We start from the raw sequence: 144,179 nt of genomic DNA, 5'->3' as shown, positions 1-144,179 counted from the left end.
CTACCAGACAGCAGTCTGGGGTCCATGTGCTCCTCCTTGTACAGGTCAGCTGTTTCTGTGGGTTTCACCAGCCTGGTACTGAGCCCTTTGATCTTCATTCCTTCCTCTCTGCAACTGGGTTCCAGAGTTCAGTTCATTGTATATGTGTGGGTGTCTGCCTCTGCTTCCATCAGCCACTGGATGAGGGCTCTAGGATGGCAAAAAAGTAGGCATCAGTCTTATTGGGGAAGGGCATTTAGGTTATCCTCTCCACCATTGCCTAGATCATCAAGTTTGTGTCATTCTTGTAGGTCTCTAGAAATCTCCCTAGTGCCAGATCTCTCCTCAGACCTATAATGACTCCCTCTAATATGGTATCTCTCATCCTGCTCTCCAATATTCTTCCCCCAACTCAACATTTCTGTTCCTCCATTTTCTCCTCTCCTCTGCTCTTCTCCTCCTCTCATTCTGGCAGCTCCCTCTTCCCTACCCTCATGGTCCCAATTAGCTCAGGAATTTCTGTCCCTTCCCATTCCTGGGGTCTATGCATTTTTTTCCCTTGGAGTCCTTCTTGTTACCTAGTTTCTTTGGTGAAGAGGATTGTAGGCTGGTAATCCTTTGCTCTATGTCTAAAATTCATATATGAGTGAGTACATATCATGTTTGTCTTTTTGTGACTGTGTTACCTCACTCAGGATGGTTTCTTCTAGTTCCATCCATTTCCCTGTGAATTTCAAGATCCCATTGCTTTTTTCTGCTGAGTAGTACTCCATTGTATAAATGTACCACATTTTCTCTACCCATTCTTCAGTTGAGGGGCATCTAGGTTGCTTCCAGGTTCTGGCTATTACAAGCAGTGCTGCTATGAACATGGTTGAACATATGTCCTTGTTGTACGAAAGTACTTATTTGGGTATATGCCCAAGAGAGGAATTGCTGGATCTTGAGGTAGACTGATTCCCATTTTTCTGAGCAACAGCCATACTGATTTCCAAAGTGGTCTTACAAGTTTGCACTCCCATCAGCAATGGAGGAGTGTTCCTTTTTCTCCACATCCTCTCCAGCATAGATTGTCATTGGTGTGTTTGATTTTAGCCATTCTGGCTAGTGTAAGATGGTATCTCAGAGTTGTTTTGAGTTGTATTTCTCTGATGGCCAAGGATTTTGAGCACTTTCTTAAGTGTTTTTCTACCATTTCAGATTCCTCTGTTGAGAATTCTCTATTTAATTCTGCACCCCACTTTTTAATTTCATTGTTTGGTGTTTTGGTGGCTAGCTTCTTGAGTTCATTATATATTTTGGAAATCAGCCCTCTGTCAGATGTGGGGTTGGTGAAGATCTTTTCCCATTCTGTGGGCTATTGTTTTGTCTTATTGACTGTGTCCTTTGCCTTACAGAAGCTTCTCAGTTTCAGGAGGTCTCATTTATTAATTGCAGATCTCAATGTCTGTCCTACTGGTGTAATGTTCAGGAAGCAGTGTCCTCTGCCAATTCATTCAAGGGTATCTCCCATTTTCTCTTCTAGAAGATTCAGTATGGCTGGATTTATGTTGAGATCTTTGATCCATTTGCACTTAAGATTTGTGCATGGATCTATCTGCAATCTTCTGCATGTCCGAATCCAATTGTGCCAGCACCATTTGTTGAAGATGCTATCTTTTTTCCATTGTATAGTTTTAACACCTTTGTCAAAAATAAGGTGTTCGTAGGTATGTGAGTTAATATCAGGGTTTTCAATTCGATTCCATTGATCTGCCTGTCTATTTTTATGCCAATACCAAGCTGTTTTCAGAATGATGGCTCCATAATAGAGCTTGAAGTCAGGGATGGTGATGCCTCCCTGAAGATCCTTTGTTGAACAGAGTTGTTTTGGCTATCCTGGATTTTTTTGTTTTTCCATATAAAGTTGAGTATTGTTCTTTCAAGGTCTGTGAAGAACTCTGTTGGGATTTTGATGGGGATTGCATTGAATTTGTAGATTACTTTTGTTTTTGTTTTTTTTTTTACTTTTTTATTTGAATTACAAACAAGATTGAACTACATGACAATCTCAGTTCCCTTCTCCCTCCCTTCCTCCCCTACCACCCCCCCAACTAAAACCCTACCTATCATATATCCTTTCTTCTAATCTACACCTGACTCAAACTTTCTGCTCCCTCATGACCTCTGCATCCTTCCTTTTCTTCCTTTCTCATTCTTGTAGCTCCCTCCCCCCTCCTCCCATGTTCTCAATTTGCCCAGGGGATGGTGACCTTTTCCCCTTCTCCAGGGGACAAAGTTTGTCTCTTCTAGGGTCCTCCTTGTTTACTAGTTTCTCTGGCAGTATGGATTGTAGGCTGGTAATCCCTTACTCTATGTCTAAAATCCACATATGAGTGAGTACATATTATGTTTGTCTTTTTGTGATTGGGTTACCTCCCTCAGAATGGTTTCTTAAAGTTCCATCCATTTTCCTGAAAATTTTAAGATTCCATTTTTTTTTTCTGCTGAGTAGTACTCCATTGTGTAAATGTACCACATTTTCTCTATACATTCTTTGGTTGAGGGGCATCTAGTCTGCTTCCAGTTTCTGGTTATTACAAATAGTGCTGCTATGAACATCATTGAACAGATGTCTTTGTTGTATGAATGTGCTTCTTTTGGGTATATGCCTAACAGTGGAATTGCTGGATCTTGTGGTAGACTCATTCCCATTTTTTTGAGGAGACAACATTCTGATTTCCAAAGTGGCTGTACAAGTTGGCACTCCCACCAGCAGTGGAGAAGTGTTCCCCTTTCTCCACATCCTCTCCAGCATAAACTGTCATTGGTGTTTTTGATTTTAGACATTCTGACAGGAGTAAGATGGTATCTCAGAGTTGTTTTGATTTGCATTTCCCTGATGGCTAAGGATGTTGAGCACTTTCTTATGTGTCTTTCAACCATTAGATTCCTCTATTGAGAATTGTCTATTTAGTTCTGTACCCCACTTTTTATTTGGATTGTTTGGTGTTTTGGAGACTAGCTTCTTGAGTTCTTTGTGTATTTTGGAGATCAGCCCTCTGTCAGATGTGGGGTTGGTGAATATCTTTTCCCAGTCTGTGGGCTGCTGTTTTGTCTTGCTGACTGTCTCCTTTGCCTTACAGAAGCTTCTCAGTTTCAGGAGGTCCCATTTATTAATTGTTGATCTCAGTGTCTGTGCTACTGGTGTTATGTTCAGGAAGCAGTCTCCTGTACCAATTAATTCAAGGGTATTTCCCACTTTATCTTCTAATAGGTTCAGTGTGGCTGGGTTTATGTTGAGATCTTTGATCCATTTTGACTTAAGTTTTGTGCAAGGCAATAGGCTTGGGTCTAACTGCAGTCTTCTACATATTTGCATCCAGTTATGCCAGCACCATTTGTTGAAGATGCTCTCTTTGTTCCAGCGTATATTTTTGGATTATTTGTCAAAAATCAGATGTTCATAGGTGTGTGGGGTAATATCAGGGTTTTCAACTCTATTCCATTGGTCTACCTGTTATTTTTGTGCCAATACCAAACTCTTTTCAGGATATAGCTCTGTAGTAGAGCTTGAAGTCAGGGATGGTGATGCCTCCAGAAGTGAATCTGTAGGTTAATTTTGGCAGGATTGCCATTTTTACTATGTTGATTCTACCTATCAACGAGCATGGGAGATCTTTCCATTTTCTGGTATCTTCTTTAATTTCTTTCTTTAAAGACTCAACTTTCTTACTGTACAGGTCTTTCACATTTTTGGTTAACGTTACCCCAAGATATTTTATGTTGCTTGTGGATATTGTGAAGGGGGGAGTTTCTCTGATTTCTTTCTCAATGCATTTATCATCTGTATATAGTAGGCCTACTGATTTTTTAGTTGATTTTGTATCCTACTATTTTTCTGAAGGTGTTTATCAGCTGTAGGAGTTCCCTGGTAGAGTTTTTCAGGTCACTTATGTAGACTATCATACCATCTGCAAATAGTGAAAGTTTGACTTCTTCTTTTCCAATTTATATCCCTTTGATCTCCTTTTCTTGTCTTATTGCTTTAGCTAGAACTTCAAGTACAATATTGAAGAGATATGGACAGTGTGGACAGCCTTGTCTTGTTCCTGATTTTAGAGGAATTGCTTTGAGTTTCTCTCCACTGAGTTTGATGTTGGCTGTTGGTTTGGAGTATATTGCTTTTATCAGGTTTAGATATGTTCCTGTTATTCCTGTTCCCTCCAAGATCTTTATCATGAAGGGATGTTGGATTTTGTCAAAGGCATTTTCAGCATCTAGTGAGATGATCATGTGGGTTTTCTTTTTCAGTTTGTTTATAAGGTATATTACATTGATGGATATTCCTGTGTTGAACCATACTTGCAATCCTGGGATGAAGCCTACTTGATCATAGTTTGTAGGGGAAGCTTTAGCCACGCCTTCTTAGGGGCTGGCTACAGGTGTGCCTGACCAGGCTTGTGAGGGCGTGGTCAGAGTGATGTAGTGGGACTGCGTTTGCGGTTTCGGTTTCTCTTTTGCTTTTTGCTGTACAGGCTGCTGTCACCGGCTGGCTAGGTCGCTCTGTAAGTAAGGCTTTTTCCTATTAAATACCCTTATATTTCTACCTGACTCCGTATTGGTAATTTCCCACTATAGCTGGTGTCAGAAGTGGGATCTGATATGTGTAATATACATAGGATTACTTCTGTTTCTGATAGTTTCCTGTAATTGTAAAAACAGAGAAGTTAATTCTGTATTATCAGGAACAAATTCTGCAGTCTCAATGTGTAACACGACTCTCTCTGCATATTGGGAATCAGTAACTATATTAAGAGGTTCTGTAAAATCTTTAAGTACCACGAGAATTGCATATAATTCTGCCTTCTGTACAGATGTATATGGACTTTGAACTACTTTGCTTACCTCACCTGCTTTATAACCTGCCTTACCTGATTTGTTGGCATCAGTGTAGAAGGTAAGAACTTCAGAAATGAGAGTTTGTCTTACAATACGTGGAAGAATCCAGACTGTCTTTTTTATGAATTTAATTCTGTCAGTTTAGGATAGTTGTTGCTAATTGTTCCCAAAAAGTCAGTAAGAGCTATTTGTCAATATTCATTATCCTTCCATAAGGAAGAAATTTCTTCATTAGTTAAAGGTACTATAATTTCTGCTGGATCTTTTCCAGTCAGCGGACGAAGTCTTAATTTACCCTTTAAAATCAAATCAGAAATCTTTTCTATATATGTCTTTAACTTTTTATTCTGTTTATGTGTCAGAAATATCCATTCCAATATAGTGTCTTCCCTCTGCATCAGAATTCCAGAAGGGTATTCTCTGGATGGCAAGATAACCAGAATACAGTCTAAATCAAGGTTTATCCGATCTACATGCGCATCCAATATTTGTTTTCTACCCATTGTAACTCTTTTTCTGCCTCAGCAGATAATATTCTCAGACTGTTTAGGTCCTTATCACCTTTAAGGGCCATTTTTAAATGCTTTAAGTCATGTCCTTCTACACCAATAATTGTCTGTAATTGAGAAATTTCCCCTAATAATTTCTGAAGAGAATTAAGAGTTGGATACCGAACTCTCCTAATTTGTACCTTTTGAGGTCTGATTCTCTGTAAGTCTATCTTGTAACCTAAATAGTTAATAGAATCTCCTCTTTGTATCTTTTCTGGGGCAATCTGTAATCCCCAACGAGGCAGAACTTCCTTCACCATTTTAAACATACATTCCAAAGTTTCCTTATTAGAATCTGATAAAAGAATATCATCCATGTAATGATAAACAAGAGATTGTGAAAATTTCTTACAAATTATTTCCAAAGGTTGCTGTACAAAGTGTTGACACAAAGTAGGGCTATTTAGCATTCCTTGTGGCAAAACCCTCCACTGATATCTCCTAACTGGCTGTGAATTATTAAGAGTTGGTACAGTAAATGCAAATTTTTCTCTATCATTTTCCTGTAATGGTATTGTGAAAAAACAGTCTTTTAGATCAATGACTATGATAGGCCATCCTTTAGGTATTAAGGAAGGTAATGGCATTCCAGGTTGTAGAGAGCCCATTGGTTGAATTGCCTTATTTATAGCTCTCAGGTCTGTCAGCATTCTCCACTTACCTGACTTCTTTTTGATGACAAATACAGGAGAATTCCAAGGACTGGTAGATTCCTCTATATGTCCAGCATCTAGCTGTTCCTGTACTAACTTTTCGAAAGCCTCTAGCTTCTCAGAGGTCATAGGCCATTGTCCTACCCAAACTGGTTCATCTGTAAGCCACTTCAATGGCAGGGCCTTTGGCTCCTCTGAAGGTCCATCATTTGTACCTAGTTGTTATTACACACCTTCTAGAGGTGATGGCAGTTACGGGTATACCTGCACAAATAAAAACTGACAATGCTCCAGCATATGTCTCTACAAAATTGGAACAATTTTTCAAATATTATAACATAAAGCATGTTACTGGTATACCACACAATCCTACAGGACAAGCAGTGGTTGAGAGATCTAATAGAACACTTAAGGAGATGCTCAACAAACAAGCTTGGAAGACTAAACCCCCAAAACATAGGTTACATAATGCTTTATTAACACAAAACTTTCTTAATGCCAATGAAAAAGGACAAACAGCTGCAGAAAGACACTGGACTATGGAGAAAATTGCTGAACTCAATCAGCCGGTATACTTCAAAGATGTACTAACCTCTGTATGGAAACCAGGACATATGTTACGTTGGGGTAGGGGTTTTGCATTTGTTTCTACAGGAGAAGAAAAACTTTGGATACCATCAAAGTTGATCAAAATTCGAGTGGAAAAGGAAAAACCTCTCGACGAGGACAAATGACAGGTATTCTACTAAGGTATATCTTATAAACTAAATAGAAACCTCCCAAAGGAAAGGGAAGTGTTTTGCTTTTATCTTCACAGGAAAACTCATCTTCAGAAGGCAAAGGAGACTACATGGATAGATGCTTAATAAGAAAAGGTAGCTATAACCATCAAACAAAAGGAACGTGCCATACGGTAAACTTAACAGCTGTCTCTCAGAGAACTCTATCTCTCTTCATTTCCTAGTCCCTATTCAATTAAACCAATGCTGGATTTAGAGGTGGATTTGGCTTTCCTCCTCTAAAATCCAAGCACGTTATTTAACTAAGCTTTAGTGTTTCTGTATTGTATCAAGAAGCCAATTGATGTACTACAGAATAAAAGAAGAATTTGGGGACTGTCTTTGTGTTTTCATGGATCTTTCTCTCAAGGTGTACACCCTCTCATAATTGTTATGCTCTCATGGTTGCATTCCTCAGCATGTGTACATACACAAGCAAACATTTCTCTGTTAACTGTTTATGTTTGAGTCCCACACAGCCAATGAAGACCTGCCTGACAGCAATCCCTGGACACCCTGGAAAGAAAATGGGCCACACCTCCTCAACTGCACTGGATCCAACTTGCTCCATTTCAACTGACACTCCAGCCAGAGGTTCGGGTACTGACTTCAATCAAGTTGAGGATTTCAAGAGAGATCTTCAATCAAGTGAATCCCATCTAACATGGACTGGATACTAACATTTTCTTCTTACAGGACCCCACATGACTATCATCGTCCCATTTCAGCAGGAAGTAACTTGGAGAATGCTACGCCCCCTTTCCCCATTGTTGTCATTTAGGATAGTGTATATACCTAGTTAGGGATAGCTTCCTATTGTTTTTGGATGGGATTGGAACAAGGTGTTCAGGCTTGGACACCTCTTTCAGATGACTTTAGGGTTTAGTTAAAATAGATAGTTAGGATGAGACATAAGCAGATTGTTGTATCTTCTTATATTTTACCTTTATGATTGTTAATTTTGGATACTTTATACTGTTAAGTTTTAATCCTCTTTTAGACTAAAAGGGGAATTGTAGGGGAAGCTGTAGCCACGCCTTCTTAGGGGCTGGCTGCAGGTGTGCCTGACCACGCTTGTGAGGGCGTGGTCAGAATGACTTAGTATGACTGCGTTTGCGGTTTCGGTTTCTCTTTTGCTTCTTGCTGTACAGGCTGCTGCCACCGGCTGGCTAGGTCGCTCTGTAAGTAAGGCTTTTCCCTATTAAATACCCTTATATTTCTACCTGACTCCGTATTGGTAATTTCCCACTATAATAGTTGATGATTTTTCTGATGTGTTCTTGGATTCGATTTGCCAATATTTTGTTGAGTATTTTTGCATCGATGTTCATGAGGGATATTGGTCTATAGTACTCTTTTTTAGTTGTATCTTTGTGTGGCTTGGGTAGCAAACTGATTGTAGCCTCTTAAAAAGAATTTGGGAATGTCCCTTCTGCTTCTATTGTGTGGAACAATTTGAGGAGTACTGGTATTAGCTCTTGTTTGAATTTTTGGTAGAATTCTGCAGTGAAGCCATCTGGCCCTGGGCTTTTTTTGGTTGGGAGGCTTTTGATGACTGCTTCTATTTCATTAGGGGTTATAGGTCGACTTAAACTGCATATCTGTTCTTGGTTTAATTTTGGTAAGTGATATCTATCCAGAAAATTGCCCATTTCCTTTAGATTTTTGAATTTTGTGGAGTACAGGTTTTCAAAGTATGACCTGATGATTCTCTGGATTTCCTCAGTGTCTGCTGTTATATCCCCCTTTTCATTTCTGCTTTTGTTATTAGCATGCTCTCTCTCTCTCTCTCTCTCTCTCTCTCTCTCTCTCTCTCTCTCTCTCTCTCTCTCTCTCTGCCTTTTGGTTAGTTTGGATAGAGGTTTGTCTATCTTGTTGATCTTCTCAAAGAACCAACTCTTTGTTTCATTGGTTTTTTGTAATGTTTTCCTAGTTTCTACTTTATTGATTTCAGCCCTCGGTTTGATTATTTCCTGGCGTCTACTCCTCCGTGGTGAGTTTGCTTCTTTTTGCTCTAAAGCTTTCAGTTGTTCTGTCAATTCTCCAGTGTGAATTTCTACATGTGGGCACTTAGTGCTATGAACTTTCCTCTTAGCACTGCTTTCAGAGTGTCCCATAAGTTTGGGTATGTTGTGTCAACATTCTCATTAAATTCTAGTAAGTCTTTAATTTCTTTTTTTTATTTCTTCCTCAAACCAGGAATGGTGCAATTGGGTGTTATTCAATTTCCACGAGTTTGTAGGTTCTGCAATTTGTATTGCAGTTGAATTCTAACTTTAAAGCATGGTGATCTGATAAGATACAGGGGGTTATTTCAATTCTTTTGTATCTGTGGAGATTTGCTTTGTTGCCAACTATGTGGTCAATTTTAGAGAAGGTGCCATGTGGCTCTGAGAAGAAGGTATATTCTTTTGTGTTCGGATGGAATGTTCTATAGATAACTGTTAAACCCAGTTGGGACATAACTTCTGTTAGATCCTTTCTTTCTTTGTTAAGTTTCTGTCTGTTGGTCCTGTCTAGTGAAAGTGGGGTGTTGAAATCTCCTACTGTAAGTGTGTGTGGTTTTATGTGTGGTTTGAGCTTTAGTAATATTTCTTTTACAAATGTGGGTGCCTTCGTATTTGGGGCATAGATGTCCAGGATTGAGACTTCATCTTGATGGACTTTTCCTGTGATGAGTATGAAATGCCCTTCTTTATCTCTTTTGATTGATTTTAGTTTGAAGACTAATTTGTTAGATATTAGGATTGCTACACCAGTTTGTTTCTTGGGCCCATTTGATTGGAAAATCTTTTCCCAAACCTTTAATCTGAGGTAACGCCTGTCTTTGAAGTTGAGGTGTGTTTCTTGTATACAGCAGAAGGATTGATTCTGTCTTCATATCCATTCTGTTAGCCTGTATCTTTTTATGGGCAGGTTAAGAACATTGACATTGAGGGATTAATGTCCATTGATTGTTAGTTATTGTTTGTTTTGGATTTATTGTTGGTGGAATCTTTGTGTGTGTATTTTGCCCTCCTGGTACTTTTCATGTTTGGTAAAATTAGATTATCTATTACCTATGTTTTTGTGAGTGTGGTTATCTTCATTGGGTTGGAGTTTTCCTCCCAGAACTTTCTGTAGTGCTGGATTTGTGGATATGTATTGTTTAATTCTGGTTTTGTCATGGAATATCTTGTTTTCTCCATCTATAGTAATTGAAAGTTTTGCTGGGTACAGTGTCCGAGCTGGCATCCATGCTCCCTTAGTGTTTGTAGGATAACTATCCAGGACCTTATGGCTTTCAAAGTTTCCATTGAGAAGTCGGGTGTGATTCTGATAGGTCTGCCTTTATATGTTACTTGGCGTTTTTCCTTTGCTGCTCTTAATATTTTCTCTTTATTCTGTAATTTTGGTGTTTTGATTACTATGTGTCGAGGGGACTCCTTTTTGTGGTTCAGTCTGTTTGGTGTTCTGTAAGCTTCTTGTACTTTCATAGGCATATCCTTCTGTAGGTTGGGGAAGTTTTCTTCTATGATTTTGTTGAATATGTTTTCTGTACCTTTGAGCTGTATTTCTCTACCTTCTTCTATACCTATTATTCTTAGGTTTGGCCTTTTCACGGTGTCCCATATTTCCTGCATATTTTGTGTTAGGGATTTGTTGTACTTGAGATTTTCTTTGGTCGATGACTGTATATCCTCTGGCGAGTCTTCAACAACTGAGATTCTCTTCCATCTCTTGAATTCAATTGGTTATACTCACATCTTTAGTTCCTGATTATTTATCCAGCCTTTCTATTTCCAGCATCCCCTCGTTCTGTGTTTTCTTTATTGTGTCTATTTCAGCTTTCATGCCTTGAACTTTTTCGAGTGCTTCCTTCACTTGTTTGGTTGTTTTTTCTTGGGTTTCTTTAGATTCTTTAAGAGATTTGTTTACTTCTTGAATTTTTCGGTTTGTCTTTTCCTACATTTTATGTAATATTTTGCTTGTTTTTTCTTCTATGTCTTTAAGGGATTTTCTTGTTTCCTCTTTAAAGGTCTCTATCATCTTCCTAAGATAATATTTGAGGTCCATCTCTTCTTCATCCTCTGTGTTGGACTTTTCAGATCTTGCTGGTGTGGAGCCACTAGATTCTGGTGGTGTCATATTGGTCTTTCTGTTGTTGAGTGTGTTCTTACTCTGTCTTCTTCCCATCCCTTTTTCCAGTGAGTGCAGGTGGGGGTCTCTCCCTCTCTCCGGTGGCAGATGGAGGGCTCAACCTCTGATGGCAGCTGGATGGCAGAGGGTGGTGAGTGGACAAGGGTGAGGTGTGTCTGGACTCAGGGTGGGCCTTCCGGATCTGGGCAGGTCCACTCTTGCCCAGGTGGCCTCAGGCAGAAGCAAGCAGAGGTTGATGGGGGAGTTTGGGGAGCAGAGCAGCGCCCAGACTGACCCAAGGCTCGGGTGCCCGCTGCAGGACAGAGGGCGGAGTGTGAACAGGGATGAGGTATATCCAGACTCAGGGTGGGCCAAGCACATATTTTGTAATGGCTCCTATGAGCCTGTCCTTCAGGTTTGTACCACCTTGTACCACCTCCTTGTACCACCCCTTTGTACCACCTCAGGTTATGAAGCTTGTATCTCAAAGGAGGATGTATAGTTATATTACTCAGTTTCTCTTTTGGAAGGACTGTCTGATCCCATCTGCACCCCTATCCCACCACTTCACAAACCAGATTGTGCAATATTATTCCATTGCTCATTTAAAGCTATTCTCTAATTCCAGAAATTCAACTGTTGAATATTCTTTGACTACCATAGTCTCTCACACAAGACCACTGAGAAGACCCCTATCTGCATGCTGACTCATGGGTTTTTCCTTTCTGTGTATAAAAGATTAAATTTGAGGGGGCGGGGGATCTTTTGTTGCTTCTAGGTCACTGCCCTCCTCATCACTACCTGATACCTTCCATGGGTTCCAGGTTTGGGGGTGCCAGGTGAGACTGTACTTCTGGTCTAAACTGGACCTCTTACTCCTTTGGGACCTCTAGCCATAAAAAAACGGTATTCTAATAAACTATTTTTCCTCCCCTTTCATCCAATCTACCTGCTAAACCAAGTTGGAGGCTTATCTACTGAAGATGTCAGCCTCATTTTCCTTTATCACTGCAGTGCCTCCTTCACACTTGCAGTCTTGCCTCCTTAGCCTTGGATAGATTTCTTCCAACTTATAGCAATGGCCAGGCCACCTCTGCAGCTGCCTGGTGATACCTCCACTCCTGATGTGCTACTCCCAGGGCTTATAATGTCTGTTTCAGTCCTTTGGCTGTTCTCAAAGCATCACCATACACCCTGGGGTGGCTGAACATATCAAGAAGGCATGCCACTCCATACCACCCAGAAGAAGGTTACCATTCTAGAATTTTCTCCAAAGACAGTCCCCTGCCCATGTGACTTTGTCCTACTCCCATATCGCACTATCTATGCTATCAATGATCTTACCACAACCTCCAGAGAAGCAACACAGGAGCAGATCATTATATCCAAATCTCTGCAAATACCCTATGGTCATGAAATTTTGCTTCACTTGTTTGTTTCACTCCCCGAATGTGGACTGCTCTTTTTGGAGTGCCATTGCCCTTCCTAAACTCATCCTTAGTTGTGTAATATCCTGCCAACTATGTGAAGTATTGCTAAAATTCCTTCCCTGGGGGAGAAATAAGCAATATCAACCCCTCCTCCTAAGGTCCCAATGACAAACCACATTACAATTCCAGTAATAATGAGTTTATTAGGCTTACTTACAGAGCATAGATGAGGGGTTACTTACTGAAGCATGGGTAATCACCCCACATAGACCTCACTGGAAAGTCTTTGCCCAGCAGGGATAATGACTTCCCATAGCCACAAAGATGGAGTCCTTTCCCCTGGCTTCCCCAGGCTATATACTCTGGCCCCTCCCTGAGGAAGCATGCAATTAGGGCAAAATTGTACACAATAGGTGATAGAGAGTGGCTGAATACTAAGGTGAGGGTCACATGACACCTTCTGTTCCTCTAAGAGGATGTGAACAAGCAACAAGGCATTTGCGAATGGTCTTTTGCAATCTAGCACAGCTGAATGTCCCAAGATGGTGGTTGTTTAACTCTGAGGATAGTCATACACATTATCAAAAGAAAGTAAGTTGAAAAGTCAAGCATGATGGCTCATGCCTATATTCCCAGCAATGGAGATGTTGGAACAGATGGATCCCTAAGGCTTACTGTGCAGCTAGCCTAGCCTAATGCACATGGTACAATAAGAAACCCTGGGAGAAGGACTGGACAGTGCCTGAGGAACAACACTAATGTAGCCATAAATAACAAAATAAATTACTAGAAAAACAAAAGCCCCCAAACAAAATCCTATTACAGATGACCTACACCAAAATTTTATAGTACCCACTGCCATTCACCTCATCCAGAGAGCTATCTTCCAGACTCCTGCTCATCACTGTCCTGATTTCATTTCTATATATAGTAGGATTACAGATGTTTTATCATATTTAATTTTACATACATTTCATATAATTATTTTAATTTTTTTGGTTTTTCAAGACAGGGTTTCTCTGTATTGTTTTGGAGGCTGTCCTGGAACTCACTCTGTAAAGCAGGTTGGCCTCAAACTCACAGAGATCTGCCTGCCTCTGCCTTTCGAGTGCTGGGATTAAAGGCATGCATCACCAATGCCCAGGCTTGAAATTTTATTTTTGATTGTTTTTATTTTGATAAAGATACTATGTACCTCAGATTCTTAAGGAATACATTTTCTTGTCTAATATTTTACTAAGATTTAACCAACATATAACTATAATTCCTTCATTTTGACCATATGTCAGTCCAATTGATGTGACTATTTGAACACTCCACACTTACACTGTGCTTTTCATTTTTTTTCAGTGGGTAGTACTGCTATGGATAATTTAAATGCCTCTGGTTAAACATCTACATAAGTCCTAGATTTCTCTTGGTTATTTACCTAAGACATAGAATTAAAGAGTCATGATTTAATGAATGTCCAACTTTCATTAATGTAACAGAAATATCAAACTGTTTCCCAGCACACTACATCAATTTAGCATCTTATTTCATATAATTCAATACAAATTTTTGATGTTTAATGAGGTGTTTTTATCAACTTATGTTAGATTTATTTACTTATTGCTTCTTATTGGTTTCTGTTTTCCAAATCTATGTCTTTACTCTTGATGTATTTTGACAAACTAAAACTTCTTTAACTTTATGTGACAAAGATATCAATTTTCACTTTAATACTTTGAGCCTTGTGTTTTTTTTAAGTATTTCTCAACCCCCAGATATTCTTTATTTTTCCAACTTCTTTATTTTAATTAGAAACAGGATTGTTTTACATGACAATCCCATTTCCCTTCTCCCACCCATCCTCCCCTACCTGCCCCCACCAACTAAAACCTTATCTGTCACATATCTTTTCTGCTTCCCCTGAATGGTGAGGCCTTCCATAGGGTGTCATTAGAGTCTTTCATACCCTTTGGGATAGGGCCTAGGCCCACCCCTGTGTGTCTTGGCTCAGGGGGGTATTCCTCTATATGGAATGTGCTCCCAAAGTCCACACCTTTGCTAGGGATAAATACTGGGCTTCTACAGGAGGTCCCATAGATTTCTGAGGTTTCCTCACAGAAACCCATGTTCCTTGGATCTGGATCAGTTCCATGCTGGTATTCCAGCTATCAGACTGGGGAGCTAGAGTTCCCAGATGTTCAGGTCAGCTGTTTCTGTGTGTTTCATCAGCGTGGTTTGGACCCTGTGCTCTTCACTGGTCCTTCTCTGCATCTGGGTTCCAGTTCAGATCGGTGATTAATTATGGGTGTCTGCTTCTACTTCCACCAGCTGCTGGATGATGGGATATAAGTCAGTCATTAATCTCATAATCAGGGGAGGGCATTTAAGGTACCCTCTCCTCCGTTACTGAGATAGCTGGTGTCATCTTTGTAGATCTCCAGACATTTCCCTAGTGCCTGATTTCTCTGTAAACCAAAAATGTCTCTCTCTATTATGATATCTCCATTCTTGTTATCGTGTTTTCTTCCCCTGACTCATATTTTCTGCTCCCTCATGTCCTCGGCATCCCTCTTCTTCTCCCCTTCTCATTCTCCTAGCTCCCTCCCCCCTATTCCCGTGCTCCCAATTTGCTCAGCAGATCTTGAACCTCTCCCCTTCTCCAGGGGACCATGAATGTCTCTCTTAGGGACCTCCATGTTTATTAGCTTCATTAGCAGTGTGGATTGTAGGCTGGTAATCCTTACTCTATGTCTAAAATCCGCATATGAGTGAGTACATACCATGTTTGTCTTTTTGTGATTGGGTTACCTCACTCAGGATGGTTTGTTCTAGATCCATCCATTTTCCTGCAAATTTCAAGATTCCATTGGTTTTTTTTCCACTGAGTAGTACTCCATTGTGTACATGTACCACATTTTCTCTATACATTCTTTGGTTGAGGGGCATCTAGGCTGCTTCCAGTTTCTGGCTATTACAAATAGTGGTGCTATGAACATCGTTGAACATATGTCCTTGTTGTACGAATGTGCTTCTTTTGGGTATATGCCTAACAGTGGAATTGCTGGATCTTGTGGTAAACTGATTCTCATTTTCTTGAGGAGTCGCCATTCTGATTTCCAAAGTGGCTGTAAAAGTTGGCACTCCCACCAGCAGTAGAGAAGTGTTCCCCTTTCTCCACATTCTCTCCAACATGAACTGTCATTGGAGTTTTTGATTTTGGCCATTCTGACAGGAGTAAGATGGTATCTCAGAGTTGTTTTGATTTGCATTTCTCTTATGGCTAAGGATGTTGAACACTTTCTTATGTGTCTTTCAGACATTTTAGATTCCTCTATTGAGAATTGTCTATTTAGTTCTGTACCCCACTTTTTAATTGGATTGTTTGGTGTTTGAGGGACTAGCTTCTTGAGTTCTTTGTATATTTTGGAGATCAGCCCTCTGTCAGATGTGGGGTTGGTGAATATCTTTTCCCATTCTGTGGGCTGCCGTTTTGTCTTGCTGACTGTCTCCTTTGCCTTACAGAAGCTTCTCAGTTTTAGGAGGTCCCATTTATCAATTGTTTACCTCAGTGTCTGTACTACTGGTGTAATGTTCAGGAAGCAGTCTCCTGTACCAATTAATTCAAGGGTATTTCCCACTTTGTCTTCTAATGGGTTCAGTGTGGCTGGATTTATGTTGAGATCTTTGATCCATTTTGACTTAAGTTTTAAGTCAAAGGCGATAGGCTTGGGTCTAACTGCAGTCTTCTACATGTCTGCAACCAGTTATGCCAGCACCATTTGTTGAAGATGTTTTCTTTGTTCCATCGTATAAATTTGGATTTTTTGTCGAAAATCAGGTGTCCCCCAGATACTCTTTTACAATGCATTTCATTCATTAATTTACTTTATAATATCATGTCCAATGTCAGTCACTAATCAAATTTAAGCACGTGTGTGTGTGTGTGTGTGTGTGTGTGTGTGTGTGTGTGTGTACTAACTAGAAATTCAATTATATTTTCCCTACATAATGTGCTACCTAAGCAGCACATGCTTTCTGAAGAGGTTTCAATGAGACTTTAGTCTTATATATTAAATTCCTATGCAAAGAACATGACATCTCCAATGACTTATTCACATTTCTGTAACATTTTTTTTAACAATGGGAAGAATAAAAAGGATTCTTCAATGTGCACACAATGGAAGAGGCAGAGATACTTGGTGACTGACTCCTCATCCTGGTGTATCTTCTGGGATACTGAAATAAGATTATCTTTTATATAAAGGTCTGAGGACTTGCACATCTAAGCAGACTCAGTCAAGGTGCGGTCCCACCCAACATATGACATTTTGTCATATAGACTTCAGCCTCAACTTGCAAAGTTGTATAACAATCTGTTAGAACTGTATGAAATCTTTCTGGAAGACAAGTTCCCCCCTCTGTCTGGTAGTTTTGTTTTCCTCCCAGCATGAGATTGCTTGGGAAATTTCTACTTCTTTGGGGTCCATTGTTCCAACAGTCTGGTAGTCAAATTGAGAAATTTGTTTCTATGGAACCATTTTCATAACCTCTTAGTTTTAGTACTTTCAGAAAGGCTAGACCAAATAAACTCCATCTTGTTTAATTTAAGACAAGGTCTTGTCATGAAGCCTAGACTGGTTTCAAATTCATGACCCTCCTAGTTCAGCTTTGCATGAGCTGGGATGACAGACAAGTGCTACCACGCTCAGCATAATTTTATTTCATTTCTGACAACACCTTCCATTGTCTCTGAGTACCATATCTCATATGATATTGATGTTTAACTAGTTGGTGGTTCATTACCATTGTGTCATGATGCTAGAAAAAAAAAAGATTCATCCTATTGGTCTGACATGATTTCATGTTGGGGAAGTAAGGAACAGTCAAGGAGTTAGTACCAACAAATACTTAGGACCAATTAAAACTGAGCTGTGGAAGAAATGGCTCCTAGGTGAGGCATACTTGAAGTCCTGTCTGCTTATGCTGTACACAATTCTTAACATCTCAAAAATGTTGCTCAGGCTATTTTGTCAGAAGCTATACTTCTGTAGAACATTTACAAAACCCAAGGATCAAGTAACAGACAATAGTTGTCTATAAAGCTTTACAAAAATACAACCAGCAAGTGTAAACACCAATTTGAAAACTGCATAATTGGGTACACATTTGTATTTACCTAATACATATCTGTGTGCAAGCAGGGAGTAAAGAAACCACTGAGACAGCTGTTCCACTAGGAGAGAAGTTTTTACTGTGGATGAGATAGAGAACATCCAGACTGGAAGATTTCCGAAGACCCACAGATTGTCCATTTTAAATAGGTGTCAGTTGGTTTCAGTAGTCAGTAAGTAGAATGACCAAAGAAAAATGTTAACAAGATCCAATGAAGCATAAAAGACTCCATCATATCTATTAGTTTCTCTCTAGAAGAGCTAGAAGTTAGGTCAAGCTGTGTGAGAGGGAAGAATTTTCTTATTAATCCTCCATAATCCATAGTCTCTATGAGTTGTCACTTGCATGCAGGTTGCCTTCATGTAGCTTTCTGTGTTTTCTATCATCAGTGCATTGGATCAAGTTATTCAGCCCATCCAGGGCCAAGGGGAAGCACGGTCACATTCCTGGCCCATTGTACCAATTGCTCATGCTGGCTCTGGCTGACTGTGGTCAGTTATTGTTTCTCCTTCAGCCACACCTTTTTGCTGAGAAGCAGCTGTGCTGACTAGCAGCACTTATTGGTTATTTTGCATTTATTATGGAAAGAAGTTGTATCTGCAGAGACTAATTAGAAATGCACTATGCGGAGAGAATGGAATGTTGTAAGTCTTTTCTTAGGCTAGCTTTGGCCCCAAGAACAGCCGTTCCTTGCCCTCCTCTGTGAAAGAACTAACATACTGGGACCAATAGATAAAATCCTTTAGAATCTATTAACTTAGCAGAAACACGTGCATCAAACCAAAAGCTAAGGATATCATCAGCATTTGAGACTAACAGAAAAACTTCTCCCATCTTGGTTAAGTGCCTTTCTGGTGCACTCACCCATGAATTTTAAACTAACCTTGACTTATTACTTTCTGTGTTCTACAAAACTATAAAAGTGATTTGATATTCAAACATAGATTTTGGAGTTACCTAAATGGCTCCAGAATACACTATCTCTTAATTCCCTTTAAGATGAAAACTATATTTGTTTTGTTTTGCTTTGCTTTGCTTTGCTTGTGCACAGCAAAAGTTATACGCTTTTAACTTTGTAAATGTTTTGTAATATATTAAGTTTAGATATGCAGATATACACGTGTCTAGTTGCACATACATAGAGCATTAAATATACTAAAATCAATTTGAAATGATTGCTTGAAAAGTGGTATTTAAGAGACATCAACACAGTAAGTACAATAAGTGAGCCATAACTTTGTTAAATTTCCTGAGTAGCCAAAAGCCTAAAACACAAACAGCAGAAAATATAAAGTTTTAAATAAAACATAAGATCTTGTCTTAATTTACCACAAAAAGCAAAGCAACCTCTTTAAGAACATCTGATTACTTTAAACACAGGGATTAGGTTCGATCTTCATATTAGAACAATAACTTTTTTTAATTCTTACTGATGAATCTTATTATGTGGAGTTTTTGTAATTTAGGTGAGGTATTAATTTCTCTACTACATTCTTTTTAGCCTTGTTCAAAATTGGTATTAAAGACAGACAAACTTTCCTACATAAATATAAAATGATTCAACAATATCAATTAATAGATGTGTTTTAAATTGTAAGGAGATGAAAGACAGACATTTTTGAAACATCAAATTTATAGATCTATAGATCTATAGACTTTTTAGGTCCATAACAAACAAAAACTATCAATTATTTATTTTTATTTCAATTTATCAACTGAATACTTTTTGAGGATTTCATAAGTACTAAAAATACTTGTATCATTTTCGCTTCTCCTTCTCCCCTTCAAACTCTTCTTGTTCTCCCCACTCTCTCAAATTCATGACCTATTGAACTGTGTGGTGTGTGGGGTGTGTGTGTGTGTGTGTGTGTGTGTGTGTGTGTGTGTGTGTGTGTGTGTGTGTGTGTTTAAGGATGACTACTTGAGAGACTGGAAATTTATCCCTGGAGATGACTGCATTTCCCTCTCATGGCAGCCATGAGTTACATGTAGCTCTTCATCCCAGGTTACAGCTTGTGAGATTTCCTCTATCCACCTGGGAATGTCAACTAGTGTTGCCATTGTGCAAGTCTTGTTTAGATAACCATATACTTAAGATTTCATGATTACAACTCCCTTTCACCTGTAGAAGATGCTATCTTGCAGCACACATCCTGTCCTCTTGCTCCTACAAGCCCTCTGTGCCTTCGTCTGTGATGTCCCCTGAGCCTTAGGTCTAGGGGTTGTGTTGTAGGTGTATCAACTGGGAATAGACACCACATGGTGACATATTTTATATTTTTACCAGTTGTGAATTTCGGTAATAGTCTCCATCTGCTGCAAAAAGAAGCTTCTTTGATGAAAGGTGAGAGCTACAATTATCCATTGAAAGGCCCGCTGCCTCTCTGTCTTCCCCCCGCCTATGCTGATGCTGGATGTTCTCTCTGGAGCAGCCGGGAGGGGCTGGAGAGTGCAGCGCGGGCGAGCTGCCGCAGAGCCGCCCTGCCCCCGCCGGCCTCCACTTCCCCCGGCTGCCGTTTTCCCTCCCAAGCCGGTTCACCCAGGCGGGGCTGCCCTGGCACCGCGCCGGGGCTGGGGCCGAGCACCCCTCGCCCCCACGCCCCCCCCCGTTGAGAAACACTCCGTCCCAAGGTCTCCGCCCCCAAGGTCAGCCACCTGGGCGCGGAGGGAGGAATCAAGTCTGTTGTACCAGACACCAGACCTTGAGAATATGCTGATCTGGAATGGCTCTGTGCCTCATTTGAACCATCAAATAGAATCCCTGCTCCTAGCTTGCGCCTTTTTCCCTATATAAGGACCCCTTTCCCTTGGCTCGGCGCGCTTGGCCTCAGAAAAGCTAAGTCGCCCCGGGTACCCGCGTCTCCAATAAAGCCTCTTGTTTTTTACATCCAGTTCGTGGCCTCGCTGATTCCTGGGTGTGTGGGTCTCCCTCTACGAAAGTGCCTCTTCGGGGTCTTTCATTTGGGGGCTCGTCCGGGATCGAGACCCGCCCAGGGACCACCGACCCACGTCTGGGAGGTAAGTGTTGTGCGGATCCGCTGTTTTGTCTTGTCTGGTCTGAGTCTGTCTTGTGAATTGCGCTTGCGTTTGTAGTATACAGCTGTGTACATTTGTAGGCGGATCCGAGGAGGGACTGACGGGTCCGAACTCCCGACCGCGGCTCCAGGAGACGTCCTGGTAGCGTTTGAAGCCCTCTGTGTGAGGGATTTGTATTTTGAACTTGGGAAGCCCTCAATGTGAGGGATTTGTACTTTGAAAACTGCGCTGCGAAAACCTGTTCTGTGTTCTGTGTTGTTTGGCCTTTGTTTTATAATTGATGTGCATAAACGCAAATGAATTACTCTTTGTTCCTCAGCTCGAGCGTATAAACTTATCTGGCCTGTTCCGGACATCTAAACGGCCTTAAAGTTATTAAGAACTGTAAAAAGGACTTTGATAAAATTTTGATGTTAACTGAGAAATGAAAAAAAAATGTAGGAGACTTAAATAATAAAGAGGGAAAGAAAAAAAAAAGGAAACTTGTCTAAGAATGTCTAAGAGAGTCAGAGAAATGAACTAAAAGGTTATAGAAAATTAAAGCAAGCAAGTCATAGCAGAGAAGATTGTTACAGAAAGTTATGGAGGGTCAAAGCAAGTTATAAAAGGTCAGAGGAAAGTTGTTAAAAATCAGAAAAAAGGTTATTATAAGTCAGAGAAAAATGTAAACTGTGCTATGGTTTCTCATGTCTAAAATTTTAACCATATTAAGCTAATTCTGTTTTATATATACTTGTTTTAAAATGTTCATATGACTTGACTGGTCGCCATTTTGCTAAAATTAAAAAAGGAATACTTAAACCGCCATCTTGACTAAAGATGACCGCATGGAAATTAGAGGTACCATCTTAGAAACAAGTTTTTCAATTGAGATTTACAATGTTAATGCTTCTATATATTACAGAAAGACCTTAAGGGAATTTAAATTTCTTTTTAAAACCAGTTTTTTTTTATGTTTGTTTTTATTAATGTTTGTACTTAAAGAGCTTCAATTTAAAATTATTTTTGAGCAAAGCCTGACAATGTAAAGTTTTTGTTTTATGAAAGATGCTGATCTATTATAAGGTATTACAGTTTATATTTTAGAAATAAATTTAGGATGTTGATAACACACACCTTTAAGCTCAGGATGTTGGTAGCACACGCCTTAAGTTTAGAACATTGGGGATACACGCCTTTAATCCCACCACTCGGGAGTAAGAGGCAGATGGATCTTTATGAGTTCAAGGCCTGTCTGGTCCGGCAGATCGAATTCCAGGACAGGCTCCAAAGTCACAGAAAAACCCTGCCTAAGAAAGAAGTTAAGCTACTGTTTAAGGAATATAAGGTAGCTCTATGCAGTTTTAAGTTCAGCTGTGCTGTTTCAAACATCTTACTAAGTTAAAACCAGTTACAGTCAGACTAAAAATTATTTACAGAAATAAGACCTTACCTAGCCACCTGTATACTTAATGTGTGCTTAAGGCAAGTAATTAAAACAGACAAACAGACCTCTAATGCTTCAGAGATCTTCAGAATATGGCATTTAAATTGTTATCTTTAAAGTTTATAATGTCAGACAGACTGCCAGATCCTGACAATGACCCGAAGATTACAGGCACCTCAGTTCCTGCACCTGGACCAATGAGCAGATGCTCAGATATGAAACCTGCCGCCTGCCAGAACCTGGCCGAGACTGTGGACAAAGCTGCTGGACGCTGGAAAATTGATTGTACCCCTTTGCCTAGACAAAACAAGGTCAGTCTTTTCCATGTCCCTCTTCCACAGAGAGAAAATAAAACCTCTCACAGATAGGCCTGGCGAAGATTGTTGTTCTTTGAGACAGCTGCCTCCAACGGTAATGGAGAAACTTGGGTTTGGCTAACTGTATATGGACCTACTTCTAACTGGCTTCTGTCACTTTTTAGTAGATTCGGATAAAATATACCCTTCTCAGATCTCTGAAATATTACTGGTTGTCAGCTTGACAGCATCAGACAGTTAGATCCACTATAGACTAGTCAGTATGTTAGCTGATAAAATAATGACTATCTACTGTTCAGGCACAAGCTCAAGGTTTTTAAGTTTATTTTGGTTGTCATCTAAGTACAAACTTAAAGGGCTTTTCATCAGGCCAAAGGCACCCCTGTCCAATCCATACCTAGCTCTCTGGACAGAAGAAAAATGTACATGCTTATAGCCCAAATCTGTAGTTTTTGCTAGGACTCAAAGTTATAAATGTGTTCTTGCTGTTTGAACAGATATCCAGATATCTGCTTTTTCTGCACTGTGGGCTTCTATAAATAAGTTTTAACCTCTGTTCCTAGTTTAAATATGTCTTAAACAGGTTTCTGCTTCTGACAGACATCTGAGTACCAGTTGCTGACTTCAGACTGTTCTAAGTAGACTGCGAACCCTAGACTTGCTATGGATGTGAACTAGTCTGCTGATATGGACACCCCCTATCTCTGCAACAGTGTCTGCTAACCAGAAGCCCCTGATGGATTCCCCGTTGCCTAAATTCCTTTTTGTTTTTGACTAGCATTTCAACCTTCTGGGGTCCTTAACTTCGTCCCAAAGTCAGCAGGAAGCAGTTTGGAAAAGAATTTCGCCGTCCATTCTCCCTGGTTGAAATGCTAAGTCAAAGGGAACTTCCTTGCGAGGGGATGCCAGTACCTATCACTCCCTGATGGGGACACTAGAGACTGGGTCCTCCTACTCCCCCTAGCATACCCCTAGGCCATATGGGCTCACACCTTTTAAAAAAAAAAAAACTTATAAAGACCAGAGGGACCATCCTACCATTCCCCATTCCTACCAGATCGGGGACACTGTCTGGGTCCGGCGTCACTAGACCTCAGCGCCTACCAGTTGTGAAACTGCCATGCAGCACAAGCTCACATTGTCTGAGGTCTCAGGAAAGGGGCTATGCATAGGCAGTACTGGTTTGACCCCCTGCGTCTCTACTACCGTTCTCAATGCCACTATTGACTTTTGTATATTGACAGAACTTTGGCCCAGGGTCACATATCACCAACCTGAATATATTTATAGGGTACTAGAGAAGTCAACCCGACATAAGAGGGAGCCAATATCCTTTACCGTGGCCCTATTATTAGGAGGGATAACAGTGGGGGCCATAGCAGCCGGCATAGGGACCGGAACCATTGCCTTACAGGGAATTAATCATTTTAAGCTTCTACAACAAGCCATGCACACGGATATCCAGGTCCTAGAAGAGTCAGTCAGTGCACTCGAAAAATCCTTAACATCACTCTCTGAGGTGGTCCTGCAGAACAGACGAGGGTTAGATTTATCATTTTTACAGACCATACAGGAATAATTAGAGACAGCATGGCCAAGCTTAGAGAAAGACCTAACCAGAGACCTTTGAATGAAAGATTTCATTCAGTCACAAGAGAAATGGGGGAATGAAAGGCCCGCTGCCTCTCTGTCTTCCCCCCGCCTATGCTGATGCTGGATGTTCTCTCTGGAGCAGCCGGGAGGGGCTGGAGAGTGCAGCGCGGGCGAGCTGCCGCAGAGCCGCCCTGCCCCCGCCGGCCTCCACTTCCCCCGGCTGCCGTTTTCCCTCCCAAGCCGGTTCACCCAGGCGGGGCTGCCCTGGCACCGCGCCGGGGCTGGGGCCGAGCACCCCTCGCCCCCACGCCCCCCCCCGTTGAGAAACACTCCGTCCCAAGGTCTCCGCCCCCAAGGTCAGCCACCTGGGCGCGGAGGGAGGAATCAAGTCTGTTGTACCAGACACCAGACCTTGAGAATATGCTGATCTGGAATGGCTCTGTGCCTCATTTGAACCATCAAATAGAATCCCTGCTCCTAGCTTGCGCCTTTTTCCCTATATAAGGACCCCTTTCCCTTGGCTCGGCGCGCTTGGCCTCAGAAAAGCTAAGTCGCCCCGGGTACCCGCGTCTCCAATAAAGCCTCTTGTTTTTTACATCCAGTTCGTGGCCTCGCTGATTCCTGGGTGTGTGGGTCTCCCTCTACGAAAGTGCCTCTTCGGGGTCTTTCACCATGAGTTTTAGGATCAATATTTTAAATGCAGTTAGAAATTATACTGGTTTAGAAAGGTATCAGTAGTACCTTCTCCTCTAGGGTTCATGACCTTATCATCACAGGTATTTGGCTACATTTACAGTATTAGGCATTAATTTCCTCCTGTTTAGTGGACCTTAAATCACATGTCCTCAGCAATAGGGTATTGCTTTCATGTTCTTAAGGAAATCAAAGACAACATCAACCTCCTATATTATTTTGGGAGTCTTTTGGATGTTTTCCTAGCTAATTTATGGATCTTTGGGGGAACATTATCAGCACAAGTAGCATAGCTCCATTGTGTGTGTGTATGTATGTGTGTGTGTGTGTGTGTGTGTGTAACTTATATATTATATATGCATTTATAAGTAAACATAAAATAATGTTTCCATAAGGATTTTCAAAATTCCCTGGTATTATTTATCTCCCCTCCATGCCCCCATGTTCCATATCACCCTCCCTCCTCCAGGTATTCTCATGTATTTTTCCCATTTCCCCCTGATAACACTTGTGTTGCACCCTCTGCTATGCTTCCTTTTTACTTTCCTGGTCTCTGTGCTTGCTCCAGGTTATATACTCACATCTAAAGATTTGGAGCTAGGATTCATAAATAAGTGAGAACACACAGCATTTGTCTTTCTGAATCAGTTGCCTAACTCAGTATATACTCTATTTCCATCCATTTAGCTAAAATTTTAATTTTTCTTTCCAGGAGAGTAGACTTCCATTGTGTATGTGAACCACATTTTCATTATCTATTCACCAGTTGGTAGACATTTGGGTTGTTTCTGGTTCCTAACTATGGTGATCAAGATGCCAATTATCATGGCTGATAAGGAACCTTACAAGTCCTTCGGGTATTTGCAAAGGAATGAGATAGCTGGGTCACACCGGAGATTTATTTTTTGTTTTTTTGAGAATTCTCCACACTGATTTCCAGAGTGGCTGTGCCAGTTTACAATCCCACCAACAGTGAATTAGGGGTCACCTTTTCTCAAATCCAAATGCAAGGATTTGTTTTCAGTTGTCTTGATCTTAGCAATTCTGACTGGGGGGAGATGAAATCTCAAAGTAGTTTTCAATTTCATTTTCTTGGTTGCTAAGGGTGTTAGATGGATTTAAAGATATTTAAAAAAAATAAAGATATTTCTTCGCTAACTTTTTCTTTTGAGAACTCCCTATTCAGACCTACATGTATCACACTGAACTAAAAATCACCCCCAAATTGATCAACAACCTCAGTGTAAAACCTGAAATGCCGAGAATGCATTCATTTACTCTCAAGTGCCATTTTTTTTTAGATCAGCAGTAATGAAAACAAAACCTTTATGACTGTAACTACATTTTTCTCCACTCGATATACCTTTTTTATGTCTGTTGCTCCTAGGTGAAAAACTTAGGAACAATGAAAACAAAACCTCACTATAGTTTTGAACTCTCACACATTGAAAACATCAATTCTTTGACTACTGTCTCCAAATACCAAGAAGCTAAAAATATCTGCACTGAAACACCATTATAGTGAAACCTGAGAACATCAAGGGAAAGGGAGAAAAACTGTTATTTTTTCGGGGAGGGGGGAAGACACCACAGTTTGTTCTTTCCATTTAATTTTATTTTTGAGATTATACAGCATTTCTCCCTTCCCTGCCTTCCTCCAAACCCTCCCATCTCCCCTTCTCCATTCTACTTCAGATTCATGGCCTACTTTTTTTTTCACTACTTGTCATTGCATGCATATATACATATGTGTATAAATATATTCCTAAATATAACCTGCTCAGTCCATATAATGCGACTTGTATGTGTGTTTTCAGAATGGCTGGCTATTTGACACTAGACAACCAGTTGATCCACTCTTGCCTGGGGAAGATCGCCATCCTGCTTCTAGCTTTCCTGGGTTGCCTATAGTTCTTTGTGTAATGTTGAAGCCTCATGGCTTTCCTGTCCACTTTGGCATGGCCATTGGTGTCATTCTTGTTCAGTTCATGGTTGGACAGACATGTTAGTGAGACTTTGTGGAGGCAGCTTCTGATACTACTTCTTAATCAACATTAGATAATGGAAAATTCTGGTGCCATTTTTTTTTAAATATGATGAGAGGTGATTAACTCTGAAACTAAAGTGCTGTATACTCAGGTCATCATTTAAAACCAACAAAACAAAGATGTACATACTCAGACAATTCACACATCTAAAAATTGCTGAAAAAAAGGACTGGAGAAGATAGACTAAGAATATAAAGAGGAAATAACACTCTAAATAGAAATGGAACCTGAGGAGGGGGGAGGAAAGTGTATAAAGAAGGCTATTCAAGGAAACTAATACACATATAAAAACTTCTAGTTGTGCCAGGTGTTGGTGGCACATGCCTTTAATCCCAGCACTTGGGAGGCAGAGGCAGGTGGATCTCTGTGAGTTGGACGCCATCCTGGTCTCCAGAGCGAGTGCCAGGATAGGCTCCAAAGCTAAACAGAGAACCCCTGTCTGGAAAAACTAAATAAATAAAAAATCAATCAATCAATAAATAAAAACTTCTGGTTGTAGCAAGAACTTGAGTTCCAGAAATGCTGGAGGCTATTGTTTATGTGAGATAACAAGCCATATGTTTTTCTTTCCCCTAAGCAAGTTTGTTTGCCCCATATACATGAAATATTCTTGATCACATATGGGCAGGAGGTTCACAGATTGGAGGTACTTCAGGATGTATGCTTGCACTGAATTGGACATGATGGGAAATGCTATGAACTATGGGTTTTCCTTCCTAAACCCTTGAAATATTTGATTCTGGGCCATTCCCAGGAACCTGGGTATGGACCTGGCCAGATCCCAGCCACCTGGCCAATGTTTAATTAAAGCTTGCTCCAAATTTGGCTTAAAAAAAACAAAAGGAATTTAGTTGGCTTTGGTGAAGTAGCTGGATGGAGGAGGACACTAAAAAACTGATTTATTGTGAGTTTATAATTGAGACTTTAAGAAATAGAATGAGAGCTTACCCCAGCAGTAATGGGTCCCAGAAAATGATCCCACCTTCTGGGAACCAAGGGTTTTGTACAAAACATGTCAGAAACTGGGGTGAGGCATGGGGAAGAGAATGAGTTCATCACCCAGTGGCCCAACCCTGAAACATCCAGGTGCTTCCTCTCAGTTTTGGTCATGTCCTCACATATAGAGTCTAGGCAGGGATGATTATACAGGAGAAGAGAAATTAGACTTCCCTTGTAGCATTCTTACCTCCAGCCATGGCAGAATCAAAGACATTTTGGTTTAAATATTTCTTGTGTCTCTGGCCTTTGGCAAAGACAAAAATCACCAACAGGACCAGAAAAAAGTCTCTGACTTTTCTCAAGGATAAACTGTTAGCTTATGGGGTTTGCTATCTTAAAATTGCCTGGCCAGTTTCTGTTCCCTGTTCTCATCAATACTATAGAAGTTATAATAGCCATGTAATTTCCTTCCTGGCCCTCTGGCCACTAGTACACAGGAACAAGACTTAGGCCTGCAAAATATACAACTCTATCCAAGTATTTTTGAACATAAGGCAATCTGCACAATGGAGAAAATGTCAGTTTCCCAGGACAGCAGTGACAGTAACATAACAGAAGCATTTGAATTGAATTTGTTGATTGTGAAGGTGTTAAGTGTGGCAACAAAATGGTGAGATGCAACTGTGGCTGGCTGCTGAGGGCTGGAGCCAGTTCAGTGTAGTGGCCCTCAGACAAGTACATGGCTTCTGGCAGCAGCCCAGACCATGGAAGTCCTCATAGCCTTTGATGATAACACAGGCCATGGACATCAACGCAGACCCTGGTAGCCAGACGATCATGTACCCAGACACAGCCCTCAATGGTCGCACAGGCCCAGACATCACTATGGCCTCAGTTGTCACACCAGGCCTCTCACATAAAGCTGATTGTCACTGCCTGTAGTCTCTGTCTCCATAGCACACAAACTGTTCTACTTCTTGTTTTCTCCCATCTCTCCACCACATACTTGCTCATTATCATGGCACAATGACTGCCCTCTGGCAGTCTTTGGCCCAACACCATCTTTTTGAAGTTTAACTCTGGGTTATTTTTATTTACAATATTCAACAAAACATAATATGTAAGCTTTGAAGATAAAGAAATAGGGAAATAACAGGGCGTTGGTGGCACATGCCTTTAATCCCAGCTCTTGGGAGGCAGAGGCAGGCGGATCTCTGTGAGTTCGAGGCCAGCCTGGTCTCCAGAGCAAGTGCCAGGATAGGCTCCAAAGCTACACAGAGAAACCCTGTCTCTAAATCAAAAAAAAAATGAAAGGAAGGAAGGAAGGAAGGGAGGGAGGGAGAGAGGAAGGGGAAAATATGCTCCAGAAAATCAGAGTTGTGCACTTTTAACATCCGTTTTGAAAACAATTCTTAAGCTCTCATTCTACCCCTCCTGCCTCTCCCTCCCCACACTTATCACCACACATAGACTCATCCATTTTATTCTCAGCCAATAACAAAGGTCCCCCATGTTCTGTTACAAGACAGAGAATTTTAATTTCCAAATGAGCCTAACACTTCAGTTAATATAACACACTAACCTCTCTGCACAGAAAATATATCGTATTGAGAAAGGAAACTCCCAAGGCTTTCGGTTTAGCTGACTGTTACAGTATACTTAATATTCACAAAGCCTTGGATTCAATTCCAGCTCCAAAAAGAGAGCAGACTCCAACAAACCTGAGATTAAGCCCACCATAATCTTCCCATCCTAACCTTCTCATCTACAATACAGGCAAAAGAGGACTGGCAAAACATTAAAGAGTATAGGGAAGGACAGGGACAGAGACAACTGTCTCAAGAAGGACCCGAGACTGAATCCTAGTTCCTGGCTGGGATATTTGACATAGAGAAAAGCATCCCACTTTCCCCAGAGACAATTTCCTCTGTGCAAAACAGAAATGGGCATCTCAACTTGTGCACTTTCTATGACGTTATAATGAGATAATGAATCACAACATTTATTGTCAAATTAATTGGAATCACCTGGGGAGTTTTATGAAGTACTGTGGCTGAGTCCATTCCCTTGAGATCTGGATGTAATTAACCTGAAATACAACCTGTTTGCTGGCTTTCAATGTTACTCATGTGATTGTAACTTGCTAAGGTTGAAAACTACTGATCTTAACATGTAGTTTAGCCCATTACATAGTCTAAAGAAAGGTATGACACATTTGTAGTTAGCTTGAAGATCATAAAAACAGTGACAATTCAGGGAGCAAAAGTGACCTAATGTGATTTTTCTCCTACAGATTTCAACATATAAATTCTTTGAAGATTACTTTAAAACTTAATTTGAAATGAGAATGTCCTTCACGGGCTCATATATTTGAATGTTTATTTCTCAGTTGGTGGAACTGTTTGGGAAGGATTGGGTATGGACTTCTTGTGAGAGTTGTACCCCTGGGGGATGTCTTTGAGTTTCAAGAGAGGGCATCAATTACCAACTAGCTCTCTCCGCTTCATTCAAGCTTGTGAATCAAATTGAAGCTCAGCTACAGTTCCAGTGCTGTGCCTGGCTGCTGCTGTGCTCCCTGCCATGATGGTCATGGAGTCTAACCCTCTAGAACTATGGGTCCCAAATTAAACACTAGTTTGTGGTATCTTGGTCATGATGTCTTAGTACAGCACTAGAAAAGTAACTATGATGGCAGCTCTTAGAGTTTCATCCTATATACAGGCTATGAGATAAATAACAAATAATTATTCAGAGTGATAATTACTGGGAGATTAATTATTTTTACAAAAGTTGATAGATTATGGGAAAGTAAAACCAGACTACAAACTTCCAACTCTGAACTTCATGTTCACTGCTGTTTCTATTTTAACACAGTTGTCCAAGTAGGTGAAGATGAAGATAGTATTGAAATTTCTAAACTTGGGAAGTACTCCAGAATTCACATGACCATTAGAGAAAAGGGTACAATTACTTTGGGCACCAAGGATGTCATTAATTGTGAAGAGTTTGAAGCCAAAGCCTATATTTCATTCATCATTATACCCCTAGTGACTTACATTATGCTTTGCATCTATTATGTGTTCAATAGATGTTTGTCAAATGAATATTTGAGAACTCTAAAGCAAATCAGATATGTAATTTCACAAAAGTCACAAATGAGACAGCAGCAACATCTAAGGAAAAACTCTAAACTTTAAGTTTCAATTAAAATTAATAACCATAAATATATATTACAAACATTTCAAATAACAAAAGAAATAGAGCAGAAAATAAAAGTTGTATGTATTTTCTCTTTGGCTCTCTTCCTACTGCAAATGTATATATAAACAAAACTAAGCTATAGCAGATGAAATAATTTAATGTAATAACAACAATAATAATGTCTTCAAATTATTTCATACATTGTATATTTTATCAGCATAGCATGTTTACAAAGTTTTCCTTCATTTCAGCTAACGGAAAATAAAATTGGATACCTTTAACACAAATACTGTAAGATAAACTAAGATTTTGCTTACATGTAGAAAACATTAAAAATATTAATACCAGCTGGGCTGATATCACATGCCTTTAATCCCAGCACTAGGATGGCAGAGGCAGGTGCATCTCTGTGAGTTCAAAGCCACCCTGTTCTACAGAAAAAGTTCCAAGACAACCATGGATATGCAGAGAAACTCTGTTTTGAAAAACCACAAAAAATAATATCTATAAATATGAGTATAAAACCATTGGTTGGCTAAAATTAGAGAAAAATCCTAAAGGAAATAAACTTGGCTCCTAGAGAAATATGATTGTACATATAATATATAAATTGTTGATAAAGGTGTAGGTGCTTTAGCATGCTATGAAAAGCTGCAATAAGGTTAAATACACAGTATTAAAACTGTAAATGTTAAAATATATCACATATAACACTCTTTAGCTAGCACTAGCATTTACATAGTAATTATTTACTGATACTTTGAGATAAAAGAATGAGTGTTTCATTTCCTATAGAAGAGTTTTAAGAGATTGAGATAATTTTGAAACCTTATTATAGAATGTAATTCTGCTTTCTGAAGGGCAGGGACAAGTACAATCATATATGAGACAGAAACTTGGAGATATGCATTAAGTAGTATGAACAGTTCATTTGATTTCACTTAACTCTAGAAGTTGAAATGACTTCAAAATTTCTGGCCCTCAGAGCATTAAAAAATATTTGTTAAAAAAATTAAAATTAAGTTTGCTCCAGTGGAAACATAGTTTTTGTTTTTGTTTGTTTATTTGTTGTTTTCTTTTTAGTTTTTCAAAACAGTGTTTCTTTCATAACCCTGACAGTCCTGGAACTTGTTCTGTAAACTAGGTTGGCCTTAAAATCACAAAGATCCACCTGCCTCTGCATCCCAAGTGCTGGGGTTAAAGGTGTGTGCCACCACCCAGCCTCACTCCCCAGTGCCACTCATGGGAGGCCCAAATCTTTCTGATCAAGGCTCAGTCTGTGGAAACAAATAAATTAAATGGGAATGGAAAATCTGCTGGGAATCCCAAGATCAGAAGTAATTCTCTAATTACACTAGGGAGGCTGAGGCTGAAATACTGGTCTCAGTGATTTGAGAACAGTCTCCAAAAACACAATAAAGAACAAGATTTTTTTTAAGGAAATAAGAGAAGAGGATGGGGTTGAGAACGGGAGAGCACTAAATGAATTATAGAGAGAAACAGAGAGATCAAATTAACTAGAAAGGAATAAACAGTCTCAGAGAGTTGAGACAGAACAAGATATAAGATTTTGAATTATCAACTTGGAAGATTCAACATTATACTGATTTCTAACTAAGAACCTGTATCACAAAAGATAGAGTGCGATGATGAGGGCTCAAGAAATCACCTTAGTACTTTAAAACAAGGGAAATATTTACCTTTAGTTACTGTCACATGTTTGTCCCTGTTTGGAGTCCTCATCCAGAGATGCATAATGAACCATAAAAAAAAAATCACCCTCTTAAATGTCACCAGGGAAGATAGGCAGGAAGAAGATTTGCCTATACAAACTCTGCAGTATTCTGAATCTGTTTCCTGCTGAACTCATGCTGAAATGTAATCCTCAGTATAACAGTCATAGTTACTGTTCTATTGCTGTGAAGAGACACCATGACCAAGGCAACTTATAGAAGAAAGCATTTCATTGGGGGCTTGCTTCAGAGAGTGAGCCCATGACAATCGTGGCATAGAGCATGACAGCAGGCAGTCAGGAATGATGCTGAGGAAGTAGCTGAGAGCATAAAATATGACCCAGAAGCACAAGTCAAAAGGAGAAGGAGAGCTAACTGGGAATGACATGGACTTTTGAAACCTGAAAGCCAACCACAGTGTCACACCTTCTCCAACAAGTCCACACCTCCTAGTCCTTCCCAAACAGTTCTACAAACCACAGACCCAGCATTCAAACATATGAATCTATGGGGGTTATTCTCATTCAAGCTATTATAAACACCACTGTGAGTTAGAATCTTTGGGGATGATGTAGGCTATGAGAGCTCCTTGCTCATGAAGAGTTTAATCTCTCTAAAGCTTTGAGTGGATGAATCCATTATGCTCTTTTGCTCTTTCATTTTCTCTCCTGTCAGGACTCAGAACTCAAACCTCCTGCATCAAGAAGAGGATGCATCAAGAAGATCATCCTTGTGTATCCAAATCTACTGATTCCTTAATCTGGGACTACTCAGATTACACAGCTGTGAATTTTAAATTTGCTTTGATTTGTGACTTTCCTTGCTCTTTAAAACTATAAAACTTCATGAAACTGCTCCCACATTGGAATATGGAATTTGAGGTAACCTAAGTCTGTATTCTTGGGTCATGGTCACTCCCAAATCAAAACTGAAATGGAAAGAGATAAAAATGAAATAACCAATCTGCCGCTGTTATGAAAATGAAATAACGAATCAACTAAAAGCCCCACTCTCTCTTTCTTTCTCTCCAATCGTCTTTTTCTGATCATTTTGTAAGCAAGTAATCTAATAAAAGTGGTGGTAGGAAATAGGTGATAATTTGCATTTATAACATCCTTGCTGTATTTTTAAAAAACAAAAAGTTATCCATTTTGTAAATGGAAAAATAGGCTATATAGGAAACATGAAAATGCCAAACTAGAACATTCATGAACTTTGATTCTAGAGATTGAGTTTTAGCACAGTCTTTGAAAATCACACCTGGAAGAGATTTAGAAGAAATGGAAAGCCTCTCAGGAGCTTGATGGACAGAAACGAGTACATGTAATCCAGGGCTCTGTATAAGCAGAAGTAAATGCTGAGCTGGCAGTACACTCAGCTCATCACTTCCCGAACACATGGGGCTAGCCACTGCAGTTGAGGGGTTTTTTTAAACAGTAGTAAAATGACAAGAGGAAATAAAGACCAACTTAATGAGTCTCCAGAGTTCATTTTGATATGAAATATTAGTTTTTTTTCATTTCTCACCATCAAGTTCTCTGATTCAGTAAGTATCACCTTAAAGAATTTAAGACAATGTAGGTTATTAGAAAAATAAATGTAGTTTTCTAGATGAGCTTGGTAACAGAGAAGGAAAATTATAATCAACAGTGTAAAAAGGAAAGACTGTATTTTCTATGAAATGATTTAAAAGACTAGATAATTACTATTAAAATTCATTGAAAGCAATCATAAGTGGCTACCATTTTTATAAGTGGAAAACGGTGTATCAGAAAGATGTTTAGTCAATAAATTATGGTAAAAATTTTTATATATTAGAATAAGTTAAAGTCCGACGAGCTACATAAATAAAAAATTCTACCAGGCTTCTAGAATTCAGAGGAGTTAAACTTCAGAATAATGATTTTAATGTCCTCAAATTTTACCTTTTATAGTTTAAGTCAATATGAATGTTTTCCTTCAAAAGTGAATTGCATACAATCATGTTGCATTGAGCTTTCTATATAAAAATACACATAAAATTCAACACTATCTTATTTATGGGCTCTTACATAGCCAGATCTCCAGTTTGCCTGGGTGGATTTAGAATATAAGTAAACCTATTTTCTTAGAAGTGAAACCAATACATAATAGGAAAATTCTATTAGGGAAAAACCACCTAAATCTTAGCTGAATGATCTAAAAAAAATTACATCCACTTTTTGTGAAATGAAAACCATAAGACTTCATAAATTCTTCCTTTATGGAAGACAACTTATTGTATCTAAATGCATGCTTTGTTCATATAATACATAACAACAATTGCAAACAGGCTGTGCGAGTCAGCCAAGACAAGGCAAGACCCCACTGTGCAAACCTTAATCCCACACAAACAACTCCAAGATTATTTATTGCACCTTGGTATTACAAGGAATGAAGGCAACTGCATAATCTTCACTGTGTATTATACATCAAAAATGTCCATTAAATTCAGCACCGCATAAATCTAACTAACTACTGCTGAGTCTTCTGAGTATGGGAAGCAATGTGTCAGTCCCACTTTGTGACAAGCAAGGTGCCTGCACACATTATAAAATAGGTCTCTACCTGGCCCTGCCTCTCACCTACTGGCACTTAGAAGAGTGGTCCCTGGCCTCACCTGGACAACCCAGTAGAGCTGACCCTGGCAGTGTAGGTGAGCTGGCCCTGAAGGCATGAAAGCAGGAGAATTGGCCCCAGCCCTTGCCTCTTACTGCATAGCATGAGCTAGCCAGGCAGTGCTGAAGAGCTCACCCTGATGGTGAGGATAAGGAACAGCTGGAGGACTGACCAACCCAGCAACCACCCAGACCCAGAACCAGGACTATTAGTTGGCCCATCCCAATATCCACCCCAAAGTTGCAAGGTCTCCTTGACACAGGACATCTACTCTATAATGTGTCTTTAGGGGGACTTGTGTTCAAGGTATGTGTCCTGTTATAAGTTTTGAAAATCAACCTGGGATACTTGAGATCCTGTCTCACACAACAAAAGGGAAAATGTCTGTAAGAGTAGAAGAAAATGGAAAATAGAAGCAAATTCCCACAAGCAATATATGGAGTTTGCTATCATATGAAGATAAATAAACAAGCAGAAAAAGCGCCTGAGTTCTTAGTTTTCTTTCTTCTAATGAAAAGGATCAGGAGTGATTAGCTAGTACATGGGAATACTTCATTCCATTTTTTCCCCAGTCTTACTATATATATAACCCAGGCTAGCCTTGAACTTTCAATCCACTAGCTTTCAGAGTATATCAGCTTTTGAGGCACAAAGGTTTTTTGTTTACTCCTCTTTCATTTTCTCCCTGGGGAACAATCTCTCTTGTTAGCAGCTTCATGGGTATCATCTGCTTCCCTTGTTTGTATTGTTAGATGGAACATGAAGAACCATGAATATGTTTACCGCTATTCATTTACTGTCATAGGATGGTCAGTCCTTCCTTTTCAAATACTGTATCATGTGGTGCTGCCATTTCTCCGTCCTGCTTTTCTCAGTTAATATTATCAGGGGCAAAAACATCCAAGATAACAAATACACCCTCTAATGTATCAATTTTATTATTTTCATCACACTTTCTGATGTAACAACAACTATCCATGGGAGAGATGCAGTTTTCTGAGCTAGATTTTTTTTTCTATGACAGATTTTTCTATTTCTATGAAAGAGGCCATCGGGAATCACATGAAATAAACAAGATCTTAAATGTAAGATGTATTTCATATTATTATCCAAGAAATATGACTCTGTTCATGTTGTCAACTGTAGGTCACTAAGGCGCTCTCATCTCTGTACTCTTGGCATCAACAGTTCTTTTCATTATTACCATGTTGGTGGCAATAAAATGCTATTCCATTGTTACTTTAGAGTTTATGCCTTTGATAGTAGACAGTTTATGTCAAGTAACAAGTTTTGGGGTCACATTGACTTACATATTGTTCATTCCTTACTAAATTGTTTTTCTTATAAGTATGTTATATCTGTGTCTACATTATTATAGATAGAATTAATTTGTTGAGGGCTGACCTCCAAAATATACAAAGAACTCAAGAAGTTAGTCACCAAAACACCAAACAATCCAATTAAAAAAATGGTCCTGCCCCAAATGATATGACAGACTTTGATGATCCCCCGTGGGAGGACTCACCCTCCCTGAGGATTGGACAAGAGGGTGGGATGGGGGAATGGGACAGGAGGGAGAGGAAACTGGGATTGGTATGTAAAATAAGATTGTTTTTAATTTAATTAAAAAATAATTTTAAAATATTGAGTATAAATCTAAATAGGTAGTTCTCAATAGAGGAATCTCAAATGACCAAAAGGCACTTAAGAAATTGCTCAACAACCTTAGCTATCAGGGAAATACAAATCAAAACAACTCTGAGATAATATCTTACACCTGTCAGAATGGCTAAAATCAAAAACACCAATGACAGTTTATGCTGGAGAGGATGTGGAGAAAGGAGAACACTCCTCCATTGCTGGTGGGAGTGCAAATTTGTACAGCCAGTTTGGAAATCAGCATGGCAGTTTCTCAGGAAAATGGAATCAGTCTACCTCAAGATAGAGCAATTCCACTCTTAGGCATATACCCAAAGGATGCACATTATTACCACAAGGACATCTATTCAACTAAGTCCTTAGCAGCATTATTTGAAATAGCCAGAACCTGGAAGCAACCTAGGTGCCCCTCAGCTGAAAAATGGATAAAGAAAATGTGGTACATTTACACAGCGGAGTACTATGGGTGTGGGGGGTGACAATGAAATCTTGAAATTCGAAGGCAAATGGATGAAACTAGAAGAAACCATCCTGAGTGAGGTAACCCAGACACAGAAAGAAAAGCATGGTATGTACTCACTCATAAGTAGATATTAGACATAGAGCAAAAGATAACTAGCCTACAATCCACAACCCCAGAGAAGCTAGGAAACAATGAAGTCCCTAAGATACAAATACATGAACCCCTGCACGCCCCAGGGGAAAGGGACAAGATCTCCTGAGTAAACTGGAAGCACGGGGTGGGGGGAGGAGAAAGAGGAGAGGAGAAGAGGAGGCAGGAGGAGAACATGAAGGATCAGGAGGGTCGAGTTGGGGAAAAGAGATACCTTAATAGAAGGAACCATTATGGGCTTAACGAGAATTCTGGCACTAGGGAAATCTCCAGGGGTCCACAAGAATGACCCCCAACTAAGAATCTAAGCAATAGTGGAGAGGCTATCTTAAATGTCCTTCCCCAGTAGCTAATGGAAGTAGAAGCAGAAATTCACAGCTAAGCAATGAGCTTAATTCCTGGAATCCAGTTGTAGAGAGGGAGGAGTGAATAGCAAAGGGGTAAGACCATGTTGGGGAAAACCACAGAAACAGCTGACCTGAGCAAGTGGGAGCTCACAGACCCCAGTCTAACAACTGGGGAACCAGCATAAGACCCAACCAGACCCCCTGAATGTGGATGTCAGCTGGCGTGCCTGGGCAGTCATGGGACCTCTGGCAGTGGAACCAGTATTTGTCCCTAGTGCACGAATGGACTAAAGAGAGCCCATTCCCAAAGGAGGGATACTGTCTCAGCCTAAATACATGGGGGAGGGCCTATGCCCTGCCCCAAATGATGTCAGACTTTGATGATCCTTCATTGGAGGCCTCACTCTTACTGAGGAGTGGATGGGGGTTGGGATGGGGGGATTGGTTGGGGGATGGGAGGACAAGAGGGAGAGGGAACTGGGATTGGTATGTAAAATAAGATTATTTTTAATTTAAATAAAAATTAATTTAAAAAAGAATTAATTTGTTCAATAAAATGTGTTTCTTATTTTTCATTTTTTTAACAAAATTATATTAATCATTTACTAACTGGCAGAAGATTTAATTCAGTAAAATACATTTATCTTATATGCACCTGTGCATCATCTGCCTTGATTAAAAAGTTTCTCCTACTGAGTGGATGGGAAGTGGGCTGGGGTGAGGCAAGGGGCGGGTGCGATAAAAACAGTTTCTCCTACATTGTGCATATATATATATATATATATTGGTTTTTCGAGACAGGGTTTCTCTGTGTAGCTTTGGAGCCTATCCTGGCACTCGCTCTAGAGACCAGGCTGGCCTCAAACTCACAGAGATCCGCCTGCCTCTGCCTCCCAAGTGCTGGGATTAAAGGCGTGAGCCACCATGCCTGGCCATTGTGCATATTTTTATAAGATGCTTTTAAGACTTTTTTGCTCATTTTTGTTACTTGACTCTTTATCTCAAAAATATAAAAACTGAATAGAACATAGACATTTTGTTTTCCTAGAAACATGGTCATTTATCGGCATCATTTGTTAAATCAACTCCCTTTTGCCAAATTCAAATATTAACTTTATTATGCATATAATTCATAAATGTACTGGTGACATAATATGATACGATGATCCCCCTCCCAAAAAAAATGATATTCTAGAAACTGAGGAAATCCTGGAGACAAGAAAAACACTTTTATCTTTCTCCCATCCTCCTCTCCAGAACAGGCCAAAAGAACTAAGGAGGCCATTCTTGAATTTCTGCCCTGTGCCCAAAAGATAATGAATGCCAATCAAAAATAGTGAAAACAATCCAACAAGAGCCTTCCAAGGAGTTCCCTATCTATTACTACGTAAAGAAACACATCACATTCTGCTTTGTTCAAAAACCTAAACAAAATTAATGAAAAAAGAGCCCATGAATTTGAAAGAAAGGTGTACAGGACAGTTTGGGGGAGGGAAGGGAAGGGAGAAATGCTGTCATTACAATCTCAAAAAAAAATTTAAGACAAAAATATTACATCTTTTCCCTCTTTTGGTATTTAGCATGAAGACTTCTGTGTTATATAAAATTTACATTAATACATCTAGCTTCCTTTTCCTTGTTAATGTATGTCTTATTGTAGGGTTCTCGATCATGATTCTTGCTTGGGTGGAGGAAAAAAAAAACCTTCTTCCCTTCACTGCATCACTTTCTAGAAACTTTACCCCTTATAATGTAAACTTTCATATTATCTAGGAAATATAACACATCTTGATACCTTGGCCACTAAAAATAATGGTCATACTTTTTAAATCAAGTCCCCTTCATGCAACCAAGGGGATTGTAACCATCTCTGTGGCAAGATACACCTAATTTACTCATTTATTAATGCACAATTCCTATAAAATATACAATATGAGAAGTGAAAATTCACATTTTCTTCTGTCTTTGTGAAGCAGTTGGTAGCTAGACCACCCAAATGTGTGCAACCATCTCTAAGAGGAATTTTAGGTTTGGGGGAATGTTAATTCTAGGGTTTGAGGCTCCTTCCTCAAAAGTATTTCCCTAGAGTGGCAAGCACATTATTGCATTTATCAGCTGTGGGCTGACATGATGAATGGAACCTTCACAGCCCTAAGTATTGTTAAGCAGGTGGTCTTCTCAGTAACAGAGAGGAGATTTTCAGGAATGCTAGCATAGGCTTGTTTCATCTAGTTTGTTCTGTAAGTTCCACTGAGGACATATAATGAAAACAACACTTTCATAATGGAGTGGCATTTCTTTGGGTGGTTTTATAGAGAACTGAAATTGGAAATATTGTTATAATAACACTATAATGTATTCCTAACTAAACTCTGACACTTTAAATGGAAAATTGAGCTTTTAGTTTAAAAAAGAAAAGAGAGAAGGAAAAAAAAACATGTTTCCCCCTCACATTATGCCTGCTCTAACATTTGAAGTATTCTTCCTAAGGTACCAGACCTTCACACACTGAAGATTTCTCAGACCAGAATTCAAGTATGTCATTCCAAAAGAAGAGAGAAAAATCACACACACACACACACACACACACACACACACACACACACACACACACACGGGGGCGGGCGGCCACTGGTGTTTTAATTTGTGAACATTTGTTATTGAAATATATGTTACATACTACTCTACATTAAATGATGTGCGTAAGGTACATGTGATACCTTACGCATTTACCATTGTAAAGTTGAATGTAGTCTAAATGCAATCAGTGTAACAATATCTATTTCAGTGCTATAAGATTTTATCTAATGTGTTTTGATACAGGAGATGAGCATCAGAGTGGATTTGAGATTGGTCCCTGTTTGTCAGTATCCCAGGATGCAAACCTGGTCCCTTAATCACTATCTATATGACTTTTTCCTCTTCTATCTACCTCACTGTATCTTCGTCGTCTCGATTACAGAATTGGAAGCTACCTACTTACCAGGTTATTCTGAGAATTAAATAAGAATGTGGAAAGCTTTGCCATTTTAATTAAAAAGAAACAAAGCCCTGTTTAACCTACCAAGAGACTACAGATTATTTTAAGTAGAAACACTTTGCATTTGCTTAAAATAAATTAAAGAGCAGCATACTTTGGTTCTTATGCACTCATTAAAGCAGGTGAGATGAACAATACTAAACTGTTCTTTGATGAGGAACAATACAATCTTGATTTTCAAAGACGGACTGTTAAACACAAACCATCTGTGATTACACAGACTGGCTTCATGCTCGAAAAGCACTATGCTCAGAATCAGCTGGACCTTGGCTGTTGACAAGTCTCTGTGTCTTCACCTGCATTTCTCCCAGAGATATAGAAGGAAGAAAGCAGGGAATGACAGAAAGAAAAATAAAGATAAGCAACACATCAGAAGTAAATGTGGAATATCAGGAAAACCTGCGAGCCAAGCCAAAGCAAAATTAATTAATTTCATTGTGAATTCATAGCCATTGACACAGTATGCATAAGAACTATCCAGACTCAGGCCAGACATAGCTCCAACATGGAGAGAAAAGGAGGGTACAGAGTCCCACCCCTGGCTAAGAGGCTATTGGCTGTTGATAATTTCTGGGAGGAGGAAAGTTTTATCTGGTTGGTTGGTTTTTGTTTTGTTTTGTTTTGTTTTGTTTTTGTTTGTTTGTTTAAAGGTGCATCCCCTAGTGGGACTCCATTGAGAATCACAAATCCACAAATATATGGACAACACAAATTGTGCTTGATGGATTTTTAAGGTGGGGGTGGGGGACAGGTAGGATTTGGCTCGATGGTAGAGTGCTTGCTTAGTATACATACGTCCTCAGTCTAATTTCTAATGCTATAAAACGATGAATAAATAAAATGGGATTAAAAAGAGGATTCAATGTTAGATATGTAGACAAATGGGGATGGATCTGGCAGGAGTTATTGCATTGTATGAAATTCTCAAGGAACTAAAAAATGAGAAAGAAAACACACGCCCAACTGAGAATTTTATTTTATTTTAGAGAGTGGATTCATTGCTGATTAATGTAGGAAATTTAAATTTAAGAAGAAAATGAATGTTGTTCTATATAGTTTTCAAAAGTACACTAAATTTACTCCTATGGTACACTGCATTTTATCAACCTCTGGAAACCTTGTGAAGTGCATGGTGGGTTTAACCCCATTAATCTCTGGAAATACGATAAGTGGTTCAGCTTCTGATTTTCATAACCAGCTACTCTAACTGCAAGATACTATTGCCTTATAGGGACATCTGCTGGCAGGTAACAAAAAGGTCTAGGAGAATAGAATAGGATACAGACAGGCCTCTCAACCTGGGCAGGCCCACAAGTGTCTGTTTCACACTGTTTATGGCTGTCAAAATTCTAAATATTATACCATTTTGAGGTCCAGTATTTCTTGGGCCAGTGATAATTAGTTGTGGTTAATTATCACCTTTCACTTTAGAAGTGAATAATTAATAAAAATAAAGAAACCGGAAGCACCTTCTCTGCTAACATTAACCATCACAAAAAAAAAAAAAAAAAAAGGATAAAATAATGGAATCTCTTTTCTTGTTTGATTAACAAGAGTCACCTTCATGTTCTGTCTTTGGAGAAGTTGTACTGGGCTAGGTCATATATTATCATCTTAGAGTTAAGTTCCGCTTGAAGCTAATATTACCCACAATATAATAAATGCCTTGTTCCTGTCAGTTCTTTAAGCACGTCATACATTAGTGGATTAATCTGATGAAAAATAACCATCATATGCTTTTGTCTCCTGTAATTTATATATGTAACTTTTATAGATACTGGAGGGTGCCCATCAGCTAAGGCATTACCTTCTGAAAGAAATGATATAATCATTAACTAATTACAACTGAATAATAGCACTGCACATCCTGACAGGTTAACGTGCATCTTGTTAAGAATTAAAAGCTCAAGAAGGAATGACAAAGCTGGTACCCACAAGATGCTTGCATGCCAATAAGGAAAATAAACTTTCAGCATTGTTACCGCTTGTGTCTTTCTTTTTCTTAACTGTTTCACCAGCATACAAAAACAATGTAAATTTATATTAACCTTCTAAACATGTCCAATTCGTTTTTACTGATTTTGCCAAATTGTTGTCATAAAACATATTGGCTTTTTTAGTTTTGACATCAATCTGGCCGTTTCCTTACCAACAAGGTAGAAGAACATATATGGTGACTATCAACTGTGAAAAGAATAAGGAAAACCAAGTCAAGAGGAGAAAATCAGTGTTTTCAAACGTAACCTAGCTCCATTAAGAACTTGAAAGCAAACATAAATGCCTACCTGAAGTGATAGTTTCAATATTGTCTACAAAACAGTTTAGCTATTGTCTCTGAAGAACTTCACAGACTAAATGAAAACTATTAGAAGGGGGAATATAAAATGAAATCTACTTAGTGATTTTTAATGTAATAATTCAAAGTTTAATATATGACTGCATTTTTGTTTTATTGTTCCTAATTTACTTAATATGTACTTCACCAAAATTTCTCTGTAAACCAAAGAAAGCAAAATTCAGCAAATTATAATTTAAAGTCTGTCCATTAGGAGAAGCATGAGACAATGGAATAGTCATTCCATGTTTTTATTTTTATTATCTTAACAGTCATACAATTTATATGCATAAGAAATTAGCACATCAAATACGAATGTAACATAATGTTCACACTTTTATTTATTGCAGCTTAAGAGCATTTTATCCTTAATTGTATTATTATGGCACTTTAGTCAAAAAGAGTTTTTAAATTGGTCAGACTGTTGCTAAAGAAATTAAGAATGACAGTGGGTTTCTACAAGATGTTCAGGGGGCTGTCCATAAAACAGTGAGAACCAGTTACAACACAATAAAAGCAATAAATAATTTCAAATATATTCCTTCAGAAGTTTGGAAGTAGAATGATAGTATTTATCTTAGAGTGACTTTGCACTTTTTCCTGAAAGACATAAATGAATCCTTGCTTACCATACACTATATAGGATGTAAAAGAAAACATATTGATATCATACGGAAAAATGTAATCTACACATTAAAGAATGGTATTGAAACACACACACAGGAAAACTGTAGGAAAGTTTAAATTATTTACTTTTCTAGTTCAACACAAATTTTTTAGCTAATTATCATGAGATATTGCCTAGAAATTAACCAGTCATGTTGTTTCTAGCTCCAGATTTACAATTAGTAACGCTATTAATGCGGTTCCTGTACTTAGCATTACTAATTATACTGCTATGAACTAATGGTGATAAAAATAGCAATAGCCATCAACTACCAATTAATGCTTAATGAGAGCATATAAACCTTGGCATTGTAATGCATTTCAAAATTATTGTTGCTTGTATTCCTTTTGTGACTGTGCAAAAATGGGTACAACCAGTAACCACTGGTATAGGTCAATGAATGAAAGCATAGTAATCACATCACTGAAAAAATCAGAAAAATTATGGTTCTTTAAATGTAGAGAGAGAAGTGTGTGTAGATACATGCATAGTTCATGTTAACCTTAAAATAATTAGAAGATAATATTTTCTAGTTAAACAACATGTAGTGGATGAAGCATAAACATTTCAAATCTATGAGTAGAAAGGAAAACTTTTAAAATTTTTGAAAAATATTTTTTTTGTTGAAGAGTCAATAAACCGGTTATCACTCATATAATGTATTCACAGTAGACTATATCAGAAGTTCACATTTAAGACAGGAAGATCCTATATTAACTAGTTTAAACTAGATTTGCTGCAGTAACATCCACCAGTGGCTTAATGCTGTGGAATAATCAATCCTTCTGCGCACTGTGTGAATATATGCCGCTATGATTGGTTTAATAAACAAGCTGACTGGCCAGTAGCTGAATGGGATAGTTAGGCGGGAAAACCAAACTGAGAATGGAGGAAGGGTGGAGTATGAAAAGTCACCGCCAGATGGAGAATAGTCAGACACACAAAATGAGATAGAGGTAAAAGCCACCAGCCTTGGGACAGCACATAGATTAAGAGAAATGGATTTAGTTGTAAGAGCTAGGTAGGAACAAGCCTGAGCTATTGGCCAAGCATTAATAATTTGCATTGTCTCCAAGTCAGTTATTTGGGAAGCAGCTGCTGATTATTTGGAGGCAGACAGTTGGGACAGGAAACCTCTGCCTACAGCTTAACACAAAAATGTATTTTGTGCTCATACTAGAGAATAACTTGGAGATTAAGGCTCACTGAAGTTATTCAGAACCCAAGCTCATGGACTTCCTATTTTATAATGTGCTTAAATTATCTTAAGCAGGAACTTGGAAAATTATATACAATGTGTTATTTCCATCCTTGATCTGCAAGTAGTTTGTATCACTTTAAATCACACTTCACCATGATACCCAGTGTGGTGGTGTAGCAAGTCTTTCTTGTCAGACTTTCTTTGGACCATCAGCATCCGAAGAATGAAACAGAGATTTATTAATTATGAAACCTCAGCCTTAGCTTAGGCTTTTACAACTAGTTTTTATAACTTAAATTAATCCATTTATATTAATCTACATTCTGCCACATGGCTCTTTACCTCTCCTCCATTCTGTATCTCCAACTCCCTCATGTCTTGCTGGCAAATGTTGCACACCTATATTCATCCCCCATGCTCCTCTCTCTACCCAGAAGTCCCACCTAACCTCTCCTGCCTACCTATTGGCCATTCAACGTTTTATTAAACCAGTCACAATAACACATCTTCACACAGTATACAAATATCCTGCAACATGGTAGTTTGGATGTAATTAGCCCCCATATGCTCATAGGGAGTGGCACTATTAGGTGTAGCTTTGCTGGGGTAGTATGGCCTTGTTAGTAGAAATGTGTCACTGTGGGGCTGGGCTTTGAAGTTTCCTGTGCTCAGGTTACCACCCAACATCTCAGTTGACTTTCTGCTGCCTTCTGATCAAGATGTAGGACTCTCAGCTCCAGCATCTCATCGGTCTGCATGCTGCCATGCTCCCCATCATGATAATGGGCCAAACCTCTGAAGCTGTAAGCAAGTCACCCCAATTAAATGTTTTCTTCATAAGAGTTGCCGCGATCATGGCATCTCTTCACAGCAATAAAAACCCTGAGATACCTAGAAAACAAACTGTAATGTTTGTGAGAAATAGCACGCATTTTAATTCTTTTCCACTGTTTCATTCATCACATGCAAAAGACTGTCTAAAATGATAGACTTTACCAGGAAACTTCCTAGTAATGGAGCAAATTTGGTAGTGCACCAATACATATTTTTAGTTTTCCAGAGATGTATTCTTTGACATTGACACACACACACACACACACATGGGTGCGCTCGCGTGCATGCTCCTACAATGAGCTTGTGATCATTCCCTAGTGCCACAGTGTTGGAGTATATTAAATGTACATTTGTCTTTTCAATTGTTCTTCAGTATTTTGTCTTCACAGCAGCCTTTTCAACTTTGGGTCCTAATCATACCTACAATAATTTCAAGAATAAGAAAGAATAGAAGTCTCCATAGGAAGGCATAAGCAAAGCAGGAACTGAACCACTAAAGAGACTAATGATGTTGTGATTTGATATAAAGTGTTATATTGTGAATAAGTTGTGACTAAGCTCAAGCTGAGTACTTGCCCTCAAACTAGTGACATTATTGAAAGTTCATTGGAACATAAGGACACTGATTTCATAAGTGAATCAATTCATTAAGGAGTTCATACGTGATGGGCCATTGGTGATACTGGATAAAGTAAACAGGTCACTGTGAGCATGACTTTGAAGATGACACTTTGTCTTCTCCCTTCCATGTCCTCTCTCTCTAAGGTGAGCAGCCTTATGCATCACACCATCTCCATCATGACATGCTCCTAACTTCAGTTCCAAAATAGTGGAACTAGCTGATGATGGTCTGAAACCATAAATCAAAATAAGATTTTCATAATTATGTGAATTTTCTCATGTGTTTTGTCACACTAATGAAAAGGATAGCTAACATAGACATGTGTGTACATACCTGTGACTGTGTTAAGTCAGCACAAAAATCTAAAGGTACATGCTAGAAACTCAATTGTCATAAACTCTTTCTGAAGGAAATTTATCTATAGGGAAGACTGATTCTAATTTAAGAGCTGATAGTATAAGTGGTGTACAACATACTGTGACAAACTATTACATCTCTTCTCTTCTTTGAAGGGCTTATATAGCATCTATTAAAATTATTTACTGTCTCCTAAGTGTCCCTCTTACTTCTCCAACTAAGATTAATCATATGTTCCCACATATCACATCTTGGGATCATTAACTTTTTTATCATATCTTTGTGCCCAAATCAAAAATAAAAATAGTTGTACACCTTTTTGCCTACCAATTTGTTATCATTTTTATAGATCAAACTACTAAGCCTAGTAAAGACTAAAAAGATGGAAGAAGACTCACTAGGTTTAATCGCAATATTTAAAAATCTACCCTTTATTTAAGGAAAAAGAAGATAAACTATAGCATTTGCCCTACAATAAGGATATGCATTATAGCCCAAAGCTGTTCTCAGCAAAGGGTCAAGGAGGTCCATTGTGGGCTCCAACCATCCTCCCTCTCGGGGGCTCCCCTGAATCACTTCCTCTGTTAGATCAGGATCTTCCTAAATGTTTGACCATTTGATTAGATTTTGTTGAATTGTTTTTCAGGCATATGACAAGAGTAGATCATAGTGGAGCACATTTCTTCTTGAACTTGTGTCATCAGCATGAGGGTGGGGGGGGCAGGACTCAGCTCAAGAGCTCCTTTACTTATAGGTCTGGTGTTAGACTTTATGCTAGCCATCATTCATGACTTAGCCTATGTTCACCATAACACTATACAGAATACCAGCCCCACTACCACCCCACGTCCACCCCTGCCACCCTGTGGTTACTTCTTCACAACAGGCAGGTGTAGATTTCTTATATTGCACCTCAAAGGTAAATGTTCAAAGTCACAGAACCAGAAGTACAAGTGTTTTAAATTTCTAGAACCTAGAGTAATAACAATTTGTAGCATGTGCCATTTGGCAAGCAGTATCAAAGCTCAAATTCCAAGGAAAGGCAGGACATAGACATCATATTCAATTAGTGAAATGCAAAAGGATTTGGATACTACATTTTAAAACTGTACCATTTGCCAATGAGATGTTTTTCAGTGTTTGGCTCCTAGCTTTCAGCTCATATTCAGTGTCTCTAGATACTAAGGTTGCCTGTTCTCTTTGGAAGATTGCAGTTAGAGTCCACTGACTTGGGCAGCCCATGCCCTTTTTTCAAGAAAGTAACTTCTTGGAAAAGATTGGAAGTCTAATTGGTGAATGACAGATAACCAAAACTATTGAACACTGTAATTTATGTGCATTGTCTTCTAGAGAAAGAACCAGAAAATTCAAGGATCATGAGTTCAATTCATTTAAGAAGTAGGAAAATTTAAACAAGTCTCAAATAGATAAGAAATATCCATTCTGTGACAATGATTGCTGAAAGGACCTTAAAAGTGTTGGTGATCTTTACATTCCCAATAAATTGGGTCTATCAGAAATTATGCTAAAACAATAAAAATACAAATTAAAAATGTTTCTTTTACCTAATTACAGCTAAAGATTAAAATCTTTAGTTATATTTTTCAAAACTTTATAGTAGTGGAATTTTCTATGATTGGGAATAAAAGCATTATAGTTTAAAATAACAATAATAACACATGTAGCAGTTTCATTACTACAAGCTATATTTAAATTACTGCAAAAATCGACTTTTACCAAAAATTATGAAATGATTAAATGGATTGCCTTTCTATTTAAAAATGACTTGTATTACTTTGGGTTTCATTATTTAAGAAATAAACTCAGTGTGGATTAAGCAATTAATATTCTAATCAAACGTCATTAAAGGCAGGCACAAGAATGATCATTGAATTTCTGTCAGTTCTTACACAGGGAATTTTAAATAGATTTTTTAGTTACCTTCACCAATTAACACCTTTACATAGGGTCCTTTACTTATTATCTTGATGGTACTGGGATTTTCTGAGGGTGACATGTGCATCCTCATTGACTTCCAAGATGTGGACTAATAAACTAAGAGTTTCTCCCTATTTTATCCACACATTTTTTTCATGTCTTCACCTCTTGTCAGTTGGCTAATGAGCTATTCTATCCAGGCTAAGAGCAAACAATTCTTGACCAGACTGTGGACACTGATGATCCCTTTAGTGTTTCTCTGTCTTTAAATATTTTTTTTCTTAAACTGAAATGTGAAGCATTCAATGCTTTTTCAAAGAGTAAACATTCATGTATTGACAACTACTGTGAAATCTAACAAACATGTGTGTCCAACACAAAATGGAACATCAAACCTTGGAAATGGAAGGAAAAATATAAGCAAATGAATCAGAACCTTGGAAAAACATTTATGGTGGCAAGGATTGGATATGTGAAAACAACAATAAAAGTTTGTTAAAGGGCCTGACTTTCTTTTTTTGTTTGTTTGGGTTTGTTGTTGTTGTTGTTGTTGTTGTTGTTGTTTGTTTTGTGAGACAGGATTTCTCTTTAGGTTCTGGAGACTGTCCTGGGACTCTCTTTGAAGAGCAGGCTGGCCTCGAACTCACAGAGATCCGCCTGCCTCTTCCTCCCAAGTGCTGGGATTAAAGGCGTGCGTCACCACTGCCCAGCATGGGCCTGGCTATCTTAACAAGATTTTATAAGTAAAAAGATAGACTATATACATCTATATACATATACACAAATTAATAGTATGTGGTTAGAAGAGAGGTGTTAGATAAATGATAGATGATAGATGCATAGATAAATACATAGATAGATGTTAGATGATAAACACTAATAGAAATCATGTAGAGGTTGATAGTATCATACTAAAAACTATACAAGTAAACAAAAATATAGACCAATAAAATAAAGCTTTAAAAGAAGTGGCATTTTCTTGGGGAAAAGTTAGAATCATCTTAACAAATACCCAAACAAACCATGATGGTATTGAAATAAAATAATACTTATAAGTACCTAGAAAGCCAACAAGATGGCTTAACAGGTTAAGATACCAGCTGTCAGGCTTACTGCCTTGATTTCAATTCCCCACACCACATGGTGGAAGGAGAGGATTAAATTTCATGAGTCATCCTCTGATCTCCGCATGCATTTTATGGCATGGGTGCACATATACACAATAAATAAAATTTAAAGGAATGAAATACATAGAAAAATAAACCATTGAAATTGGTTTAGAAAATCTTCAAACAGAAATGAATATTTAAGAAAAAAGCATTTTATTTCCTAAAAATTTCTTTTTGAGGCTACTAAAATACTTGAAATAAAGTTCTGTATTTTGAGAGAGATTTCATCATATGGGAAAATTTAGGAATATTTTATTTTAAAATAAAAATCTTCATAGAATATGCAATGAACCCCAACAAAATAGAACATAAACCATGATAACAGAAATGACAAATATATGACTATGAGAATTAATATATACCACAAGTATCATATACATAAAGCTGCCATGTATATGATAAAACATCAATGTCTGTAATGTTTCAACATGCATATAAGTTAGAAAGGAAAAGATTCAAGGAAGAAGAAATACACATGAACAATAACCATAAAATAAGGTTCTCAGCATCCTTAGTAATCAGAAAAATACATATTTAACTGTGGTACAGCATTTGCAGCCATTAAATTAATAAAATTTAAAAATAACTATTCTTAGTATTACTAGTAGAATATGGCCCAAAATCATTTTGTGAACTGATCTAGCATTGGAAATACAAAAAGAAACATAGGCATCATTGACAGAACAGCATCACTTAATTGTGTTGGAGAAAAAAAGAACATTACCAATGTATAGAGACATTTGCCTATCACAGCTTTGCTTAAGAGTCAGACACATTATATTGGGAAAGAACAGCAAAGGTTATTGTACACTTTGCAGGAGCCTGATCTGAAAAACTGCCACAATATCTGTACAATGGACTATTGCAAAATATTCCTTTACACTGTGTGAAGATGTGTCACTCTGATTGGTTTAATAAAAAGCTAAATGGCCAATAACTAGGCAGGAGGTGTAGGTAAGACTTCAGAACAGAGAAAACACTGGGAAGAGGTAAAGGCAGAGTTGTCTGTGGGACACAGGGGGAGGAAGACATTCAAGAGAAGAGATAAAGCCACTAGCCACACAGCTACATGTAAATGAATAGAAATGGATTAAATTAAGTTACAAGCCAGTTTCACATTAAGTTCTTGATTATAATCCCGTTTCTGGATTAGCAAATGAAAATATATTGATAAAACTTGTGTAAGTTTGTTTTTAATTGTGGAAAGATTTCCATAGTGTTAATTGCAGATGAGGGTAAGATTTTGAGACAAGTAGAATAGGATTGGGTTGTTTGGGGGTATCCTTGGGTTATTGATGCATTTGAATATCTTTGTGTCATTTGATGCATTTCTCTAGGCATGCATGAATTTGTGTTTAAAACAATAAAAAAGGCAACAAAAATAAAGGCATACAGTCCTTAAATTCAGTTTTAATAGCATGTTTACTTAACATGCTATGTTTGTTCAAGCTTTCACAGATTCCTCTCAACCTCAGATAAAATTAGAAAGGTTGTGCAATGGAGGTGGGGGGAGATCAAAGGTTTTCCATTTTGCAACTCCAATATTTCTCTTCATGTACTTAGTACAAAAGAGCACAACTAAAAATGCCAGATCTGTCTTATATATATTTGTATTGTAAGGATGAAAAGAAGGCAGATTTTCATACTGAGATGAGAGAATATATTACAGTAGTTTTAATTTGCATTTCTCTGATGGCTAGGGATGTTGACTTCTTTTTTAAAATAACTTTTGAGTATTTGTGGGGGTTGTTTCTTCAAAAACTGTCTATTCAATTCATTTGTCCATTTGTTGGCTGGCAGTTTTATTTCCTTTGTGTTTAATTTCCTCCTATTCTAGTTTCCTCTGTGTCTCTTTACATACTATACTCTATTTTCTTTTCCTTGGAATGTCCCCTCCTCTCTTCTGGTCCCTTGCTAGTTACCTAACCTCTGTGGTTTTTCTCATTGAAACACACATATCTAAAGCCTGGAAGCTAACATCCACATATAAGAGGAAATTGCGGTATTTGCCTTTTGACATCTGGGTTACCTCACTAAGGGTAATTGTTTCTGGTTCCATATATTTACCTGCAAATCTCACAGTTTTATGTCTTACAAGTTGAAGAATATTCCCTTGTGCACAAAATGTGTACCACATTTTCACTATCGATGGATCATCAATTAATGGATACCTAGGTTATTTCCAATTTCTGGCTATTGTAAATAGAGCAGCAATAAACTTGGATAAGCAAGTATCTCTGAAAGATGTAGGATCCTTGGGGTGTTTGTCCAAGAGTGGAATATCTGTATCTTGTGGTATATTGGCTTTTAACTTTCTGAGAAACATCCACATTGATTTCTGTAGAAGCTGTACCAGTTTGCACTTTGACTAGCAATGAATAAATGTCTGCATATTCCCACATCCTCACCAGCATGTACTGTTTTATTGATCTTGGCCATTCTGACTGATGTAAGATGAAATCTTAAATGAGTTTTAGTTGACATTTCAATGGTGTCTGAAAAGCTTGGAAATCTTAAGTGTTTCTCAGTCATTTGCATTTCATCTTTGGGCAACTGTTTAGTTCTTTCTAGACCCCATTTTTAAAATTGACTTATTTGTTTTCTTAATGTTCAGAGGTGTTTTTTTCAGTTTTTATATATTCCAGATACTACCCCCTGTCAGATGTATAATTGGTAAATATTTTTCCCATTCTGTAGGCTGCCACATTACTCAAATGATGGTGTCCTTTTCTGAGCAGAAGCTTTTAACTGCATGAAGTTCCATTTACTAATTATTGGTCTTAAGCCTGTGCTATCAATGTCTTGTTCAGAAAGTCATTTCCTGTGTCAATGAGTTCAAGCGTATTCTCTACTTTCTCTTCTTTAGAATTTAGGGTATCTAGACTTACACTGATGTTCTTTATCCATTTGGAGTTGAGTTTTGTGAAAGATGATAGATATGTAACTACTTGCATTTCAATTTCTGAGAGGAATTGTGTTGGAATTTTGATTGGGAATGAATTGAATCTACAGATCACTTTTGGTAGAATGGCTCTTTTTATAATATTAATCCTACCAATCCATGAGCATGAGAGAAATTCCCACCTCCTGGCATTTTTAAGTTTTTATTATACATATCTTTCACTTGCCTGAAGTTATCTCAAGATATTTTTAAAACTATTATTAAATGTACAATTTCCATGATTTTTTCAAGTATGTTTTGCACTTGTCAGTAGGAAGGCTACTGGTTTTGTGCATTAATTTTGTATCCTGTTACTTTGCTGAAAGTGTTTATCAGCTGTAGAAGTTTCCTGGTAGATTCTTTAAGGTCTTTTACATATAAAACCATAACGTGTGTACATAAGGATACTTCAACTTCTTCCTTTCCTATTTGCATTCCTTTGATCTCCTTCAGCTTCTTAATGTCCCACCAAAGACTTCAGGTATTATATTGAATAGGTATAGAGCAGGCAACCTTGTATTCTTCCTGATTTTTTAATAAATATGCCAAAAACAAGCACTAAAGACAAACCCCTCTTCAACTGATGGTTCCAGGAAACTATATACAGAAGAATGAAACTAGATTCCTGTCTCTCATCCTGTACAAAAATAAATTCAAAATGGATAAAGGGTCTTCATGCATGAGTTACAAATCCAAAACTTCTACATTAAAACATAGACAAAACATTTTAAAATATACCATAACTAGTGATTTACCCAAAGGACCTTAAGTCAACATGTCACAGACATAGCTGCATAACACTATTCTGTAGTTGAACTTTCTTTGGACTTCCAGCTCCCAAATAATGACATGGAGACTTGTTATTAATTATGAAACTTGGCTTTAGTTCAAGCTTGTTCCCAACAAGTTCTTAAAGCTTAAATTAACCCATTCATAATTTATATTAATCTATGTTCTGCCACAAGGTTCATTCTCTCTACCCCATAGAGTACATCCCATGATGGGGGAAGTCTTTCTGTGTATATATTTGTCTTATTGGTTGATAAATAAAGCACTGTTGGCCAATAGAAAAGCAAGATAGGTGGCGCTAGGAGTCAAGAAGGATTCTGGGAAATGTAGTAAAGACAGGAGTCGCCATGTGATCACCAGGAAGATGGGATGTACTTGTCCAGTGTCCTCGATAAGTCTTTATAAAATATATAGATTAATGGTTATGGTTGATACTTAAGACAGAGCTAGCAAGTAAGAAATCCTAGTCATTTGGCCAGCAGTATTGTAACTAAGATAAGACTGTGTGTGTTATTTGGGAGCCATAACATGGCAAGGGAACTCAGGCAGCTGGCAGAAAGAGTTATCGTTACGATCCCATTTCCTCTATGTCTGCCTTTCCTCTTCGCAGAGTTCCTATCTCTCCCCAGAAGTCCCACCTATACTCTCCTGCCTATCTATTGGCCATTAAGCCAATCAGAAGGAGCCTTGGCCAAGACACATCTTCACAATGTACAAAAATATTATCCCACAATATTTCTCCTTTTTGAAAAGATTTTAACTCTAACACTGTAAAACTATATACAATAAGAACAATTATCAGGTAAGAATTACATTCACAATGTCCAGTATATCTGTATTTGACAATTTTGGAGAAAGTATTCTATGATCTATCTTATCTTGATGAGTCCAAAGTTTTATAGCTAAACCACTTTCTATCATAACTTGTATTACTAGTCTAAAAATACCTTTTTAGACCTTAAAACATTTTCTTAGATAAACAACTTAAGCTTTAATGTCTTTCAGCTTTATAAACTTTACATCTCTTTTGTAAGTTTCTTTTCTGAATTTGGCAACAAAGAAAACAGTATAATTATCTAGTCTTCAATCCCCATCAGAGACCTGAGAAAGATAAATATTACCTGAGTAAACAGGAAGTATAGAGCAAGCAACTTCCAAAACTATAGAAATGACGGAGATAGCTGGCTGCCTGGACAGTAACTCAAGGTTCCTCTGCAATGTTGGGGTATCCGTCTTCAGCTTATAGGCCTAGAATATCTGATAGGCTTTTCTGTGAAGCAGACATTTTGAAGGTCTGGCCTATCTTGTCTTGGCAAAGTTTAGCATTTACCTTCTTTTGTGTGCTGCTTGTCCAATTTGGATAACACACTGTCAGCAGTTGAGGCAAGGGCAATTTCTTGCACAAATGGCTAGCTTTGCCACAATAAAGTTAAACTCCTTCTGGAGGTTCTTCAATGTTCATCTTCTTTTTTTGAAGTAGATTGATGCTTCTAGGAGCAGACATGTCTCACTATCATGAAAAGCCTAGTTATTAAAACATCTTAAATGCCATATTCTGGAGATTTCTGGAGTGTTTGAAGAACACCTAGCTATCTAAAATACATGAGGCTAAATAAAGTTCATTTCTATCTACATCTAAACCATTACTTTAAGTTCTATTATCGTAATTACCCTAATAGTAGCTTCCAAGGACTAGAACTTTCTAAAGTTAAGACATCCTTAAAATATATAGGATTGGGTATTTTAGTAGTTTTTCTCTAGTAGCCAACGTCTCTTAGCAGCTGTTGCTTTTTGCTCATTAGCATTTTAAAATTTAGGGTTAATAAAACACTACATAGGATCCAGACATCCAGTGTCATAATATATCCCATCTTTATATGGTTTCTTTTTTATATTTAATCTCTCCTTAAAGACTTTATTATGCTTAAATTATTTTTCTGACTTTTTATACCCATTTTCTTTTCTTTTTTCAGCACAGAAGCACATTTTAAAGCATACTGTACCTGTTCAGTATGGACCTGACTTTATGCACTTCTGCAGCCTTCTCTGCTCACCTGAGCCACACCTTAAACAGCCAGGCCACCAGCAACATGGCTCCGCTTAGTACATAGTGCTGGTGGCTGGCTCCGCCCCCTTCAGGTCAGTGGGCTGCAACCACGGTTTGCCTTCCCATAAGAGTCTGGCTTCATTCATCCCTGCAGGTGCATGGGTCATGTTTATTCACCTCAACTCTCAGAAGTTGGTGGGCCCAAGCTGCAGCAGGTGTTTCTACCAGTGCTGAATAGTGCTTCAGCTGCTCATGTGCTCAGACGCAGAGCAGGGCCTCTTAAAGGAGCTGCACCTCTGTAGCAGCAAGCACTGGGACTGCCTAAAAGACTTTGGTTTCTAAGGAGCCATATCCAGCTCCATGTTCTGAACTTTTTTTCTAGCCTTCTCAGGCTCTATGTGAATATACATGCCATGTGTTGGGCACCAAATATAGTGAGACTATCTTTGGACCACCAGCCCCCAAATAAATGACACAGAGACTTCTTATTAATTATGAAAGCTTGGCCTTAGCTTAGGCTTGTTCCCAACTAGCTCTTAAAACTTAAATTAACCTGTTTATACTAATCTACATTCGGCCATGGTTCATTAATTCTCCTCCACACTGTGTTGTGCCCAAATTCCGAACCCCAAAATCACCAAGAGACCCATTCTGATGCAAAAGCAGAGAGTCTTTTATTGTCGTTTAATGAGCTAACTGCATTAACTCAGGCCCTTTATCCATTCATCCCGGATGGATGGATGGACCCAGGGGAACCACCAGGTGAGAACTTATTGGGCAGCATAAGGGGAAGTGTCTAGGGGTATGCAACAGTCTCAAGATTGGTGAGCTTCCAGGCTAGGACAACCTGTCCTGTGCTGATTGGTCAACTGGTTGGTATGGCCTATAGGCCCTTCCAGGGAGGTTGCTATGCTCTGCGCATCATTGTTGTACCACTTTTACCTTAAAGCATGCCCAGAGATGTAAAGCACATCTAGAGTCCTGCCAGCTAATTTTTGATTGGTTCCTTGCCATGAGGAGGCTTATCTGACCTACTAGTGACTAGAGCAGGCCCAGAGAGGTCAGACATGTGCTGAGTCAGAGGCTTACATGTATTTTCTGCAGCCTGTCATGGCTGCTGAAGCAGGGTCCCTTCATTATTCCTTCTAAAAGTACCAGTGACAGGATTCAATCCTGAGTCCTGCCTATTAGAGGGCCAAAGGGGTAATAACAGGCCCTAAGAGCCATTAGCTGACAGATTTTTCTAGGGGAGTGAAATTTGCATCTGTTGCCATATTGTCCCCTATATAAGGGAATTTTCTTTTGACTTAGCATCTCAACCAGGGAAAAGGGGCAACGTATTCTTTCCTGTGCTACTTGCTGCTGACTTTGTGGTGCTGTCAGGAGCCCAGGTAGGCTGAAATGCTAGTCAAAAGCAAAGAAGGAATTCAGGCAATTGGGTATTTATCAGAAGCATCTGGTTTTGTCAGACTCTGTTGAAGAAACAGGGAGTGTTCATATCCACAGCAAGTCCAGAGCTCACAGTTTTAGGAGCAGGCTGTAGTCAGCAACTGTTAAATTACAAAGTTTAGCATTCCTGTGTATAGAAGCATTAACACTTTAAATTTTAATTTTTTAAACAAACCTTGCTTTTAGGATGGTACATGAATCATCACATAAAATATATCTTAATTAAAACTCTCTTATATGTCTGTTGTTGCCTGTTAATTAGGCCACTCCATGTGGCCAAGATAGCAGTTGTAGTGTTCAGTAAAATGGCTATCAGCCAGCCATGTGACGAGCTTGCCATGTGACTGGCTGCAAAATGGCGGCAGCCCATACCATTTCTGCTTCAGATCTATGCTTGTAACAAAACTTTCGATTATACCAGAAAACACAGATAGAACTTTTTAACAAAACAAGCATACACAATTTTCTTTTTCTTGGGGGGTGGGGGTGGTTTCAAGACAGGGTTTCTCTGTGGTTTTGGAGGCTGTCCTGGTGAAGGGACCAGCTCCCCATTTCAGCAGGCCATAACAGCCGAACACGTGCTTGCCTGACCTTGCCTTGGTCGCTAGGAGGTCAGATGCCTGCCTCGTGGCAAGGAACCAATAAGAAGTTATCTGGTGATACTATGCTTTACAGCTCTGGGTGTGCTTTACAGACAAGTGCACAGCAATGATGAGCAGAGCATAGCAATGGCCCTGGGAGGGCCTATGGGCCATAACCACCAGTTGACCAATCAACACAGGGCAAGTCTGGAGGCACACCAATCCTGACCTGTGCATACCCCTAGACACTCCCCTTACGCTGCCCTATAAGATCTCTATGCCATGGCTTCGCCGCTTACTTCCTAGCCAGCTGCCATGGTGGATAGATGAAAGGCCTGAGCTAACATGGAGTTAGCTCATTAAACAACTACAATAAAGCCTCGTGCTGTTTGCATCAAGTTTCTGCCTCTGCATGGTGATTGGGGTGACCGTGGTCCTGGGATGAGACCTTGGGGGCCTGAGCCTCTGGGGGTCTTTCATTGGAATTAGCTCTTGTAGACCAGGCTGGTCTCGAACTCACAGAGATCTGCTTGCCTCTACCTCCCAAGTGCTAGGATTAAAGGCATACACCACCACAGCCCGGCCACAATTTGCTTTTGAGAAATAAACAAAACTTTTTACTGTATGCCCCATTCCCTCCAAATCTGGCTGCTGAATTCCACCTCTCTTCTTCCCAGAGTTCCTATCTCTCCACAGAAGTCCTGCCTATTCTCTCCTGCCTAGCTTTTGGCTGTTCAGTTCTTTATTAAACCAATAAGAAGGTGTCTTGGTAGAGACACATCTTCACAGTGTGCAAAAAGACTATCCTATAACACTATTCACTTTGGTACTAGCACAATAGGTAAATTTTGGAGCCAACCTAGGTTGGTATTCATTAGTAGACCAATGGATAATGAAAATACAGTGTAATTATACAATGGAACTTTATTCAACCATAGAATAATGTGTATAGGAAAATAGATGCAAATGAAGATTATCATTTAAGTAAATTAAGTCAAATTAGAAAGACAAACATCATATTTTTATCTGTAGATCCTAGATTCATAGATAAATAAAATTATATATGTATATATAATATGTATAACATGAGATTATAAGTGAAACTGTCTAGGGGAGGGAAGGGAACTAATAAGAAAAGGAAAAGATGGGGGAACTAAGTGGCTAAAAGGTAGAAGTGTGTTCTAAGTACAGTATACATTTCATTTTTCAAAATTCAAAAATAATAATTACTTTCATCTACATGCGTCCAAAAGTACATACTTAATCCCTGATATGTTTATGTATCACCACTGATAACTAAAATAATGGATTTTTGATACAAATTCTAACTTATTCACAATCATTATCATTATTTATACCAAAGAAAGGTGAGCTAGAGTAAATCTACACAGGGCAGTATTTCTTCAGAAAATACACTATCATATTATATTTTAAGTCCTATGAATCCTACAACAAGCTATCTATACAGTTAAATATTTATCTCCTTAAACTTATTTGGGGAATTTCATATATGAGTACTGTATTTATATAACATTCCCTCCTTATCCTCTCTGTAACTCCTCCTATATCACACTGTGGTGGTCTGAATGAGAATGGCCCCTGGGCCTTAATCCGGTTAGGTAAATGTAACACATTTCTCAATATCCATTTATCTGCTGATAGACAACTAGGTTGTTTTCAATTCTCTGCTGCAGTGAATAAAGCAGCTATAAATATAAGCGTGCAAACATCTCTATGGTAGGGTATAACGTTCTCTACAAAAAAACACCCGGGAGTGAAGTAGCTAGATTATGTAGTCATCCTACTTTTCATTTTTGATAAATCTCCAAGCTAATTTCCACAATGGCTGTATTCATTTTTACCCCACCAACACTGGATTCAAGTTCCTGTCTCTCCACATCCTCACCAACATTTGTTGGCAGACTTGTTAATGAAAACCAGACCGAGGTGAGGGGCTATCTTCATAAAGTTAATTTGCATTTCCCTGAAAGCTAGGGATATTGGGTGCTTTTTTAAAATAATTAGTGGCTATTTGGTGGGAGGGGTATTTGGTTTTTAACTGCTTTTCACTTCATTTGCCCATTTGTTGACAAACTCTTTTATTTCTTTTGTGTTTAATTTCTGATATTCTTTTTTAAATTCTGGATATTAGCACTTTGTATGAAGAAGTGTGTGGTGGGCTGTCTGTTTTGCTGATAGTTTCCTTTGATGTACAGGCATGTTTTATTTCATGTAGCCCCATCAGTTGATACTTGGAGTTAGTTCTATTTAGAGTCTTCTCACTATCTTGAAGGGTAGACTCTATGTTTTCTTCTAAAAGTTTGTTTCTGGTCTTAAAGTCTCTGATTTTGAATAGACTTTTTTTGTACAAAGTAAAAGAGATAAATCTATTTTCATATTTCTTCAGGTAGGAAAAGTTTTGCTAACCATTTATCAAATAGCTTTTTCCAATGTATATTTTGCCTTCTTTGTCAAAAATTAAGTAGACACAGCTTTATCGTTTTTTTTTTTCCAGGTCCCCTATTCCATTTCATTGGTCTTCCTGTCTATTTATTCCAGAACCAGTCCGTCTTTACCACTATAGCTCTACAGTATAATTTGAGCCCCAGCAATATTCTTACTCCATAAGATTGCTTTAGCTATTCCTGGTCTTTTGTGGTTCCATGTGAAATTTTGTATTGTTACTTTCTAAACCTGTGAAATATGACACTGGAATTTATTAGTTACCTCATTAGTTTTGTAAATTGCTTTTGGTAGTATAGCCATTTCACAATATTAATTCTGCCAACCCAGGAATATGTGGTATCTTTCTATCATCTAGTATCTTCTTATTTTTCTTTTCAGTATCTTGAAGTTTTCATTATAGAGGTCTTGTACTTCTTTGTTGGAATATATATATATATATATATATATATATATATATATAATATATATTGGTTTCTCGAGACAGGGTTTCTCTGTGTAGCTTTGGAGCCTATCCTGGCACTTACTCTGTAGACCAGGCTGGCCTTGAACTCAGAGAGATCTGGCTGCCTCTGCCTCCCAAGTGCTGGGATTAAAGGCATGCACCACCACCACCTGGTTTTGTATACATCTCTTAAGTGTAGTTCATTTATATTATATTTTATCTCTAAAGTTTATTAATTTTGTTTTAGTTCAGAAAACCTATTTAAATATGAGAAGTGGAATTAATATTTGGTAGATAAAACTTTACTATTTTATATCTTCTTAATGAATTGTTCCTTTTATGAATATGCAGTGTCCCTTTTTAATCACTTCTAATTATTTTGTTTAATGTTTACTTTATTGACACAAGGATAGCTATGTCTGATTTTACATTTTCCATTTGCTTGGTAGCTTGCTTTCCATCCTTTGAGACAGTTTTGGGTTATCTTTGGGGGCTAAATGTGTTTCTTGGAGGGTCTTGTTTTTTCAATATAGTTCATTACTTTATATCATTCTAGTGGGTAAGTTAACACTACATTTAAGGTTATTATAGAAAGGGGTTTGATATTTTCTATAAATTTGTTGGGTGGTGTTGTTTTGTTGATTTGTTTTGCTTTTTGTCTTCCTTTTTATCTCCCATATTAATTTTGAGTGTCTGCTGCATTGTTGTGTTGGACATAATTGCTTATTTCCCAAATGTGGTTTGTTTATCTGTAGTTTTGATAAAATATACCCTTTCTTGTATTCATCTTCCTCTCAGCTAAGAACTTTCCGTAGTGCTGACTTATTTGTCCTGAATTTCCTTAACTGTAGTTTGTCATGAAATATCTGTGATGGCTAACTTTATGTTCATGACTAACCTTATGTTTAAAACTTTAAAATTACTTTGCTTAAGAGAACTAAAAAGCAAAAAAAAAAAAAAAATGGACTTCCAAATGTTAAGGGCTGCTAAGGGTTAATTTTGCAATTGCCTGGTCTTGTAAAACTTTAATGAAGCTGCTGTTTCTGCTCCAGTAAACAAAAACTTGCTTAGCTAAAGATGACCTTCTGTTTCCATATAAACAGAATGTAACTTTGTGTTCTTTGCCTTTAAAGCCCCAACTGAGGCCTTAGGGTGTTGCCTTTGAGAATCCAGAGTCCCTGGTGCCAGTATATAGCTAAAAGCCTCTTCTTGGTTAAATTTATTAATGATAAGACTGGTGAATCTCTGAGTGACCCTAGACCCAGCCATAACATTTTGGGGGCTAGTCTGGAATTTGTGTGTTCATCCAAATCCACCTTCTTTTTCTGGCCAGCTTGGCACCCTGGAGGCTCCCAGTGGGAGTGGAGAAATTGGATAGGGCCAGCATTTGCAGAGAGCATTGCAGGTTCTCAGTAAGTAGATAGTGAGAAAAGAGACATCAGAAAACCTCTGGAGGTATAGGCATGGATCTTATTTCTCTATAGCATGCATTTGTGTGACTTGTGGAAAAGCCGGATACAGTATTAATGCCCAAATTGGAAGGACCACCAAGATGCCCACTGGCCCTTGTTGGAAAAGCCAAGATGGAAATCAGCTGTTAGGTGTATGAATGAAGATGGCCACCAAATGTTTGTTTTTGTCTGTTCCTCCCTGACTGTGTGAATGTTCTATCTTTTTAAGATACTGTTAGATAGATCTGTGTTGTCTGGTGTGTCCATAAGTTTGTGGCAGATAGCAGAGCCTTGAATGGATTAGAGTGAAGGAGTGAGTAGGCATAGCTGTGGTATTCAAAAGCTCCCTGCTAGCTGGCATGTGTCTTAGCTCCCTCCTGCAATGTCCTATGTCTATAGCCAGATCTAAACCCCCCCCCAAAGAAATTCTTATCTCTAACTAAACCTTTGTCCTCAGCTTACTCTGGTTCCTTCCCTGGTCACTGGATTCAGTTTTACAGAGATTCAGGTGTCTTTTCTGTATGGATAATATTAAAAATGTTGTTTTATGCTGTTCTACTTCAGTGAAAACCTGGCCCTGGAGTTGCATAATTGCTCCTCCTTCTCTAGACCCAAGCATACTGTTTGAAAGTTTCCTCAAAAATCTCTGTCCTGTGCCAGGTAGGCCACTGACTGTGTGAAGGAGGGGGTGGGAGTCGCAAAACACAAGAATAGACTGCTCCCAATGAGGTCATTGCCGCTCATCTCACACTCTTTTTCGATTTCATTTGATTCTGTAAAACTTTTGCTGAAGTATGAACCTTACCTCAAAATTTGTAAGACTATTATCTCTTTTTGTAAATGTCGAATTGATGTAAACTTCAGAGAGTTGCAACTTGGATTCATCTGTCACACATCAAATGGACTCCATACAATTACCAGTGTCAATCAACAGCCTAAACTCCCCCACCTACGGCTTATTTCTGCCTGGGGTAGTTCTAAATGTAGTATTTTCCTTTAGGATCCTAATCTTTAACTTCTGTCCCTAGTCTACACCTATTCCAGCAGATTTTTACTTGGCCGATATACACCATGGATGAATCACTTGCAGACTACAAACTGCTCTCAGCAGCTGCAAAACCTGGACTTGCTGAAAGCTGATGTAAACTAGACCAGACTGCTCCCTGTCCCTTTAGCTGGGTTAGCAAACCCAATGCTTTTGATGAATGCCCTCCACATCCTGAGCCACTAACCCTTGGTCTTTGACTAGCATTCCAGCCTTCATGGGCCCTGACAATGTTATCTTAATTTCAGCTGAGAAGTAGTTAAAGAAGAAAGTACATTGCCCCTTATCCTCAACAAAAGGCTGAACTGTTAGGTCTAAAGGAAATTGAGACCCCACTGGAAGGGACCAGACCTTGTCATCCTGACCACCCCCACTGCAGTGAAGGTAGACAGCTCTGCACCTGGATACATCATTCCCATATCAAGCACCCCCATCCAAGTCATGGGATGATGACCTGGCTGCAGAAAAATGGATCATCACCAAGACCTGAGAAGATCCACTAAAGGTAAGACTGGCACAATTTGTAGACAAGCATGGTGTTTTTTTTTTTTCTGACTATGTTTCCCTCTGCTTTTTCATGAGATATATGAATAGATCCCCCTTTAAGAGCAAATGTAAAATTTCCATAAATGTCTCCCAGCTCCCAGCTACTACTTCATCAAGTGGGCATTCCTTTCTTTACTTCCCAGTTAAAAATGATTGGTTTACAAGTGGTGACAGTTGCACCCTTGATTGCCTAAAATTCTGTATCTTGGTATCCCTGTTCCTCTGGATGTATGTTTATAATGGTCCAGTAGGGGAAAACACATGCACACAGGGACGTAGGCCCTTCCAGCTTTCATATTCATGGGAAAATGTGCAATCCCCATCCTCATATCCTTCATAACAAGCTTAGAATTAGGAACAGCAGGAGCCACTCTTGGCACCACTGGTACATTAATGGCTTATAGTAACTTTAAAAACCTAGGATGCCAAATAACCCAGGATCTGTTTATATTAGAAAAAAATTGATTGCCAAGCTGGAACTTGGCTGCCTCATTCAAATAAATTTTCATCAGCTTTCTGTTGTTGGTGGTTTCCTTTACTGCTTAAGTTTTTCTTTAATTCCTTTCCACAAATTGGAAGCTTATCTGGGCGGGGTCTTGCCCTGAGGTCACCACTCCCTTTCTTCCATTTGGTAGCAAGCCTTTTCTTAAACTTGTCATCTCCTTGAGCAATGGGCTTAGTGCCATTACACTTCCTGTTGCTCCTTTTCTCTTTAAACTGCAAATTTTGTATTTTTCCTTGCTCAACTTGCCCCTTTCCATTACAGATCTTATAATAGCCACACAACAGAGTCAATATTAGACTGTCTTTAAATCTCCTCTACCAACACCATTAATTCAAAACTCTTCAATTAGCCTCAGGCAAATCTTTTGGACAAGGACAGAAAGCAGTCACATTCTTTGTCAAAATATCACAACAGTCTGTAGGCAATTTACTAATATTCTTCTCCCCTGAAATTTCTTGAACTGGACCCTTATAACTTACATTGTCTTTATGAGAACCTCTATAAAGATCTGAAACCTTGAAAAACAAAACAAAAAGAGCATTGTCTTGAAAATCCAAGAGGAGAAAACTATAGAATCACAATGAGTAAATACATAGGTCAATGTCAGAATAGAGAACAGTTGCATCAGCTTCATCCAGTAGTCCTAAGAGCTTCCTCACATGTGAAATGGTTTGAAGGCAAGAATGTTTTACCTCGTGGAGTGGTGGCACATGTCTTTAATCCCAGCACTTGGGAGGCAGAGGCAGGCAGATCTCTGTGAGTTTGAGACCAGCCTGGTCTACAAGAGCTAGTTCCAGGACAGCCTCCAAAGCCACAGAGAAAACCTGTCTAGAAAAACTAAAACAAACAAACAAACAAACAAACAAACAAAGGGTGTTTTACCTCATAGGAATCCTTAAATGTGGAGGAAGATAGCCAAGAAATTCTTACCAGTTGCAAATTCAATGAATACCTCAAAGGCAATCATTCCAAAAGCAATCATAAAAAAATAACCCTTTCACAAAATTTAAAACAAACAATTAAGCAAGCGCGTTGGTGGCACACAATTTAATCACAGTACTCAGGAGGCAGATGCAGGCGGATCTCTGTGAGTTCAAGGCCAGCCTGGTCTCCATGGATAGGCTCCAAATGCCAGGATAGGCTCCAAAGCTACACAGAGAAACCCTGTCTGGAAAAACCAAAACAAACAAACAAACAAACAATTAAAAGAACCACATTTGTGTGTGTGGTGCATGTATGAGTACAGACTTGTGTGTCAGTTTGCCTAACCCTGTGTGGCCTGTAGAGGCCAGAGGTCCTCATTTGGTGCATTTCTTAGCACTGCCCATCTTATTTTTTGAGGCAGAGTCTCTCACTGAATTCAAGTTCATTGTTTTGGCTATGCTGGATGGCCATTAAGCTCCAGTCATATGCCTGTCTCTGCCACCATACCCCAGGTCCCAGATCTGAGGTTATAGATATGCATGTCACAATATCTGGCTTTTACATGTATTCTGTAGGCTCAAACTCAGGTCTTCATGCTCACACAACTAAGCCATCTCTGTAACTTGCACCTAGTATTAAAAATGTGTTTATTTATTTGTAATTGAAGTATATTTATTTTTTTACATTTTTAAATAAATTTTTACTTAAATTAGAAACAATCTTATTTTACATATCAATCCCAGTTACCTCTCCCTCCCATCCTCCTACTCCTCCCACTGACAACCCCCAACCCATCTCCCATCCATTCTCCAGGGAGGGTGAGGCCTACTGAAGTGTATTTATATGTATGAGTGTTTGCCTGCATGTGTGTCTGTGTACCATGTGCAAGCCTGGTCCACAAGGAGGCCAGAAGAGGACATCTTATCCCCTGTAACTATAGTTATAGATGATTATGAGCTGCCAAGCAGATGCTGAAAACTGAACCTAGGTCCTCTGCAAGACCAATAGGGATTTCAACTGCTGAACCATCTCTCCAGTCCCCCTACATACTTTTAGTGTACAAGGTGGCCATGTCATTTGAATATTTTTACACAGCTATCCTTCTATGTGGGACAGTTCCATATCAGTGAGTTCAACTAACCACTGATGGAAAATACTAGGTAAAAAATTACATCTGCTGAACATGTGCAGACATTATTTCTCATTACGGTTTCCTAATGATACAGCATAGTGACTATCTGCATGGCAATCATATCAGATTAAGTTATAATAAGGCCAATACAATGGCATGTGCTTATAATACCAGCAGGAGAATCAGAAATTCAAGGCCAGCCTTAACTAGAAATCCTGAAACAGGCCTTGTCTCAAAAACAAAAGTATTGTAAAGTATTGTAAGTAAAGATGATTTAAGGTATATGAATATGACCAGAGGTGGTATGTGTAGGTTATATGCAAATAATGTGTGTGTGTGTGTGTGTGTGTGTGTGTGTGTGTGTGTGTGTGTGTGTGTGTGTGTTATGGTGGACTTGGGCATCCAAGGGTTTTTGATACTCACAAGGTGTCCTGAGGATACTGAGGAATGACTATATTGGATGTGTAGTTAGATGAGAATGACAACAGTAAGAGTCTTGGACCTTCCCTCATCTTAAAGTCCCTGTCAACCCCACCTGACCCATGAAGTTATCAACCTGCATGCTCTGGGTCTGTGGGTTCCTGACAACCTAGAGGAAGGGAAACCTCCCTCAGAAAGAGACTCCCGTCGCCTCAGTCAAAGCATCCACATGAATGTCTCTCTATAGAGACGCCAGCTTCACTAGGTCACATGCAGGAAGGAAATAGTGAATGTCTATAGAACTGCCTGTCCATCACAGCTAAAGAAAGGATGATCATCTAGGATCTGTTTAGGGTTCATTAGGAAAATCAGGGGCAAGGATCAGACCTTGAAGAAACCTGTTCTACGGCTTCTTGGAGGCTGGGTAGCTGCCAAGGGGCCCAGGTAGGTAGGCTAGTACATCTGACAGATTGCAGGGCTGGAGTGCGTAAGCTGCTTGCTGTTCATTTTACTCTGCCCGGACACTCTCCCCTTCAGTTCATTGCTGAGAAAATAGAGGCCCACAGTAAATCTCTAATTAATTTTATTTGCCTGTTTTTCAGAGGTGGGAGTTTCACTATGTAGCCCAGGCTTCTCTTGGACTTGCAGCCTTTTTTGTCCAGAAACCTAATCATCTGGTATTACAAAGTTTTATGCTCCTATCATGTGCCAAGTATGAGAAACATCAATACATAAGATTTCCATTGTCTTTATAGCAGGCACATATTTAATGTTACTGTTTACCAGTCATCAGTTCTTATTATACAATAGGTTAAACTGGGACTCAGGACTAGAAATGGCCAACTAAAGACATAAAATAATCCCAGCCCCCTCCCTGTACTCCTGCCATACAACCTCCCTTCACTTTGACCCCGTCTTGCCTGACCTAAGATTCTGAAGTATCTTCATCTATCTATTTTTTACTTGTTGTCATTGTGTTGAGTTAGCGTTAATTATGTAGCCACAGATGACCTAGACCTCTCTATGTTAACTAGGCTGGTCTCGAACTTACAGAGATCTGCCTGTCTCTGCCTCTTGAGTGCTGGAATTAAAGCATGCACTGCCACACCCAGCTGGAAGTACTTTTAAAATGGATTGACCCAATAAATGTTGACTCCAACTAGTTGAATTGCAAAACAGAAACCACATTTCCAAACAGTTCCCCCTCCACTCTAGCATCAGCTTCTGCAAGGTCTTTTCTGAACCCTTTTTTCATCATCTCTGGCCTGCTGGGGTCTGGCCATGTCACTTTGCTTACATAAGCACATTTTAAAGGCCTTCCATGGACTCTTTCTGAACCCAGAGATGCCTGAACTTCCTCCAGCTGAACAGCAGATCTCTTCAAGCTTTCGGTTCAATGTTCCCTCCTCCCATGTGGACACAGGGTGTTTCATCTTTGATCCTTCGTGAGAAGGGAAGGAAAGGCCTGGGAGTAAACTCTGTGCTAAGTACTTGCTGAGCAGTGCTTGAAGCTAGCCCTGGGTTTGAGCCTAGAGAATTGGAGATCAGGGTTGACTGAGTGGTGGAAAGGCAGGGAGGGACTGTAGTGTCCTGGACATAGTGAGAGGCTCTGGGGACAAAATGATGAACAAGGAGAACCCAGGGTCTCTACTGCTGCAGTCCCATTGCCTCCCCTAGGGTCCAGGCCTTCTCTGCTCTCTGGCCGGCATGTCTCTTCCTACCTCCTGTGGGAACCTTGTTCACTAGGCATAGAGGTCCTGGTAAACCACCATCATCAGCTCCAAGGACTTCCAGGCTGCTTCCTGTCCACAGCTTTGTTCCCCATACCCTAGGAAGTAGGAAGTCACCAGATGCCTTCTCCCTCAGAAAGAGAACCATGGGGTATGTAGATAGATTTGCCTACTGGTTTGCTAGGAAAACAAGACCCCTTACACAGCAGAATGAAGCGCTCTGAGCCCTCCCCAAGAAAGGGTATTCCACAGAAGTCCCTACCTGCTACAGTGTCTTACATCAGGGAATAGTCTCTGAGCCAGCACAGGAGCCGCCCTACTCCAGCCAGAGGCACAAAACAGGGACTGGGAAGATGTGTGGAATATCTTAGCCACTATGTTGACATTTAACTGGGTGTCAGGGACCTGCCCATGTTTGCATTCATTAACTCAGGTAACTTCAGGACAGCTCCAGAGGCCGCTGAACTTACTCTGTCCCATTGTTCAGATGAAGAAACTAACCAGGAGATATCTTCTCTCATTTTGGCACCACTCTCTACCCATCTTTCTCAGTTTCTCCACCTCCTAGCTGGGCTACAGGCTTCTTGTAGAATGCTCCTTCAGAACAATTGCAGACAATATGGGAAGTCACTTATTACACAGCCAAAGAGCTGTTTGTTACATTGAGAGTGGCCTTATCCTTCCCCACATTCTACCACCCTTCCAATCTCCTAGCCTTCTCCTCCACCTCTGATCTCCTCCCCATACTGTGCCCCAACCACCTAGAAGCTAAGCCATCACTGCCTCTCTCTGCAGAGGCCTTAACTGTGCCCCAGTGGGGTGAGAGTGAGGATGACTTCCCAAGCAGGACACAGGGACAATGCCAGTGTGTTACCACAAAGTAGTTGTCGTTGTCGTGACCAGTGGGCAGCAAGGCCACGGAAAGCCAAGAAGGCTTTAAGCACAAAGACTTGAACTGGCCTGGGGAGCTGCAGAAAGGTAACCACAAACCACCCATCCCCTACCCCTAGCGAGGCTTCCTGCCAATGTTAGGTTGCAGAACTAGCAAAGTAAGGCCTGGAAGAGTATCCATCCATTTCCAGGCTATGGGTGGGAACTGCGGTCCTGTGCAAGGGACTTGCTATACAAGTGAGAACTGGGGTCCTGTGCAGGGGACTTGCTTATATAGGTGGGAATTGGGCTGCTATTCTGGGAACTTGGTATACACATGCAGAGGACGTACAGATGACTGAGAACTCCTCTTGTGGCAGGGGGAGACCTTGACCGGCTCATGGGATCTGGCAGGTACAAAGGCAGTATGTAGTTTGCAGCTTCCCTGGAGCCTCTGGCATGCTGAACCTTCGCTGGAGAAACTGACTGGGGATGAGCCCCTCAATGTATATTCCCTGGGGTTTGCCCAGGCACTAGCCTTGTGTGAGTTCATTTCCCAAATTTCCTCTTTTCAGTAAGCAGTGGCTACTTCCTTCTGGGCGGCCACTTCCTCCTGGTCACTGGGTTCCAAGAAGCTGGCCAGTGTAGAAGCTCACATGGCACAGATGAGAGGCTGAAGCTACATTTGTTTGGTTGCACTTTACACAAACTGTAAAAAGTGTCCAAATTGAAGGTAAAAGGCAGTGCAGGGACGAAATAAACCTAGTGTCCTAGAGGAGATCAGCAGCAACCCGGGGTGGCCTTAGCAAATGGATGGAGGTCAAGTTGAATTTGGAATTGATTGCAAAGGCCTGATCACCTCCCATGGCTCAGGGGAATCCAGACTTTGAACATTTTATATAAAAATTCTGTTGCTATTTACTATGTAACATGAGAGCATTTCAGTATGTTTACTGTCACATAAGGTGTACTCCAAAAGGAAGAAGACGGCAGGTCCCTGCAGCACCACAGTGGGTCCCAGTCTCATCCAGTACAAGTGTTCAGGGAATTCAGGTACAGCAGAGTCAGGCCAGGACCAGCTTGGAGTCCCTTGTCCAGTACTATCTATCTACCTGCTCCAGCCTGCCAGCCCAGACTTTCTCCTAGGGAGGAGGCTCTCTTGCACTGCCAAAGAAGGATGGCATCTTTATTTTTACCAGACATCTATTTCCAAGTGACATCTACAAAGCTTGAATCTGTCCTCTAAGACCATAGTTCATTGGCCAACCCTACTCTCTTGAAGCTTTCTGACTGAGCTGAGGTGGGCTGTATCCTGTTTGTCACACCTCAGCTGAACAGAGGGACTTGTCCCAGCTCTTCCGTTTTCCATAGTATTTCAAAGTCATACCCCAGCCTGACTGTCTTCTCCACAAGCCAATTAGTCATAGGCCCTGGTATCCACAGAGTGAGGCTCAGATGGAACTTGGCTCCCCTCACTCCTCATGGAAGCCCAACTGGCACACAGCTCAGAAGTCTCTAGCCTACTGTGCGTGTAGGCCAGTCTGACTTACTGCTTACTGAAGAAGAAACAAAGCTAATGGCACAACAATAATAGCCATGGCAGTTAATAAGACTGAAGCAAAAGGGGTTAAATAGCCTGACCTAAGCTCTAAATAGGCTCAGCGCCCCCGCCGTGTGTGTGTGTGTGTGTGTGTGTGTGTGTGTGTGTGTGTGTTGTGAGAGAGAGAGAGAAGAGAGAGAGAGAGACAGAGAGAGAGAGAGACAGAGAGACAGAGAGAGAGAGAGACAGAGAGAGAGAGAGAGAGAGAGAGAGAGAGAGAGAGTAAAATATGAGAGGAGGATATGTAGTTTGCAGCTTCCCTGCCCGCGTGGAGGAGGGCGTTGGAGGCGGCGACAAAGCGGCGCCAGGAACGGGATCTTCTCTTCCAGGCTGGAGAGATGGCTCCACAGTTAAAAGCACTGGCTTTGGTTTGGATTTTCAGCACCCACATAGTGGCTTACAACCATCTGTAACTCCAGTTCCAAGGGATCTGACACCCTCTTCTAGAGGGGTATTCGATATATCACAACTAGATACAAACACAACTAGAATGTCTAGTCCTCTTTGAAAATGTGAGTTTTGCTCTCATCGCTCCTTCTGCCTGGAATGCTGAATGCTGTCTGTTGTCACACACACACACACACACACACACACACACACACACACACACACACTGCTCTCTGTTGCCTTTGTGGGTCTCTGCTCAGTCTCTCTCTCATTTATTCATTTTTTTTTTTTTTTTTTTTTTGGTTTTTTGAGACAGGGTTTCTCTGTATTGCTTTGGAGGCTGTCCTGGAACTTTCTCTGTAGACCAGGCTGGCCTCAAACTCACAGAGATCTGCCTGCCTCTGCCTCCTAAGTGCTGGGGTTAAAGGTGTGTGCCACAAATGCTAGGCAAGTCAACTGCATCCTCTTACTTTACTTTTTTTTAACTATTTAAAAGTACCTTGGGGCATGGGGGGAGGGGGGCTGCTGGAGAGATGGTTCAGTTAAGAGCACTGACTGCTCTTCCAGAACAGGTTCAATTCCCAGCACCCACATGGTGGCTCACAACTGTCTGCAACTTCAGTTCCAAGGGATCTGACACCCTCACACAGACATACATGCAGGCAAAACACGACTTGTTATAGAAAATATTGGGACGCTGGGTGGGGTAGCACACTCTTGTAATCCTAGCACTTTGGAGGTGAGGCAGGAAGATCTCCAGCTGAATACCAGCCTAGGCTACACAGTGAGAAACTGTCTCATTCCTGCATTCCCACGAATCACTGGTAAGTGATGTCTTAGGGTTTCTATGGCTGTCAGGGTTTCTATGACCAGAAGCAACTTGGGAAGCAAAGGGTTTATTTCACAGTACAGATTATAGTCCATCACTGAGGGAAGTCAGGGCAGAAACTTGGAGCCGGAACCTGAAAGCAGGAACTGAAACAGAGGCCATAGAGGACGACCACTCCTCATGGCTTGCCTCTAATGACTTGCCCTTCATGGTTTTTCCATTTTACTTTCTTATGCCATCCAGGATCACCGCCCAGGGGTGACACCATCCAGAGTGGGATGGGCCTTCCCACATCAATCAAGAAAATGCCTCACATACTTGCCTACAGGACAGTCCTATGGAGGCATGTTCTCAATTAAAATTTCTTCTTCCCTAAGGACTGCAGCTTGGGTCAGGTAGATAAAACATTAACCAGCACAGTGGTATTATTTTAAACGGCAATCAATTTACAGGTCATAACAACATTTAATGTAGCAAAGCAATTGTTCTACTTATCTGCTTTTTAAAATGTGTGCATTATTGTTCTGTTTTATTAGAATATAACATGAGGCCAGGAAGTCATAGGCTGGTCACTGCTTAGTCTGCCAAAGTTTGAATACTACACAGAACACCCTCAATAAATACTTTTTCTTATTCAGTGAACAAACCAGGATGTGGAGAGACAGTAAATACTTTGGCTTCCATTCACAAACTCTACAAATATTTACCGAGCACCCACTCTCTACCAGGCAACAGGCTCTGTCGTCTTTGTAGTATCGCCTATGACTACTGGCTGGGCATAGATTTTAAAATCAAAGCTTTTTTGGAGTTCCGGGCAGTGTTAAGTGGACCCACCACAGGTTTTGGAAAACCCCTCTCATGGAACCCACTCTTGCATAAAGAAACACAACTTTGCTTCCCGGGTTAGGGAGAACCTTGGAACCCCAAGATGCGCTGAGCCCTGGGTTGAGCAACCTCTGGTCACTGGGGAACCTTGTCTCCCCACGCAGCGGGGGCGCGGCGGGGGCGGGACTACAACTCCCAGGCTGCTCAGCGCGCCGCGGCCCGGCGGAGGGCGCCGCGCGGGGAGGTGGGCGCTGCGGCGGCGGCCCGGAGGCGCGGGGCGCGGGCGCGGGGCGCGGGCGCTGGCGCGGCGGCGGGCTATGCCGGGGGCCGGGGCCCGCGTGGAGGAGGGCGTTGGAGGCGGCGACGAAGCGGCGCCGGGAACCGGATCGGAGGCCGGGGCGGTGGCGGGGCGGGAGCCCTCGCGGCTGTGCGGCTACCTGCAGAAGCTCTCGGGCAAGGGCCCGCTGCGTGGCTACCGCAGCCGCTGGTTCGTGTTTGACTCCCGCCGCTGCTACCTCTACTACTTCAAGAGCCCGCAGGACGCGCTGCCGCTCGGCCACCTGGACATCGCTGACGCCTGCTTCAGCTACCAGGGCCGCGAGGAGGCTGCGGAGCCGGGAGCCGACCCGCCCACGCACTTCCAGGTGCACAGCGCGGGTGCAGTCACGGTGCTCAAGGTGGGATCATCGCGCCCCGGTGCCCACTCGTGTCCCGCCTCCTCCAGATTTCCCCCCTCCACCTTCCTTCCTTTCCCCAACGGTCTCCTCCTATCCTGCCCCAGCCTCCCTTCGTATTTGCACACTCAGATCCCTTCCTCATTCTTATCTTTTGCCCTTTACCTGTGCTTAAGTTTTGAGGCTGGGGCCCGGTTGGGGGTTTTTCTGACCTTTGACACTTTGACCCATTATCTCCCTCTGTCCCTTTCCTTGGTTTCTTCCCGTGTTCACCCTCCCCGTCCAGTGGATGCTCTGGGAGTACCCCCCCCCCCCCCGGGCAGTTACAGGCTTCCATCCTTCAACATCCTTCACCCCTGCCTTTACAACTCTGTCTGTGACCTTGGGTAATCCCTTTGTGCTTCAGCTGCCTGCTCTGTAAAGTGGGGGCAGCAGTTATAGCTGTTTCATAGGGGTTCTGGGATTAAGTGATTTCCACTCTAATATGATGCGTTTAGCGCTCTAGTCAAAGGCAAGAGATAGCAGCACCCCCCCCCCCAGCTCACTCTGGCAATGCCTCTTCCTCCTTATTTTGGTTGGGAGAGGTGGGAGGGGTTGCTTCAGCTTATGGGGGGGGCTTCCTTAGGCCCCGAGAGATGAGAGATTAGAGGCTTGAAATTAGTCACCAGTCCTGGGGCAGCTTTCCTCGTTGCTGGGAGTTCTAGAGACCAGGACCTTGACATCTCCTAGTGATTGCCCTGGCCTAGAGTTAGGCTGCTTCTCTCTGTCTCTTTCTCTCTCTTTCTGGGCCTTGCTCTCTGCTTGGTTCCCTGAGTCTCCACCCTCTCTCTTTCTGGCTTCTCTTCCGTATTGCAAGCTGGGCTTTCTCCAGAGCTACAGGGCTGGGCTTGAAGCAGCAGCTCTCTCAAAGCTGGCCAAGTGGAGAGCAGAGTGGCCTTGTGAGCGTGCAACTGTTCCCGAGAACTGCAGAATGTGCAGCAGCTGGAGCTGTTCCCTGGAGTGGTTTCTTGGGGCTTTGTCGACTCAGCAGAGTCTGAATCCTAGGGTCTCTTGGGCCCCTCTCTCCACTCTCTAAGTAGGTGCATAAAATGTTTCTCTAAAGGAATCCCAAACAGGCCTGCAGTTCAACTTGAGGGAACTTAGTGCCTTTGTGTAAACTTGGGACTGACACCAGAGTGTCCACTGGGACTTTTGGCAGAGGCCTATGCTTGTCCTCTGTGTACATGTGGACACTGGTGAATTTCCGGTGGAATTGTTTGTTAAGAAAGAAAACTGAGCTTCCTGTTTCAGATTTTCTCAGATAACTTTAGAACCTTCTCCCTACCAGCTCCTTCGTTTCTTTAAAACATCTAAATAATGTCCACGTAAGTGGAGTTACAGTGCTTAATGTTAGGAGTACGGCTTTAGACTTGGATGGGTTTGAACTTGAAGCCTGATTCATCATCCATCATGTGTATTGTACACATTTTATCACTTCTCTGTCTAGTTCCTGCTTTGGTCTAATGTGAATTTTACGTTCTTCCTTGAGTGACTGTGGGGGCTCTAGAAAAGGCTGGTACATTGCAAGCATTACTGGCAGACATTTAAAATACCAGGCACTCCCTTTGGCCAGATATTCAATATAGTCATTATATTCATATAATGGAATGTTATGGATTATATTCATATAATGGAATGTTATGGGTAGTGAATATAAGGGAATTAGAGTTGTATGGGTCACTCTGTGTGCGTGTCCCAAATGTAAAATTGAGCAAGAAATAAAGTGTCAGAGTTTTACCTTTTATGCGACAATTAAGAAGTGCGTGTGAAGTATTACATACAAGAGGCTCTGTAGGGAGTTGAGAAGCTATGTGAGAGAGACAAGCCCTAGCCACAGGGTGGTAGATAACTCTGCTAGAAAGAGGATTGTGGAGGGGGGTGGATAGCCTGGGACGTCTACTTCAGTTTTGCAGTGGTTTTCATTATAGACTGGGTCATAGCTGTACCAAGGTTTGTTGTATTCTGCTTATCTTGTCGTATCCCTGGCTGGCCTTAAACTCAGAGAGATTCAGCTGCCTCTGCCTCCTGAAAGCTGAGATTAGGGGTGTGCCCCACCACACCCATCTCAGAGTTAAACTTTTTAAAATTTTTTTTAAATTTTACATGTCTATGTACCTACAGGGCCTGAAGAGGATACATGAAAACTGGAGCTCCTTATTGTTGTCAGCTGCCATGTGGGTGCTGGGAACCAAGCCAGGGTCCTGTAAGAGCAAGTGCCCTTAAGTGATTAGCCCTCTCTTTGGGCCCTGAGACTGTTTAGATCTGTTTAAAAGGTGGGGGAAGGGCATCCAGTCACATGGGTTACTGACCCACCTGATTTTCATTCAGAATTTCACAGGCTTCATGAATATTCATTCGATCTTTTTTATTTTATGACTGATTTATGAAAGTGTGCCGTATGTGTGCTATGCCCATGGAGACCCAAAAAATTAATCAGATCTCCTGGAAGCAGAGTTATAGTTGGGAAGCACCAGCTAGTTGCTGAGAACAGGTCCTCTGCAAGAGCAGCAAGTGCTCTTAACCACTGACCCATTTCTCTGGTCCTTGTGCAAGACAGTTTTATATGTAATATTGGAGAGCAGAGACAGGATATGAGTGTTGGCTTGGTAGAAATGGTGGGAATGGAAAAGGGAAGGGTTTCCAAAAGAAAAGATCAATGGAGAGGTAGGGTTTCAGAATCAGGGTGTTCTTGTTTTTATGTTAATTTTTTTAGGGGCAGGAAAGATGGCTCAGTTGGATAAAGTGTTGGCTTGAGGGGGAGAGGAACTGAGTTTGATCCCCAGCACCCAAGCAAAAGCTGGGCATGGTATTAACCTACCTGTAATCTTGCTGAGCTCCCAGGCTAGTCAGTCTAGTCATCTGGTGAGGTCCAGGCTCAGTGAGAGATGGTGTGTGTGTGTGTGTGTGTGTGTGTGTGTGTGTGTGTGTGTGTGTACATACACACACAAGGGCACAGTGATTCCTTTTGAGCTTCTGGAGTAAACTTGTTAAGGAGAAGCTGGGAAATAGCAGGCATCATCTTCTCATGAGACCTGATTCCCAGCTTCCCAGGAAGGCCGCCCACAGGGGAGACCCTGGATGCTTCTCACCAGGGCCGCCCACAGGGGAGACCCTGGATGCTTCTCACCAGGGCCGCCCACAGGGGAGACCCTGGATGCTTCTCACCAGGGCCGCCCACAGGGGAGACCCTGGATGCTTCTCACCAGGGCCGCCCACAGGGGAGACCCTGGATGCTTCTCACCAGGGCCGCCCACAGGGGAGACCCTGGATGCTTCTCACCAGGGCCGCCCACAGGGGAGACCGTGGATGCTTCTCACCAGGGCCGCCCACAGGGGAGACCCTGGATGCTTCTCACCAGGGCCGCCCACAGGGGAGACCGTGGATGCTTCTCACCAGGGCCGCCCACAGGGGAGACCCTGGATGCTTCTCACCAGGGCCGCCCACAGGGGAGACCCTGGATGCTTCTCACCAGGGCCGCCCACAGGGGAGACCCTGGATGCTTCTCACCAGGGCCGCCCACAGGGGAGACCGTGGATGCTTCTCACCAGGGCCGCCCACAGGGGAGACCCTGGATGCTTCTCACCAGGGCCGCCCACAGGGGAGACCGTGGATGCTTCTCACCAGGGCCGCCCACAGGGGAGACCGTGGATGCTTCTCACCAGGGCCGCCCACAGGGGAGACCCTGGATGCTTCTCACCAGGGCCGCCCACAGGGGAGACCGTGGATGCTTCTCACCAGGGCCGCCCACAGGGGAGACCGTGGCTCCCAAAGATTTATTCCCGCTTCAATTCAGGCATGATTGTGCAGATGCCGTTTCTTCAGAAAAAGATGGGTTAAAAAGAAGAAAATCCGTGATTTGCTTTTTATATTATCATGTGTTTCTTATTTTAAGCATCTTTCAGCCTGCTTGGGAGAAGCTGTGGCTTTGTCAGGCTTTTTCAGAATGCCTTAACTGCTTAAGTCTTAATGAAAGCTGATACTGGAATTTCTTGGTAAACTCCTCTATTCTTAAAGTCAGGGATCTGGTCCAGAGCCCTATTTCACAGATGAGGGAAAAGAGGCCCAACAAGGGGCTGTGATTTGCCTGAGATCACGAGGCTGGACTCAGACCATCTGAAAGCAGCAGTCTCCGGGAACAGGGAGTGTCCCAGTTGCATTATCAGTTTTGGCAAATCTCTCTCTCTCCAGACTCTGGGTACTGTTTGTTTTGGATTAGGTAAGGTGTAATGGCCTTCCCTCCTTCACTGCATTTCTGTCGGGTCTTTTTTATGTCGTAAGTACCTGGAACATTGACCTGCCTGATTCTACTAGGATGGATGCACACTACTTTTGAGTAGACATTTGGAAACTGCTGCAAAGGCCTGACAGAGGCATACGCTATGTGGTGTATACTGTGTGCTGTTAGAGGCTTCTTTCCCAACTTCCCTGGGACTGGAGGCATGGAGTTATTTCTGGATTGAGTCGTTACTTGGGGATAAGAAATCATGTGACTGAATGTGGGTAAAGTTTGGATGACCGTGCCCCGGCTGATCTCTACAGTTCTCGGAGCAAGATACATCATCAGACTGGCCGAAAATGAATTCCCCTCTCCCGCCTCCCTTTCTTGGGGGCATGTGGTGCTCACATGAACGTGTGTGTTGCATGTTGGTTTCCAAATCACACATAACTGAACAACTATGCATCCCTTTATGGGAGAAATGCCTGTTCCCTCATGTTGAACGGCTCTCAGCTTAATGACAAACATTTGTTAGTGTGGATAATGATAGTGTGCGCGGAACAGAATAGATGTGGTAAACCAGCCTTCCTTGGAGAATGGTTCTGCTAAGCTGTTCTGCACTAAGGCTTCTGTTTAGGGTCTCTAAGCATTATTTAAATCTTCAGTTGTGGGAACGTGGCTTTTCATAGATTTGTTACCGTTTCTCCAGCAGTCAGTTCCTTAAAGTTCAAGTTCCTGATATAATCGCTTTCTGCCCCGCTGCCTCTCACACACTCCTTGCTATGGGATGTCTTACCATGCAATGTCCAGTCCAGCTCTCTAAGAACTTCTCAGTACAGTCCCTGGCATAAAGCAGTTGTGCTGTAGACTGAGTCATTGTCTTCCTCAAAACTTCTATATTGATGCCCTACCTCAAGAGTGTCATGGATTTAGGAAGTGGAGCCTTCAGGTATGAGACTAAGCTCCATAAAAAACAGATTCCAGAGAGATTATCTGTTTCTTTTCCCTTCCTCAAACATTTAGTGAGAACTAGTTGTATGTAATACTCAGGCAGTGCCAGATTTCAGATTCATGGGCCCTTGCCAGGAGCCGAATTGGCCAGCGTCTTGATTTTGGATGTCTGGGCATTCAGAACTGTAAATAGTAAATTTCTGTTTAAGCCACTCAGTCTATGACAACACCATTGTTGTCATCATCATCATTTATATGTGTGGTGTATGTGTGTGAATGGTACATGCATCTGACTGTTTATGTAAGCAACAGCCAAAGGACATTGGGCATCTTCCTTTATTACACTCTGCCTATTCCCTTGAGACAGGAGTCTCACTGAAACCAGCCAGTAAGTTTCTAGAATGTGCCTTTTTGTACCATCCCACCCTACCCCAGCATGCACACACACACACACACACACACACACACACACACACACACACACACGGGTTACAGACATATACAGCCATACCCACTGTTTTATGTGGGTTCTGGGAATTGTACAGCAAGTGCTGAGCCATCTCCACACTCACAGTGCATGATTTTACTTTTGGTAACTAAACTAAGACAAGGAGCCCAAGCAAAACAAAAGCATGGAGAGTCATCACCTTTAAACAAATGGTATGAGAGTCCACGAGAGCCCAAAATAAAGGGCTATCAACTATTTATTTGGGGAATGTTCACGAATGACAATAAGGAAGAAAGCCACCACAGTCTTCTGTCCAAGGGGGCTGGAAGCTTCGATCAAGAGAGCGAGCACACTTCTTCTCTCCACTTACCAGTCCACAGGTAACACCTCATACCACTCCCAAAATGCCAGTACCCCAAAAGCCATTAGCTGAGTGAATTCCCACAGCAATGACCAGTAAGCAATATTTTAGTGTGACCTATGGCCCTTTAGAAAAGACTATCTAGAACTCTCAGATGTACAGATGTTATCAAAAATGTTTGCCAAATGTCATGAAAGTGACTGCCATTCAGTAGGAGGCCAGTAAATTTCACAGGTATCAGGAATCCAAAAGAAAGTTTTGATTCAGCCTCCTCCAGAGGAGAGAGTTTGCTGTCAGTCCTGTATGTGGGAGTTTGTGGAGTCATTCTTGCCCACAGTTTGGACTCTGAGGGCCCTCCCTGTTCTAGCAGGGGCAAAGTTTTTATGGAAAGGGCCATATAATAAATACTTGAGGTTGCACAGGCCTGTCACTACTTTATCCTGCTGTAGTAGTCCAAAAGGAATCATTTGCTGGGTATAGCTGGGTTCCCAAATTTGAATTTCATATAATCTTATGTCACGAAAGACTTCTCTTTTGATTTTTCCCAACCATTTAAAAATGTTAGTTTTAAGCTTTTTATTGTTCTTAGGCAATACAAAAATACAGGTCCATTTGAGACGAAGCCATGCCTCCTTAACTTGAACCTGTGGTCCTTGGGTTTATGGCAGGATTTTGGTCTTTGTTCCTAACAGCTGAAGGAATCCGTGAATAAGGAGAGACGAGCTGGTTGTCTTGGTTCATTTGTACTGCTGCAGCAACATCCATAGACTGAGTAGCTTATAAATACCAGAAATGTGTTGCTCACAGTTCTAGAGTCTGGGAAATCCGAGTCCAAGGTATCCGCAGATTTAGCCTTACGTTGTGGATGATGCCATCTGGCTAAGTCCTCACATGGTAGGATTTAACCCCCAACACTGTTTCAAAACAATCCCATTTAACCCACCTTACTCCCTCGTTTTTGTTTTTGTTTTTGTTTTCCTTGAGATGGAGGCAGGGGGCAGGGGTCTCATGTAGCCAGGCTGACCTTGACCTCCTGTGTAGTCCTGAACTTCTGATCCTCCTGCCTCCTTTTCCAAGTGGTAGGATCATGACTGTGCACATCTGGTTTATGTGATGCTGGAGACTGAACACCAGGCTTCATGCATGCTAGGTAAGCTCTCTACCAATTAAAGCACATCTCTAGCCCTAAGTGTCTTTTTAAAAAGACAAAGGAATTCAATTCTTCAAAGTCTGCTTGATGGATCTGAGGGGCGGGTAGGGCAGAACAGTACTAGGAGCAGGGAGATATATGATGTATGAAGATTCCATTCCTGTGAGAAAGTATGTTCTTGGTTCCATCAGAATGGGTGTACTCTTTCCAACATGGAGCTTCCTTTGAAGGAATTCTTTATTCCAGAAAGGTAGACCTGAGCCCATGCCCACAGGCATAACAGCAAAGACAAAGGTAATTCTTGAGTCCCTGAGACACAGCTGAAGTTTGAGATGAAGCCAGGCACATCCTAGTACTTGGGAGGCCATTTGCTGAACCTCACCATATATAGCAGCACTGTTGTGCCAGTGAAATGGCATTCGCTTTTGAAACACAGTCTTCTGATTCCTTCTGCCACGGTCTGTAAACATAGGTGGAGCCTGGAGATACTGGGTGTGAAGAAGGGTGTTTCTAGCTAATAAAGTAGCCTTGTGTCAACTCCCAAAGCCTCTCAAACCAGGAAGATGACAGTACTATCAACAAAAACCTGAGTGTTTCTCCTCTGTTGCCAATAGCCTGATATAGGATCTTTTCTGATGATTTGAACTTGCTGTGGTCTGACTTTGCAAAGGGGAGAGTACAATAGATCAAGCATCTGGAAACCTGTGTTCTGGGCTCAATTCAATTTGTTCTTTCATTCCCCCAGATTATTGAGGAAAGGCAGTTTTCCATGCACTGGAAAAGTGAGTTTCTCTGAGAACTGCTAGCCACAGGATGCTTGGACTTTAGTCGCTTTGTTGTTGGGGAATTCTCCTAAGATAAAGGAATCTGTTAAGCGCTTGGGCCCTGGAGTCAGGCCTCCTCTGGGTAAATTCCTGCCTCACCTGCTTGCTCTGTGCTGTTGAGCAAGAGACCCTAGCTGGTTCCTACTCCATAAACTGTCATTGAAGGTCAGATAAGTTAACTTTGGGAAGTATTTGAACAGGACTTGGGGTATTACTGTCATCATCATAAAATGAAATGTTAAGTGTGTGAATGGATAAAGAGAATGTGTCACAGACGGTGAGCTTTTGTTCCGTCATGAAGAATTAAATTATGCCGTTTGCAGGAAAATGGGTTAAGGTAGAGGATAGCTTGCAAAGCAGAGTAACCCAGACCAGGAAAGAAAAGTGTTGCATGTTCTCTTTCCTGTGGAATGTAGAGTTAAAAGATTGCGGGGGGCGGGGGACATGAAAGTAGAAGAGGAAGGGAAAAAGGAGTAATGGATGGATGATGGGAATACATACTCTACGTGTAAGAAATGTCATAATAAAGCCCATTGTTTTTATGATATAATAAATATGCGCTAATATAGAAAATGTAATTTTTAAGTAGATAAGTGCAGAATTGGAGATACATCCAACAATGCCCTCAAGTGTATTTGCTTTGTCTTGTCTAAGAGTGCTGACACCTGTTATGATCGCTTTGGAAGGCTCTACCCTGCCCTGCCCTGCCCTGCTAGACTTTCCCCTCCCTGAGGCATTCCTGAAGGCCACCTTCATTAATTGGATATTTCACATTTTTTTTCTTTCTGTGTACACTGCCACTTCATTTCCCCTTCCAAAATAACTGTTTCCTGAGAAATGGAGGAGGCTCTATGGTGGTTTGAATGATCATGGTTCCTATAGGCTCAAATATCTTAATGCTTGGTCCCCAGTTGGTGGAACTCTTTGGGAAGGATTAGGAGGTGTGGCCTTGTTGGAAGAGGTATGCCATTGGGGGTGAACTTTGGAGTTTCAAAAGCCTATGCCATTCCCAGTTAGCTCTCTCTGTGTTATGGTTGTTACCACAACGTGTAAGTTCTCAATTACTGCTCCAGTGCCATGCCTTCCTGTCTGCTACCATGCTCTCCTCCATGATGGTCAGGGATACTACTTCCTTCTGGAACCCTGAGCCTCAAATTAAATGCTTTCTTTTATAAGTTGCCTTGGTAGTGATATTTTGTTACAGCAATAGAAAATTAAGACAAGCAATAAGTGTGCTCGGTGCTGATTTCCACCTAGCCAAGAGCTCTGATGGGGAAGACAGGTGTCTTGTTTGAACCATTTAATGATCAGCCACTGGTTTCGGCCTTTCCATCTCTAGTCAGAACAGAATCTGAATGATAGCTCTCTTCCCCCTAAAAGGCAAGAAGAACCCTACTGTTGTAGAAATGATTTTCAGACTGGGAGAGAGAAGGAGATTTTGATTAGAAATTTGAGGTTCTGCTATCCAGAGACATCTGAGTGGTATTTTCCCTAAATCCTCATAGGCCAGGGCTCTGCCGAATGTGCTTTGCTTTCCATAGAGTACCTACACTACAGTATGGAAACGGGGAGTTGAGAAGTGGCAATACATCTAACATAATACATCCAGTTTTCTGTAAATCCCCTCTGCCAGTGGTACTCAGTTTAGCTAATGTCCTGGGACTGGTATGTATGAGGCCTTCTGAGGGCAAGAAGTTGAGAGGGCCGTTGGGGGACTACAGTGTTCATAACCTAATTATAAGCACAAGAAACCCTAGGTGGACTGGAGAGTCAGATGGCTTTACCCCTGATGCCATCAGTTCCTTTCCGAGCCTCAGAAGCACCTGATACTGTGCCCTCCAGGAGCACAAGAGTCTCCTGTGTAGTCCACCACTGTGTTTCTAATTCTTTGTGGGGTGCTAGGCACCCAGTGATGTCCAGGCAGTGTTCATTGGATAAAGGAATGCTTGAGCCCTCAGCTTCTCCTGTAGAGAGTGGGTATGGGTGTGATGGTTGGTGATATGCTCTCATGGCAAATGGAACTTTTGCAGTGTCCATTTATTTAGCAAATGTTTTTGTATATATTATCATGTTCTAAGCATTGTGCATCCTTTTTAAAATTTTCTTTATTTTATGTGTATGACTATTTTGCGTGCATTTATTATAATCCGCTGAGGCAAGAAGAAAGTACCTGGAATTAGAGGTTCAGTTGCTTGTGAGCTGCCATGCGGGTGCTGGGAATTGAACTCAAGTCCTTAGGAATTAACAGCCTGTGGTCTTAACCACTAAGTCATCTCTCCAGGCCCAGTGTTGTGCATCTTGATGCAAATAAATCAGTGAAAACTTTTCCATTGATTTAAGAAAATATAGTGGCTAGGTAGTAGTGGCACACACTTGGGAGGCAGGCAGAGCTCTGTGAGTTCGAGGCCAACCCGGTCTACAGAGTAAGTTCCAGGACTGGCTCCAGAGCTATACAGAAACCCTGTCTCAGAGGAGAAAAAAAAAGAAAAGAAAGAATAGTGCTCGAATTTAAAAAGTAATTTGCACCTGTTATGATCTAAGAATTGTAAGAACATTGAAAAGAGGCCATATTTGTCTGCATATGTCAGTACTGGGAGGTAAATACCAAATGTCTGCAATTTTTTTTTGGTTCTGACAGAGTTGTGGCATTTCTCCATGGTAAGTGAGGGGAATACCTGGAATCTGCTGGTGTCTGTGCCCCAGCACTAAGGTTACAGGCATACATGTCACTACTGGTTTTTCACTCAGGTGCTAAGGGTCTAAGCTTGAATCCTTATGCTTGCACAACAGGCACTTAACCCGACACTGGGCCGTTTCCCCAGCCTGTCTCATTTCACCAAGAAAAATCCCTGGAGAGAATGAGCCAGGGGAGTTAGGCTCTGGTGTGATTGTGGAGCTAGCTGCTCCAAGACTCTGCAGACCTCTTAGGTCTGCAGAAATGCTCCCAGGAAGATATGAGTCTGCCCTTTTAATGAGTTTTCATCCTGTGTTTTGCTCAACTTTTGCTGGAATTGTGTGGAGAACTGGAATTGGGAGGAGAAAGGGCTTCAGGAGGATCTTTTGGCCGCCTCCTCCTCTGCTGTCTCTGGGCCATTCCACTGGGAAGAGCGGCCTTTCTTCCAGCAGACTGCCCCAATCCAGCTCTGCCAGGCTGTGCTCCCTGACTAGAGGAGAGCAGGCCTTCGTTATCAGGATGTTGATCCTGGATTAAAGGAATTACTTCCAGGCAACCAGCCCAGTTTTATTTCCCTTTCCAGCTCTCAGATGTTCAGGAAGACTGCTTATAGGGAAGGGGCCCTGACTCTTTAAATGTGATTGCAGCCAGCCACTTGCCCAGCAGGCCTTGTAGGGCAAGACCATGATGGGTATCCAGCTGTAGTCAACTGTCACGTCTGGCCTCAGGGAGATTATCCTGTCCCTGGAGTGTGATCAGGGCACTGTCATGAAACAAATGGCCCTGTGATCTGGAGGAGGTCGGTCCTTGTTGGTGCTCTGCCCATTACCCCAAAGTCAGAACTAGAGAGGCCCCCAGAGATCAGCCTGCCCTTCCCCTCATAGAACACATTAAAATGGAAAGTGATTCCCACTCATAGCTCAGAACTAAAATCTCCAGTCACATGGTCCAAGCTGTTAGGTAATACTTGTTCCATGTATAAATCCATTATTAGGAAAGCAGGCTTATGCTCTTATGGTTTTATACAGATACACAATTGTACATGTAACTATTTTATGTTGGGCATAAGTTGTTTAATTGCCTGAAGTTTGGAAATGGACAGCATAGATTATAAACTTCCACTGGGAGCTGACCAAACAGAAGCAGTGGACTCTGTTTATCTCTGTCCTCAGCCTTCTTAGGCTCCTTCATTGTAAAGTATTCACTAGAGGAAGCAGGTCCTTGGCCATGCGGTGGAGTGAGCCCTCTATGCCTTTCCTTAGGAAGAAAACTTTACAGTTTACCCAGCCCTCACATGGGTACTGTAACAGAGGTAACATGCTAGAAGACTTTTCCTGTCCTCTGAAGAAATGTGGCTTCCTCAGAACAGTGGTCCTGGAAGTGACTGTATAGAAGTCTGGGTACTGTCGAAGTGCAGTGGTGGAGTTTCCTGCCGTGGAGATGCCACCGTATTGAGTAGGCCAGTGTGGGCCTCAAGAGTCTCCATTTCCAGTGAGCATCACTGCCCTTCTGCTGTAAATCTCTGGCCTCTCCTCTCTGCTCTCCAGGTCATGAGTGACTATTCTTGTTGGTACTGTTTGATGGTGGCCATGGTGCAGGTGTAGAGGTCACAGGAAAAGTATGGAACATTGGTACTCTCCTTCTACCATGTGAGTTCCGGGGATGGAGCTTAGGTCCGCTCCTCTCTGACAGCAGAACAGAAATAACAGAACTGTGTGGGTGGAAACCAGTGAAGTGCAAGCCCTTTACGCTCAGGTTAGCACTCTGTGGTTTGTAGCTGCAATTGACTTTGCATTCTGAGTTTCTATGCTCTGGAAGGAGGCAGTGTTGGAGCGGATCTGTCTAGCGGGCCCTTGGCTGAGGCCACAGTTCATATTTGTCCTGGTCCTTGATGACTTTTCTGTGGCAGATCCACTGGAATGTAGCTCTCTGGTCACTTGGAGGCCTCCAGTGCTCTCTTTCTCTAAAACAGAAAGCATTTAACAGGCTTTGCTATTTCCTGAGAGGAAGAGCAGGTCCAGGGAGTGGCCTTGTCCTTCTTGCCTGCATCCTGATGAACCTTGCCTGTGTGGGCAGCCGAGGCTGCAAGACTGTGGTTCAGCCAGCCCCTCACAGGCTGGCCATGTCTGCTGCTACCATGCCTTGGTACTTTGTGGCTCTTCCCTGATCTGCTCATGGGCTTTATTCAAAGTCCATCGCCAGCATTTGCCTCTACTCCCCAAAGCAGGGTCCCACTGCAGCCCAGGCTGGCCTGAAACCCATTGTGTAGCCCATGTTGGCCTCAGACTCTCAGCAATTTTCCTGAATGTTGGGATTACAAGTGTGAGCCACTATACCTGTCTGTGATCTATTATGGAATTAAGAAATGGCTTTTCTCTTGGGATCATTTTTAAAAATATGGAATGTCTCACAGATTGACTTAGTTATCCTTTCACATGGCCATACTAATATTCTCTGTGTCCATCCAGTTTCACTTTGTGCTGTCCAAGCTAGCACAAGTGTTGCTTTTAAAAGTGGCTGCCCCAGTGCTAGAGACAGCAGCACTCACCAGCTGGCCATCACGAGAATAGGTCAGAAGCATGGAAACCCACCAGCCCCCCAAAGGGGTTTGGGCTAGAGTTCAAGTGGTTATTTTCATAAGATATATGAAAATGTTAAGTTAGCAATTTAAAGACTTAACAAATGAAAGTTTCGTGTTCCCTAGTTGTGTGGAGTTTGTGAAATTGCATTCTGTCTTCTGAGAAGCAGGAGGCCCAGCATTAGTTGCCTTGGCCTCTCACATGGGTTCAAACAGATTTTTAAAAATCTTCCAAGGGAAAAACACGCATTTTTTTCCATTAGTGTGAACCCTTGAGACTGTTTCTAGACCCATGCATGATTTTGAAACACTCAAAATGAAAATTGGAAACTAAAGTTTGTTAGATTTGGGGTATAGACTGAATTTTGTTCTAAATTATCAGGCTGAGTACAGTTTTTATTGCTTATGGACAGAGTACCTTAAACATTCCTTGGAAATGAATATGGCCTTTCTAAGTTTAAGAATTGAGTTGGGTCTTTCTGTGACTGGGTTACCTCACTCAGGATGGTTTCTTCTAGTTCCATCCATTTGCCTGTGGACTTCAAGATTAATTGTGTAAATGTGCCACATTTTCTTTCTTTCTTTCTTTTTTTTTTTTTTTTTTTTTTTTTTTTTTCGAGACAGGGTTTCTCTGTGTAGCTTTGGAGGCTGTCCTGTCTGGCACTATCTCTTGTAGACCAGGCTGGTCTTGAACTCACAGAGATCCGACTGCCTCTGCCTTCTGAGTGCTGGGATTAAAGGTGTGCACCACCAATGCTCGGCTGTGCCCCATTTTCTTTATCCTTTCTTTGGTCGAGGGGCACCTAGGTTGTTTCCAGGTTCTGGCTACTACAAATAATGCTGCTATGAACATGGTATGTACTCATTCAAAGTGGACATTAGACATAAAGTGAAGGATTACCAGCCTACAGTCCACAACCCCAGAGAGGCTGGGTAACAAGGAGGACCCTAAGAGAGACATACATGCATTCCCCCTGGGAAGAGGAAACAGACAAGATCTCCTGAGCAAATTGGGAGCATGGAGGGAGGAGGGAAGGGAGAGGGAGGAAAACATGGGGGAAGGACAGAGAGGAAGAGCAAGGAAAGAGATATTTTGATAGAGGGAGCCATTATGGGGTTAGCAAGAAACCTGGCACTAGGGAAATTCCCAGGAATCCACGAGGATGACCCCAGCTAAGACTCTTAAGCAGTAATGGAGAGGTTGCCTGAACTGGCCTTCCCCTGTAATCAGGTTGATGACTACCTTGTATGTCATCATAGAACCTTCATCCAGTACTGATGGAAGCAAATGCAGAGATCCACAGCTAAGCACTAGGCCAAGCTCCTGGAGTCCAGTTCAAGAGAGGGAAGAGCACTAATATGAGCAAAGGGGTCAAGACCATGATGGGGAAACCCACAAAAACAGCTGACCCAAGCTAATGACTCACACTGACTCTAGACTGACTGCTGGGGAACCTGCATAGGACAGAACTAGGCCCTCTGAATGTGGATGACAGTTGGGGGCCTTGTGCAGTTTGTGGGGCCACTGGCAAGTGGGACCAGTATTTATCCCTAGTGCTGAACTGGCTTTTTGGAACCCATTCCTTAGGGAGGGACCCCTTGCTCAGCCTAGATACAGGGGGAAGGGCCTTGGTCCTGCCTCAATTGATATAACAGACTTAGTTGACTCCCCAGGGGAGGCCTCATCCTCTCTGAGAAGTAGTTGAGGGGGGAGCAGGAGGAGGGGAGGGAGTGGGAACTGGAATTGGTGTGTAAAATTTTAAAAAAAAAGATTATTTAAAGATCTGGGTGATCCTGATACACCCATTAATCCCAGCACTCAGGAGGCAGAGGCAGGTGGATCTCTCTGAGTTCGAGGCCAGCCTGGTCTACAAAGCGAATTCCAGGACAACCAGAACAGTTACACAAAAACAAAACCCCTGTCTCGAAAAACTGGAGAAAAAAGAGAGAGAGCAGCCATTATGACTTTAAAGAACTGTGGGTAAAACCTTTCATGTGGTTTATGCAGCTTCCTGTGGGTGTGCAGACTTAACCCATCTGTATGTGTGTTCTCCTGTCCGTGGCTCCTGTGTTACTGTTGGCTATGCTATTATGGCTTATAAATGTGGTGGGACTTAACCCCCTGGGAAGGAAACCAGAGTCCAATCTCTTAAGCACATCCAAAACCATCATCACATATAGCTTGTTGGAGAAATTTGAATGGTTGTCTCTGCAGCGGATGTGGATGAGTGTCTCTGGGGGTAGTTAGGAGGGAGGTGGTGCAGTGGGAGCAGAACCTGTCCTGCTCATCCATTGTATGAGAGGAAGGTCATGGTCCTTGGAAGGTGGGCACTGTGGGCCCTATACTCAGCCAGCTGACTTGGCGTTTGAAAACATCCAAGGGTTTTAGACATGGAGTGGGTATAACTTCATTGGCTAAGGGTCAGAAGAGGTTTTGGAAAGGGAAGGCTGGGGATAGCTGTCCAGCAGAGGGCCTACTGCAGAGGCCTGGACAGAATGAGTTTGAGAGCTTGGGTAGGGTGCCAGCCCACATATGGCAGACCTGGTGGACCTGCTCTGCATGGAAGCTGTTGCATCTTCTATGCATCTGTTTAAATGTGTCCTTGCAATTGCTTACTGCTTTCTGTTCCTTTCTATTTTATTTTTAAACATGTGTTTATTTTATGTGTGTGAGTATTTTGCCTGTTCGTATCTCTGCGCACCATATAGATACCCGGTACCTTCAGATATCAGAAGAGGGTGTTGGATTCCCTGGAGCTAGAGTTATGAATGGGTTTATGCTGCCAGGTGGGTGCTGGGAATCAAACCCATGTCCTCTGTAAGAGCAACAAGCATTTTTAACCATAGCCACGCTGCTTTTTATTTCTAAACAATATCTTTAGATTAGAATTACAGTTGCAAACAACCAGTGAAAGCACATTATGACTCATTGATGGTCTTGCTCTCTCAGTGTCAGGGGCCATGCTTGTACCCCAGAATTGAGGCCCTGTGCACTCATGAGTGTGTGGTTTCTGGTGGTCCCCTAAAACCAGCACCCTCGTGGAGTTTTAAATTGATCTTCAGTATTGAGGTCATCAGCCTTTCCACATTTGGGGAAAGCCATAGAGGAACTTCTGTCTCCTACTGAGGTACTGAGAACAGAGTTTGTCTTGGACATACTCTAATCATCCTTCTCAAGAGTGGGACATGCAGACTAGGCTTTGACCCTGAAGCTGGCTATGAGAGCTTGGTAAGCACAGTGCAGTAGAAAGTGAGTATAGATATGTCCGCTGAGAACACTAGCCTGGAGAGGACGCTGGTGTGTTCACCAAGAGGTCATCCAAGGCTTGTGTAGATGAGGTACTTGCCCCACACAGCTGTCGGGTAGAAGAACGAATGTGAAGCCAGATGTTTAGGCTCTGTGGCAGGTAGATGATTCTGTCTGGGGAGAGAGTTGTGAGGGTTAAATGTCCGTGTGGAACAAAAGCTCAGTGTCTGGGAATTGTTTAATTGACAGTGTGTTACATTACTACCGTGTAAATATAGGTGACTGGAAAGCCTACACTTCATTCCAGTTTTGTAAAAAAATTGGCGTGTGTTTGTGGGTAGAAAAATATTCAAAAATATGTACACCGAGGTTTGGGGAGGGACCATTCCTGGTGATGATGTAGTTATGTGCACTTTATTTTCCTCTTTGTTTTCCAAATCATCACAGGAGTTGTGTATGTGTTGTCATTCTTACCTGACATTAAAGTCTAAATTTGGGGACAGAGAGATGGCCTAGTGGCTACAAGCACTTGTTGCTTACGCACACGCACACGCACACGCACATGCACACATATACACACACACAGCAGCTCATAACCATCTATAATTCCAGTTCCAGGGTATCTGCTCCACAGGCACCATGCACTAACTCATACATACAACATAAATCTAAAAAATTGAAGTCTAAATGTACTTTTAGGCTAAGACTTGGGAGGCAGAGGTAAGTAGACTGCTAAGTTTGAGGCCAGACTGGCCTACATTGAGACTTCCAGGCCAGCAGGTCTACATGGGGAGACTGTGTCCTAGGTGGGGGTGGAGGTTAAAATGTACTTTTATAAAAGAACAGAAGAACAAGGTGTTTTCTAGGTAAGCAGGAGTGCCCTCCAGGAGTCCCTGCAAAACTGTGGCAGCCCTAGACTCTCCATCAGACTCAGGTTTGGAAGACCTCAGCCTTCTTCTCTGTTTCCCATTGCTTTCAATTTTATTTCTGACATTTTTAGTCACACAGACATTTACTTTCCTCGCTTACATTGTAGCTTTAGAAAGACTTTCTGTTCCAAGAAAATAGAGATGCAAGGATATTTCTTCCATGTTGCTAAGGGAGAGACTCAACCCTAAAACTGTCAGCCTGGAGCTGGCTCCCTAGAGTTGTACGGAGAGAAGTAGCTGGTGGCTTGCCGTTTGAAATCTGCCCTTCTAGTTGTCATTTCAGGGCTCAGTCCTAAAGAAGTTGCTTGTTTTCTTTAGGTACTGCACCACAGCTCACATGGCCAGGATCAGACCTCACTATTTGCTCTCCAAGATTTCTGCCAAACCCTTCCCCATGAATTTCTGCTCTGCTATGTGGCTCTGTAACCCAGCCATTCCTTGTGTCCTTAAAAATGCAAGAGAAAGCTAAGTATCTCTTGCCTCAAGGGCAGAATGGGACAAACAGTCTTAATTATGCAGACATTTTCTTGTAACTTAGTGGGCTTTATTCCATTCATTAATTTATTATGTTCACTATCTCATTTATCTAATGATTTGTATTCAGTTTATTAAATCTTAAATCAGATTTGAGATAATTCTCCACTGTGACAGATTTCTCATGTAGGTAATAATTTGTGGTGATTTTATTTCTTTCCGGATATGTGACTGGTTGTCAATGCCATTATTCAATAGTTAACCCTTTGTCCACTGGTTTGATTTGAAATGTTACTTACTTACTCTTTTATATACTTAACCAAGTATTTTGATTTGTTAGCAATATATACTCTTGTTTTAATTATTGTGGCTTTATAACATGCTTTACTATGGTAGGACAATTCCATCCCCATTATTTCAGACTGAACTTTAGATGAATTTTATCATCTCTTTGCCACACTTTGAATTTGGACTCGACTTTTTCAGACCATAGGATGAAGGCTGTCTCAGTTACATAGCTGGGCTTGTTTGCTTTATTTCCCCCCTTCCTCCCTTCCTTCCTTCCTTCCTTCCTTCCTTCCTTCCTTCCTTCCTTATTTCTCTCTTCCTCCTCCTCCTCCTCCTCCTCTTCCTCCTCCTCCTCCTCCTCTTCTCTTCTTCTCTTTAAACCTCCTTTATTCAGAGAGCCGACAATCTGAGAGGACAGCGGGTTAACATTGCTAAAGAAATCTGTCTTTTGTCTCACCTCCAACCAGGTGGGCATTATATGTTGATTGTGGTGAACATGCGTCTCGATACTTTCTGAGTACAAGAAAGCATTTGCTTTTCCCATGTCTCGGCAGCAGGACTCAGTGGGTCTTCTTTAAGCCTGTGTCCCTACTGGTGACTTCTAGGATGTGGTCCTTGCTAGTCTCAAATATACATGCCATTGTCCCCTTTTCATCTTTAACAGTTCTTGGGATCAATTTCTAGGAATGGGGTCATGGGTCAAGAATTATTATGGTTTCTAAATGTATTGAGTGAGTGTGGATGTGTGTGTGTGTGAGAGAGAGAGAGAGAGAGAGAGAGAGGGGGAGGGAGAGGGGGGGAGGGAGAGAGAGAGAGAGGAAGGGAGGAGGGAGGGGGGGAGGGGAGGAAGGGAGGGGAAGAAGGGAAGGAGAGAAACAGAGGTATATGTACCACATGTTTGGGGGTTTATATATGTGTGTGCATATTCATACAGAGGCCAAAGAACAATATTGACTGTTGTTCTTGGGTACTTTCCACCTTTTCCTTTCTTTTCTTTTTGTTTTTTTGGTTGGGTGTGTGTGTGCATGTGTGTTGGTTTTTGAGACGAGGTTTCTCCTTAGCCTGAAGTAGGTTAGATTGGCAGCCTCAGGGATCCTCTCTGCTCTGCCTCCCCAGCGCTGGAATTACAGCCATGTGCTTGCTGCCTTGCACTGCTGCTGCTGCTGCAGCTGCTGCTGCTACTTGCCTCTTTTTCTTTTCCTTCCTCTTTTTTGTAATGTGGATTCTGAGGATGGAACTCAGGGCCCTCATACTTACAAAGCAAGCACTTTGCCAGCTGAACCATCTCCCCAGCCCCCTGTACTGAGTTTTGGTAGGTGACCATTCTGGCCTGGAAGGCTGGAGTCCCAGGAAGTGAACAGCTGAGGCGAGACAGTCCCAGTGGAGGCTGTACTAGCTGGTGAAGCCCAGCTCCCTGGCTGTGCTGCTAAGTCACCAGCCAGGCCTCCCAGTATTCTTTCCTTGAAAGGTCTGCTGGAAAGGTTTGCACAGTTAAAGACAAAAAAGTCTTAAGACAGGCAAAGAGACCAGTAAGTGTTTTATACAATATATATTATATCTGGACTGCCAACATATAAAATGGTCAAGACTTTTAACACTTCCTTTTTTATTATTTTGAGCACTGCTTTGAAAGCCAGCTAGGTTGGAGGGAGAGCAGTCCTTGGGATTCAAGAGAAGAAACAGAGGGCCAGGACCTGAATTAACTATGAGTGGACTTCTGGATTTGATGCTGTGGTGGCCTAGGCATAAGAACTTATGGCAGCAGCTGGAGCATCACATGGTACTTCTGAGGCAGCTGTCTAGAGCAGTTCCTCCTTGACTGAATGCCAGGCTCCGTTCTCTGAGCGGGTATTTCACATCCCGACTCTTAGAGCATTAGATAGCTACCACGTTAGGATTGTGCCCACACAGCCCTTGTCTGCCCTACCTTTCACATCACATCCACTCCGGAGACAACCCAGGTGGTTTTCAAAATGTTTGGTTTGGTCTTTTATGTGGTGCTCAGTGCTGTATTTCAACTGGCATTTGAGCATTCTTGAAACAGCCAACAACTTAACATAAGAAACCAGGCACGTATTTTCAAGGTACCAAATTCTTAGATCTGAGACCAGCAAGTTTAGCTTGTGTCTTAGAGAACAATAGAAAAGTAACTAACACGTAACCCCTTCTGGCTCTTACATTCTTTCTGCCTCTTCTTTTACATTATCCCCTGAGCCTTGGAAGGAGTAAGTTAGATGTCCCATGGATGGCTTTGCATTTCATAGTCATTTGTTTTCATCACTTGGACTGGTTATGAGTCTTTGCAGTTACTGCGGCACACAGCAGTTACCACTGCACACTGCGGTTACTGCAGCACACTGAAGTTACCACTTGACAATGCATTTTCCGCTGCATGCTTCATTTACCGCTGCACACTGAAGTTACCGTTGCACACTAAAGTTACTGCTGCATGCTGCATACACCACTGCACACTGCATTTAACACTGCATGCTGCATTTAACACTGCTCACTGCATTTGCCATGAACACTGAAGCTACTACTGTACACTGCATACGCCATGGCACACTGTGTATGCCATGGCACATTGCACTCGCCACTGCACACTACACTGCACACAACACGCCACCACACATGCCACTGCGCACTGCATTCGCCACTGTGCACTGCATGCATCACTGCACGCTCCACTGCACGCTCCACTCAACACTGCACACTTCATTCAACACTGCACACACCACTGCACACTGCATAAGCCACTGCACACTGCACTCACCACTGCACACTGCACATGCCACTGCACACTGCATACACCACTGCACACTGCGCTCGCTACTGCGCTCGCTACTGCGCTCACCACTGCACACTGCACGCTCCGCTGCACACTGCACACTCTACGCTGCACTGCACACTGCAAGTTTGCATCAGTGCATAGAATCGTGTCTACCTTAATGGTTGTGATAAGAGATAATTGCATCATCCCTGCCTGTCTGGTTTTGCCCCCTTTTGTCAGTTTTTATTTCACCCTCAAGCCTAGAAACCCCACAAATGCTTCTGTCCTTGTAAGTTTTCTCTTTTTGGTTATTCGAAGACATGTAAAATGCTATATTTGTGATGTGACTTCTTTCACTTAGCATGTGCATATAATATTCATAGGTTTTGTGAGTCCATAGTTTGCTCCTTTTGTTGTGTGGATATGCCAGATTGTTTATCCATCCACCAGTTGATGTATATTTGGGGTTGCTGACAGTATTTTAGCAGCTGTGAATGAAGCCCCTATGAATGTTGACATATAAGCCACACCCCCTTTGGGGGCCATTTTCTTTCAAACCTCCATAGTTATCATAATCATGCCAGCCTTGTACGGTGCTGTGGTTGGTGTTGTACCTCTGTGGGTTCACATCTGGATTATACTGTTGATGGCTTTTCTCCCCTAGCAGTCTGGCTAAGCAGTGTGAAAGCTGGATAGCAGGGAGGATGCTTCAGCTCAGTTCAGCTTCTTTCCTCTGTGTTCTGTGTCTGAAGTATATGGTTGGTTTTACCATCGTGTTCTCCTGGGCAGCCAAGTTGCTCTCTTCTTAATGCTGCTCTCTTCCATGTGCACAGATTGTACCCAGACATGTTTTAGGTCTTGATTTTATTGGCGGCTATAACAAGGTTTCCCTTCCCTCATTCTAGGCTCCTAATCGTGAGCTCATGACTTACTGGCTGCAGGAGCTTCAGCAGAAAAGATGGGAATATTGCAACAGCCTCGACATGGTCAAATGGGACAGCAGGACTTCCCCAACTCCAGGGGATTTTCCTAAGGGCCTCGTAGCCAGAGATAACACAGGTAAGAGACTCAGGTGGAGGGTTCCATGCCTGTTCTTTCAGGGTAGCCATTTGACACAGAAACACAAGTAGTGAGTGAAAATGAATTCAGAATAAAACTAATGACAATCCCTTAAGAATGGACAATGCCAGGTGAGGTGCTCTGGGGACAGAGCCATTTTCAAGCTAGTACTGGCCTGGGTGTCAGACAAGGCTGGTACCAAGCATATTGCAGAGATGACGGAGGACAACACCTGTGTATAAATGAAATCATGACCCACAGCATGTGCCTTTTGATCTGGTTCCAAGGCTAGCCTGCCTTCTACCATAATTAAAGACGAAGTCTACACACTTATGTGTAGTGTGTAGACTTGGGCCAACTTCCTGACTCATTGAATTTTTAATGTGCCAGGAAAGTAACAGTGTTCCACTGATTATTTTCTAGTATTTCTTAGGAAGGCCTTAAAAGTCAAGCACTGGATGTATTTTATTCCGGATTCATGGCACTTCCATAGGTCCTAGTAAGTCCTTGCCGTTTGCACCTTAGAGAGAATGTGCTTTTGTACTTGAAAAACAAAACTTAAGCTCCTTGATCTTCTCATGATTGTTGACTATACTGAGCCCTTAGAAAGAATGAGACAGTTATTTGCAGACCATTGTGGAGACCTACCTCTCCCCACCTAAAGGCTATAGGGTGACGCTGTTTCTCATGGCTCCCCTGTCAACTTGTTAGAACGAGCTTAGAGCTCTTCAATTCTGTAGTGAGCTCAAAAATGGCTAAAATGTGTGTGTGTGTGTGTGTGTGTGTGTGTGTGTGTGTGTGTGTGTGTGTGTGCGCGCACACGTGTACATGTGTATATGTACCTGTAAGTACTACAGTGAGTATGTGGAGGTCAGAGAACAACTTTCAGTTGTCACTTCTCTCCTTCTACCATGTGGCTCCTAGAGATGGATCCAGATCAGGTCATCAGTCTCAGCAACTAGCTCCTTTACCCACTGAGCTGTCTTGCCAGCCCTGTAATAGCATTCTTAGTTAGGTATTTTGAGGTAGGGGATCACTATGTAGCCTTGGTTAGCCTGGAACTCACTATGTAGACCAAGCTGACCTTAAACTCATAGAGAACTACCTACCTCTGCATCAGGTTCTGTAGTTAAAGGATATGACACCACGCCTGGCCTATACTAGCACTACAAAGGAGAGCACATTAAAATTGAAACCAGTACAGGTTTGTTGTAGCACTTCCTCCAAGAGCTATGGTCTGGGCTCCATAAAGCATGTGGGACCCTCTGCTCAGCAGAGCGAGGGCAGTGGCATCTGAGTTCTGGGCACAGAGCAGCTATCTTTTTCTGGAATCAGCATCTTAAGACTAGGACTTTCCAGCCTGGCTTTTCCTGGCTGGGTGTTTTTCAGCAGACTGTCCATACTAGTCAATGAGAGGATCCTGCCTATGTTTATACCTGTGGATGATTTTCTAGGAGCCTTTGCCATATGGTCTTAGAACTCTTGATTCTCCTCAGCAGAGGGGAAGCCTTTTTGTCAAGTCCATGCCCCTCTCTAGTTTAGAAGTGAATTCCTGTTGCCTGAGGCTTAGTTTGGTTTGGTTTAATTATATTTTACCAACTAATTTTTATTTTTATTATTTTGAGTCAGGCTCTGTAATCTAGTCTAGCCGTGAACTCCTCCTCCTCCTGCCTCGACCTCCCCATACTGGATTACATGTTTGCACCACCATATTGACTTACAGGGTCCTGAGATATGGTAGGCAAGCACTCTACCACTGAGCTTCATCTTTGTCTTTTTATTCGTTTTGTGGTTTTTTTGAGACAGGATCTCATGTAGTCCAGGCTGACTTCAAACTCACTCTGTAGCTAAGGATGGCATTTTACTTCTAACCCTCCTGCTTCCGCTCCTAGCCCATAGACAAAGGTATTCGGAAGCCACCATTAATGCCTTTTCCATGACAAGAAGCTCTTTATCAGCTTCAGGGTCCTTGGGAGGGAGGGGGCACTGGGAAGAAACTGTAGGGGCAGGGGCAGCCTCCATGTTAGAGGCTTACACCTTTGGCACTGAAGATACTCCCTGTGCCTCCACTCTGAGAACACAGATCACTCCTCTCCAGCAAGGACCCGGGTATAAAGCTGAAAGGAGGACAAAGAGGTAGTGCCTAGTCTTGGAGTCCCTCTGTCTTGTCTGTCCTGCCTCCCTGTGAACCAGATGGTGAGGTTGGGAAGCAGAGGAGTGGTGTCCAGTTCACATTCGGTTCCCTTTCTCTGGTTTGGGCATTCCAGGTATGGGAAATAAGACTTCGCGCCATGTTGTTTGTTCACTCAGCAAGTGCCTGAATGGGCCCCAGCCTCGAACCTCAAGTGTTCCTATGAACCAGAGCGTTTGTGCAGAGAAAAGCAAGAAGTACAAATGAGGGAAGTGCAGGGCAGCCTGGGCCCTTGCATGGGCTGAGCTCAGCATTGGACTTGTTTGTTGGGGCCTCTCTAAGGACAGGATGGTCAGGACCCAGCCAGAAGAGACAGACAGGAGAGCAAAGAGCCAGAGAAGGGTTCTTCCACATTACTACAGGTCAGTAGGGCTGCAGGGGCCAGCAAAGCCCCAGCCTAGAGGCCCACCCAGCCTGCTGGATGGCCTTAAAAATTGAGGTTTTTATCTAAAGCACAGTGGAGTTTTGAAAAGAGTATATATAGAAATAACTAACGTTAAGTGTCTTCTAAATTCTAGATAGGAATTAACAAGGAAGAACAGATACTGAAACCTTGAACCACTGGGCCATTGTCAAAACCATAGCTATCCAGAAAGAAAAACATTCCGTCTAGAGGAGAAAGTCACGAAGACCAGGGGCAGGAAAGATGGCTCAGTGGTTGGCAATGCTTGTTGCTCTTTCAGAGGACCTCAGCTTGGTTCCCAGTACCCGTTATCAGTTGGCTCACAACTTCTTGTAACCCCAGTTCCAGAGGATCCAGTGCCCATTTCCCATCCCTGTGAGCACCTGGATGTACATGGCATATATACACATGGACATATACACATAAGAAATTTTAAAGAGAACTGCATTTCAGACCCTTTTGTTTCATCATCAAAGGGAAAAACTGGTTAAAAGATACATTTTGTGCATATACAGCAATATCCTGTAATATCCTGCAGTCATGCTGTGCAGCCCACCTTAACCTAACTGTGCTAACTCTAACTTGACTGGAAGTTGACTGTTTTTCATGGCACTGGTTTGCATGAAAAATACAACTTGCCCTGTCGTTGTCTCCTAGTCACCCAGTCACCTCCCCCAGTTGAACACTTTGTTTGTTGTCCTGAGTGTCCACCCATAATGTCTCTCCAGGCACCTAAAGACAATGTGAAGAAAGATAAACGGAATTGACACTTTGCATGGAGAGCATGTGTTTGTCTTGGAAGACAGTCCTGTCTGGAAGCCTTGTGGGGCTGGTCTTAGCTCTGACATTTATTGGTCATCAGGCTCTGAGCAGGTCACTTACTCACTACTACAGGAGTGCACACTGTGCTGTGAAAACAAAGTTTGTCCTCTCTCCATCACAAGGATTAAAAGGGGGAGCATATTGAATAATTCCACACCTGCAAGCACACACACACACACACACACACACACACACACACGCACACAAACACACAGAGGCATATATATGCACACACTCCTAATAATGTGATTTTGAATGGGTGAGGATTAGTTTTACTGCATTTAATAGGAAACTGGATTAATGAGAACATTATTGCTTTCTCTCACTTATGAGCAGTTCAAAGCTAGAGCGCTGACTCCTCATCCACATCTTGTGGTGACATATTATTTATGATTTCATAAAGCTTGCCTGAGGGTTCAGAATGCAAAGCCAGCCACAAGCCATAGAGACCAGGCAGTGGTTGTACACATCTTTAGTCCCAGGACAGATAGAGGCAGATGGATCTTTGTTAGTTCAAGGCCACACTGAGCTGCACAAAATTGCTCCAGTCTAAAAGAGAAACAGCTCACACAAAGGAGCTCTCAGAACTTTAATCCCAGGCCTTTAATCCCAGCTCTAGGGAGATACATATGATAGGAGCGGGGCATTCAGTATTTAGTCTCAGAGATTTATTCTCCAGGCATGTTGAGGAATGCATAGCAGTCTAGGATTGCAGTCTGAAGTTTGGTGGAGAGCATTACGCTCTGAGGATTCGTAGAGACAGGGTCACCCATTTTGGTCTGTTGTAGAGATAAGAGCTACTGGCTGGTTGTATTGTTTCTCCAATCTTCAGCTTGAACCCCAATATCTGTGTCTGGGTTTTTGTTATTCATGTTATGTCTAACTGTCCCATGCTTAGGACTAAGTTCCTGACTCATGCTTACTGTCGCTGGGGTGGCACTCATATCACAGGAGGACCTTCCTCTTCTCTTTAGCAGTGACTCTCACATGGCCGTTCCTCATGGCTACATCAGATAGTTAGAAGGGAATGTGGGGAGCCGAATAGTTCAGCTGAGCGGATGGCCATCAAGACCACAGACTCTTAAGAGAAGTGGGGATGGACAGTTGGTCATGAACTGTCACCATCCTGTAATTGTCTGTGTTTCTGTGTTTCATGTCTTCTTTGGAGTAAGAGACTATTTGTTACCTGTGTGGATGTTCAGTTTTTTAATTGGGTTTTAAAAGGGGGTGATTTTGTGCCTCTTTAAGTGTTCCATCTGTTATCCCTTCCCAGCCTGGCTTCCGAGGTATGCCTCAGACACCATCCCCCTGGTTGGATAGGGACCTAGCTTCAAATTATTACTTCAGAAAGATTAAAAAAAAAAAAAAAAAAAAAAACCTGTCTAATGTAGAGATCTTCGTAGCTATCAGGACACAAAGGGTTTGCCTGCAGGTTTCCGTAGTATTTGAGAATCCGCATACTGAATACAGATTTAAGGTAGAGGTCCAGTCCACTTGTTTACTTCATTCTCCACAAGACCTTAAGAGAAAGAGCAGAGCTATTAGGACCTTGCTCTTGGCAAGGCTTCCTGAGAGTCGGGCATGTGGAAGTACTCATTGCCCTACCCTGCCCTCTCTCCTTCCCAGTCACATGCATTACTTCAGGGCCAGGGGCTCTTATCTCTGGCTCGAAGTTTTAGTGGGCCAAGTGCCTCTGCATGGTTGGTATTTCTTAAGAAAACTGAATTGTGAAAACAGCCTGAGGTGACCACATTTCCTCCCTACAGACGTGCATCACCTCCTTCTAACTGTCACACCTTCTGCAGTTGTGTATGAGTGTGGGCAGGGGTTCCTTAGACCAGTGGTCCTCAACCTTCTGTGGTTGCTGTGACCCGTTAATACACTTAATCATGTTGTGGTGATCCCCAACCATAAAGTTATTTCCATTGCTACTTCATAACTAATTTTGCTACTGTTATGAATTGTAATAGAAATACCTGCTATGCAGGATCATGAAACCCACTGCTCTGGGACTTTAGGCTGCAAGGAGGCCTGTGGGTGGAGCACAGAGCTGGCACTAGCACCACAATAGTCATGTGCCACCTTTCAGTGCCACAGTCCTGTGCAGTGATCGCAGCTGTGTGCGTATTGCCCTGTTTGTGAAATGCTACGAAATACCATGCAGCTTTCACATATGAGCCATGGTAATAGCAGTGTTGTCTCTGAGAGGCTGTGTCTCTGTGATTCAGCACATCTCAGCAACCCCTTCTGAGAAATAAGATGTTCTCAGAGAGAGGACACAGGGGAGATGATATGTGGAGTGAAAATTCAGCTCTGTGTGGCAGAGTCTCTAGTAGCTCAGGAGAGGAGATCTGAAAGGAAACTGTCCAGAACTGGCCAGGGTTTGGTCCCGTGGAGGCGTTCTGAAGCTGGCTCTAGGTTTGCGTCTGTACAGGGGAAGATGGCTTGCTGTGACTATAAATGGCAGCTGGACCTGAGATTGCTGAACATCAGGGATGAATGAGAGAAAAGAAGGGGGAGCTGAGTCTGGTGTACCCCTGCTAATTCAGGGAACTTACCAGAAGAGGAATGTCAGGAGGAACCACGAGTAACAGCCCATTGAGAACCGTGGAGGCCTCGTCACCTCCTGCATCATTTCCTTAGGCCACAGGAAGCCCTTCTTGCCGCATAGTCACTTACTGTTAGTAGCCATTCAGCCAGCCATATTACCCATTTCACTTGAGCCTTTCTGCTGCTCAGTGTTAGTCATTTGCTATTAGTAGATCAGTCAGAGCTCCAGCTTTCAGTCTGTGTTCTTGGTGGGAATCACGGAAAATAGACCAGCCTTCACTTAAGCACATAGGCTGGTCCACCCTAAGGGCTCTCAAGACTGTGGCTGCTTGTCTCTCTATGGGAACTACAGCCTCCCTGCTCCTTCTGACCACTCACTCCTTCACAATCTGGATTGAAACTCAGTTTGCTGCCTTTTGGAGCAAGCACAAGAGCTTAATCCTCATAAAGCGCATCCAATCCTCCCCCACCTACCTATGGTGATGCTGGTTCCTTGCCCCACCCCCACACTGGAGTAGGGAGAATGGCCATGTTCACCATGAGAAATCTCTGGGTCATACATGATGCCCTTTGCTGTCTGTAGAGGTTTCTGGCAAGGTGAGAGCAGGAAGGGAGAGGACAGACTCACAGAGGCAGGCCAGTTGAGTGTAGGCACTTTTGTGGGACAGCTGTGACAGGAAGTGGACATTACAGGGAAGTTAAAACTATCTGAGTCACTGAAATCCAGGGGCTGCCCTAGAATAGGCCCCTGGGATGTGTAAATGTTGCAGTCTGGGCTCTCTCCAAGGTTTCGTCAGCATTGGAAACGCCAGGCAGATGTTCTCTTCTCACTGCAGTTGCAAGACAAAGCCCAACCCCTGTTCTTCCATCGGCTCCCTGTGTACTAATGTTAGAGCATGTCCCCTGCTGTCCTTCTAGAGGCTTCCTGAATGCTACTGTCAGGGTACACACTGAAGAGAAGCCAGCAGCTCCACTTATGAGTGAAGGGTTTTAAAGACCAAACCAAACTAAAAACAGGCAAAAGTAAACTGAAACTGCACTAAACATAAAAATATACTCAGGTCTGGAGAGGGGGCTCAACAGTTAAGAACACTTGCTTGAGTTCTTTTCCCAACACCCACATGGTAGTCGACAACCATCCATAACTCCACTTCCAAGGGATCTCACACCTTCTCTGACCTCCATGGGTATCAGGCATGTGTATGATAAACGTGTGTGTGTGTGTGTGTGTGTGTGTGTGTGTGTGTGTGTGTGTGTGTGTGTGTATGTGTAAATAAATAAATCAGCATGCCCAGCTGGGAGGTGCTTTTTTTCCAGGTAAGGTGATCACTCTGAAGATCATTTCTACACAAGACCCCAATAGAAACCATTTCTGCAGCATGGTCTTCCATGGTCTCCCTGAAGACCCTTTGTGTCCCTGTACCCTCCAGGTCTTCTAATGCCATTCATGGGTGGATAGTGGTTTGCTGCAAGTCCTAGAGTTTTCATGGTAATAGATACCTTGCCACACCAGAGAGTGACAGCCATTTCTACCTGAGAGGCCTCATCACCTCGCTGCCAGCCCACACAGGAAAGAGTGCTGCACCTGCTGACAGTAGCGGTGGATACAGCTGGTTGCTTATTTCCTGGCTAGGCTTAGAAGTGCTGTGTTCTTACTCAGGTTGAATCTGTGACAGGCCAGCCTTCAGGAAGGCTGTAGGCTGTAGGATAGCTCTGCCTTTCTCTGAGGTAAAGAATAGAACCTCCATCCTTGTGTGCCCATGGACTAACGCAGGTACTCACAGGTAGTAAGTGCCTGCTGTGTTTTGGCTGTCAGGTCAGAACAATGTCTTCTTTGCTTCCTAGTCATGTGTGTTACTGCCAGGGTGGGTGACTCTTTTATCCCTAGCTCAGGCTTTTAGTGTCCTAACGCAGTGGCTAGAGACTGGGCTAAATTAGTGGTGCCTGAACTTTTTTCCTTTTGCTTGTTAGATCCCCTTTCCAAATGAAATCTTGAGGGGAACCCCAACATTTAAGTCAAGAGAGCAGCCACAATTCTTATCCTTCTCTCCCTCCAACACTCCCAGGCGTCTCCTAGAACCCAAGACCCAGAGCAAGGGTGTGGCTACAAGGACTCCATGTGTTCTGTGGTGACTGGGAGCTTGCCATGTGGACCTTCTTTAAAGAATTCACCTTTAGTGCTTAAGACATGATGACATATACATAAGCTCTGTGTTGTTCCCCCCGACAGCAGTCCCTTATTCCTGTCACACTCAAGGCACTTCTACAGGGCGTTCTTGGAGCCTTTCCCACTGACACTGACAGTAGTCAAGTCAGTGAGCTGCCTACCAAGTGAAAGACAGCCTATGAGAAGACATTCCCAACTAGGACATCCGTCTCCAAGGGTTGTTGCTGCCCAGGGTTCTTGGGCCCTGCTGTCTTGACCAGCTTTTTGTGGAAACCAGTCCTAAGCAGTCCTGGGGGATGCTGGTCCAATTGGAAATTAATTTTCTTCTTGGCTGCCAGTGGTTAACAGTTCTATTCTAATTATGTTTTCACAGTAATATTGTGAACACTTTATTTAAAAGACATGTAGTCAAAATTGATAATTATGAAATAACATGAAGTTCTGTTTACAAACATTCTTATTCTCAGACATTACCACTAAAAAGAAAACAAAATGGTTGGATTATTAGGTTTGTTTCTTTAAGCAAAACGAATAACAGTATTATCTTCATATTTATTAGATGGCTTCATCTGTTGCTATTTTTGTTATTTTATGACATTTTTTATTTCCTACCCTACCTGTTTTTCTAATTTTGAAACAATTAGCATGTTGCTTGAAGCAAATATTATTTAAGCTATAAATATTGTTATTTTCAAGTAAATCTTGGGCATCATATTATTTCAAGCTGAAACACCTCCAGAGGTTACATTTTTTAAAAAATTATTTTATTTATATGTATGAGTGTTTGGCTCTGTGTGTGTGTGTGTGTGTGTGTGTGTGTGTGTGTGTGTGTGTGTGTGTGTGTGTGTGTGTCGTGTTTGTAAATGCTCCACATGACCACGTAGTACCCTTAGAGGCCATCACGTCTCCCAAAACTGGAATCACAGACTGAGCTGCCACATATGTAGGTGCAAGGGAACTGAACTTTGATCCTCTTCCAAAGCAGCTAGTGCTCTTAATCCCTGAGCCAACTCTCCAGTCCCCAAAGCTTACATTTTAAAAAAAGTTTTGAGCTTGAACTATGTTTGGGTGTCATTGCTTTTGCCTGTGAGTTTGCTGAGCACCTATACTGTGATAAAACTGTCACTGTCACAGTTTCACTGTCACAGTTTACAGATACTAGAAAACATTTATATCTGTAATCTCGCCGTTTTCCTAGAAGAAATGGAATAAATAGAGTATGAAAAACTGATCCTTGCTTTACTATTTTCATAATAACATAAAATAACAGTTTAATCCTGGAAATTGTTCCTTATCAATACAGGTGAGTAGACCCTGTCACATGGTTACTGATCTCAAAGACTAGAGGGGAATTCTAGCCTTTTCTCTCTCCCTGGACCAGGTTAATTTTGGTGGCCTTGAGAGAGGTTGTAACCTTACTAAGAGAAGCGTGTCTCTACTTTAGATGAAGATAGCTCACGAGCACAAAAGCCACCCACAGACCATGTTGTTGTTGTTGGTTTTTTCTTGTTGTTGGTTTTTTTCAGCATGCAAAATGTGCTGTCCCACATATGGCCGATATTCTTATGTAGTGTAGCAAGACAGTGTTTGATCTGGGATGACAGGTTTCCCTGTGAAAGTTTAGGGTAACTAACCGTTGTTTACCTTCCTTTCAGATATAATTCCCCAGCACCCGAATCCTTCTGCGGAAAAAGCCAGAACTGTGCTCGCTGTGGAAGCTGCCCCTGGAGAGCTGGTGGGAGACCGAGCTGCTCGCCAGCCAGCCCCAGGGCATCCGAATTCCATTAACTTTTACTCTCTGAAGCAGTGGGGTAATGAGCTCAAGTGAGTCTTTGGGAAGTAGCATATGCTATTGAAGATGGATTCTCTTGGATAATGAGTTATAATGTGGGTTATATGTTTATATGTGACATTATAAAGCCGCTTTACATTTATGAAGGGTCTTTGTGCTCTGCAGCTCTTTCACGTAGGTCATTTTTTAAAAGCTTTAAACAGTATGCCTGTTCTGTTTCTGGGGCCATGCCAAGAATCATCACACAGTTTCTTCTGATTGCTTGACTCTCTGTGGTAGATCAGATGGCTGACATTTTACAGAGACTGAAACTAGCTGAAGGGGGGCGGGGCAGTCTGAGATGACAAGGCTTCCAGATACAGGGCTGGGTTTCTTGCTTCTCCAGCTTCACCCTGTTCCCAAATCTCAGGGTTGTCCTGGAGTCTCTGCTGTGGGCTTCTGTGTTCTGTCTGTTTGTGGGCCAGTGAGAATGGAAGTGGGTTTTTGTTTGTTACATTTGATTAGTTTTTAAGAAAGGCCTTGTTGCGATACATATAATTCACCCATTTACAATATAGTATTTTGTGGTTTTTCATATATCCAAAGTTTTATAATTAGTTTTAGAACATTTTGTTGTTATTGTCTGTTGTTTTGTTTAGCTGGGGGGTCTTGCTAAATGGCCAAGGCTAGTCTTGAACTTGCAACTTCTGCTGTCCTAATTTCCCGAGTCTAGGATTAGAGGCATGTGTGAGCCTGACTCAATTTTAGAATATTTTCATCACCCCCAAAAGTTATGTAATCCTTTCCTGCCTCCCTTGCCTTCTTCCCTCCCTCCCCACCTTCAGTCGTAGGCAACCACCAATCTGCTTTCTGTCTGTGTGGATTTGTTTATTCTGAACCTTTCTTGTAAGGGGGATTGCACAATATGAGCCCTCTGGTATGTGGCGCTTAGCATAATGTTTTCAAGACTTATTAAGGTAGTAGTATGTAAGTATCTCATTTTCTTTAGGGCTAAATGCTATTCCCTTGCATACGATCCTAGCTCCATTTCCTGTTGCTGCAGTAAAGCACTCTGACAAAAGTGACTTTATTTATTCGGCTTACAATTCCAGATTGTACACCACAATTGTGGGGAAGTGAAGGCAACAAGCACCTGAAACAGCTAGGCAAATCGAGACGAGAGCAGAGAGTAAGGACTCCGAGTGTGTTGTGCTCAGCTCACTTTCTCCTCTTGGAGAAATGGCTCTTCCCACATCAATTAGTGTCATCAAGACAGTCCCCTTACCTACCATGCCATCTCCCCGGCCACAACTGTCATCTATTTCATCCTAACCATCCTACTAGAGTGAACGGCTCGTGTCTTGTTGTGGAATTGGTTTGCATTTCCATGGTGACTAACAACATTGAGCATCTTTTCCCACGTGGCCATTTGTGCATCCTCTTTGGAGCAACATTATCTTGGATCTATTCAGATCCCTTGCCTGTTTTAAATAGTATTGGCTTGTTATTATTGAGTTGTATGTGTTATTTGAATGGAGGATATTCATTGATGTTGGCAGCAATACACTACACAGAATCTTAGGAGACTTGGCTCGTTTGAAATGGGATTTAGTAGTGCATTTGTGGAGCACCTAGAAGCTTTCTGCTCTACTGTAGGACCCAAACACTGCCAGCCGGCTGTGCTCCAGCAGTCCACTGGACATTCAGAATGCCCTAGAAGCCACCACCTAAGGATTCACTGCTTCTTCCCATCTCTCTTTCTATAGATGCCCTTGTGGTTGGTTACATATAATAAAGTCATTTTTGTGTATGTCTTCTGTTCTTCAGCTATATCTTTGTATTGGAACTGAGTAGACTGGCAGGGGTCTCCAGACCTCAGAAGACCAGCACTTGAGAAAGAAACAACTATGAGGCCTGGCCCACTCTGCCTCTGGTCTGGACAGTGGTCCTGCTCTACTCCATTCCATCCACGTTCTGCCCCTCTTGCCTCCTACTGCATGCTAGCCCTGTACCAAAGAGTTAGAGTAGCAGCTTCACCAGATCTCTTCATTTGACACTTGAGGTTTTCAGCAGTGTGACTCTAGTCTGTTGCTTGGGTAACTGTCTTCCAAAACTCTCATTGTCTGGGCCTCTGCATGCCGGCCTTTGCCTCCTTCTTCTCTGTCTGAGAGCCTCTGTCCCACTGTGTACCTGTCTGGCTGACTGGGAACCTGTTTCATCTCATGGAGCCCCATTTGCCTTGTGGGTGTGTGATAATGAGCCGCACTCATTATCTCCCAACCCCCAAGGGAAGGAGGTGGAGGAGGCAAGGGTGGGGCTGGCTCCCCAATCCCTGCACCATATCACACTTCTCAATAAAGCGTTCTGTGTTCCTAAAAGTGTCAGGAAACCACGGAGACTCTTGTTCATGTTTCAGGTTCAAAAACTGAGGCTTAGTGAATTAAAGTGACTTGTTCAGGGGTGTGTGACAGAACTAAAAAGCATACCCAGATCCCATTACTTCATATTCCTTTCATTCTTCAACATAACATATGTGGGAGCTGGGCACAATGGTATATACCTACAGTGGCCAGCCTGGGTTGCGCAACACGATGGAGCGTCAATAAAATGACAAGAATGTATATGGAGGACTATTAATTAGCCAGGTGTTCATACTTATGCAGCTCCATCTGCCCTCAGAGTTAGACAGTAGAATGAGGTGGAAACAGGCCTGGAGTTGGGTGCTTCCTATTTCCTTAAGCTTAAAGTGACTGTTAACATCTCTGCCTGGGAAGGAGAACACATGTCATTTTTTGTACGTCACTTATATATATGACCCAGGTTCCCAGGAATCAGCTGGTTTTGTCATCTAGGTCTTTGCCTGGTGACTCATCTTTTTCAGAGCCCCATTTCAAAGAGATGCGTTTGGGGAAGTCTGTGGCTATGTGTTCCTTGCTTATATTTTCCTTGTTTTAAGGCATAACTCAGTCTTTGCCATGAAATATGAGGATTGTAGTCATGTTGCTACCTCGTGGGTAGCAGAACCTGGCCTTCTGGAGGGGAAGCACAGGAATGGTGGCTGAAGAAATTGGCCAGGCTATGTGTTTGCTGTGTCAACACCCAGTCTCTCCTGAGAGCTTCCTAGAGCATGAGATTGTTTGTACTTAACACTTCTTGCCAGCAGCCCTTCCTATCTTGATTGGAATCATGCTCTTTCAGGGGCCTGCTCATTAGCAGGACTACTGAAGCTTTAGAGAAATCATGAACTGGAAGACCTTAGCCATGGCTGGGATGACATTTGACTCAGTATAGGAAACCAGACCCAGAGAATGTCAGAATGTCATTCTGTGCCTTATCTAAAGCCATCAAGCAGTTAGAGTTGGGGGCTATGGAAGGAGGAACAGGTGGTGTCTTCTGCTGGGCCTGCTGGATCCACTTGTTGCAGGAGCCAAGTTCTCAGTAGCCTGTGTCAATTCATTCTGCTCTCTTAGCCTTGCAGAGGCTTCTGATTGACTTGTATAACCAGCGTGACCTCTCCAACTCAAGATCTTTCCTGCAATCACGACAACAGAGTTCCTTTCCTACGATTTAGATGTGGACATTGCGGGCAGTGGGCATTATTTACGCCATCACGATGTTCCTACGTTCTCTCTCTAGCCTCCTCGGCACTTTTCCATCTCCTGTTGGAACACTGTGCATTGTGATGGGAGTCTTTGGGTAAGCCCAATGGTGGAAAGCATAGCCTGGGCCCTCGATCTTCTCTGAAATACTCAGGATTTGGACCCTCTGGCCTAGATGAGTCCAGAGCCGCCTGGCTAGAGTGCTGCCACCCACCAGCTTCATTCATCCTGTCCTTTTTCTTAGTCATGTGTTTCTGTTTGATAGTGAAAGGCATGCATGCTTAAGAAGAAAGAGGCCTGCACATGCTGAGGGGCTCGGAGCTAAGACTGAGGCCTTTCTGAACCCACATTCCAGAAGCAACTACTAGAAATGGAATTATATACGTAAGCACTCTGGAATTCTCTCTGCCTATTAAAAGAGACCCTGCAGTACACACTGTCTCGGTGCCTTAGTGTTCTGACTTTTCCCCTAGATGTGCTTTCTCTGTGACAATCAAGTCATGAGGCCCACTTAACCAGAGCTGTGCTCCCCTGCAGAGTGAGGAGATTGGCAGTGATGGGGCATGGTCGAGGGCTTCAGGATTCTTGGAGTCAAGGCACTATATATATAGTCTGGAGTGACCTAACTCAATAGCTGTGTTGGGGGCCATTGTTCTGTAGATTCGGGTGTGTGGATGTGCCCTTTAGTTAACCTGTTCCCTACTTGTGGGTATCTGCTCATCAATTCAGAGGAAGAAATGCTGAATCACCTTCAGTGAGACCTTCGGTCTTGTTTTTTTCTGACCGTGGTCTGAGGGAAGGGAGCTAAGTGGTGCCACTTGGGGTAGCCTGCTTCCTGCTGCCCCCAGCCTTTATAAGTCCAAACCTCCTCCTTAGCCCACTTTCCACCACTGAAAAAGGTTGAAGGGCTGGCTACAGTGTGGCTGTGCAGGCCAGGAGAGATTTGATGGGACATTTTCCAAACACTTCTCTCAATTTCTAACTTGCTCATTGAGATTACAGTGAGTATTGAGTATATAACTACTGTGTTATTTGAATATCTTTATATATATATATATATATATATATATATATATATATTTGTTTTGTTTTGAGAAAGTGACACAGTGTGTTGCACAATAGCGAATTGGGTTCCGCCAAGAGCACACTCACCCCGAGTTTGGTTAAATAGTACTTCATCTGAAAGAGACTTGACTTTGAAGCCAGTCTCGTTTCTCCATTACCCAAGCCTTGGCAGTTGTCACAGCACTACAAAGCTGTCCCTCACTCAGCTGCAGGAATTGGACAGCCTGGAAAAAACTCTGGTGGGGGAGGCAGAGTACATGGGAGTTATTCTTGAAACTGCCTTTCTTCCTGCCCAGGCTGGGTTTGGGTCTTCTCTGCTCTCATTTCCCCTTTTCATGTGGATTTTAAGAATGAGAGCAGCAGGCAGAGCTCATTACTCCTCAGCCCGCCGCTCACCAGCAGTGAGCGCTGCACACTGTTCTTCAAGAAAAGAACCACCGCACATTTTGAAGCTGTGGCAAATAGCAAGGAGATTTTTACTTCCTGAGATGGGTTGTGGGAGAGCAGGACAAAGGAGTTCTGGGCCTGGGAAATGTCACCAAACTGTTGGGACAGGATCACTTGTTCTGGGAATGTGCAGGGGTAGAAAAAGCATTTGTGGGACTTCCTTTTCTTCCAGAGCAACTATTTTGAAATCATTTTCTGTACAGTTCCGGGTGTTGTGAAGCCAGAGTTGACCTTGACAGTAGTGTGATCATTCGGCTCCCTTGGGTTGACCGAGCCAGGGACCAGAAGAGATTAAGCTTGGGTAACATGAAACATGCTTACTATGTATTTGCCTCTGGTCTCAGTCCTTAGTAGGTATGAAAACAGCTGCCAGGTCTTAGACAGTGTAATCACCAGGTTTTAGGGACTCCATCTTAAAACTCTGTGTGTGTGTGTGTGTGTGTGTGTGTGTGTGTGTGTGTGTGTTGTGTGTGTGTGTACCACTAAAAGGCCAGTTCTGGTTGTTCCACATCCTCCTGAACACTGGGAATTACTGTTGTTCTTAACTTTAGCTGTTGTGGGTGTGATACATTTTTAAACTAGTATATGATAAGTAACGATACTTTAAAATATTTTAAAAATTATTTTATTGTGTGTTTTGCCTACATGTATATCTGTGTACCACATGGATGCCTAGTGCCTATGGAGTCCAGAAGAGGTTGTATACCATATATAACTAAGAGTTATATATGGTGGTAAACTGCCATGTGTGTGCTGGGAACCAAGCCAGGGTCGTCTGCAAGAGCAACAAGTGCTCTTAACCACTGAGCTACTTCTCCAAGCCCGGTGTTTTCTTTTTAAACACTTACTAGCCATTCATAGACAGATGCTTCTGGGCTTAGGATGGGTTACATGATAGGGCTGTGTCCTAGTAAGCCTAACAGAAATTGAAAATGTTGAAAGGCAAGCATGCATTGTACATACCTAGCCCAGCAACTGTTGCGACTTACCTACATGTACTCTGTAGAGTATTGTTGTGCACCCTTGAAATCATGTGGCTCACTGGAAGCCACTGCTGGCTTGAGAGCATCTTGCTGCATGTCACTAGCCCAGGAAAAATCAAGCTTCAAAGTATCATTTGCAGTTGATATATATTGCTTTGGAACCATCATTAAGTTTAAAAAAAAAAAAATATTAAACCCAACTTTACAAGTTAGGAAAGTGCCTGTATTTTTCTATTTTCTTTTTTAATTTGTTTTTCTCATCTCTTGATCATTTTTATATTGATATGCTTATCCATCTTACTAAGCTTTAAGGGTTCTTAAATAGTCTGGATATGAGCCTTTTGTCAGGTTTATATTTTACAAATACCTTTCAAAGGAGAAACATTGTAATAAACTTGATTTTTCTTATTTTGTCTTCTAGATTGTGCTTTTTGAGTGCTCTTTAGAAAATCTGCTCAACTTGGGGCTACCAAGGTCATAAGTTAGTCAGGAAATAAACTTGACCTGAGTTTGGACCACCAGGACCCATGTAAAAACCAGATGTTGTCTGTAATCCCAGCACTGGGGAGGTGGAGACAGGCAGATCTCTGGAGTTCGTTGGCTAGCCTAGCCAAATGGGTGAGCCTCAGGTTCAGAGAGAAAGCCTGTCTCAAAAAATAAGCTGGACAGTGATTAGAAAAACAACTGAGGTTGACCTTTGGTCTACACATCCATGTGTGCATACATACAAACATGTATATGCCATGCATACAGAAAAGAAAAAAAATCTTCTAATAGTGTGAAAAGTACTTTCTTCTTTTCTTCTGGAAGTTTGGGGCTTATATTTAGATCCTTTGGGGGCTTGTTTTATTTTGTTTTGGGTTGGGGGGATTGTTTTTGTTTTGAGACAGGATCTCCCTGTTTAGCCCAGGCTGGCCTGGAACTTATGATTTTGCTGCCTCAGTCTCCTGAGGGCTGGGATTACAGAAGTGTTCCACAACAACCTGTGTCTATAGTATATTTTGAATTAATTTGTATGTGTGGTATAAGGTATGGTTCAAGTTTATTTTTTCCTATATATAACCAGTTTTTATAACCATATTTCTCCCTGTGAATCTTTTTCCATCCTTGTTAAAGATCAGTTCACCATAAGTGTGAGGAGTGGCTAACATGAACAATGTACTGTGTGTTTTAGTGTCTCTCTGTGTTTATGTGCAGGAATTTCCTTTAGGAAATGCTGGCACTTGAGAAAGGCAGTTCTCATAAATTATATTTGTTGGTGAAAGTATAAAATCCAATGTGAGGCTCCACAACTTCAGAATAGCTAATCTAACTGTACAGAAATTCACTGAGATGGAGAGACTTTGGATCTGGCTAATTATGGTGTGTGACTTTGTTATTTAAGTAAAGTTTTTGTTGTTGTTGTGTTTTTTAAAGAAAAAGGTTCTTCTTCAGTTTAACTTTGCTGTCCATGTTGGGTTGCTCTCTCATGATACTGCTGTCAGTGTGTATTCAACTAGTATTGTATATTTTCTTGTATTCTATACTCTCAACAACACTTGATATTATCCAGTCTTCATTTTTATCTGTCCTATATTCATTGTGTCTTGTTTTGCCTTTTCTTATTTTTAAACAGAAATTCAATGTCATCCTTCCGTCCTGGGAGAGGGCACAGTGAGAGTCGCAGGACTGTGTTTTACACCAATGAAGAGTGGGAACTTTTAGACCCACCTCCTAAGGACCTAGAGGAGTCCCTGATACAGGAAGAAAGGAAAAAGCAGATGCCTGAGGGGAGCAAAGGTACAGAATGCACCTGTGATCTGCTGCTCTGTATGATGCCACTTGTCACCTCCAGAGACATAATAGACATCTGACCGGCAGAGTCCCTGGAAGCATGAAGTGCAGTAGAGACATGTGTTATGGCCAGGGGCAGGGCCAGTAATTCATAAAGGTTTGTAAAGTCCTACAAGGAATAAATGTCCATCTAGCCCAGTGGATGTGAACCGCTTCCCGGAGATAGAACACCTGACATTCCCCTGTGCATCACAGAAATACTGACTGAAGAAACTTTGTACTTGAGCTGGCATAGTCACACACCTGTAGTTCTGGGGCCTGGGAGGCTGAAGCAGGGGGATTGCACATTTAAGGGCAGACTGGGCCGTGTAGCAAGACTCTGTCTCAGAAATACACACACACACACACACACACACACACACACACACCACCTTTATTTACATACTTGAGATGTACTTAAAAAGAACAGAACATAGTATCATAGATTCTGGAGAACTGGTTAAATTAGTCATATTCCCATTACTGTAATATTAGTCATATTCCCATTACTGTAATACATACCTGAGGTAAACTCACTTAGGAAGAGAAAAGGTTTACTTTGATTCATAGTTGTAGAGATTTTAGTCTATGACCAGTTGAACCCATTGCTTCTTTGGGCCTGTAGAGGTGCATCATGATGAGAACATGTGGCCAGGAAGCACAAAGAGAGGAGGAGGACTGGGGTACCACTATCTGGAAGACTTCACATTAACCCCCAGTTTCATCACCTTCCAGGATCAACAAGCTGGTAGCTTAAGGCATTAACACATGGGATATGGGGAGACATGCTAGACCGAGCAGGTCCCCAAGCCAGAAACGTGCACCTCTGAATTGTCATGAAGCAGGCACACTAGGTATCCAGCGCCACTTAGGTGCCAGATGCTGATGCCCCCTTCCAGTCTCTACCTGACTGACCGCAGGGGGCCAATAGCTGCTTCTCACAGCATAGATGCCTTTGTCTCTCATAGCTTTAAATAATCAAAAGTTCATAGTACTTTTGTGTGTCCTGTTTATATTTTTGAATATACTTAATAACTTTAATAACACTTATTTGGATCATTTAATATGTAAAGTCACACTTTAAAAATGTATTTACACTTTTTAAAAAACATTCATTTTGGTTTTGTTTTTAGCTAAAAACAAATAAGTAAAAATAAGCCAACAGTTGGCTAGTGCATCTCAGCTTTGTTTGTTTGTTTGTTTGTTTTTGTTTGTTTGTTTTTTCGAGACAGGGTTTCTCTATGTAGCTTTGGAGCCTATCCTGGCACTTGCTCTGGAGACCAGGCTGGCCTCAAACTCACAGAGATTCGCCTGCCTCTGCCTCCCGAGTTCTGGGATTAAAGGCATGTGCCACTAACGCCCGGCTCATCTCTGCTTTCTTTAAAGTGCTCTATAAGACTCACTGCTGTTTTTAGACCTGTTGGGCATTCTCTACAGTGAGGTGGGACAAAGTGACATTCGGCTGCCCTGCTTTCTTCATGAGTTGAGGAGTCCACACGCCCTCAGAGGGTGATCTGTAAGAATACCAGGAGAGAATTTGACTTGCTCAGAAACTTCTCTCTCTCTCTCTCTCTCTCTCTCTCTCTCTCTCTCTCTCTCTCTCTCTCTTTAATATAGGAGTCACTAGTTCAGGATTCCCCTTCGAGTTTGGACGGAACCCTTACAAAGGAAAGCGCCCCTTGAAAGACATAATTGGATCATACAAAAACCGCCACAGCAGTGGTGATCCTTCGATTGAGGGAACATCACCCAGTGGTGGAAGCCTTACTAAGCCCGTCTCTGAGATGCAGCTGCAGATTCAAAGCCAGCAGGAAGAACTGGAGCAACTCAAGAAGGACCTGTCCAGTCAGAAGGTAACTGTCTCTTGCCTTCTGTGTGTCTCTTCAGCAGGCCAAAGAGTAAAGTGGAGTAAAGCGCTTGCTCCCCAGGGGCCCTTTCCTGAAGCTCGTGCTGCTGGGGCCTCCATCCCATGCCCTGAGCTATGCCCATCGTTAATTCAAAGATCCTAGACCATGTGGAGGGAAAGCAAGGTTACAGGGTACTTCCATCAGCACCCAGTTCCTCAGCCTAGAGGTCTCTGAAGTTTCCATATCCTTGTCAGACAGTACTATTTTTCTAAGCTGGTCAGACATTCTTTACCTAATTGCTAGACAGTTCAGTGAATCTTAAAGCCTGGATTTTTCTTCCCTCCCCCCCACCCTGTTTTATTTTATTTTTAATTATAAGTATGGGTATATGAATGCAGGCACCCCAGTGTGTTGAATCCAGTGGGCCTCCCAACATAGGTTCTGGGAACGAAGTTCAGACCCTCTGCAAGAGCAATATGTTCTCTTAACCGCTGAGTCATCTTTCTAGCTACCCACCACCCACCCACACACACACACACACACACACACACACTTGTATTATTTATTATTTTTGAGACAGCATCTCACTGAGTAGCCTAGGCTGGCCTGGACCAATTGTTCCTCCTCCAGGACTGGAATCAGAGGCATGTGCCACCACATGGCACTTCACAGATCCCTTAGTACTGATAAACACTTGCCAGGAACCATTGCCAATCATAGCGTGCACATCCTTTATTTCAGGCTTCCTGTCATTGTTCTCGTCAGGCTGTATTTGTGGAGGAAATTTTTTCCTCTCTATTTTTGAGATCTTTCAAGAGGAAGCTCAGTACTAAATTGTTTCCAACGAAGTTTGTTTCTGCATTTCCTCAAATTCCAGTGATTACTTATGTAACACTGTCCTGATTTCTGTCTTTGTCCCCCACACTCTGGTTCTCTTACCCTTTACCTGATCATCTTCTTGACTCCTAGGAGCTCATTCGGCTGCTCCAGCAGACAGTCCGGTCTTCTCAATATGACAAGTATTTTACGAGCCACCAAATCAGCCAGGGGGTCCCCAGGGACACACTGGAGCTTCTCCACCAGAAGGACGAGCAGATCCTGGGCCTGAGTGGCCAGCTGGAGAGGTTCGGCCTGGAGAAGGAGAGTCTGCAGCAGGAAGTGAGGACGCTGAAGAGCAAGGTGGGCGAGCTCAACGAGCGGCTGGGGATGCTGATGGAGACCATCCAGGCCAAGGACGAGGTCATCATCAAGCTCAGCGAGTGTGAGGGCAGCGTGTCTTCGCCCACCTTGGGGCCAAGCTCTCCTTTGGCCACACCAGCCAGCAGAGACCAGCTGGAGCTGGACAGGCTAAAAGTAAGGACAGGGTGTGGGCTGGCTTTTTGGACAGAGATATCAAACTCCTTTAGCTCCGTCAGTTTTGATCCCTAGAGGTGCTATTGTCAGCAAGCTGTTTTGGTAAAGCAGTGGAGCTGGGGGCGGGGCACAGAAACAGGCTCTATAGTCAGTTTAAGGAACTAGACATCTTAAGGAACTTGCTTGGAAGCACTTCCAACGCTGTTGCCACTGCTGCTATTGCCTCCCTGGGACACTTTTGACCCTTCCTGTCCCTTGCTTAGGAATATTTGAAACACCCTACCCTTTTATTCATCTCCTGTCAAGACTTCATTGTGCCATGGAACATATGGAGGTTGTCAGTTTCCCTTTTGTGTACATGAATGCAAACACAGACTTAATTTGCACAGCCTCCCATGGGCCTGGGTAGGAATATTGTCCCAGTCGTCAGAGTAGGGCCAGCTGGGAAAGTGGATGCAGCTCGAGGCAGTCCAGAAAAAAAGCCTGCTTGGTCAGTCAGGTCAGTGCCTAACATGAGAAGTCCTGCACTTAGAAGGAAGGACAGAGCTGTCTTCCCAGTGTCCCCCACCCTGCCCCCAGATGGTCCAGGGATGGGAGGCTGGCTCCTAAACAGAAGGGAACTGGGATGAGAAGCAGCAGATGAGGGATAGGGAGCACTCCCCTGTGGGAAGCAGGGGCAACCTGCCTCTTATGCCTGTAGAGAACCCTGCAGGTCCAGAACAGAGAGCTGAACTGTTTGGGCTGCTGAGGAAGGCTGTAGAAAAGACCAGCACATCTTTGCTGTCAGCAGCTCCTGAGACTCTACTGAGGACGTTCTAGGTAGACAAACATCCCCCAAGACATGAGACATTAGTTAGAGCCCAACTGACTCCAGCAGACCCCAAGTAAGTCTGTAACTACTCAGCCATTGTCTTCTTGCAAATAATGTGGTTCTCAGTGTTCGAGTTCCAAAATGGAGTTTCTCCTTGAAGGGCGCAGGTGTGTTACTGTTGAGGTGGTTACAGTGTGTGAGTGTCATGGCTTCCAGCACCTTTAATTTGCCAGCCGTGAGCTGAGCGAGTGCTGGGCAGGCGGGGAACTTCAGAGTTAGGAACACTGAAATAGTGGCAGCAGTGTTGGACCGTGTGGGTGGTTGGTTTAGTGACAACACCCTTTGGACACGCAGGGCCAGCCTGGTGTATCTGTTTGGCGTGTGTGGTATGTTGTGGGTGCACATGCACAGGCGAGCTCATGCATGTGGAGCTGGGGAGTGATGCTCCTCCTCCATACGTCTCTACCTTATTTTTTGAGACGAAGGCTGAACCCAGATCTTGCCAGTTGGCCTGGAAGCCGCAGAGATCCTCCTGTCTCCACACTCACTGCACTGAGTTGTGAAAGCACCATCCCTCACACAGGCTTTTATTACGTGGTGATGGAAATCCAAATCAAAATGCAGATGCTCATACTCGTGCAGCAGGCACTTTACTGCCCACGCCACAGCTCCCAGGAGGAACCAGAGCACCTCTTATTCTATTTATATCTACTCTACAACAGCCCTTATTATTTTGTCTATTTATATTTTTGAGACAAGGTTTCATTCTGTAACTCAGGCTGTCCCAGAACTCACTGTAGCCCAGGTTTGCCTCACACTCAAGGTACTTCTTTTGTGTCCATGTCCAGGGTGCTGGAATTGCCAGGTATGAGCTACCATGCTTGGCCGTTTTCCATTTGTTTCTGTTTTATTTTTCCTTTTACAAGCGGCCTTAGTGTTGCCTGTAGAAGTCAATTTTGTTTATATGCTCAACCTTAAAGGTTCTGTTCCTTCCTATGCATCCCTATGCACAGTAGTGACACACTTAGTGTCTGCACTTTTAACATGAATTTTCCAGATGTTTTTGTTCTTGGAAGGAGAGAAGTATGTGGCACTCATTTGCCCAAGGAGCTGAGTCAGAGTGTGAGAATGGGCCATGTAGCTGCTATGACCACTGAACCTTTGGAGACTGGTAACCTAGCTCATCCAAAGTGAGCCATCCTCATGTGTCGTTGTGCAGCTGGGGTGACTGAATGAGTCATGAGGATCTTTTCCTCAACATTTCTCAACAACTTTAAAGCTGTGGCTACAGAGTCTACTCAGTGAATCTTAGTGGGGAAACTCCGTAAGTGACCAGTGGTTGTCAGGCACTTCCTAGCAGGCAGGGGCAGCCTGCCCAGGTCAGGACCTCATGTTGCTGGGGTTGCTCTGCCTGTGCCTGTTACTGCAGTAAGAGCCGGTCCTTTCTCCCGTGCATCGAGCTCAGCCAGCCTTCCACAGTGAGCTCTGACTGTGGCAGTGACTTCAGGTCTCTGCCTCGTCTGTCAAAAAGTGCTACCCGTGGGGTATTAGGAGGGCTGAAGGAAGTGGTCCACATCTGGACCTGGTTCCTAGTGGAGTATTTACTGCCAGATGTTACTGTTACTTCAACATTCTCAAGAAAGTATACTGATGATAAATGGTCAGAATTTACTGATTAGATTGGAGCACAAATTTTATGATAAAGACAAAAAACTACACAGCCAGTGGGGACCAAGTACCTGTCACTTAGTCTTTCTCCTCACAGTTCAGTATCTTTAGTTTCTTTCATGCCAAACTTCCTTTAACTGACCTGCCTTTTAATGATGTGTTGTTCACTGTTTTCAAATACAGTATTTTTAAGATGCTAGGAGAGAGGAAATGCCATCATTTGGGCCAGAAAAGGACACATTAACCTTCTTGGGGCCTGACATTTTCACTTAAGCACTTGGGTTGCCAAGGCTAAGCCAGTACTGTGCAAGGGTTGGGTTGCAGCTGAGGAGGCTCAGGTACCCAGCCTGGCCCTCAGAGCTCGGAAGCTGACTTCCCAGCACAGCAGTCAGCAAATGCATAGCCTCCCTGGCCCGGTCTGCCAGGGAAATAATGTCAAGAATGGCTCCTGGGACTGGAGAGGTCTAAGTGAGATCAAGAAGCTCACGTGTCTTGCCCAGGGTTCTGTGACCCATAACGTGTTCCATGAGTGCCAGCAAATTGGGGCAACAGGGAAACCTTTCCAGTTCTTCTGCATCTTCTAAGAACAGTGTATACCCTAAGGGAAGTTCGGTCTGGAGACTGGGGAGTGTCTGAAGAAATATTTAGAAATAGTTGGGGCGGGGGAGGGATGTGGTTGCAAAAGATGGAATTTATAAGTAGTCTTTAGAAACCACAGTCTTAAAGATGCTTCTAATTCATCTTCATTTAGAAACTTCCTTGTTTTATCATGAGGATGGTCTAAAGGAGCATTTTACATGAAAATTCTTCCCTACCCAGCCACAGCTGTACTTCAAGTAGAACAGGACAGAGGCAGAAGCAGGCCGGATCTCTGATTTTGAAGCCAGAGTAGTCTACATAGTGACTTCCAGGATACCTAAGGACACATAATAGAGAGACCCTGCTTTACAAAAAAAAAAAAAAAAACTGTCTCCAACTTGTTGTGTTCTCTCAAATACAAAGTAAATGTCGCAGAGATACAGTTAGATACAGTTGGCCAAACTACAGAAGGGGCTCATTTTGTCCTTGGTGATTTGTGGAGTTAGTGCTGGGAATTGGACCCAGGGCCTTGAGCCTTAAAGGCAAGCGCTTTACCACCAGGCTCCACCCTCTGTCCTATTGTGCTTTTCCTTCAGCTTTTCCATGGTTTGAAATTTTGCAGTGTACAAAAGTGAGGGGTGTATTCTACAAAGTCCCTGATGCAATACTAGATTGTAGTATTTCTCTTTACATGCCGTTTCTAATTAAGGGCTTTTGTACATTTTTATAGCCTTTTTAAAATAGAAGCTACAAAGAATATGTTCAGTTTCTGTGGTTTAAAGGAATGTTAAATTATTGCTTTTTTTTTTCATCACCACCTCAATGGGTATGGATGGATTTAGAAAATACACCCTGTTTATTTCTTCTGCCATCAGTTCAGAGAAATCTCCACTGCTAAATAAATGTCTTGTCCACTTCTTCGTTAAATAGCCATTCCCACCACCTCCTGCCCCCACAAATGGCCAAAAAGATTCTTCAGAACTCTCCTTCCAACATCTTCCAATTCTTTTTTAGAACTTGCTCTCACTTAGCAGGACTCCAATATGCTAATTATGTAGGATAATTAGCCAGCATACAACCCACAGGAATTGATAAAGATTTTCCCTCAACAGGATAGTCTACAAGGGTACAAAACCCAAAATAAATTTCTAAATAAGGAAATTTTGGAACTCTCTGCTCTACGAAGAAATGCAGAAAGGAGAGAGAGGGATCTGATGGCAAAGGTAAGTCAGGATGGGTACATTTTACCACTTGGTGGGAGGGAGGAAACTGTATTTAAGTGGATGTGCTTTCCCAACCACCATGCTGGGAAAAATGCGGCTACTGGTATCGAAACGTGTGTTAGGTGTGTCCAGTACATTTTGTCTGTGGGTGACAAAGAAACACTGTCACATATGGCCTTCTCCATCCGTTTGTGAGGAGTTTCAAATGAAGTCATTACAGGGTTCTCCCAGATTAAAGTTATCAATGTTTTCATTCATGCTGTTGAGATTTAGTTCCACATCTGAAACAGGAATGGTGAGAATGTTACCATCTCCACAAATCCAGCAGGGTTGGTTTAAGAGTCAGCCATGATTCTGGCTGCAGGAGGCCTTGGAAAGTATGAGAGACCACAAGCGTTCCAGCTGTGTGCTAGTGAGTTATAAACACCTGACACTTGTCCACAGCTGTTGTGTATATATGCTATTTCTGAGCAGCCTTCTGAGCACACTTCTAAAGCATATTCCTGCATATTTGCCAGGGGGAAGTTGATTTTTCTGATCAGGTAGCAGATGGGAACTAGTCCTTCCTGGACGTGATGTCCTAACAGAGTTGGTATGCCTGGGGGAGGGGAGGGATTCATGGCCCATGTAACCAAGTAGGATTAGGCTTGAGCTCAGGAACTGGCTCATGACGAGTTTTGTTGCTCACTCTAACCATGTTGAAGAGTGTTACCTGTGCTTATCAGCGTCCTTTCTGTGCCGAACTCTTAGAAAAAAGAGGGGAGCTATAGCAGGCCATTTTAACCCTGAAAGGGTCTGCAGCATGAATTAACCTTTCCCCTTTGTTGTAGTTTGCAGCAGGCTCACTTCCTAATCTTTTTGGGCATGCTGGTGTGAACTCACTGGTTGCTTAAGGCACCTACAGCTTGCTTTCCCTGTGTTTATCTCTGTGTGAAGGTAACGCCTTACCACTTTATATTCCCTGCAGTATTCTAGTCTGGAAGCCAAGCTCTGCCAGGTAGAAAGTAAGTACTTGATACTGCTTCAAGAAATGAAGACACCAGTTTGCTCAGAAGAACAGGGGCCTACCAGGGATGTCATAGCCCAGTTGCTGGAGGATGCTCTGCAGGTTGAGAGCCAAGAGCAGCCGGAGCAGGCATTCATTAAGCCTCATCTGGTCAGGTAAATGCATTTGACTCTGTTGGGACAGTCCACCCATTTATAAAGTTCCCTTTCCACAGCAGTAGACACTTCAGGGGCCAATTAACACTGTGTGTCTTATTTGATGTCTGTGACAAGTACTGTAAGGCCAACCAAACATATATCATCTTTCTACCTCAGAAATCAAGTAATAGAGCTGGAATCAATCCAGGCCTGTTGATTCCAAAACCTTGTCAAAGTGGCCACGCCTACAATACATACCTCCTTCTGCAGGGGCCAGTTTTCCAGAGAATAGGAACTCTTTCCTGACACACGTGCATCGTGTCCACAAGGGGAAGTAAAAGCAAAGGGGCCCATGAAGGGAAGCTGTGTTTTTCTTGTATGGGAAGGCAGTTTCTATAACCTGGTTGAGTGGCCCAAGACACACAGAGGATCTGAAACAAACCATGGACCCATCCCCAAGATGCACTAAGACACATACATGTAAAATACTGCATCTTTTTTTTCCCCCCCAGAGGGTAGGGGGGTTATAGAACCTAGAAGCATATGAAGGATCTTGGATTAAAAGTTTATATACAATATGTTTTCTGACAAATCTCAAGGGTGTTGGTGTAGATGGAAGTTTCTGTCCTGCCCCGTCCTGCAGCCATTCAGTCCCAAATAAGCACACAGAGACTTATATTAATTATAAACTGTTTGGCCTATTGTTCAGGCTTATTACAGTCTAGCTCTTACAGCTTAACCCATAATCCTTATCTATGTTTAGCCACATGGCTTGGTACTTTTTCTCAGTAAGACAATCTCATCTTGCTTCCTGTGCATCTGGCTAGTGACTCGTCTCTGCCTTTCCTCTTCCCAGAATTCTCGTAGCCCCACCTATATTGCCTGCCTGGCTGCTGGCCGGCCAGTGTTTTATTAAACCAATACAAGTGACAAATCTTTACAGTGAACAAGAGCATTATCCCACATCATGTTGGGACTAGGAAAACTCTGCAGGTTGGCCTGGTGTACCCTCCCTTTTGTTCACTCAGACACAGCACTGCCTCTGGGCATTGCTCGGTACAGTCTCCTCACTGCCTTCCCTCCAGCCCCAGGCAAAGCCCTTTGACATGCTGGGCCCTTCCCCAAGCTGACAGAACCTACCAGCATTGGCTGTGCTATTCAAAATAACGGAAATACTTTCAGAATATAATGAACACCATTATCACAGGACACTTTTAGAGCTGTGCTGGGTACAGAAACGGCTAAGTGGTTCATGTGTAGTATTATATTAAATGCTCAATGCAGGTCGGTTTGCCCTCACTTTGTAAGTGAGGTGGCTGAGTTAGGAAGTGGATTAGCATATCCTGGGTTATATACCCTATGGGACATGGATAAGGCCCCAGCCCAGGCAGCCAGTATTTCAAGTACAAGGGTGCTTCCTCCATATCATTCGTGGTTTCTTTGTTCATAGTTGTTGGGAGCTGTTCTGAAGGTGTGTGCATTCTTCCCCTGTGCATTTAGGAAGTTCTGTGCATTCTTTCCTGCTTTACAGAACTTCGTTACATAAGTAGACCACAGAGGCATTATTGCTTCCACTCATGAAGGGCACTTAGGACTTTTCTAGTTTTCTTATTGACAGACACCATGGTATATGTTCTGTGTGTCCAGGCAAGAGTTTCTCCAGGATGTAGAAGAGAAACGAGATTCCTAGTATGGAAGAAATGCATGTCTCCAGCTCCACTAAATTTGATTTTCAAAGTTCCTAAGAGTTATGCAAAGTTATGTGTCAAAAGCTTTGTACTAGATTCTGATTCTGCCACAACTACTCACAGACTCAGCAGCAACTTTGCTGTCATAGAGTTCATAGGTCAGAAGGCAACATAAGGTCTTACTGGATTGAAATCACACTTTAATCAAGGACTAGGCTCCTTCCTGGATCTTCTGGGGAGTAGTTTGTTTCCGTCATCAAAAGTGCTGGTAGATACAGTTGTGGTCTCTAGCCTCTAGAGACCACCTGCATTCCATGGCTCATAGCCCCTTCCATCTTTAAAGTGTCAATAGCTGATCCAGTCTCTGCACACACACCCATCTCTCCTGCCTCTTCTCTTGTCGTTTTCCTCAGATCTGTTCTTCAGCTTTCCCTTTACCTCTTTGAAGGGTTCATGTAGCTATCGGGTCCCTTGGTAACCCAGACAATCTCTACCTTAATTCTGTAACCTTAATACCATTTGCCACTATCTTTTCCTTGTATATAGTCACAGATTTCAGGAGTAGGATGCTAACAACCTGGGACCGTATCCAGTCCACCAAAGCCTTGGTTGATGTTCGCACCCAAGACCTTACAAATACCCTCTTCCTTGTCTTTTCACCTCTTAAAATGATGCCTTGTGGACAGGTCTGGTCGCACAAACCTATGATTCCAGCTACTTGGAAGACTAAGCCAGAAGGATCATTTCAAGGCTAGACTGGTAAACATAGCAAGATACTTTTTTATTAGTATTATTAAACAATACCTTTTGAAACATGAAATTGTTCCAGATGTGTAAAGATACAGACATGTATATTGACATAGATGGGTCTCTTTTTTTCATTTTCTTTCTTTTTCTGAGACAGTGTCTTTATAGCTACATGAAGACTTGCCTTGAGCTTAACACTCCTCCTGAACACTGAGGTCAGTGGTGTGCACCACCCTGCCTGCTTAGGTCAGCCTTGCTTGGTGTTAGTGCCTGTATTTCCTTCTGGTTTAATCTGCGGAGTTTTAACCCATCTGAAAGTGATTTTCCCCTGTATGCTATGGAGAGTCGATCTCATTTGACCTTTGCCATGTAGACAGCCAGTTGTCCTAGCCCTGCTCATCAAGAAACTTGCATGCTTGATGGTCTGAAATGTGTCCTGTTTGACTGCACCCTTTGCCACCCAAGCCCATGCCATTTCTACCGTCCCTCTTGTTATTTATCCACAGTGAGTTTGACATCTACGGGTTTAGGACTGTCCCTGATGACGATGAGGAAGAGAAATTGGTGGCCAAAGTCCGAGCATTGGACCTGAAGACTCTGTACCTCACAGAAAACCAAGAAGTTTCCACTGGGGTCAAGTGGGAAAACTATTTTGCAAGCACAATGAACAGGGAGATGGTATGCTCTCCGGAGCTCAAGAACCTGATCCGAGCAGGCATTCCGCACGAGCACCGCTCCAAAGTGTGGAAGTGGTGTGTCGACCGTCACACCAGGAAGTTCAAGGACAGCATGGAGCCTGGCTACTTCCAGAGCTTGCTCCAGAAGGCACTGGAGAAACAGAATCCTGCCTCTAAGCAGATTGAGCTGGACCTGTTGCGGACTCTGCCCAACAACAAACATTACTCCAGCCCCACATCAGAAGGCATCCAGAAGCTGCGCAATGTCCTGCTAGCCTTCTCCTGGCGAAATCCAGATATTGGCTACTGCCAAGGCCTCAACAGGTGGGTGTCAGACTACTCCCATCTGTGGTTTAGAAAACCTGCAGGCACCAGGCACTACCTGGCAGTTCCCTCTCCTCCTGGCTAAGAAAAGCCTGTGTTCCAAGGGAGAAGACCCTGGGCTAACAGCAGGTTTACATGACACAGGGCCTCCTCTTCTGCAGCAGGCTTTCTTGTCTGGCTATCTTTGAATTGCCAGCTCAAAAGTAACGCCCCGGAGCCTTAGTATTAATTATGAAAGTTTGGCCTATAGCTTAGGCTTGTCCCCAGCTAGCTCTTATAACTCAACTTGTTTCTGTTAATGTACATTCTACCATGTGGCTCAGTTACCTCTGCTCTGTTCCATATGTCTGACTTCTTCAGAGTCTCACTGGCATCTCTCTGGCATAATCCAAGTGCCTAAATTCTTCTTCCTCTTCCTTTCTCTCCCCAGAAATCCCACCTATACCTCCTGCCTAGCTATTGGCCATTCAGCTTTTTATGACGCCAGTCACGGCAATACATCTTCACACAGTGTACAAGTAGCCACAACACAGTTCTAGAGTAACTCAGGCAGATTCTGCTTCAGAAAGTCTGAAGAGTCCAAAGCTGGCTGGGATGTACCTCAGTGGTAGTGTGTGTTCTTGGCACAAGTGAGACCCTGGTCCAGTGCCAGCCCCAGGACTGGTAAGCACAGAAGTCGGGGTTGCTTGCAGCATCTTAGAGTCACACTTTTTTCCTTCTTTGCTTATTTAGCATGAAAAGAAAGTAGTGTCATTATTAGAATGATGTGACATGAAAATATTGTGGTTTTTCAAAGGTGATAAAATTATTTTATAGCTTTCAATTCTTTTACATATAGAGTTTTGTTTTCTGTGATACTCTACTAAATAACGGACTATATTTACCATGCTGATCCTATAAGTTAGATCATCTCGCAGCATCCTAATAAGTTTAGCTTGGTATCTATACACTTTAAACTTTGCAGAACAATATGAACTTGAATTTAAATTCCTTAGGTTAGATTTTTTTTTCCTAATAAAAGTGGATTGGAATCTCTGCAAAGCTTTCAGAATGCTGAAGAATGCTCCAAAGTTGGGGCATGTTAGATTTTTTTTTTCTTACCGATTTTACTCGCGCACGCGGTGCATCCTGACCACTTTCATCCTGTGCTGTCCCAACCCCCACCACCCCTGTTTACTCCCCTCCTCCCCACAAGCCTCTCTTACATCCATGTCTGTCTGTTTTGCTTTGTAGCCACTAAGTAGAATGTATTATAGTATTTTCCATGCTCCCATAAGCAGAGAACACGGAGGGCCTCTCGCCCTTTACCAATGATCCAGGCTGTCATCTGAGCTGTGTGTTGGGCCAGGACAACACTTTGGGGGTACCAAGGTCTGCTGCCCACCAAACTCCTCCCAGCACCAGGACTGGGCTGGGCCAGCTTTTCACACTTGTCTCATCTTCCCCTGCTTCGTCTCTCTCTGCTTTCTGCTGTCACTGCAGTCCATATTCATATTCCTGTCCAAGCTTGTCAAAAAGAGAAAATAAACCGAGCATGGTGACACACTCCTCTAATGCCAGCACTTGGGAGGCAGAAGTAAGTAGATCTCTATGAGTTTGAGACTAGCCTGGTCTATATAGTAAGTTCTAGGCCAGTAACAGCTACACAGTGAGACCCTGCCTCAAAAAGGAAGGAAAAAAGAGATAAAATACAAATGAAGATGTTTGTGTACGCCTGGTTTCGAGTGCTGGCATTTAGGCTGGCCGCTCAGAGGCTTTTTCACTGCTGACCTCCAGGTGAGCTGTCTGTGTCTGCATGTGAGTATTACAGAGGGGAGGTGGAAAGCTGGGCTACCACTTACTGAAAACCCAGATGAAACCCTCCGGCTACCAGGAAACCGTGACTTCTCTGTCAACAAAGACAGGGTCATTTTCTCTGCCCAAGGGAGGTTAAAGAGGACATTGGCTTCTCTTAGTCATTTCAAAACTAAAACCTTCCTAAAACAGTCTTGGTTTTACTTAAAGCCCTAGCTCACACTGTACTGAGTCTGAAACCCCTGAGGCCAGAGCTGCGCAGTGGAGGTTTGCTGGTGCTCTCCTGGAATCGTTCTGTGATCCTCTAAGTACTGAGAGCACTGACTCACCTTCACACCTGTCTTGTTAAAGCCTCTGGATTTTAATTGGTGGGTGGGGGTAGGTTTTTTTTTTTTTTTCCTCAGAATACTTGGCCTATGCCCCTGACTTCTGAGAATTTGAGAACACTAGCTCTTTCTGGATTTGTGCTTACCATGCTCAGCCTCGGTTAAATGATGTCCGGATGGTTCTGCTTTGGACTCTTGGATGCCTCTCCTGGTTATTTGTTTTGGGCTGTCAGGAACTTTTCTCTGTAACTGCCTTCTAGTTGTCACCTCCCCACTCTCCATCCCTTTTAGGAAAGCTGGAGTCATCCTCTTGCCACCTACCCAGCCAGGTCTTATTTTTTTATTTTGAGATTTGCTGATTTCTTTCAGTTTTATCAAAGAAAAAGAAAAGAGCAGATTCTGAGCAAGGGCATTTTTCCTGCCATGTTTGGGGCAGAAGTGATTGGATTTGAGCTCAGTGGACGAGGACTTTTCCTCAGTACTACCCATTTCTGGTGATGGAACTCAGGACCTCATAGGTCAGCTGGGCACTCTGCCTCTTAGTACAGCCGAGTCCCCCACCCTTGTTTTGTGATGTGGGGATTGCACCCAAGGCCTGAGGCATGCCAGGCAAGTGCTGTACCACTGAGCCGCATCCCCAGCACCCCCTCTTGACACACACCTTTATTTGAAATTTTGAGACAGGGTCTTGCCAACTTGGCCAGGCATGAGCCTCAGTTTGTGACTCCCCCTGCTCTAGCCTGCCCAGAAACTGGGATTAGTTGTGGTTTACCAACAGCCTCTTGATTTTGGCAGTGTACAAATGGCTGGAGCCAGGTTTCCATTATGAATGACACAGAAGTTGGTATGTGTGAGCTCCTTTCCTGCCCCATGTGTACCCCTCATGCAGCTCCAAAGGCCCCTAGTGGGTACTCTGTACTACCCCATTTCCTCCCTCCAGAGAGGCAGCTGGAGAGTGAAGGGAATCAGATTCTTACACTCGCTCATACCCTGTTACATTCACATTAGTTTTTAGACATAAAACAATTAGTTAAGCAATGAACTCAAAGAACTAATTGCATTAGCAGAATATTAGAGTGAAACAGTTTTTTGTTTGTGAGCCTAGCCTTTAGCGGCTGAGCCATCTCTACAGCCCAAGTGAAACATGTTTTACCCAAGGCTGCTGGATCACAGGGAGGCAATTTCACTGGGAAATAATTGCAACTTTGAACAAAAACCAAATGACGGGATCAGAGGAATGTGGCTTTTCTCTTCAAGTTTTAGAGGATTCGTCACTTACCCAGAAATCCTCATTTGTCCTTCATTAGAGAAGTAGAAATTGTGCTGGCTCTTAGAGAAAATGGCTTCAGCAGACATCTTGGTGAAGGCAGGAACAGGAACCGCACTGACCTTTTCCCTGCTGCCTGTAGGTTGGTGGCAGTGGCCCTCCTTTACCTGGAACAGGAAGATGCTTTCTGGTGTCTCGTCAGCATCGTGGAAGTCTTCATGCCTCGAGACTATTACACAAAGACTCTGCTGGGGTCCCAGGTACTTCCAAAATACTATGCCTTAATCACTGGCCTACAGGACTCCAGTTGTCATATGGCACAAGTCAACCCTGTGGGGGCAGCTTGTGCGCATGAATGCAACAACTCATCTCTGTGTGTGGACAGGGTCGGCTCCTTCAGCCCCCTGGGCACCTCAGAGAGACAGCCCTCCCTGGCAGTCTGTCACAGACCAAAGATGGGGAGGTGGGGGCAGGTATGTTGGTATGTTGTCAGTTCTTGCAGGATACAGGGGCCAGGTTGGAGATGTGGCTGTGACAAAGGGCTGCTGAGGAAGCAGGGGGAGCCTCCAGCCAGGGGAAAGAGCCAGAGTTGAAAGAGTCTCAGCTGCTAAAGGTACCTTAGGAGCAGCTTTCTTGGTGCTCTACCCTGCCTTACCCAAGTTTCTGGGAATAGACAATGCTGAATCTTAAAGGATTGGCAGTAACCTCCCACATGAGAGGATCTGGTACATGTTCCATTTCACACCGGGATCTTGACAGCAGGGGCCAGAGTAGGGAGGGCATGGGCCAGATAGTCTGTCTCTACCTAGTCTTGTCTTGGGCACTGCTTCTGTTTTGGGAGTCCTCTATTAGAACACAACATCCCCCTCTCATCCAGAAAGTTCCATTATATACAGTATACACAGCATTCCCAGAGCAGCTGTAAGGGGTGCTTCAGTTCTTACCACCCCTATGATGACTGGTACCTAGCTGAATTAAGCCTTACCTGCCTGCATATCCTCAAGCTAATCAGTGGTACCATCTGGGCCACAGCTCTGTCATCTTGGGATATCTATCAGCATCTAAAGAAATGTGAGCACCTGCCGAAGCGACTGTACCAGAAAAGGGAACTGGTATTTAATGAGCCTGGGCTTATACTACCAGCTACACTCTCAAAGCATACAATGTAGCAACCTATTGTCCCCCATTTGGCTCCAGAGAAAAAGTCAGACATTGAACTAGGGCCAGTTAGTTGCCTAGGGGCCAGCAAGGTGGCTCACTGGGTAAAATCACTTTCACCAGGCTTGATGATCTAAGTTTAATCTCTGGAACTCACATGGTAGAAGGAGAGAACCAGGTCCTTCATGTACATATACACACACTCCAGAGATGAATATGTTAAGGAAAAAAAAAAAAGGCGTACCTGCTCTGGGGCTGGGTGGGGGATTGCACTCAGTCCTTGTAGCCCCTGCCTAAGCTTGTGCCCTCTTTCCACATTGTGCTGGCTGTTGGTGAGAAGCTCTGGCCTTCCCATAGTTGCCAAATCCAGGTCCCGTCCCAGCCGCACTGATGTCCACAGACACCTGGAGAAGCTTGCATGGTCTCCTTGCAATCTCTTCACTTGCTAATTAACTGTGAACTGTTTCCCTGTCAACATGAGTTTGTAAACTAGGACATGGACAGCAAGGGGATGAGGCAGTGGTCTCAGTCAGATGGGATTTTAAAAATCAATGGCTAGTGCTTTGTGTGTTCACAGCACATGGAAACAGACCTCCAAGCTCAAATTCCGAGCCTTAGATGATGCCCCAGGGTTTTGAATAGAAAAAGTGAGGCACCGCTGTCCCAACCACTCTAGCTGGGATGTCATCAGGTACTTTTTACCCTGATGTCGGTGCCAGTTTCTTCTCTCAGATGTTCCTAACACATTCATTTCTCTACAGCATCTGAGTATTATGTGTAAGGCTGCTATTAAAGTGAGTGTGCCATCAGTCCCAGTGCCCCAAGCCCTCTGCCTGTTGCCACTGTGACCCAACTGCTGGCCAGGTTTCCCTTCCTTGCCATCCTTGAAATGCATGTTGTGTGCCAGGATCTCACCAGGCGTTGCAGACACCAATGAATGACATACTTATCCCATGTCCTCCAGTGCTGAGTGGAGGAGGGCTAAAACAGAGGCCTCAGCAAGCATTTCCTGGCAGCCTGCTCTGTGCCCAGCCCTCTGCCAGCCCCTGGACAGTCTCAAGGGAGGCACAGTCTGCCATCCACTCAGAAGAAGCCATGTGTACACACGGTTTTCTCCCACTTCAAAGTCCAACCGATGTCCTGTCCGTGCAGGCGTCTGCAGCTGACCCCACCCTGAGAGAGTAAATCCTGTGTCGTCACTTGATCTCCTGCTCAGATGGCCATCTCTCCTGTTACTTTCCAGCTTCTTCAACGCAACACCGGGTCCCCGTTGCCAGGGACTTGAAGTGTTGGCAAATGTGTCATTGTTTGATTGTTGAAGAATGAAGTTATGAGCAGAAAGTGTGTGATCTGACTGTCAGGGATGGCACTTCCGGGGACAGGGGAGCAGTGCTTCCTGGTGGGTGGACCCCAGCCCCAGCTTGACCTCTTAGGCAACTGTGGGTGCTGTGGCTACTGGCAGCTTTTCAGATGGTTTTCAGGATATTACATCTAACCTGAGTTTGACAGAGACAAGTAGACAAGCATGGGTGAAAGGTGAAACGGGCTCTACAGATTTTTCTGTGCACTTTTGTTTTTTTTAAAGTATTCAAGAAAACTACATTCATTTAGCAGTTATACCTTTGATTTTGGCTCTTGTTCTTGTCAGAGAGCAAATGTGCATTTTTAATCCCTGAATCCCTCTATTTTGTTGTTCTTCATGCACTCTAGGGTACATTTATAATGTGCAGAATTAGTTTACAAACAGCACTGTTTTTAACCATTTTTACTCATTTGTTTTTGGATTTTGAGAAAGGGTCTTTCTTGATAGCTGCCCTAGAACTCCAGAGCCTCCTACCCAGCTTTCCAAGTGCAAGGAGTATAGGTGTTCACCACCATGCCTGCTAGGTTTTTGTTTTTGTTTTTTTTTTTAATTATTTGTTTTATTTTATGTTCATTGGCGTTTTGCCGGCATGTATGTGTGTGTGAGGGTTTCAGATCTTGGAGTTACAGACAGTTGCTAGCTGCCATGTGGATGCTGGGAATTGAACCTGGGTCCTCTGGTAGAGCAATCAGTGTTCTTAATCACTGAGCCATCTCTCCAGCCCATGCCTACTGGTTTTTAGCTTTGCCTTTTAAAAAGTTAAATTTCAAATAGAGATTTCTCCTTGAACCTGTTTAACTGTGCTTTCTAAAATAACAGTTGCATTTTTATTGTTATAACCATAACAATATTTAAAAAAAAAACAGAACTTCCAACAAATAGTTGCCGTTTTAAAAATTTTTGTTTGTCCTTTAGAATAACATTTTTAAGGTGTTAACATTGGATTAGGCTGTAGCTCTTGTTAGTATCCCAGGAATCTCAGGAACGTTCCTACCTATTGTCCTAATTGACTGGGGTTGTCCTAGTTAGGGTTACTATTGCTGTAATGAAACACCATTACCAAAGCAACTTGAGGAGGGAGGGGTTATTTGGCTTATACTTCTACATCACAGGATCTAGGGTAGGAACCTGGCTGGAGGCAGGAGCTGATGCAGACAGAGTCCATAGAGGGGTGCTGCTTACTGGCTTGCTCTTCATGGCTTGTTCACCCTGCTTTCCTATAGAAGCCGGGGTCACCAGCCCAGGGATGATACTATTCACTATGGGCTGGGCCCTTCCCCCATCAATCACTCATTGAGAAAATGCTCTACAACAGCAGTCCTCAGCCTGTGGGTCTTGACCCCCTTGGGTCTTGATCTTTTCACAGGGGTCACCTAAGACCATCGGGAAGCATAGATATTTCCATTATGGTTCATAACAGTAGCAAAATTACAGTTACGAAGTAGCAATGAAAATAACTTTATGGTTGGGGTCACCACAACTTCATTCAAGAGGCAAAGCATTAGGAATATTGAGAATGACTACTCTACAGCCTGATCTGTGGAGGCATTTTCTCAGTCAAGGTTCCTTACGTCAGATGACTTCAGCTTGTGTCAAGTTGACACAGGGGCTTGAAGATTAGTCCATGGTGTCCTCCTAATAGGATTGTTCTCCAAAGTGGCCATTTGCCCCATCAGCTGCTCTAGAAAGCATGACCTACTCCATGGTCTCAGCATGAGCAGACCAGAGCCTTCCTCCTCTGTAGGCTGGCTTTGTGCCTTTGCAGCCCGTTCCTCTCCACCCCCTTCTTGCAATTGTACCACTCACTATAGGGGATCTCTTCTAAAAGGTGCCCCTGGGGCACCCGCTAGTTCCCATCTTCCCATTCTGTTCCTGTGCTCTGGTCTCAGGTACCACATCTCTGCCATCTCTATGCCAGGCTCAGAAATGGGATATTCTAAGCACCTTTTCTTACCTCTCACACAAAGGGGTTTCCTTTGGTGGTTACCTTCAATAGTTTTGAGGTCCATGTACCCTCCTCCATTTTCATCAGTTTGGACAGGGCCCTCAGCCATCCAGTCTAGCCTTCCTGTTGCCTCTGGAAGGATGGACCTAGAGAACAGGCCTCACTGTTGGCTGTCCTGATGAAAGCATTTCTTCCCTGCTGGTTGCAGACTCTGTGAAAAACTGGTTTTATAGATCTTTTCATGTGTCAAATAAAATTGATTAGACAGTAACCAAATGCACCTGAGTCCCACTCTATGATCTGAGCATTGTTCTGTGAAGCTGTTTCTGTTTTACACACACACGTGTGTGCAATCACATACACACACACACATACACAGATGTTTTTTTTTTGGTGTGGGTCACACAACCTCTCTCAACCCTTTCCTAGAAGCCTGATCCCTGCCCACAGTTACGCTCATCGGTTAGTCTAGCTGCCCTACTCACCCCTTGCATCCTGTCAGTCATCCTCGAACCTTACTGAGTCTTCTGCCCAGCACTGGCTAAGTTGTCTGACGTAACATGCAATGGCGATAGCCACCTGTGGCTTTTTTGTGACTTGCCTGTCTTGCAATACTTTACATGTCTCTTTTAATGCCCAGAGCAACACAGTGGGTGAGTCAGCTACCACGGTCTTCCGGAGTACAGAGCTGTTTAGAACATCTTTGTAGGTGGGTGGACCCAGCTAATAAGCTGGAGCTGAGACTCACATGAGATCCTCTGACTCTAGTGTTCCTTCTACCCACCCTGCCCTGAAAAGCATGCTCATGGTGTGGATGTGGGTATATTGTATTTCATGTTCAGCGACTCACCATTCTTCATGCACCCGTCTAAGACTGCCTGAATTCATGGGAGTATTAGCAAGCTGATGCCAACCCACCAGGTCTTCTCTATAGCCTGCTTTCACGTGATATGTTGAGTACAGGAGCTGCTTTTAGGCCACAGACTTTACTTCTTCTCATCCCATGAGGAGAGTGCCACTTAGTGTCCCTGCAGCATTTGAGGTTAGCTGCCCCTGGACCACAGAGCAGCCTGGCTCTAATATGTGTCCCATGTGTACATCTGAAAGAGCTGTGTTGTTGCAAGTGCCTGTGGGCTCCGCCCTCTGTTCTCTGTGGAGCAGCTGTTGTGGTTTGCAGACCCCGGACCTTTCTCCCCTTTGTTCCCTCTCCAGGTGGACCAGCGGGTGTTCAGAGACCTCATGAGTGAGAAGCTGCCTCGATTGCACACCCATTTTGAGCAGTACAAAGTGGACTATACCCTCATCACCTTCAACTGGTTTCTGGTGGTATTTGTGGACAGTGTTGTCAGTGACATCCTTTTCAAAATATGGGACTCTTTCCTTTATGAGGGACCAAAGGTGAGTGTACTCTTTACAGATATACATGCTTGACAGGCTGTGACAGACCATGTCAGTGGTGGTCGAGTGGCTGGTTCACTTGGAACTTGTGAAGTTACCACCGCACCAAAGTTACCTCAGTGTGACGTGCTCCTGCAGGCCTTGCAAAACAGCAGTTACTTGCTCATGCATCAGAAGCCTCAGTGTGAAGCTGGACATGGTAGCTCATAGGGAGATCCTGCCTCAGAATAACTTGCAAAATGCTCAGTAGCTTAGTGGTCCAGTACTCGCTTTGCTCATGTGAGGCCTCTGGATTCAGTCCCTAGCCTCCTCCTACCCCCACACACCACACCACACCACACCAAAATAAAATAAAATAAATAAATAAATGGCTGGTGGATTAGCACAACAACAAGCCTCACAGCCTAAATTTAATTCCTGGAACTAAGTGGTGGTAGGAGAGAACCAACGTATACAAGTTTTCCTCTGACCTCTACACACAAGCATATGCCTACATTCACACACCAATAAATAAATAATTTTAATTAAATGAAAACAAAACATAACTAGGAATATATAGTAGGAAAGCAATCTCCCGATATTCTGTTGTTTTCTCCTCAATTTTTACATTCTCTTCTGTGTTTCTTAAGCCTATCCTAGAGTGTGCTGTTTTAACTTACTGTATCTTGGAGCTAGTTCCATGCCAGCACATACAGGAGCTGTGTTGTAACATGATGGCATTCCCTTGTACAGGAGTCAGAAATGTACCTAGCAGCCCCTGACGGTGCTGCTTTGGTTGTTTGCAGTCTCCTGCCACTTCAGAACAAGCCGCATGCAGCTCTCCTGAGAGTTTCATCTTTCTGCCCATATGCATGTGCATTTTATATTTAGCCTAGAATTGCAGGATCAAAGGTTAGTTCACCAGCAGTGTTGCGGGTAGCACCAGATTGCCCCTCAAAGGGGCCTTATGAGGGCTGAGCCGTGGTGGTGTATGCCTTTAATACCAGCACTCAGAAGGCAGAGGCAGGTGGGTTTCTGTGAGTTCAAGGCCAGCCTGGTCTATAAAGCAAGTTCCTAGACAGCCAGGGCTACACAAAGGAACCCTGTCTCAAAAAAAAAAAAAAAAAAACAGCAAGTACCAAAAAAAGCCTTGTGAGTTTACACTCCCAAGGCAGTTGAGTGTGTATATATCCCATATGTAGATTCAGTGTCCAGCATAGAGTATTACCACTTTGATAGTCTTAATTTGTCATTAATTCAAAGAATTCTCAACTAGGATCATCAACACTGTCCCTGTTGGGCTATAAATGAATTTATGAAGAAAATCATGAACAATTTGACCCTGAAATACCACTTTCTAAGTATGATCCAGTATAGGCTGGCGCAGGCCATTCAAGGTTCTTAGATGTGGAAAAGTAGTTTGTTTCAAAGCTTCCTGGAGTTAATTGCCCCCAGCCTTGCCCAGAGTACCCCCAAAACAAATCCGCACAATCGACTGCTGATTTCACTGTATTGAAAAGTGGGTCAGACCCCTGTTCACCAGCCAAGGCTGTGTCTGCCTCTGGAGTTGCAGCTTCACGTTTTCAGTCAAAAAACAACAACAACAAAAAAAAAAAAGCCTGGGTTTTGATCTTATGTAGATCTGGTTCCTGGATCAGTGTTCTTTGTTGAATACAAAGGTTAGCCAAATGTGAAAGGATTCCACAAGTCTCACTTCTTAGGAACGTTTGTGATTTGGGCTGAACTGTTGGAAACCACAAGCATTTGTTTTTCTGTACCAAAGGTCTTTGTCTAGTCCTGGAGGTCTCCCTCAATTCAGGTGTCTGCCCGAGGACAGAGCCCTTGGGAGACTTGCTCCAGCCAACCCTCAGCTCCAGAGTCTAGCCTTATGCCTGGACTCATGCCTAGTCATAGTGTGTCTTCAATTACAGTTTCCCTGGCTTTCCCGTAGGTTATTTTCCGTTTTGCCCTGGCACTTTTTAAATACAAGGAAGAGGAGATCCTGAAACTGCAAGATGCCATGTCCATCTTCAAGTATCTCCGTTACTTCACTCGAACTATCCTTGATGCCAGGTGAGTTGTCAGGAATCTTCGGACTCAAGAGCTGTCCAGGGTGCCATGTGTGAGAGGGAAGTTCCTTTTCAGAGAAAGAAATGGGAAGGGCTATGGCCTTCCAGTCATTTGAGGAGACAGAGATGAATGTTCAATAAATAAATCCCAGTAACTGAAAACAGTGGCTCCACACCTAAAGCTTTTCTGTCCCTGTGATAGTGCAGAACCGGTACAGGAGGGATTGTAGATACAAAACAGCTCTGAATTTGATGGCTCCCAGCGGAAAGAAGCCTCTCTTAGACCATGGAGTGATAAAGAAACCAGGCTGGAAGAGAATGAGGCTAGGAGGAGATAGCAAGAGTTGTGCTTGACAGAGATGCCCCCAGCACAGGTGTGGGAACGAGTGTATTTAGAGGTAGTGGGAGGGGCAGTCAGCTTGTGCCAGGTCCTGGAGCTCATGACTGCAGCCTAGCCTGCCTCCTATAGACTATGCTCAGGATTTTGACCTTCATTCTAAACATAGTGGAAGGTCACTGAAGGCATGACAGGCCACTAGGAGAGTAGACAGTGATGTTAGATGGATCTGGAGAAGAAAGGTGATCTCCTCGAGAGGTGTCCTGGGCAATGAAGAAATGTGGGACGGATTGAAGAGATTCCAGATTTTGAACTTGGAAGAACTCTAGGTTTCTGGCTTGGACAGCTGGGATATTTGTGAGTCATTTACACACACACACACACACACCCCTCAAGCCACATAGTTATTTCCTGTCTAGGCTGCCATTTTTCCCTAGGCCACAGTTGGTGATTGCTCTGGCTCTGGTGGCTGGGTAGACATTGGCAGTGGAAGTGGTGGCCGAAGCCATTCCAGGCCTCTGGGAGGGGGTCTCTGTTTCACTTGACGAGTATATTTTCAAGAAAGGCTTAGGCTCAGTACTAACACTAAAAATAACCTGATTTGTGCCCAGTGGGAAGGGGTATATGTTAAGTGTTTGCTGTGAAAGATTGATGAAAGCTTTAGAATGAGGGTTTTGTTCATCTCAAATTGGTCAAGATTAAGAATGACTGAAGGAATTCCCACATGACAGTTGACACTGTGTCAAGAGCATTTTGGTCCCAGGTACAGATTCTGCCTCTTAAGGGGAATGTCAGGGCTGCCTGGAGATAAATCCCTGTCCTCTACTTCCTGTTGCCATAAAACAGAACTGGGCATTCCCATCTTGCCCGATCCTACAGCGCCACCTTGTGAAGGGCTCTTGAAACAGTTTCCCCTTTGCTGTAGAAAGTCAGGGTCCCCGGACTAAGAGCTCCCAATGTGTGCATCACTTCCAGTTGCCGCTGGCCTGGCACGCCTCCACCTCCCCACCTCCGGGGAGGTTGCTGAGGCTGCAGGAACCCACCTCCACCCTGGAGTTCCAGTACTTGAAGGAGATGCCCATGGTTGAGGAGATGCCCATGGTTGTGGTCTGAGGAGAGGCAGTTCTGCAGAGTTGATAGGTCTTACAGAGATGGGCGGGGGTTTCTGTAGCTGAAGTACCTTCAGGAGACTTGGGATGATGCTAGATTGTACTGGTTGGTGTCTGTGGCAGGACTTCTGGGAGTCCATGAGAGGCTGAGCATACAAGGGAAGTATCTGAATTACCTTGTACTGAAGTTTGGGCCCTGTCGCATTTGGCTCTTTCCAAGGGGTAAATTAATAATTTAGTAACCCTGTTTTCACTTTCTATAGTAAAGAATGAGTTTGCTGGTTTATGGAGCCTGTGGCTCACATAAGAGAAAGGACAGTGGTGGGCTCCTGCTTCTCAGTCTCACTGATGTGCCCCAGCAAGATCACAAAGCTAGGCCTGAAACAACACCTGGGCATGGTCAGGCCTGCCTTAACCTCTGGTGATTGTCTACCCTAGAGCATGTGGGGAACTTGGCTTGAGAAGAGAGGCAGCCAGTCTAGGCTTTTCATCCCCTTGCAAGAGAAGCTGTTTAAGTATAAAAAGGAGAAATCCTGGCGGCTTGCATATCCTCTGTACACCTATGCTAACCGTAGCTCAGGCAGCTAAGGGACAGAAGAACAAATGGTTTAAAACTGAGGGGATGGGGGGCAGTCCTGGTAACATGCTGTTCCCACAAGTTTATGGGGCCCGTGGCCGGAAGCAAGGTCATGTCTCTGGCACAATCAAAGCAGTGAGCCTGACTCATGAATGCTGGAGAACCAGGCATTCAGACAGTCCTTAGCTCTGTCTTTATTCAACACTGGCCAGTGGCTAACATAACAAACTTAAGGCGTTGTTTCAGTTGGTGCCTTGACAAACTCTGTGCGCCTCTGTGAACTGTGTTTTGGCACAGGTCACACTGCAGACAGGATCTGATGTCAGGATATGATGTCATCGCCATCCATGCCTAGTCCATTGGTGTCAGGACAGTTGTCCTGAGCACTTAATATGTTCTGTCTGACGCTGGCCCTGAAGAGTCACACTGTTGACACCTGCTGCCACCAAGTGAGCTCCAAATTATTAGTGCCTCCATATGAGGGCCATCTGGGGTAACACCTCTGTTGCTCCCAGTGTACAGATCAAGAATCAGCTAAAGGGTTCTTGACTTAGGGTCATCCCCTTAGCCACTGTGTCTTCTTGCCTCTGGGCATAAGATAGGGCTGGACTCCCAGGGTGACATTCCCCCATCAGACTCTCAGCATGGTACTTGCTCCCTTCTCTGATCTCCAGACAGTGCTCTGAGCACTCACCTGAGCTCTCCTGATGCTTGCCTCTCTGCCCCTTGTCCCACCAGGAAGCTGATCAGCATCTCCTTCGGGGATCTGAACCCCTTCCCCCTGCGCCAGATTCGGAACCGGCGAGCCTACCACTTAGAGAAGGTCCGGCTGGAGCTGACAGAGCTGGAGGCCATCCGAGAGGATTTCCTGCGTGAGCGGGACACTAGCCCTGACAAAGGCGAGCTGGTTAGCGATGAGGAGGAAGACACTTGAATGAACCCCCACCCTAGGATGCTGCTCTTCATGCCTTTACAACCAAAAGTAGCAAAGAGGACTCCAGGCATGCCTCTGCTCATTCAGCTGCCAGAATGTAACAACTGTGGCCTCTGGGTATCTGCTGGGCAGATGACCCAAACTAAGCTGCACTTTCCCATCTCCCATTTGGGGGCTGGCTGCAGGTTAGGGGGACTGGTGGCTTTAGAGCCATTTCCATGTCAAGGCATTCAGTCACATGCATCACAGTCATGCTGCCTGATTGGTGCCTCGCCAGTTGACTGTTTCCAAGGGCCTGTTTACAGCGTCTGCCCATTGTGTGAGTGTTTGACCCTGCAAATCTACTATACTCCACGTCTCCCCATGCTTTTTCTATTCAAGGACAGCACTATGGAGGAATGCATACAGGGCTTCAGCATGGCTACTTCCACGGGCAAAAAAAAAAAAAAAAAAAAAAAAAAAAAAAAAAAAAAAAAAAAAAAAAGGTAATCATGAGAAGAGGGACCTCTTTACAAAAAAAAAAAAAAAAAAGCAAGAGCAATTCTTATTCAGAACCAGCCTGGGAGCCCTGGTGGCTTCACTGCCCGAAACAGCCCATTCTAGACACAGCCTTTCAGATTGTAGCACACCCCCCCCCCTTCAGCCAGCCCCCATACTTCTCATTGCCAGCTGTTTTGCCAATTGCTCTGTCCCAACTTGGGTGTATGGGAGGTCGGTGTGCACCTCCAAAAGCCGCTGTGGATAGCTCTTCTAGCTGGGAGGTGACTTGGAGATGCCACTCTCCAAGTGTGACTGGATTGTGGTTCCTTGCAGTAGGCCCACCCCTACATGAAGTAACATGGGAAACTTTCAGATGTGGCAGGGCTGTGGCTTGTGGGCTCCTGGATGGCAGTGGCCAGGGCTCTGATATCTCATGCCCAGTGGCTGGGTGGGGAGTGAGGCTGACTGCCAGCTTCCTAGGTCTATGAACACCTTTGCTTGAGGCCGAGAGTGATGAGCTCTCCCCATCTCTTTTGCCTGGTTCCTTCTTGTTCTCGGTAGGGAGCTAGGGTCACTGTGGACTCTGGGGACTTGGAACACTTCCTTCTTGAAGCCCGGAGAGGGTTTGAACAAGGGAGGTTATTTTTGCTCAATCCTAAGCGTCCCTGATGGGTGGTTGTCATGAGAAAACATTGTCTAACAGTATTATCAGAACACAAGGGAAGCAGCCTTAAATGGACTATCTTACACTACCTGGAAAAAAATCGGAAACAATCCTTAGCTAGTGTAAACACAGTCAGACTAAGAATTGGAGCAAGGCAGTTGTGAGAGATCTTTTTCCATGACCGGTCTTCCTGTTTTTGCTGTCCACTTTCTAGCACTTGAATGGCTGAGTTGGTTTTTCAGCATCTAGACTGTGCTCAACTTCTCTGAAAGTTGCTTCACTTATTACCATGTAAAAGGAGCTGGTCTCTATATTTAGCCTTTGTCTCATTTCAGGTATGGAAAATGTCATCATTGTGTCTTTAGGATGGTGGTTTGAGGCCCAGCTTCTTCAAGGCCCACGGTCTGAACTGGACCGTGGTCTCACTGCTGTTCTCGGGGCCTCCCTGATACCAAATGCTAGAAGAATTCCCACCCCCTGTGAAATGATGGCTGTCAGCCTTGGGGACAGCTGCTAAGGAGGTGCAGCAGGATGGGGTTGGAGCCCCATGGCTCAGCTCCAGTTGCCCCGGTTTCAGTTGCCATGTCACTTTCCCACTGGAAGATGCCAATCAATCCAAATATATGTATTTGGCATAAATGCTCTTTTAGCAGTGGGCTGCTTTTGTCCTGTGTGCCCAGGAGAGGCATCTTAAAAGTACCTGGCTCAGTGGTAGAATGTGTGCCTGGCATGTGTGAGGCCCTGAGTTCCATCCCAGTACTGGAAAAAAAAAAAAAAAAAGAGGCAGCATTCATTTCCCAGTCAGGTGAAGTCTTTAGAGGTCTCAGAGGAAATGCACACCAGGCTCTCCTCCCTAGAATAAAGGGTCTGCAGAGCTGAGAAGGCATGGCTGCCCTCCTTCCAGTGTGGGGACAGAATGACACAGGCTCCTCCCAGTGGCAGAACTCGAGTGATTTGAGCCATCACCTTCCATTCCCTCATCACTGAGACCTGTCTTTGCCCTCCCATGCCCCTGAGGTTCCAGACTTAAGACCGGCCACCGTGGCAGGTACCGCTAACGTCAGGGACTGCCTCATGCTGCTGTTCATTTGAACGTTTACCCAGCATGCAACCCGTGAGCCTTGTGGGCTGAGACACCCAAAGCATAGCCTCCAGTGTGTGGGTCCAAATGCACCCAGCCCGCAGTGTCCCATCTGGTGGAACTTAACCAATATTTCAATTGTTAATACCTTTATATTTTCACTACATTTTATATTTTTATAGACTATTTTATTAAGGTTTTTCTAGAATCTGTACAACTTTTATATAACAAGTTCTATTTTGTGTGCACAGCTCCCTTGTATGTATTTATATCAACCTGAGCCTCCCAAGTTACAGTTCCCTCCTGCTCCACCTTCACCCCTTAGCCTTGACCATCACTCACTCCTGCTCACCCAGGGAGCCTCTAGTGCTACTTCTAGCCATGCTGACAACTGAACAGTAGCTCGGTTGCTGTTTACTTCTCTGATGTTAGCCATGTTATGTTGATACAGGAAGTGCTCCAGGCAGGACCCAGCTAGATTTGGTTATCTGTGTCACTGCACGCGCCCCTCTCACTCTGCACAGTGCCGTCTTCCTAATCCACCCCCTCTGGGTGGGTCTGTTCAGGGAAGTCCTTGAAGATAGAGGCTGGATGCTAGCCCAGTGTATGAGGTTCTTCTCCTGTGGGCAACTGGAGGACATGAGGGCACACTACCAAGTGACTGTCCTTTTGTATCACAACAGCTTTTGTGCTGATCTTTGAGTTAAATGTTAGACTCATAAAGGGAGAAATAAACTAATTTGTATTACATTCTGCCTTGAAAGATAGTTGTCATTTGTGATGGAAGCTTCTGCATGGTCTTGGAGCAAGAGGGTGTGCATTATGGTGGCCTCTCCAATCTGCCAGCCTATTGATTCTTATGTCCCTGCCCTTGGTTCCACTGGGAGAGGAGAGACAGAATGCCCTTCTCAGCACTGGTAGACCTGAGTGTCATGGCCGAACTATGGGCAAGGGCTGAGGGCAGAGGCCACAAGTGAGATACTGCCTGTGTCTGGAGCAGTCCCTACCCCTACCCCCCACCCCTTGGGAGACAGGTACCCTCTTGCACCAGCTATGTATGCCCAGCCTGAGTCATGGTTTGTTTGCCTCCTGTCTGGGCAGACAGCTCAGGCCCAGCTGCCACTAGTGACTCCCCCAGCCATCTCTGGAAAAACACAAGAATGATTAGGACCAAATGTCTTTCCATGAGGAAGGGGGGAGGGAGGGGCAAGGCTCAACCCAGTAAACTGTTGCTCTTGGGGAGACATGGATTTATTCAGCAAGGCTGGGGGCAATGGGGGCTCCTGGGGTCCCACAGCACTGTAGTAATAGCAGAGGCCAAAGCTGGGTCAGGGACCCTATGTCTCTGCCACAGTGCCAACCCCTGATGTGTATGGATCTAGAACAAGGAAACGGCTCTGTTCCCATCTTTGTGGGGAGTTGCCATGGGGAGTAGATTGGGCAAAGTTGTAGGAGGCCATTACTCAGAGTGTGGGTCCCCAGGGCCTCTTTGGGCCCACAGGGCTGCCTCAGACATAGGCAGGAAGCAAACCCAATGTTTCTCCACCCTCTGCATGGTAGCGCTTAGATGCACACAAGCCACCAGTGACTTGCTTTCCTGAGTAACCTTGCCTGTATTTGGCCAAGCCACATACAGACCTGCCTGAATCCTGGAATAGGAGGTAGGGGCTCAGGACCTATGCTGGACCCGTACCTCCTAGTCACGTCTCTCCACTGTGAATTTCTCACCTGCTCATGTTCAGGATAAGTTGGGAGTGTAGGGAACCCAGAGCTAGACAGAAACTTTTGCTCCTGAGAGCAACAGCCCCTGCTCCTCTCCACTCTTAGGTAGAACAAGTCCTGGAGCTGGCACAGCACTGGCTGGTGATCCCTCTTCCCAGCCTTAGGGAGTGGCTTCCAGTGTATCCACATTCTCAGTGATCAGACGCCTTCACGATTCCACATACACCTCACTCTGGACGAGTGCCCACTCAGAGAACCTCAGTGCCTCAGACTCGGAGGAGGGGCATAATGCCTTCCAGAAGAAGTCAGAGGACGACTCACAGCCAGAAGGAAGAGTCAGATAGGGCCCAAGCCTGAGAGGAAGGCCTAGTTCTCCCTGGCACTGACCAGGGTCCAGAAACCTCTTCAAAAATACCCACATGCCCAGCTGCTTTCGAGTGGCAGATCTGCCATGTGCCTAAGTGGGAGACAAGACAGCCTCAGCT

The 144,179-nt window shown here is 42.9% G+C and overlaps 1 protein-coding gene and 1 non-coding gene across 2 annotated transcripts; one reads left to right on the top strand and one right to left on the bottom strand.

The window, feature by feature from the left end:
• Positions 1-73,241: 73,241 nt before the first annotated feature.
• On the top strand, positions 73,242-140,105 carry Tbc1d2b (TBC1 domain family member 2B). The gene is made up of 13 exons (XM_027410964.2): positions 73,242-73,616; positions 95,468-95,621; positions 105,410-105,578; positions 113,235-113,398; positions 115,049-115,284; positions 116,248-116,631; positions 120,802-120,912; positions 121,880-122,073; positions 124,997-125,491; positions 129,021-129,138; positions 134,557-134,742; positions 136,673-136,794; positions 139,552-140,105. Exons 1-13 carry the CDS (start codon positions 73,257-73,259, stop codon positions 139,745-139,747), a joined length of 2,889 nt encoding a protein of 962 aa, XP_027266765.1. The 5' UTR covers positions 73,242-73,256; the 3' UTR covers positions 139,748-140,105.
• LOC113835245 lies at positions 86,668-86,770 on the bottom strand. Its single transcript, XR_003484621.1, has one exon. It is a non-coding gene; the product is annotated as a U6 spliceosomal RNA (small nuclear RNA).
• Positions 140,106-144,179: the final 4,074 nt, after the last annotated feature.

This window comes from Cricetulus griseus, chromosome 4 (genome assembly GCF_003668045.3).
Source record: "Cricetulus griseus strain 17A/GY chromosome 4, alternate assembly CriGri-PICRH-1.0, whole genome shotgun sequence".
Taxonomy (NCBI): domain Eukaryota; kingdom Metazoa; phylum Chordata; class Mammalia; order Rodentia; family Cricetidae; genus Cricetulus; species Cricetulus griseus.
The sequence above is the reverse complement of the archived record's forward strand: the minus strand, read 5'-3'. Positions and strand labels throughout refer to the sequence as shown.

Excerpts from the sequence above, each read along its gene's own strand:
- Tbc1d2b (XM_027410964.2), top strand. The coding sequence starts at position 73,257 with ATGCCGGGGGCCGGGGCCCGCGTGGAGGAGGGCGTTGGAGGCGGCGAC. Across the intron at positions 73,617-95,467 it reads GTGCAGTCACGGTGCTCAAG|GCTCCTAATCGTGAGCTCAT; the intron begins GTGGGATCATCG and ends CCCTCATTCTAG. Across the intron at positions 136,795-139,551 it reads CGAACTATCCTTGATGCCAG|GAAGCTGATCAGCATCTCCT; the intron begins GTGAGTTGTCAG and ends TTGTCCCACCAG.